Raw genomic sequence first — 144,179 nt, forward strand, 5'->3', positions numbered from 1 at the left:
CATTGTCCCACATTTGTAAACAGCTCCCCCTGTACAGTGAGCAAATAAAAAAAAAAACATGGCCAGTGGGTCACAGAGACGAAAGGGGAGGGATTGTCACATGCCTGGCCAAAGGGTGGATCCTTTGATGACGGAAAGTTAGAGCACCTGTCCACATTCCCGACAGCTAAATACAAGGGGAAACAGTTGCAAAATAGAAGCGAAGTATTAGATTTGTGGCAGATGTTCGAAGAAACTCTGACTAGAAAAATAACAAGGAAACTGACAGTGGAGAGAGGAGAGGGAAAGGCAAAGAAACAGGGGAAACAGAGCGCAAACTAATTCATCCCTTACTCACACGACCGGCAGAAGGGTATTCAAATCCTATGTATTAGCCTGGGGGAATAGATCAGTCACACCAAGCTCAGCTCCACCCCCTCCTTATGTCCCATCGACCACCACTCCCACCCCTGCAGGAGTAGGTGCACAAGATCTTGAGGTGGCATTAGCGTCTACCCGTACAGAATGGCACAATGACGAGCAGTCTGTGAGCCAGTACAAGAATTAGAGGGGGACCCCCGACTGCCACGGTGCACACCACCAATTCAGGAAGACAAATGGAAATCAGGAGAAATACTCTTCAAGATTGACAGCACACCCATAAGTACCATTTGAGTATAATGGGAGGGGGGATACTGACAGTTTGGGATATGATGCTGTGGCCTCAGTGAGGGACGAAGAATCATGGAGTGATTTTGACAAATCAGAAGAAGGAGCGGTAGGAGGGGTACAGCCGGTACAGTCGGTCATGCCTACAGCGGAAGATGCCTGGGAAGGGTGGTTAAGGAACAGACTGGGAAGAATGGCACTAGCCACAAAGAAAGGATCTGGAACGAAGGGTGGAAAAGTAAAATCAAAACTGCAAATGCCCCTCATCCATAAGGGAGCAGGGCAACCCCGTTATGTCCCGTGAGCTCAAATAGATAAAAACAATCTTTCAAATCCCTCTCCTCACTCACATCCAGCGCAGGAAAATGGATCTATGCCTTTGAGAAAAATACCGCAGGAGTACCCCTTGCTATAGGAGACATTAAAAGTCTCCAGCCGATTCCAAGATGGCTGCCGGCAGCGAATAGACGCGCCGACGGCTGCTCCATGATCCCGGGCCTGGACTCTTGGAGGTTCCACCACCCCCCGACGGCGTTCGGGCTCCGGGGCTGCAGCCTCAGTTTGTGGTGCGGTGGAGGAGCGGTGCTGTGCGGTTCCAACCCCCCATGAAGGTGGCGCGCAGCTGCTAGAGAAGGGACGCGGACTGCCGCTGCACGGGAAGAGCCGGATCCTCCCCTGCGTTGGCGGTGGAGATGTGTGGCAGCCCGGGCGGACGGCCACAAAGGAGTTGGGTCTCACCCTCTCAGCGCAGACCCAGGAAAAACATGCCAGTCACGCTCCAGGTGAGTGGGCAGCAAACGCCGGAGTCGCCATTCATCCAGCGGTGGCAGCATTTGTGGTGATCGGAGGCGCGCAAACCTGGGCACACAGACGGGGGCCCCGCAGTTCGGATCACGCAAAGGGGTGGGCGGGGGTACGTATCGCCCCCCACCCATCAGTGGAGTAGGTCCCACCGGAGCACTGGAGCACGGGGACCAGGAGAGGCGGAGGTGGTAGCCAGCCCGGCCCTGGGAATGTAGTGGGGGCTCCGGGCGGAGACAGGGAGAGAAGGACCTATGGTGCGGGGATCCCCCGGGGCACAACTTTGGGGGGGGCTCCCCTGATGGAGCTGTTTGGATATCGGCGGTGACTGGGGCAGAGGCATTGTGCTTTTGGGGAGCTCCCCCTCCAGCAGAGGCATCCTCCAAAGGGGCTCCCCGGCAGATGGGGCTATTGTGACTCCATTGACTGGATCTGTCCCTTGCATGGGGGCAGGAACAAACCAACAACTTGTGCTGCAAAGAGGTGAGCGCCTGATAACGCCCTCGGGCGGGGACTCGCTATGAGGGTCCGCCCGTAGCGATCTGGAGCCCTGGATCATTCCCGTGGCGGCGGTGCATTCACTAGAGGCAGTCCATCTGAAGAACAGACTGCGCCAGAAGATCTAGTCCTCTGAACGATCCCCTGGGACTGTGGTGGCTGGGACACCCCCTGGGGTCACCCCTTGGAAGGGGGGGCAGCCACTGCTATCAAAGCAGTATAGCCAGGCCCACTGACCCAGGTAGGAAGGACTCCCCCTCCTGTGGAGGGAGCCTCAGGGCGAGGTGGGGGTTCTCCGGCACTTCAGGCTGCGACAAGTGTCTTGAGTCATTGTCCTAAATACGGAAAGGGCCGCTTCGGGGCCCCACACGGATGTCTACCAGGTCCAGGCGGAAGTCTGGAAAGTCCAGTCTCTCCTCTAGAGAGCCCCAGGGAATGCTTCCATCACTCTGGCCCGCAATGGAGAGCAAAGACACCAACAAATCGGGCATCGGCCACTCAAAGGAGGGTAGGAGAGTGGAGGCGGATGTGGCGCGGATGACGAGATAAGACCTAAGGGGGAAATGCAAGCCCTGAGAGAATCTCTGGCTTAAACCTTTCAGGACCAGTTTCAATTTATGAGATCTGACCTCAATGTGGAGCTAGGTGAAATCCGGCATGAAGTGGCTCAACTTGGGGAAAGGACTGATTTGCTGGAAAAGGGGCCTCCAGGAGACGGAGAGGGACACCACGGCTAATAGTGAGGCCATAGACCGACTGGACAATGCGACGAGGAACATGGAGGCGATGCTCGAGGACTTGGAAAATAGATCCCGGAGGATCAACATTTGGATCAAGGCGCTCCATGAGACAGTGACGAATCGACTACTAAAGGAGGAATGCCAGCGCATATTTGCGGAACTCTTGGGTGAAGGGAACCCGAGTTTACAGAGTTGGCCGAGTCCCGGGTGGTTCCAGCGCCAAACCCCGGGAGGTGGTGGTCGCCTTCGCCAGTTATGGTCAGAACGAAGCAGCGTTACGAGCGGCCAGACAAAGCGAGCCCGTTCTCTACAAAGGGCAGGAGATATTGTTGTTCCAGGATCTGGCCACGAGCACTCTCCTGAAAAGAAGGGCTATGGGTCCGGTCCTGAAGGAGCTGTCTAAAAAGGGATAAAGTATAGGTGGACCTTCCCTTTTGGCTTAATTTTTGAATGGGAGGGGATTCAGAAGCGGGCGACCACGTTCCAGGACGCGGCCAACATTATCGGTTTGGAAGTGGAGAATGAGGGGGGGAGCATAAGGGTCCCGGTATCCCGCGGGGGCCAGAGGGAGAGGAGTAGACCCTGGGAGTGGGCAACCGTGGGGGAGAGGGGCAAGAGGAGGGGAGCGCTGCAGGGCCCTGCGGGGGGTCACTTGCACAGAGCCCCTTGCGGGAGGGGGGTCAGAATGTGGAAGTGGATGGGTGACTTATTGATGTGCCTCCGTTGAATTTTCAGGGGGTGGTGGACTCATGGGCTGCGTGTTGAGCTGGGGGGAGGAGTTTAAAACATGTTGGAACAAGCAAGGACGGGACAGTCTGGGGTAAGGGGGGGGTTGGGAGGTTGTGGTTTAGCCCAAAGTTGGGGGTTCCGGGCAGGTGGGCGGGAGGGGGTAGGGGCCTTAGCGCTTAATAGGGAAGGTTGGGATCATGGGGGCAGTGGGGGGGCGGGGGAGAATGATGGGAGGGTGGCTCGTGGGAGCAGGGTATCCCACTACCTCGGTTCTAAGTGGCTGACTCATAATGTGAGAGGGTTAAATTCTCCCCTCAAGCGGGCGAAAGTAGAAAATTTCACCTATACGCATGCTCCGGATGTTCTGGCCCTGCAGGAGACCCAATTGCTGTGGGCAGATCAAGGCTGCCTGTGTTTGCAGGGTTTCTTGCAAATTCTCTTTGCGTCAGGTCCCTTAAAGAAAGGGGGGGTGGCGCTGGCATTCCGGAGAGGTATGGACTTTAGAATTCAGCATATTCGGAGGGATAAAAATGGGAGGTTCATCATGGTAAGGGGGGAGCATATGGGTGCTACTTACACGATAGCCTTGGTTTATGGTCCAAACGCGGGACAGGACAACTTCGCGAGGGAGACCCTGAGCGCGTTGGAAGAGTTTGCAAGAGGACAAGTCATCTTGATGGGGGATTTTAACTTGGCCTGGGACAGGCGGCTAAATCGGACACAGCACGCGGGTGGGGGCGGTGGCCTCCCCACAGTTCAAGGAGCGATTTAAGGGGGCAGGCTTGAGGGACGTGTGGCGGGTATTGAGGGGGGAGGAAGAGGGTTACACATATATTTCGGATGTGCACCGGACCCAATCTCAAATTGATTATACTCTCTCTTCCTTCGGATTCAAAGGCTCCATACTCAACTGGCTATCCTCTAACCTCTCCTCCCTCTCTTTTTCTGTTTCCTGGGGAGGCCGCTCCTCTCCATGCCAGCCTCTGGAATACGGAGTACCCCAAGGCTTGGTGCTCGGCCCTTTCCTATTCTCACTCTAGACCTCCCTCCTTGCCGCTGTCATCTCCTCATTTGGCATCTCTCACCACTTCTATGCTGACAACACGCAGCTCTTTCTTTCCTTCTCTTCCTTCTCTCCTGACTTCCACCTTAAACTCTCATCCTATCTTACTGCCATTAAAGACTGGATGTCTTCTCGCTTTCTTTCCCTTAACTCTGACAAAACTGAGGTAATTTTCTTCCCCTCCAACTCCCTTCCCCCTCCCTCTTCTCCTCCTTTCATTCACTTTCCTCCCTCTAACCTTACTTTCCCCCCCCCATGCTCGCAACTTAGGCATTTACTTCGACTCTTGTCTCACTTTTTCCCATCATAGCTCTCTCACCTCTCGTGTCTGTTACTTCCACCTCTATAACATTCATAAAGTCTGCCCCTCTCTTACTTTCCATGCCACTAAACTTTTAATCTCCTCCCTAATCTTCTCTCGCCTCTTCTACTGCTCCTCCTTACTCTTTGGTCTACCCACTTCACATCTCTCCTCCATCAAATCTATCTACCATTCGGCCATCCATACTCTCTGTCTCCTCACCTCCCGCGATTCCATCTCTGCCTCCCTATCCTCCCTTGGCTGGCTTCCTTTTCACTCCCAACTTAAATTTAATTTTCTCTGCTTAGTCTTCAAATCTTGCTCCCCTTATCTCTCTTCCCTTCTCTCTTTCTACACTCCCTCTCGCCCTCTTCGCTCTGCTGACCACTTCCTCCTCACTGTTCCTCCTTCCCCTTGTGCCTCCTCCCGCTTCCGCTCTTTCTAACTCCTAGCTCCCCTTCACTGGAACTCCTTACCTCTCTCAATCTGCTCTATCCCTACCTTATAATGCAATGCACAATGGGGGAGGGGGAAGATGCTGCGCAGTTCATTCTTCGCGTGCAGGAGATGTGGCGCGCAGAGACGGGCACTGCGTGCAACTAATCTACCGTCCTGTTTTACTTTATCATAAAAAGGGGATTACCCAAAGAAGTACAGATGGCCCTAGATAAAATACCAGGAATAGAAGCGAAGGGGTGTCCAGAAATGCAAAGCATCATAGTACACCATTGTAGAAGGATCAAAGAAAGAGATTGTTCAAAGGAGGTTAGCTGAAGAAGCAAAACTTGTGCAGACAGAGCTGGTGAAGGTCGCAGCAGTAACAGCCAGCACTGCTCACAGATGAGTTGGGTAAAGAGGGATGTGTTTCTGTAGCCACACAGGCAGATAACGGTCATGGGCAATGGGAAAGGAGAGCAGCCATATATGGGACCCCAATGGCAAGGAAGGCCTGCAAGAGGACGAGGTGGATTCAGGGGACCCAGGGGAGGAGGATACGGGAGTCAAGGGGGATATGGAGGGACAGGTCCCAGAGGAGGAAACCAAGGGCAATGCTGGACATGCGGGAGGTGGGGGTCCCTTTTCACAAGAGTGCCGCAGCAGGCAGGGGGGGAAACCATCAATACAACCAACCTTACTACGCACCACCTCAATGCACTCCTCCCAATGCGGCCATCTGCGCCCAGGGAGCCCATACAGACTGCCCCAGGGATCTTATGAGGGACCCCCACAGCGATCACAAACACCACCACCCGGGTATAGTGCATTACATCACCTCACCCACACGATGCCAGCACAACAAAATTACCCCACTCAGCAGGTCCAACGGAACCAAAATCCCTTTGCCGCCACTGCAAACAGTGCACCTGCACCTTACCAAGGAACATGTGTGCTTAACGAAAACCTTTTCGTGCCCAGGGACAGATACCCACTCCGACTAGGACAGCCCACAGAGAGCACTTGCGTGTCCAGTCCTATCAACTACATTGCACCCAGAAGAGGAACCACTGGTGGGGGCAGTAATAGGGAACAAACAGTTCATCTTTATGGTGGACTCAGGTGGAGAAATCATGTATAAACAAAGGTGATTTTCTGTTATCTGGCAAAAATCTCAAAACGCAAGGATTCTGTGGGGATGTAGTAGCGGTTCCTTTTACAGAAGATTTGGATGTCAAAATATGAGGTAAAACAGTACGGGCACCCCTACTCTATTATGAAAGTTCCCCTGTCAATTTGCTGGGTCAGGATTTGCTCAGCAAGCTCAATATGACTATATCATTCACCGAAAGAGGGATTGTTTGTTCCACCCCTGGCATGTGTTCCCTCAGAGCAATGCTATTAATAAACACAATGGGCAACCAGTTGAGAGTAAGAGGGATCCCAGCAGACCCCGACATGTTCATCTATGGGATAAGAGTATTAGCTAGAGCAGTACCTGAGCTCACGAGAAAGGAATGGAGAGCGCCTTCTGATTTTGTGTTCCGCCCTGTAGCTGCCCCTGAAATGGTTGATTGTACCATTCTGTGCTTAGATCTTGAAGGGGTGCAGGTGTCTGCTAAGAGGATTGTGGCAATAGGAATGGACAATCATGGATGTGAATGGCATACAGTGTTGTGCACCGACCCAAATATACCATTACGTGAACTAAATGATGAGGAACTATTCACAAACAACAGTAATGACGGGGAAATTATTCTGTAAATACATATGAAATGAAATGAAATGATGGTACTTGTGAAGTGATGGTACAGTACAGGAACGTACCCAGCCCCCTCATGGCTGTCGTCAGTGCACAACCTTCCTTTTATGACACAGATATGCAACAAATGCCCCCTCATTTGTGGACCACCAACCCTCACGGTGTAGGGCTATTGAGAGAAGTGACTCCTGTGAAAATTACATTAAAACCAGGAGTAAAGCAGTACCCCCTGTCCAGAGAGGCTGAGGAAGTAATTCAGGAAACACTGTGTGCCCTCTTAGAACAAGGGATAATTGTCCCCTCCAACTCCCCATGCAATACAGCCATATATCCGATCAAGAAAGCAACAGGGGGGCGCGGTGTATGATACAAGATCTCTGCCCCCTCAATGACGTTGTCCAAAAAGACTTCCCTCTTGTTCCAAATCCTGCTTCAATTCTATGCAGCATAAACAGCCCACTTAACTGTAGTGGATTTGAAAAACACGTTCTTCTCTCTGCCCCTTGATCCCAGCTCCCAGTACCTCACAGCATTTACACTATGGGGAGGAGGTACAAACACTGTTATTTGCTCCAAAGGTACTGTGAAAGCCCCAGCATGTTCAATAGGATACTACACAAAGATCTTGGCAACATTCAGGTTCCCAGCACCATAATTCAGTACGTAGATGATCTCCTAGTTTGCAGTGACAGTGAAGAAAGTTGTAGGAAAGATTCAATCGCCCTTCTCCAACTACTTGCACACAAAGGGTACAAGGTAGATAGGAAGAAACTACAATACTGTCTCACCGAGGTCCTGTACCTGGGCCAATTATTCTCAAAAGATGGTAAAAGAATTACACCCGACAGGGCAGCAAAGGTGCGTGCCTCGGCCAGACCACACACAGTTAAAGACATGCAGACATTTCTTGGAATATGTAACTACTGCAAGGCTTGGATATTAGATTATGCTGCATATACCAGGCCCTTGTTGGCAGGTCTTAAAGTAGCTGCAAAAAGAAAACAACACACATAATGTGGACGACTGAAATGAAGGCAGCATTTGACAACTTAAAAGAACTGATTTCCACAGCCTCAGTTTTAGCAACACCTGATTATGAGCGCAAATTCTACCTCTTTTCGCACTATAATGGCACCCTGATGACAGCAATTTTGACACAAAAGGCATCCATGGGTCACAAACCTCTAGCATATTACAGTGGCACACTTGATTCAGTAATGCAGGGACACTTCACAGGCTCTTGCAGCTGCTGCCTTTGCCATTGGAAAGAGTTCCACAATTGTGATGGGGTGCTCTGTCACCCTTTACGTAGAGCACTCCCTGTTTGCCATACTTGAAAATCCAAATCCACCCTCACAACACAAAGAGCATCAGCGTATGAAATCATACTGTCAAGCCCCAATATCCATGTTATCAGAAGCAAGTCAGTAAATTCTGCCACATTCCTCACTGAGCCCTGCACTGTCCAAAATATGCAGGAGCATGATTGTGCTACATATGAGGGCGAAGCAAGTGCAAATGCACTAGAGGAAAGAGAGGTGTTCTTTATTGATAGCATCCATTTGCCAAGAAACAGGTGAAAAGCACGTAGGAGCAGCAGTAGTAAAATTGGAGGAAGGGTAATATGACACACAGATTAAAAAACATTTGCTCACACATTTTTCTGCTCAAGCCGCAGAGCTGGTGGCATTGAACGAAGCTCTCCACGCAGCAAAAGGATGTTCAGTAACAATATATTCTGATTCAGCATATGTGACCACCACCGTACATGCTGGACTGTCCAGGTTAAGGAAGAAGGGATTTAGGAGAGCAGATAAGTTCCCAGTACAACATGCAGATTTACTAAATAAATTGATTGAAGCATTAGCACAACCCTCAGTGGTAGCTATCGTAAAGTGGCCACCCATAATTTGGACGAGATCTCTTTGAGAAACGCGGCTGCAGACACAGCCGCAAAAGAGGCAGCATACCTCCTATCCCCATGAGTGCAAAATAGATTTAACCGCCAAGTGCACGCTCCTAGGTTGCATGGACCATATGAGGTGATCTATTGTACAGCCCTAACTGTAAAAGTGAAAGGGCTAAAGTACTGGATGCACCTTTCTGATATACGAAAAGCACATGATAGTGTAGCACCTGACACACTAGATGACAATCAAGCAAATGCTGCAGTACACTAAGGGGTGACTGGACATGTATTAAGGTAGCACAAAATGTAAATAATGAACATGTATGCAATCAAAATAGTTTAAAAAAAATAACTGAATGATGTCTCTCTCTCTCTTTTCCTTAGGTGCAACAATGCTGGAGCTCACACCATTAAACAGCGAGAGTGATAAGATAGATAGCACTAGGAATAGAATCAGTGCCACAAGAGCGTATAGTTACGAATGTGGACTGAATTTCATAGCAATTGTATTTTCGTTGACAATAATTGTTTTAGGACTATATTGGGGAGCATCTTTTAATATTTTTCCAATGTATCGTCAACAGACTGTAAATGTTCAGAAATCACTGTGTACCACTGATAGGCTGTGTAGTAGGCTAGTAGGGAAAAGACAATCCCTCTTACAATATAGTAGAAGGTGGAGGCAAACACAACAGTTTAAGTATGATGCATACCGTGGTTTGGGGCTAGATAAAGTAGAAGACCTCTGTCATCCTGGCCAATCTAACACGAATGCCTAGTGAAAATGAGCTAATAATCATAGTTTCTATGTGTGTTCACTGATACCACACGCATCTGGAACACCCAAGGTTCTGGTACCTCAGGAGGCCCCTCTGGTAGAAGCTCAATGCCTCATCCACCTCACACTATGCAGGATAAAGAGCACCTTCCATGCACACACAATACGAATGAAACTTCTTCCGCCAGACGAGAGAATTTGCAAATCAAAAAGGATTGCAAGGTGCAAAGTGTTTCAAGGAGCCATTTCTGGCTATAGAGGGAACAACATTCGCAGAAAACAAATGGCGAAAATCAACATTCATGCGCAAAGCCGAAGCAATGCGTGGGCTGTCCGATGAAAGGCTAGAGTGGATGGAACAAATGTGCACAAATTTGGACTGAACATATCACTAAGCTGACATGGGTCACTGCTCTTGAGAAACCGATCAAAAATCAACATGAAAAGAATTATGCACTGAGCTTTCATGGAGAAGGAAAGGTACAAATGGGTTCCAACACACGCTGCAACAGAACCCTTGTATTTTGTATTTGTATTTTATTGTTTATATAGCGTTTTAATCCAAAGCGCTTTACCGTTTAACACCAAGAAAACATCAAACATAGAACATAGAAGCAATAATAATATACATGAATCAAACCAGAAAAACAGCATGTGGAACAATTTGCATTTGAGAAGGAAGAGAAAAGGAGAGGTAGGGTGAGTTGGAGATGGAATCATGGGGCGAGAGAAGACAGAGGGTACGGATGGCGGAGTGGTAGAGGGATTTAAGGGGGGGGCCAGATGGGAGGCGGCTATACCGAAAAAGGGAGAAGAACAGTAGAAAAGGCGAGAAAAGATGAGGGAAGAAATTAAGGTTTGGTAGCATGGAAAGTGAGAGAAGATGGACTTTACGGATATTAAAGAGGTGATAGCGACATGTGCGAGTAGTAAGGGAAATATGGTAAGAAAACGAAAGGGAAGAGTCAAAGTAGATTCCTAGATTCCGGACATGTGAGGAAATAGGAAGATCAGAAGGGGGAAAATGAATAGAAGGAGGGGGAGAGGGAGGAGGAAGTGTGTTAGAAGGGAAGAATAGGACCTCAGTCTTGTCAGTATTAGAGAGATAATGAGATGACATCCAGTTTTTAATGGCAGTACGACAGGAGGAGAGTTTTAGATGTATTTCAGGGGTAAAAGAAGAGAAGGAGAGGAACAGCTGAGTGTCATCAGTGTAGAAATGGTGAGAAATTCCAAAAGAGGAGATGAGAGGAGCGAGAAGTAAAGTATAGAGAGAGAATAAGAAGCATAGAGATAGAGAGAGAATAAGAAGGGTCAGAGGACGGAGCCTTAGCGAACGCTGTAGTTCAGAGGGAAGGTGAAGGAGGTTTGACCGCCCTAAGAGACGGCGAATGAGCGGTTGGAGAAGTAAGAGAAGAGCCAGTCAAGGACTGAGCCTTTGAAGCCAAAGGAGGAAAGAGCAGTGAGGAGTAAGGGGTGATCGACAGTATCAAAAGCAGCGGAGAGTTCAAGGAGAATGAGGATTGAGGATTGCTTAGCGTATTGAGCGGTAAGGAGAGAGTTAAGGACATAGGTAAGAGCAGATTCAGTGGAGTGTTTGGGGCGGAAGCCAGATGAGAGGGGGGAAGGAGAGAGAGGTTAGAGATAAAGGTGGAAAGTTGAGAATAAGCAAGGCGTTCGAGGAGTTTAGAGAGAAAAGGTAGAAATGAGATTGGCCCAAAGTTAGATGCAAGAAGGGGATTAGCAGAAGGCTTCTTAAGGATAGGGATAATAGTGGCATGCTTGAAGGCAGTAGGGTAGATGGCCGTAGAGAGACGTATTGAAGAAGGAGGTTAGATAGGGGATAAGTAGGGGGTAAATCTTGGGAATAAGAAGGGTAGGGATGGGATCAGAATGGGCGGCAGTAGGGTGGGATTTAGTTAGGAGGAGAGAAACGTCTGAGGGAGTGACAGGAGAAAATTCAGACATGCAAGCCGAGGGGGAGTGCAAGGAGGTAGGGGCATGGGAGTAGGAAGGAGAGCAGATAATTGTTACGCTCACCTGGTATCCACGGGGACGCCACCCATCCGTAGGGACTCTGGTATCCTTCTCTGCGGTTCCCAGGTATGACCAGCGGGGAAGTTCTGCCTGGAATACAGGTGGGCAATGTTCAAGACTGGGCAACTGGGGTAAGCAGCCCCCCATGACCCTGTATGCCTGCAGCCCCTCTGGACCTCTCCTCGCCTTGTTGTTAATTCAGGTGTTTTCTCCGTCCTGCCTTCTTGGCAGGGGCACGTTGTCCTTTGTGGGCGAATGCGATCTAGTTACTTCACCGATGCCGGCCCGCTTTGAATCTTTCAGGTAGGTCTTATTGCTGTTGTATATTGTTGTTATTCTTGCAAGCCTTTCTTGGTTTAATAAATGTCTTTTTCTGTTCCTTAGGTGCGCGGGAGTCTAATGTGATGCATTGGCTGAATTGGGTCTCACCGTTGAATGATGGCGTATAAAGAGCGCTATGATGCGGTAAGTAGGCGCTATGCGCAGCGCTATGATGCCTTGCCTTTGCTAACCTGTTGTCTTTTCTTTCCTATAGATCGCGGTGTTCACGCAGTGAAATCCCGAGGCGATGCTGGTCGAGAGGAGACTTGCGAGGTAAGCTTTTCGGCACAATTCGTTATGTTGTAAAAGTGTCTAATGTCTTGTTTGGTCCGGGAGACGCGCTGATCCTAGGATGCTGTTCGCAGGAGCTGTGGGCAGCTAACAATGGAAATTACAGGTAAGCTGCTGCTGCTAACGATGTCCTTTTGTCTCTTTACAGATGCTGTTCTTCCGAGGTTCGCGGGTACAGCTGAACACGAGGAGCGTCACGTTGCAGGATTGCAAAGTAACGTGAAGCGTGTTATCCAAGTCGGGTGTGGTTCAAATAGCTTCAAGAAAGTAGTCCAGGTAAAGTAGTTCCTAGGCTACCACACCCAAAACTCTATACTGCATAGCTTGGTTCCAAGGAGCCAAGCTATGTGGATGCCACCATGTTGGCTGGCACTTGAAATAAAGTAGTTCCCTAAACACAAGTCTTTATTAAGTGCCTGGCCCCTAGGGGGCCTAGGCAAAGGATGCCTAAGTTTGTTGGAGACCCGAGCCAAGACCCCTCCTGGCCGATGGGCTTGCCAGGGGGTTTTCTGGATGTGGGTCGTGACAGCACTCCCCCCAAGGCCTCTCTCAAGGCGTTCCTTCTGTCCGGCCCAGATTTAGTTGGAAAGTTTTGATGATATTGTTTGAACAGACGTGGTGCATGAATGTTTTCACAGGGTTCCCAGGATCTATCTTGGGGTCCAAATCCTTTCCAATCAACTCGATAGTATAGCTTGCCCCTTGAATACTTGGAATCCAGGATGCCTCCGACTTCGAATTCTGGTTCTCCGTCAGGTGGTGTCCCAATCCGTGTACCGGGCTGCATTGGTTTTAAAAGGGACACATGAAATACCGGGTGGATTTGTAGGTTAGGTGGTAAATCTAGTTTGACGGCCGCTGGATTAATAATTGCCTTGATGGTGTAAGGCCCCAAGTACCTGGGTTGAAAGGTCCGGGTTCCCTTGATGGATACAAATCTGGCAGACAGCCAAACCTTGTCTCCTACCCGATAGTCAGGGGCTTTTTTCTGGTGTTGGTCGGCAAATTGCTTTTGATTTTCCTTGGCGAGAATAAGATGTGCTTTGGCCTTTTTGAAAGCCTGAGTGATGTTGGTGTGAAGGGTTTTTACTGCTGGCATTTCCAAACTGGTTCGGAGATCCAGTTCTGAGTTACATGGGTGTCTACCATAAAGGGTATAAAAGGGTGTTTGTCCGGTACTGGAATGCAAGGAATTGTTATATGCGTACTCGGCTATCCATAGTAAGTCTTTTCAGTCTCTTAGTTCATGGTGCAACATGCACCGTAGGTATTGCTCGAGGGTCTGATTGGTCCTTTCGGTCTGACCGTCCGTTTGGGGATGATGGCTAGTGGATAGCCGGACGTCAATTTGCGCCGTTGCACAACACTTTCTCCAGAAGTTGGAGACAAACTGGCTACCTCGTTCGGAGATCAGGACTGATGGGAAGCCATGTAGTTTAACAATACCATCCAGGAACACTTTGGCTAAAGTGGATGCGTCAGGGAGGCCTTTGAGCGGAATAAAGTGTGCCATCTTTGAGAATAAGTCCACGACTACAAGAATGGTGTTAAACCCTTGACTGAGAGGTAGGTCAGTGATGAAGTCGAGGGAAAGAATGTGCCATGGAGTGGGAGGAATGTCCAAAGGTTGCAGAAGACCGGCTGTTTTTTTTGCGACTTATTTTGTGCACAGACTCCGCAGGACTGATTATATTGGATGACGTCTTTACGCCAGGCAGGCCACCACCAGAAGTTCTGTTTTACCTTGGCTAGAGTCTTGGTGATTCCAGGGTGCCCTTCGATCAGAGAATCGTGATAACCTGAAATAATTTATTGTTGTAAGTCCTTGGTGGGTACATACAGATGATCCTTAAAAAAGGTAAGTGATCTTTGATGGAATATTGTTCCCCCTGCGCTTGCCATGCAAGGAAAGTATCTGGATTCATGGTTTGTTGAATCTCGTTTCTCAGTTCTACTTGGGTTAAGGCCGTAGTGAGGTCCAAGAGTTTGTCTTCAGGTATGATGAGGACTGGGTCTGGGGTCGTATATACAATGTCATCAGTGCCTGTACGAGAGAGTGCATCAGCTTTTCCATTCTTGACCCCTGGTCCAAATGTGATGACAATTATGTTCGGCGAAGAAAAGGGCCCACCGCAATTGGCGTGAAGACTGGGCTTTAGCTATTTTAAGATATTGCAGGTATCGATGGTCCGTGATAACTGTAATGGTGTTTCTGGCCCCCAGAAGGTAGTGCTGCCAGGCTTTAAAGGCGGATTTGATCGCCAAGAGTTCTTTGTCCGTGATGGCGTAATTAATCTCCGGAGGTGAGAATTCTTTCGACCAGAAGGCCACTGGATGTAGCTGGCCGGTTTCTGGATCTCTTTGTGAGAGGACAGCTCCCATTGCTATACTGGAAGCGTCCGTTTCCACAATATAAGGAAGATCTGGGCGAGGATGTTGCAGGATTGGGGCGGAGGTGAACCTTTTCTTAAGTTCCTGAAAAGCTTTTTCTGCTTCTTCACTCCAGGCACATTTTTTGTTGTTTTTTCGTAGCAATACGGTGATCGGGTGTAGGACCTGAGAGAAGTCTGGTATGAAGCGGTGATAGAAGTTTGCAAAGCCCAACATGCTTTGTACCCCTTTTACTGACGTTGGTGATGGCCATTTTATGCAGGTCCATTCTGATGCCTCCTGGAGTAAGAATAAAACCCAGAAACTCAACTTCGGTGACGTGAAAAAAACACTTTTCAAGCTTCGCATATAAACGATTTTCACGGAGCTTGGTGAGGACTGAACAGACGTGCTTGATATGATCCTGTTTTCAGGTTGAGTACACTAGGATATCATCTATGTACACTAGAGCGCAGACATCAATTAACTCTCTCAAGACGTCATTCATGAAATATTGAAATGCTGCGGGAGCGTTGCATAACCCCAAAGGGCATGACTTGATATTCGAACAAACCGTATTTGGTACGGAAAGCAGTTTTCCATTTGTCTCCGCTTCTGACCCGGACCAGGTGGTATGCTCCTCGAAGGTCCAATTTGGTGTAAATCTGGGCATCTTTGACCTGGTCCAGCATTTCAGGGATAAGTGGCAAGGGGTAACGGTTCTTCACAGTGATCTGGTTTAATGCGCGGTAGTCAATACAGGTTCTTAAGTCCCCTTCTTTTTTCGGTACGAGGAACAAAGGACTGGCTGCAGGGGACTTTGATGGACGGATGAATCCGTTTGCAAGGTACTGGTCTAAATAAGACTTCAGATGAAGGTTTTCAGGTTCCGTAAGAGCATAGATTCTACCGCAAGGGGACGCCACCCAGCCGTAGGGACTCTGGTATCCTTCTCTGCGGTTCCCAGGTGTGACCAGCGGGGAAGTTCTGCCTGGAATACAGGTGGGCAATGTTCAAGACTGGGCAACTGGGGTAAGCAGCCACCCACCACCCTATATGCCCACAGCCCCTCTGGACCTCTCCTCACCTTGTTGTTAATTCAGGTGTGCTCTCCGTCCTGCCTTCTTGGCAGGGGCGAGTTTTCCTTTGTGGGCGAATGCGATCTAGTTACTTCACTGATGCCGGCCCGCTTTGAGTCTTTCAGGTAGGTCTTATTGCTGTTGTATATTGTTGTTATTCTTGCATGCCTTTCTTGGTTTAATAAATGTCTTTTTCTCTTCCTTAGGTGCGTGGAAGTCCAATGTGATGCATTGGCTGAATTGGGTCTCGCCGGTAAATGATGGTGTATAAAGAGCGCTATGATGCTGTAAGTAGGCGCTATGTGCAGCGTTATGATTCCTTGCCTTTCCTGACCTGTTGTCTTTTCTTTCCCATAGATCGCGGTGCTCACCGGTGTATGAAATCCCGAGGCGATGCTGGTCGAGGGGCGACTTGCGCGGTAAGCTTTTCGGCACAATTCGTTATGTTGTAAACGTGTCTAATGTCTTGTTTCTTCCTTTTTTGCAGATCCGCCGGTCCGGGAGACACGCTGATCCTAGGATGCTGTTCGCAGGAGCTGTGGGCAGCTAACGATGAAAATTACAGGTAAGCTGCTGCTGCTAACAATGTCCTTTTGTCTCTTTACAGATGCTGTTCTTCCGAGGTTCGCGGGTACAGCTGAACACCATGAGCGTCACGTTGCAGGATTGTAAAGTAACGCGAAGCGTGTTATCCAAGTCGGGTGTGGTTTAAATAGCTTCAAGAAAGTAGTCCAGGTAAAGTAGTTCCTAGGCTACCACACCCAAAACACTATACTGCATAGCTTGGTTCCAAGGAGCCAAGCTATGGGGATGCCTCCATGTTGGCTGGCACTTGAAATAAAGTAGTTCCCTAAACACAAGTCTTTATTAAGTATGAGCCTGGCGCCAAAGGTGCCAGGACTGGCCCCAAGAGGGCCTAGGCAAAGGATGTCTACGTTTGTTGGAGACCCGAGCCAAGACCCCTCCTGGCCCATGGGCTTGCCAGGGGGGTTTCTGGATGTGGGTTGTGATAATTTTTTGACGAAGAGAACACATTTTTTCAGAGAAGAGGTTAGCAAAGTCAGAGGGAGAAAGAGGAAATGTAGAAGAGAGGTCAGGAGGGGGCGGGGAGAGGAGGCGAGAGAGAGTTTGAAAGATACATGGATGAGAGGCTTGGGAGTGAAGAAGGTTATCCCGGAACCTCCGAAAGGGCACTGCCACTCTAATGGACTACTACTGGGTGTGCGGCAAACAAGCATATTTGCACCTCCCACCATCATGGAGGGGATACTGTGCTTTGGCAACGCTGCATTCCGCAATGCTGGTGGTACCAGAGGAACATGTAAAGGGGGAAGAGGTGCCCACAGGGCTACAATCTGCACCTTGACCAACAGAAGCATCACCCCCCATCTTCCGCATACTGTTTGAAGAAGAGCAAGAAGACAGCCTGGCTCAAAGGAAATGTGCCTCAAACTACATATCCCGAGATTCCTCTGACCTCCACGCCCAGATCCTGGATGAATACAAACTCTTCAACTCAGCAGAGACATTCTTTGCATCACTGATACCCAGCATCCAAACATGAGCAAATGCCAAGTGGCTCCAAATAATACGTTGGGAGCTGATCCAGCTAGCAAATGACACTGAAGAGGGGTTTAATGTCATTAAGGTGGAACTAAGAGCGCTGCGGCTCATGACAATGCAAACCCGCTATGTCTTGGACCTTCTCACAGCAATGAAAGGTGGTGTTTGCAAAAAGATCTGACGTTCATGCTGCAGATTCATACCTTCTTAGGACGCAGAAAACAACATTATCACACGTGATTGCAGCAGTACATGAACTCGGTGTGAACATGAGAAAAGAAAGAGGGGTGCAAAACAGTGACTGGTTCAGTATGGCGTTCAGCTGGGTGCCTTCTTGGCTTGTGACCATAGTGAAGATGCTGATCCCCATCATCGTGTTCCTTCTGCTGATCATCTGTGTGTGCCAGTTAGGGCTCCTATGTTGTGCAAAAGCTGGTCCCAGCAGTGCGATGATGATGGTAACCATTGGTGATAGAAACACTAATAACAGAGGGCCTCTTGGACACAGGAAGCATAAGTGCAAAATAGGGAAACTAATGAGCCTAAATACTGCATGTTGGCCATATACAATACTAGGGATGAGGTGAATAACTTGTTTCACACCACCATTAAACAACCTGACGATCTTGAAAATTACAAAGAGGTGTGGGTGGACCTGGCGGTTGATGGGGGGTGTATATATATGACCTGTACTCCTGAAGAATACGCAAGGCGAGGTGAGAGTTTGAGAAGCGTATGTAGAGCATGCATGCCTTTCAAAAGTAGCACAAGTTTTGCTCATGGGTGGCTGTGCGGCACACGCGAGCAAGCCCTGCGGATGCACCGGCACTGTTATTAATGGTGCATCCATGCTCCCCATCCTGCCCCATGGGGTAGAATGGGGATGGGGAGTGCGGCAACTCCGCCACCCGCGATGGGCAATTACCAGCTCCCAAAACTCATAATGAGCTGGTAATTGCCCATTCGCGGCTGGCGGTGACGGATGAGAGTTTGGCGGTAGCCGTGCCTGCTATACAAGCACGGCTACCGCAAAACTCGTAATGAGGCCCAATTTCTTTGTCTAGTGTGTAACCTAAACTTAACAAGGTGGTTTTATGAGTCTGTATTAGTTGAGCAATTTCTGGCAAAGTGCAATGTACAATAGGCTATTAAGAGATTGGGATCTCGGGGAAAATTACCAACGGGGTCTCCCATTCCTCCTGACCTGTTGATCCTCTCATGTGATTCTACCTGCTAACACTGCCCCCAGCGTCAGTATCAGAAAGCGCCTGCCTTTCCCAAGTCAGGTTTCCTGGGTGTATCATCTCTGGGACGAGGCAGTTAGAAGGGCTGAGGAACGCCAACATACTGGAGGAGGGTATTAGTTATTTTAGGAGTAATAAAGGGGGGAATGTTGGGAAGGAAACTATCCTTTTTCTCCCCCCTTGCGTCACTCCACGTACATAAACTATGTAATAATCAATGGGGGAGGCGCAGCCACCACCCCGCCCCGGCATTCTGTTCCACCACATCCCATAGAAAATAACACATACACTTTAGCCTCCAGCTCCGCAATAAGCCATTTTGAACTAGGCCCAACACCATCTTTTTACTAGGCCTGAAAATCCATTTCTCTGTAGGAATGCAGCTCTCCCATCCCCAGCGCATCGCACAGGCAGCCCACACAATCGCCTCCCCCTTAAGAGAATCTCCTCTATGTCTTTGTGGATTTCCTGAACATTGCTGGTGTCGGGTGGGGCATATACATTTATGATGAGTATTTTGTCTTTAGTGTTTGCATTTTCTGTTTGTACTTCAACAGCCATCACGTTTCTATTCAGTGTCGGTAGAGGCAAGGTTTTTGATTTAAAGGCATTCGAGAGGCCAATGATGAGGCCTCCAGATGGTCTCCCCCGCTGATCCTTTAACACTTCATATGTCTCAAACCCATCTACTACAATTGTTGTGGTGAGCCAGGTCTCCTGTAACATGAACACACATGTGCTGAACTGTTCCAGTCCAGCAGATGTGTGTGGCCCCTCGTGTTCCAGCACGCAATTATAAAACTTCACTTGGGCTCAATGCCCTGAGTGTGTAAGAGACTCTTCAGCCAGACCCATCCCTTTTCATCACCGTCATTGGTGGCGAGGGTAGTGGTTTTAGCTGCGGGACTCTCACTCCTGGCGTTGACAACTCCCAATTGACAATTCACACAACATCCATTGAGCACTTCTTTGACAACGGGCCTCATTATAAGCTTGGCAGTACGGTGTGAACGGTGCCGGTAAGGCACCGTTCACACCGTACAGCCAAATCACATGTTTTGCTCATGGGTGGCTGTGCGGCACACGCGAGCAAGCCCTGCGGATGCACCGGCACTGTTATTAATGGTGCATCCATGCTCCCCATCCTGCCCCATGGGGTAGAATGGGGATGGGGAGTGCGGCAACTCCGCCACCCGCGATGGGCAATTACCAGCTCCCAAGACTCATAATGGGCTGGTAATTGCCCATTCGCGGCTGGCGGTGACGGATGAGAGTTTGGCGGTAGCCGTGCCTGCTATACAAGCACGGCTACCGCAAAACTCGTAATGAGGCCCAATTTCTTTGTCTAGTGTGTAACCTAAACTTAACAAGGTGGTTTTATGAGTCTGTATTAGTTGAGCAATTTCTGGCAAAGTGCAATGTACAATAGGCTATTAAGAGATTGGGATCTCGGGGAAAATTACCAACGGGGTCTCCCATTCCTCCTGACCTGTTGACCCTCTCATGTGATTCTACCTGCTAACACTGCCCCCAGCGTCAGTATCAGAAAGCATCTGCCTTTCCCAAGTCAGGTTTCCTGGGTGTATCATCTCTGATTCATCACAGTTACCACATCAACACTCACTTAGTACTGAGAAGAGGAGGAAGTGTGGAGCAATACCGAATAACTATTGAAACCACTTTTACCAGTCTAGTGGTTCACGACAATTGATTGGGAGAAACAAGATAAAAACTGAAGAGGTACTTGACAGGTCATCAAGCCCTCCCTGGAGGAACCACAGAAGCCAGGACGAGCCTGAAGTAGAGGCGGATGCTGACCGAGACGCCATGAACAGAGAGAGTCTGAGGCCGGTCCAGAACGTGAGGACCGCACATCCCGCAGGCTGACTCAGACTTTGGGGCACCCCAAAGACACGGGAAGCGGGACAGTACGAGAACATGCTATCGCGGAAAGAAGACTGCTGAGCCATCGCAGAGCAAGAGTAGCTCCAGGAAGTTACCGGAACCCCGCAAACGAGCCCAGCTGCCTCATGGTAGCAGACACTCACGCAAACCACACCGCAAGGTATGCAGGTAGCCGAGAAGGCACTAATGGCTCAAGGAAGTGGGGGCATGAACCGGAAGGTTGGGAAAGGAGGGTCCGGACCCTAATGCTGTGGGGGAAAAGCAGAAAAGTACATGGTCTTGTACTAAGGCTTGGCGGGAGAGTGAACCAAGCCCACAGAAAGAAAAACTAAGGCCGGAATTGCGAGTCTGGGATATGCACCCACATAAAGATAATGGACAGTTTGTAGAGTACATGGCAAGTTAGTGAACCAAGCTTCTATGGCACACTACAGATTGGGAAGTGTGCCCAGGCTATTCTTCTTTGTTGCAGTACCTGGGGAGAGGGAACCAGGTCTGCACACCAGGCTCAGGGACCCACTACAGCTTGGGGAGTGCATCCAGGCCGTTCTTATTTAGTGCAGTATACGGCAAGAGGAAGCCAGAGCTGCCAACCCGGGTCTGGAACCCCAAGGAACTACATTGTGAGCCTGAGGAAGGCTGGGGGAAGGAAGATATTTCCCCAAACCCTAAGGAGTGGCTGAAACCACATTGGGAAAAACTTAAGAAAACAAGAACTATCTTTTTGTCCAGGTGAAGGGAGTAATTCCTCTGGGCCAAGAAGACAACTCATTTCGATTTAGTTAGCTTAGTGTGTAAGGGACAGAGTTAGGATTTTGACACTGGACATTGGGACTTTTGCTTTTGACATTCTGACACTAGTTATTTCAGTTGTGGCAGGCAAATCCCTCTTAGAGTTAGGGTGAGATAGGGTTCCTTTTTTACCCTTGAATCAAAAGGTTATAGCAAACACTATTACCCCTCCATGCCAGATTCTTACTTCTGCACCCTTAATCCACCTTCTTACAAAATGCTGTGCTGCAGATTAGCACGCCAAGCCTCAATATCACGGTTAACCAGCTCAAGCACACGCCAAGGCATCTAAACAGCTGAGTGCCTTACATAAGGGCGACACGAACAAAAGAGACGTACAATCGAAGGAATGGGAGAGAAAGGAGGAGAAGAGATTTCCTCCTATCAGAGAACAACCGATTGCCAAACCGGTGCAAAGTAAAAACCCTTCCCGGTCCGATTATAACATGTTTTTCCTGTGGGGAGAAAGGGCACCTAGTCCACCATTTGCCTTGCAACATTAAAAAAGAACTGATAGTCCCCCTAAGGGAGGTAACATGGTGGAGGATCTCATGGGGAGGAACTCCCCTCCTGGGTACAAGGATGTGCATCTGGGATATGGACCCTTTATGTCCCAAACCCGCAGGGTAAAACCAACACCCAACCCTTCCTCACCTATGGTACATACTGAGACTATGTGTTACTGTAATGTGTCAGAGAGTCTCACTATGATAGGTACTGGGATGAAAAAGAACCCACGAACGCTACCGTCAAGCATTAACAGTGTTTGTACCAGCTGTTGTCAATCAAACGGACGTTACGCTGGGGCAGCCCCAGCTACTTAAGCTAAACAGCTAAGAAGGACAAAAGGAGCACCATTTGGAAGAAGTCAGAGAGCTAGGAGGCCGCCAAAAAGCTATCAAGTTGGAAACAGGGCGTTCAAAGGCTGTGACGAAGCAGCAGTGTGAAGTGATGAGAAGGAACCGAGGGACACCAGGAAAGCGTCTTGTCCATCGGCTGAGGGTCAACAACGCTGAAGTTGAGAGTCAGTGTGGTGGTGGCGTGACCTGTGGTGGGTGGACTGTGCAGTCCAGGAACTACACTGAAACCATCAACACTAGTCTACTGCAGAGCCGCGTAGGCAATTGCATGGGAAGTATGACGAACTATGGTGGTTGCACGACTTTTAACGGGTGGACTGTGTGGTCCGAAACTTGCACCCAGGCCGCCAGCAGTAACAGCCCGCGAAGTCAAGCGGGCCGAAGAAGACAAGGAGAAAGAACAAACTCGCAACCCCTGCCAAAATCAGTGAAGAGTTCCCCGAGAGAAGGAACTGGAACGGTAGTGAGTCCGGGAAGGGGAAGTGGAAAGAATAACTAGAGAAAGAAAGAATGAACTTGTGGCCCCTGGCAAAAGCGGTGAAGAGTTCCCTGAGTGGCAGACCGGCTGCGGCTGTGCCCTTGGGACGCCAACAACCTTACTCAAGCAGGAACGGGGCAAGTGCAGCAATTAAGAGCTGCACGAAGCGCACACCACCAAATATCCAGTGTGTAGAGCATCCAGCACTAGTACTGCAGCAAGCCCGAGAAAGATGGGTGCTAGCTCCATCCGACGTGGAGTTTGTAGTAGAGACCGAAGAAGTCAAGGCGCAAAGGCCAAACTCCCTGAGTCACACCACCATGGGACGGGAGGTACGTGGTTGCTCCAGTGAACTAGGAGAAGGAGGTGAGGCCCGACCAAAGAGAGAGACAGAGCGAAAGAGCGAGAGAAAACCCCAAAGCGGGGTGTACAGAATAAAGCCAGAGGCTGGGTGATAGAGAAATGACCAAAGGCAAGGTGAATCAAGTGAAGTGCCAATACAGAGTGAACCGAAGTGGAGTCCCATGCCGGGCTGAACAGAGGGAAATCCAGAGGTGCGGTGAGATCCTAGGGTGGGTTGAGAAAGAAACTACCCTAAAGCGGAGAGAAGTGGGACTCTGAACCGGGGTGAGAGGAACATGACCCCATGGTGGGGTAAGAGAAACTACAAGTCAAAGTGGCAAAAACACCAGGAACTTTATCCTACAAGGGGAGGGCATTGACCACACGTTCCCATGTCAATACAAGATGATGACAGAAACTACTAAAGCTTGATTTAACTGTACCAGTGGGAGAGTGATTGAAGAGACATCCAAAATTACTTGTTAGATTGTACTCCAGGGACTAGGAGCTCCTTGAGAATGACATACCAGGGTGGGGGTCAGAAACAAGCCACCATTCATTCACTAGGACAATGGGCCTGTGTGTACTTTTTCTTGGATTTGTTTATTTCTTTTGTAAGTGGTAGAGGCAGAACTCAAGTTATCATAGGATTCTGGACAGAGGACTTCATGGTTTATAGCGACACCCTGACAAGCACTGTTTTTTTAGTTTCTACATAGTATAGGGCCAAAAACCTAAGAGTTAGCGTTGGTTTGTGCTCAAATAAAATAGAATACCATGCCACCTTGTCCATCTCCTGATTCTGACCTACCACACTCCCTATCGAACAATTAGGGGCCGGGTCATATTTTCTTCTGTGCACTGTAGTATCTAAATTGCAAGTTACCCCAATGTTCATCTCCTGTGGGCATATCAGGCACTCACTCCTATGAGTTTTTCTCATTTGGCATCCAAGAGCCAGGTTAAATGGGTCATCTTTTTCTATTCAGTTTTTTGTGTAGCCTCCCCTATCTCTGTAAATATATTGGACTGGTTTTATGATTCCCCAGCCTACGTTTTTGTACTGGGCATTCTTTGTAACTTTGGGCTCCATAGATCCTTGGGTTTTGATGCAGGCAGTGGATCAACGAACAACTCAAGACTACATATTATACATATTATAGTGATTTGGTGACTGGAATGAGGCTATAGGTCTAACCTAAAGTGATGACAACAGGCAAATATATGTCTCTTTAACAGTGTGCAGGTTTCAAGAGAAACAGAAATCTGTGAGAGTAAATGTTCAAACCCTTACCCAAAGTAGGACCAGGGTCCAGCGTCCTCAATCCAAGTTCAGTTTGTTTTAAGAGTTGCATTGCTTTTAATGATTCAAGCAAAGCCACTTACGGTTCCCAGAGGTTGCAAAGGTACAAGGCCCTTTTGTTGTGGTTAGTGGAAAATATTGGGCCCTCATGGCTATGCAAATAACATTGGAATGGCAGGTGATCTCTTCTCGGTGTTACCCGGGTGGATTTTTATGAACCCCAGCCAAGGGTGTCACTACTGGAATTTAGTTTTTGTAGGCTCATGCGCCAACCCTTTCCTTCCCAATGGACCCTTAAGCCATCCTGATGAATGCTAGGCCCTGGCACTCCAATAGCCAGGCTAACGGGTAAGAAAACAAGGGTAAATCAGGAGCCGGCTCTTCACATGGTCCCTTCTTAATGCAAGGAAACACTGGTTAGCTATTGCCATAAATGTGTCAGGCCACCCATCAAGAACATACACTAGATGCACTCTAGAGAGAAAAGCAGGAAGATGCCAGGTAACCCTCAGAGGGCGGGGGCCGAATGCAAGTACACGGAGCGGTTGCACTGAAGAACAAAGTGCAGGGCATAGGGGCGTATTTTGCATGTTTTCATTTGTATTTATTTAAGAACAGGGTGTCATTTTATACAAAGTGCCATAACAAAGGCAGTCCTATGGTAATGCGTCTTTACATATACATAGCACTGTTATATTGCATAATGAAAAAACCTTTGCAGCAAAAGAAGAAATACTCCCTTGGTGACCGCTAGTGTGTAACATGAAACAAAATAATCAAAATACTGCGTTGGGTTGTCAGCAACTAGGGTGAGTGAAGTAAAATATTTATTTTATTAAAAAGGTATGGAATAGCTTCATAGTAAACAGAATTTTGGTCTTTTTCTTTTAGGTATAATTTCCTCTCCTGATGAACCATTGTTAGTATTAATGGGTAAACACGTGTTGAGAGAGACATAATAAGAAAGTGCTAAGGATCAGCATATATCATTTGATGTGTAACCAAAAAAGGTGTGGAGTAAACACCTGACATTGATTTGGACAAAGATCTATTCTTAAGGTGTGGAGTAAACACCTTACATCAATTTGTATCAAGGATTTGTGTATAGCACTTTTTGTGGAAATTATAAGGTGTGAAGAAAACACCTAACAGAAAATTACTTGTTTGTTCATCCCTTAAACTACTGTGAAGAATAAAAGAAAAACTGCTAACACTGAAGTGGTATGACTCACCTTTGAATATCTTTTTGAATTAGGTTGGCGCATGTGAGTAATTTTTCCAAATCCCGTTCTTTGTTATATTGGATGACTTATACCGTGTGGTGAAGGGATAAGGCTAGGAACGTAAACCAGGGACAGGGACATTTTTAACATAGAGAGCCTGAGGCTAGTATTTAACTATTTACAGATTGCATACATTAGTCTGAGGGCAGATGGTGGATTGGACAGGAATTTAAAGAGGGATTTGCATAGAGGGCCATCCAGTGTGGTAATGATAGGTAGAGGTGGGGGAGGATCTGGGTTGGATGAAGGAGGTCAACAAGTGAGTTTACCTCAGGATAGTTGACCATGTGTTGAAGACAATGCTCGCAAGGATTTTAAGAGTGGTAGGAACAGAGAGAAGCAGGTCTGTAGAATGAGGGGTTGTGGTTAGAAGTTTCTTTAGTAGAGGTATGATTGTGGCTGTTTAACAGGTGTAAAGAATCTGAGGAGGTCCTCACTCTTTCCCCAATGTATTGTCCACCCCTGGTGGCCAGGGAAAGGCTGTTGCTATCGGATCTTGACCCTGGGGGTGGATATAAGAGGAAGGACTACCTGGGTAGAGGAGACTTGGGGATTGGAGACGAGGCACCCTTGGGTGAGACACAGTATCCCCCATTCCCCAGGCATTTATGGGCTGTTGTCAATCCCTGCCCTATTTTTCCCAAAATTCTTTCCCCAATAGACACCACTCTGGTACTGGAACGAGGAAGAGGGATGCCGAGTACCAAGATCATTATTTAATGAATTAACATGGCCTACACCTGAAGCCAAGGGGACAGTATAAATGACCCGCTCAGGTGAGGTCAAGAGAATCATCAGTGGAACACTTGCTGGAGAAGCTGGAGTTGAAGCCAGAGAGATGCATGCCCAAAGTGCCTACGGGCTGCAGGGGCATTTGAGAGGTCTCTGGTTGCAGAGCTGGTCTGCATTTCTCCTGGAGTCAGAGAGACTCTCTCTCTGTACAGCAGAGAACCCTGGAGGAGAGGCACGCCAAGCCGGGAGAAGCCACAGTGAGCCTGCCATTGTGGTGAAGGAGCACCTGAGACAGCATACCCGGTGAGTCAGAGAAACCCGAGTGACTTCGGAACACTGAGGTGTAGACTGCATAGTTGCTGCCGGTCGGGTTTCTCGCAAGTGAGCGAGACACTGTTTGGGCAATATGAATGCCGGACGAGTTTGAACTCAGTCAAATTACTAAATGCCTTTGATAATCATGATAATATGAAACTGCTAAGAAAACCGAGTGAAAGGTTTTGTGAATACCGAACTATAAAAGAGATGAAAGAAAGGCTAACCTGGAGCCGAGCAAAACCCCAGGGTGATTTAAATGAAAGCATAAAAGCAAACACTTTTTGAATACTGATTAGAATTAAAGCAAGTACTGTTGAAAACTGATCTGAATGAAAGCAGTTTTGTGGAATCCTATGCTATAAAGGAACTGTGTAAATTGAGAGAGCAAGCTATGACAAGAGCCATAGAAACGTATGAAAGCGCAACAGGTGAATAGTGGCAAAACAAGCAATGGTAACGCATCAAGAGGATGTGAAATGTAAATAAACCCAGTAGGATTGTAAAGCTGAAACAGTGGCAACGTGCATACAAGGAAGAGGCAAGAAAGGTGTGTCAGTTGCTTGACCTGTAATAGGTGGACCGTGTGGTCCGACAACTGCGCCTAGACCGAGTGCACATACATATGGGAAAGCTACTTGAAAGACCCTCAAAGAAGCTAGTAATTGAACATAAAGGAAGTTTGGTGTGAACTGAAATTAAGGAACTGTATGTTGTGAAATTGGTGAAAGGTAACCAAAACAGAAGAGCTGGAAAAGGTCACAAAGAACTGTGTTTTGGAAAAGCTGAAAGACTTGAAAGCTTGGGGGGAAACCCCTTTTAATTGTGAACCATATTGAACCTTAGGGAAGGGTAACCCTTTCCAAACCAAGTGCTGGAAGAAGCTTTGAACTTTTATTTGAACACATCTTGTTTTGACTCTGAAATCCCTACACATTGTATACAAATAGCTCTGAGGGCAAGCTTAGGTTTTGGAAACTGACACTTTTACTTTGAACTGCCTGACGCAGGCTATCCTCAGTTTATTTAGGTAGGGAAATCTTATTTTAGCATAGGGCAAGTTAGGCCTTTTTCCAACCTGCCTTCTGCTGAATTAAAGTGTATAGCCCAAAACTTTAATTCAGTTATCTGTGTCTACTTCATGATGCCTTCACACAGGTTAGGTGGATACCATTTGAGAGAGATAGGTTGAATAAGGCAGAGAGGTGAGCTGGGCTGACGGTATTACCCAAATTGGTTGTTTACAATTGTTCGAATGAACAATTGACCGAATTTAAAGGGTCACAATTGACCTTTTCACAATTGACCAAATATATATATATATATATATATATCGGTTTTGGGGGGTTTGGCGTTGGGTGGGCGGTTTCCCCCCACATATATGGTACAATTGACCTTCACAATTCGGTCAATTGTGAAAAGGTCAATTGTCATTCGAGCAGTTGTAAAACGATCAATTCGTATACAACCGGGCTGACAGAGGCACATTCCTTAATTTGTGGTGCAAGGTAATCAATTGGAGTGTAGGATGGGTTGGCAAAGTGAAGGATGGGTAGAAGTTCAGTGGAGATGTTGGAGAATCCACATGGACAGGAGGGTGTAGGGAAGGCGGGAGAATGAGGGAGGGGTGGGAAAGCTAGAAGGATGGACAAGGTGCCCTATGTTCTGGGATTTTCATGGAAAAGTAGGAAGCAAAGTCATCGGCAAACAGAGAGGAGGCAATAAAGAGGTCCTTAAGGGTGGGAGGGCAAGGCCTGGAGGATTATGAATAGTTTGTGAGGGTGTGAGAGGTGAGGAAACAAGATTAGTTTAATAAGCGTGTTTGGCTTTGCTGGGTCCCGTGACCCGTGGGAGCACTCCATTGTTTTTTTGGTAACTGGAACCTCCTCCCGAACACGGGCACCTAATACTATTTTGATTACTTACATGTTGCAGACCCATGGGATGACATGATAAAGAGGGTGACTGCCATCTCGGAATCAGAAGGCCCCATCATGGTGGCTGCCCAATTTGCCATGGCTTACCCATTCTCGCATGTGTCCCCCTTGGCTTGCCCACACCCTCCCTTCTCACTTCCATGCATAGACGCATCTTTATCTCTTGCTCCAAATGTGGAAAACAATGTGCGAGTTTGCTAGCACATTTGATGTCCTGTTTGTAGGCTGCATGCTCTTGTGCCCCGCAGCAGTCCATGCAAAGATTGTGATCTTGGCTTAAGAAGCATTCCTGTTGCTTGTTTTCCAGGTCTGAGTCTTTCATATTATAGTGAAGTTGTCCAAATATGTGTATGAGAAAGAGGCCTGGGGTGGAAGAATCCGACATTTTATGCCTCTGGAGTTTTCACCAAGGAGCAGGCAACATCCCTAGCCTGATTGTTAACATTGGACTTTGTCAGTGTTAAGACAGTATTTTTTCTGCGCAAACAAGTTGCTGAAGTTTCTAGAAGGAGTTGTGTCACGTTGACAGGCACACTTGATAAAAGATGTGCACCTACAATGGGTGGGGGGTTCACCAGTGAGCTTGTTTCGTGCACATGAAGTGTCCTGGGGATGAGGGCTCTTGAGGTTGTTCCTACTTGCTGTGTCTCGTTGGGTGCTGAATAGAGGGGGTGGCAGATAATCCAGCCCAGATCGGGGCCCAGTCAAGGGGATCCCTGGCCTAGTTCAAACACCCAAGAAACATAAGATTGTGGTCCTTGTAATTTGCATTTTTCTGCATTTTGCTAACAAAGTCCAGTGAAGTTTGTAGTACTTATTGGCTATGTTATCTACTTATTGCTCAAATAAATTCAAAATATAAAGCATTTCCTTTCTTCCTGAATGAGTTCATTGTTTCAGCAAAATCAAACCTGCAATGGTGTGTTTAAGTTATGGGCCGGTTCCAGTGCAGCCACACAGAGACATAGGACAAAACAATAATTTGAATGTTTAGTTGTCCTTATGCCGGTCCTAGATTGCCCTTGTTTTATCTCATTTTCCTATTTCCCCCTTTGTGTCCAGCTATCAGGATTTCCCTTGGCTCTGCAGATTTTCACATGGCACTTTAGTCATAGGGGGTCATTACAAGGTGGCGGTAAGGGGTTAACGGTGCCGGTAAAGGTGCCGTCATCCCCTTACTGCCGCATTACAAGGTCCTTTAACGGGTCCCACTAAGGGCGGCTGGTTTTACCAGGCACCCTTAGTGGGAGCCGCTAAAGGACCAGCATGCTATCAACGGGCCGTTATTAACGGGCCCGTTGTTAGCATGGTCCCCATTCCCATTGATTCCTATGGGGGCTCGAATGGGAATGGGGATTTTTTCCCTGAATGGGGAAATACTGGGTCCTCCAAGGTTGGAATGGCCCAGTAATTCCCCATTAAGGGAACCCGGACACGGTATGCGGTAATGGGGTATCCATGGCGCTAATAGCACCATGGCTACCTCCAACCTCGTAATGACCCCCATAGTCTCATTATTATTCCCATTTGGAATGTCTCCCTCTTTTTCCCCCCCAGAAGAGGCATGTTTTAAAGGGTTTATGTTTGCATTAATGTTTGCAGGTAATGTTGTCACTGTTTGACAGCCATCCAAGAGGATCTCCCTTTCACTGACTTGTTCACACAATGTGTGTTGCAATTATAGTTACCCTCGATTTGTAGTTTTGTACTTTTGCTTCATCTATCCTCCCCATCTTCCTCTTACGTGTATACAGAGGTTTTGTCCTGGGAGTCTTGGTGATCTATCGGCCAGCATCTTGGTTTTTTCGGAAGGCTGTGGGGGGGGGGGGGGAGGGGAGTGGGGGGTTGAGGGGTTTCTGCTTCATGTGAACAAAAATGTATCTTGAACTATGAGGGGTAGTGGGTCCTCATTGCTAGTGATTTGGGGGTAATTAGCTTGGTTGCCTCCACTTAATCCCTGGAAAAGGGCAGCACACCTGTAGAAAAGAAAAGAAATCTACTGCCCCCTTAATAAAGGGACACTTGCATGAAGAGTACAGCACCATGCATGGAGCCCGGTTTTTCCCATAAAGCCTGTTTGAGGAGAAGGGGGAATATTCCTGCATTGCTTTCTAACCCCATGTCAGAAACTCTCATACCATGGGTAACTGGATATGGGAGTGGTCTCCCACAAGCTTGCGTTATATATAATAGATTATATATATATATATTTATATATACAGTCACTAGAGTAGGGCATAATACAGATCAAACCCCTGTAAAGGAAAGCGTAGATTAGTTTATGCACTACAGGTCCACAGAGAATTAGCCCTAGCTTCAAACGTCCTTCCCTAAATTGTCTGGGGCTGTATGCCCAAAAGTTTGGGAAAGGTTCTGACAGTTTGTAACGCTGGAAAAACGAAGGTAGGGTCTCTGGGGTCAAGTGAACGATTCCAAGGATTAAAGGACAAGTTATTCTAACAAAAGTATCCCCAACTTTCAGAACGCTTGCAAGCAATTGCAAATCCAAAGTATTTTTAATGTTTTAGAAAAGTTAGCAAGACTTTCAAAGGGGGTTTAGGGGCAGGTAAGAACTACTCTAACTGACCCCCCCATACTCCGTTTCTTCACAGCTCTTGGCAGGTCAATGGAAGAAGATCTGAGGTTTTTTTCCTGCGGTCAGCCTCAGTCCTTGATTCACAGGGGTTGCAGGTTCGGGCAGATCTCTGGTCGGTTAAGTGGCAGAATGCAGCAAAACAAGATGCAGGTTCCCTCTCAGGACTGGACTGAGGTGACCTGGTTCGGACGGTGGTCACCACAGCACGGCGACACAAAGGGACTCACTTGCCGCGGTCAGACTTTCCCTCCTATCTCGGGTCTCCGATGCTAGGACTCCTAAATTTTGATGAGGTAATTCTTGTAGGACAAGCTGAGGATCCCCCAAGTTCCAGGCCTCAACACAGAACAGCGATGTTGGTAGCACGGTAGCCCAAACTCAGAGCTGATCAGCCACAGGGCAGTCCCGGGGCACTTACGAAGGCTCTTATTCACAGGGTACCGAGCAGACGTCAGGAATGGATTTTCCCTCCACTCCACGGGTCACAGCTCCCTTGCAGGACTGCTGAAGATTGACAGCCAGACAGGGCTCTTCCAGGACAGCAGCAGAGGTTGGTCGCCGGGTCTCCTTCAGACGGATCTCCGGTCACCTCAACGGTCTCACAGCTGGACAGGAGTCTTGGCTCCTTCGGGTTTGTCCGGGATCTCTCCAGAGTGGGTGCAGGGGTCCTCTTCTAATCCCAAAAGCCAGGCAAGAGCAGAAACTCCCACTAGCCAATAGCAGAACTGGCCCCACACACACACACACACACCCCAGCAGCGGTCCAATCAGGAACACTGGCAGGAACACTCATGCATATGACTCAGACAAGATGAAACCAGTTTGTGGATTGGGACCAGACAGTCCCAGCCCCCCCATCCTGCCAGCAAACACACATAACCCTCCAGTAGCCCGCAAAATGCCTCTGCTTTCCCGGGCACTGTGTGTACATATACGGAAGAAGGCTAAAAAACAAGATGGCCAAAGGACAAGTGAAAAATCTTGTGGCATGGCACTGTTTGATCACTAGCCACAGTTAGTAGGCAAACACTGTAAAAGCAGTGAGGCTAACACGAAAAGCACCCCAAAAATTGTAAAAAGTAACTGCTGCCACCAGCTTGTCCATCTAGCACACCTAGAGTGACCAACAATACTCTGAGCGTTAGTCTAGGGCAAAAAAACAAAAGTGTACCCCATTGTACTGCACTGTAAGATGCATGGTACAATGATAAAAGTTACCACAAGTGATAACAAGTTATTAAAAGTAGTAACCAAGTAACAGGACTAAGGGAAACAATGTTCCCCAGTACTGACAGCCTGAAGGACATGCCAGTTTCCCCATAACAGAAGAGCAAAATACAGTGTAGCTTAAGGCTTCACTGCACTGTAAAAAGTATGTCAGAATAAAAAATAAAAGCAAAAGGTTTGATGGTCCATTAAAATGGAAGGAACGGTGCAGCAAAGAGAAATCTTTCCTAGCGGTGATTCATGGGGGAAGGAGAAGGAAGAGACAGCGTAGAGAACAGGGGGTTAGAAGAAATATTAGGAGGTTGTTGGTGGAAGTAATCAGGAATTGGTGAGGGGAGTGTAAGGAGGTGACGGGGGGTGCAGGAATTGAAAATCAGATGGCAGGAGGTGAAAACAAGGAGGCAGTATGTGAAAATCGGGAGGTGTCAGAAGTAGAATATCAATGGAAGGCTGGAGAGATAGCTGGAGGCCGTAGAAGACCCTGAGGTGATGGCAGATGGGAAACAGCGGAAGGAGACCAAGAAGCAGAAAATCAATCAGCATTAGTGAGGGAATAGCGAGCCAAAACAGCACGGCACGAGAGCATGCTTCGACCAAAACTGGGAGTAGCCGCGATACCCCAATCAGACGGTGTTGAGCACACGATGGCAAGAGGAACTTCGAGCATGTGGTGCAACATTGAGAAGGGCCCAGATTCAAGGAGGAATAGTAAGGAAACAGAGGGTAGGAATTTGGACTCTAGCCAAGGATGGAGATAGAACCCTTTTAAATATCTGAGGAAATTACAAAACCCTGTTCGCTACTCAATTAGAAGAGACATTATGCCTTTCTCTCGGGCTTAGCAAACGGTTACCCCCGCCTATTGTCAGAAGCACCACAGGTGATCATAAACACCCCTTCCATAGCAGAGAATCTGAAGAAAGTGATTTTGAAAGCAAGAACCAAAAAGATAGCATGAGGACTACAACACCTTTTGTGAAATGTTTTTGGAGACAGAATCACAAAGAATGTCAGGGAGGAACAGGTAAATTGTGACTGAAAGAAGACTCAGGATCTGGGAAGAGTGTGAATCAGAACTGTCCTGATATTGATTTTCTCGAAGAAGGAATTCTTTTTATTCGAGTTTGAGTGAGAGGGGCAGAAGAAAGGATAGGTACAACTCACAACAATCCTGGGGGAAGAGGATTTAAGTTTGGATTTGGCCCAAGCCCTGGTGTTTACATGGTTTAGGTGTATTTGACCTAATCTCATTTGATTGAATTTATTTGACCTTTTTTTGGTCTAAAATGTGGGAAGACCCCCGCACCCTCTCAAACTAATCTATACCCTTACCCACCCTATATTTACATTTAATTAAATTTGACCAAAAAAAGGTTGAAAAAAAAGTAAGAAATTCGATCAAATGGTGTAGGTCAAATGTTTTTATGCCAATTATGCCAATACCGTTTACATACAATAGTTGGAGAAAGCAAGAAAGGGCATGCTTCATCAGTTACATCAGTGTGGTTTGTTGAATCATTGGCACCCCGTCTTGACAAAGAAATAGTGCACCCTGCTTTTAGCATAACTTTGAGGAAGCCACACTTCACCATTTTTCTACACCTCATTGTCCTCCTTCCTGTGAAGAAAGTGCTGCAGGGTTTCACCGAAATCCGAAAAGCAAAGCTACTGTGCTGCCTCAACACCAGGTGAAGGGGACAGGAGGGGATTCATTCATGGCATGTGGATGTGTGAGGGGTGTTTTGAGGACCGTTAGGAGACAACGTTTGGATCTCTAGGAGAAACAAACAGGGATTCTGGGTTTTATCCCGATTGCCTGACAAACACTGTTAATTACCAGATGGGACACATTTTCAGCTGGCCCCAAACTAATGAGTAAAGCATCTGAGCAAGGAAGGCTGCTGTTTTAGTTGGTATTCAGCCTGCCAACTAACATAGTAAGGAAGGTGAACTGAGTGCATGTGCTTTTCATATATATCAGGCATATCTTTCTTTGAACTAAAAAGCTCATGCCTTCCATACCCTTAGCACTTTGCTCAGAGTATGAAATGGAGTCCTCAGTCTGCTGCCTCTTCTCACCTGCTAATTCCCTGGCCCTTACAGCATATGGTGAAGAGACAGTGTTTGACAATGGCTAAGAAATGGAAACGGAGATGTCTTTTAATGCATATTATATCTTTATGGCTTGGTATGTGCAGCTTCTTATGAGTTGGACCTCTCACTAGCCTGCTCATATATTCTACTTTCTACCTAGAACTACACTACTCCCATGCGTCATGTTATCCTGCTTCCATATGTCCCCATATAATGTTCCTCTGCAGTGATTTTTTACTAGGTGCCCCACTGTACTGTTGTCCTGCTGTGCCTTTGCTTAGATGCTTCAGTGCAATTCTGCTCCTAGGAGTTACTAGAGATTTTCCCCTGGAGCAATTTCACTCCTCAGTTCGACTCAGTACTCACTGCTGCCTACTCCCATGTGTGTGCTGTCCCATCCTTCTCCAAACCGTTTTAGGAAAAGAGGCTGCATGCTGTCCCCGGCTAGGAACACCAGCCAATTCAGGGGGTTTTGGGACTTCTCAGTTACCCTACTTGAGGTGCAACACAACCAGGACATTGACACACCTGCAATGGATAGATGGTAAAAAGGTCCATCAAGGTGTCCACTGACTGCTCCCAGTAGTAAAAGGTTAAAACTGTATGCGCCAACAAATAAGCATACCAACTAAGCCACCTGCACATGGCAACGAAGCACCCCGCTCAGATATCTTATCGGACACATACCACAAGTGTTCTCCTAACGGAACACCTAGGAACAGTGCACTGTAAGCAGGTCCTTCTGAATTGTTCCCTTTCCCCACTTACCAAACCCACCCACTGTTTCAGCCCAAGCATCAAGGGACCATGAAAATAGCTGTGAAGCATGGTATAAAACCCAGTAACAGCTAAAATCACGTTTCATGTCAAATGTATTTATTGACACTCTGGGCGTGTGGGTGACGTCGCCGATTATTCCTTGAACTTACTGATGCCCAAACATGCTCTTCATTAAAGGCTTCCTACAATTAAGCCTCCCTGAGACATTGCAGACTTTGACTTGCATGATGACAGCCATATTCAGGACAGACTGATTGAAGGCGACATTCCTATTCATTGTTAAGGGGAAACCGAGAGCCAGGCAGGGCTGTAAAACAAGCGTTCTTGCGCCAGATGTATAAAGCAGCGAGTTTTCTTCCTGGGAGCTATAGAAATGGGTTCACTTTGCCTGGTCTTTTTTTGGTCTTTTAGCCTTGGCCGTTCTTTTTCTGGCGGGTTTGCTGGGGGCGGGCTCGTCTGGAGCAGGTGGGGGGGCCGTTTCGGGGAGTGGCGTGGAAGGGGTCGCTCTGACAGTCTTTTCTTTGGCCGCGCGTGTGGCTGGCTCTGGAGTTCCCGCCTCGGATGTGCCGGAGTCTTCTTGAACGTCGGTGCAGGATTCGTCTCCGCCTGCGGGCCGGGGTGCGTCGGGCACTACACAGATGGTGCACGCAACGGGCCCTGTGCACATGAAGGCGGGCCTCGCCGGCGGGCGGCCCCCGTTCCCAGGGCAGACGCAGCTGGCGCAGGGGGTTGAGGTGTAACTGGGGAAGGTGTGCTGGCCGGGGCAGATCTCCCAGCCCCCGCCGCCGGACGGTGCGCACGGGACAGCAGCTTTCGGGCACCTCATGCAATGGTTGCTGTTACACAGGCCGGCGTCGGAGGGGCAGCCGTTAAAATCCATGATAACTTCTAGGAAGAGGCGCGAAGGAGCGGGAAAATGTTCAGTCAGGCGGACACACGCTGAGGGAGGGGGTGGGGAAACGGGTGTTTGTGGGGGAGGGGCGCGCACTATAGGAGAGAGGCGGGCTTATGAAAGGAGCGCGCCCGCGACCAATGACGCACTGAGGTCTGACGTTTCACTGTGAGGAAACAGTGACGTCAGCAGGCGGATTGTGCCAAAATGCTTTCAGGACTCCCACTCCTAACTATATTCCAGAGCGAGGATTACTACTGAAAATACTATGAATGTCCTAACATAAGGCGGCCTACTCCTCTGCCCCGCATTGACATTCGGCATCCAGGGTCGCCTAACTCCCTCCCCGAGACACAGACGAGAATGGTATAGGCCGTGTCGCCAGCACTGTTGGCCCGCCCCTCTAATAGAAACTCCGCCCACCAATGTGAACAAGGAGTACCTTTCTTTCCAGCCGAGGCTGGTAGATACCCAACTGCAATCACGTGCCCAAATCATAATAAGAAAGTCAAAGGTTACCATGGTTACATTTTTTAGAATGCTCCTTAAAGTAGACAGTTTTTAAATGGTAAAAAGCAGCATTGGTACTCACCAATCCAGACTTTACGTGTGGGGTAATACAAAAATTGGTCTTGGGCTCAGGCTCTCCAATCCCTTTCTATCAATCTTACTAGGTTTGTGCCTCTCCATTTGCTTATTTCCCTGTTGGTCTACCATTCTAGGTGTGGCACACGCCTCATGTGTCACTCTCTATTTGACTCTTCACTCATCCTCAGTCGTGTTCTCACGCTCTCTTTCACTCTTTGTGTAAGTTCCTCTTTTTTTGTGATCCATGGGTTTTTAAAGAATGGAGAGCGGAAACATCTCAGCAATCTCCTGCCAAAGTATAATTCTGTACAAATGCAACCATCTCTCAAAGATGTCAGTCACACACTGATTATTGTTATATACAAAAGTTGGCAGGCTTTGAGAACTCTCAATTTTTGCAATTAATGCAGTGACATTATATGACCATGGTCACACTTTTGATTAAGCGGTGAAGGCGGTATTTTAACCCACTGTGCACTTTAGGCACTTGGTCATATAACTATCAAACTCTAGTTGAAAGACATTTTTAGGTTTTTGCTTTCAAGGACTACACTATTATGGAGTTTATTTGGAAAGTAAACAGATCACGCTTTAAAGCATTGTAACACTATATAAATCTATAAAAAAGCATGCAGCGGCAAAGGGAGCCTTATTTTCCACATAATAAACAGAAGACTGCAAGTCCCTGAATGCACGTTAATTAAATCATGAACAATTTCCTGTTTTACAGTACTATACATTCAGCACTTCAGCAAACAATTTATTTTATTGTTTAAAGCGCGGACTAAGCTCGAGAATAGCAGAGCCCTGTACAAAATGTAGCCGGCATTTGGGCTGGGGTCTTTTAATAGTAGCGCAGTACTATAAGGTTTGCGCGTCGATAGGGGCGTCCATTGGAATTAGTCTATTGTCAGGTGTTGTTAAAAGAACCAAGTTTTGAGACATTTGCAAAATTGGAGAATTGTGGGGGCATTCCGAGCTGACACCGGGATCGAGTTCCAGAAGGTAGGTACGTGACAAGGGAAGGATTGTTTGCGGGTCCTCTCTGCAGACGAGTTGTGATTCAAGCCTGTTGGTCGATTTGCTGTGTGTGGAGCGTGTGCCAACCGATATGTGGAGCTTAGCCGCCAGGTACGGTGGTGTACTACTCATAACCAGTGCAGGAAATGGGCTGGAACAAGACAGAGCAGCGTGCAGAAGGGTATGTAGCCCGTGGAGCCCGGCTATTTGGGCTACATGCTGGCCCTCTGAGGGAACACAGAAAAGAAAGACACAGACACAGGGGCAATAAAGGCGTTATTAGATGTGTAGTGTGTGTGTGTTTATTTATGTAAGTGTTGGAACAAACCATCCAGCCCACCATGGGGCTGGATGGAATGTTGAAAGTAAAAGTAAAAGACAGAACAATAGAAAATAACTCCCCTGCCCAAGAATGGGCTAGGCAGGGCAGAGAAGAATCCAACCGGATTTAAAAATAAAGACAGTTGAAAAGGACAGTTGAAGAGAGGGAGAGAAAAGAGAGATTTACCTGGGGGGTTATTGCCTCGAGTGGCGCCCTGGGGTCTTAATCGGATGAAAGGTGCCGGGCTGCGCAATGGGGAGCCCTCACAGAGGCTCTGCAGAGGTGCCGAGCTGCTATGCCAGGGGCAGCTCGACGCCCATGGGCCGTGACGCCTGCCGGCTCACACGGGCCCCAGAGACATTTATGGCCCAGGCAGCGTGATGGTGGCTGCCCGGGCCCATCAAGAACAACCCGGCCAGGACCGCGTGTGGGGGGCAGCCCCGACCAGGCTGCCTGGCCCTACCCCCAAAGGCCTGCCGCGTGTCCAGCAGGGCAGGCCTGTTAACAAAAAAAACCCTCCCGGGCTGCATATGTCAAGGGCAGCCTGGGAGGTTGCAGAGACACACAGCAGAAGTTCTGGGTTGGCTGCTGCCAACCAGGGTGAAGAGGAGGCGGTGTGTAAGTCCGGGTTGCTCCGTTGAGCGGCCCGGGTGAAGAAAGTCCGGGTTGCCCAGCGGAGCGGCACAGGTGAAGACACGGCCTGCTCCCTCTGTTTTCACAACGCATTGCTGAGGGGAGGGCCAGGAGGAGGCCTGACACTCTTCAATGAGCGCGGCGTCATCCCCATAGCAACAGGAAAGCCACCGGCTCTGATAATGGTGCATGGGACACGCAGTGACTTCGGGTAGGCCCCCCAGCCAACGGGGCCCACCCATGAACTGAAAAGAGGCCGCAGCGGACATGTCGGGTAGGCCCCCAGCCAATGGGGCCCACCCTAAAATAAAAAGTATACCGCGGGCCGCAGTGGTGATATCAGGTGGTACCCCTAGGCAACGGGGTCCACCCTAAAATAATATTGATGCCGCGGGTCGCAGCAGCGAGTGTCAACGGTTCCCATGTGCATAGGGGGCTGCCCTGGACAGTTCGCAGAGCGTGGACAATGAGGTGACCCAAAGTGGTGGACAGGGTCACCCTGAAGGACCTCATTATGTCAACAGCTAAACACCAGAGGAGCCAAGCATTATCTTCTCACCCAGTGTCATCAGGGAACAGGCTCCAGCCTGCAACCAGCACCTCAGAGCCTTGCGTGCAATCGCCCACAGCCAGCGCCACAGGACAGATCTCAAAGGTACTGTGTAGAGGTGACTGACTGCAGCAGTAACCCCATTGTTATAAGTGTTATATGTTGTGTATGTGTTGTGAATCTAAGTACATATGTATGAGTAGTTCTGTGTATATGGAAATAATGTTATGTAGGGTAAAGGTTAAGTAAGGTGAAATAGAGGGTTGGGCTATTAGGGGAATGTTAAGTAGGGTCCCTGCTAAGTAAGAATAGATAGGATATTATGTAGATGGCCATGGTTATTAATTGGGGATAAAGAGGAGGCACCCTGGCGTGAGGTGGTGGCATAGGTTGGCGGCCTGCCCAAGGCAGCCCTGCAAGATAGGACCACCACAGAGGCCATCACCTGGCCTCACTCTCCATGTGGGTGGTACCTAAGTTTAGGAAGGGAAATGGTTGCGGCAGGCTCATCCTTAGGGCCCCTGCGACCCCCTCCAAAGAAGGGTGAGCTGACGTAGCTGGTTCCCGCATAGGTGGAACTCACGCCAGGGGAATCTTAGGGTCTAATAAGGGCATGTTTAAAAAAGAGGGACCCCGTCTGGGGTTTCTATAAAAATGTACCTCTGGTGTCTGTGTCCATTAATTATCAAGGAACTCAGGGTGTGGCCCATCTCCTGTATTAACCATTTTTATTTGAAGGTTGCTCAGCGACCCACCAGAACAGCTGGTGTGGGATGGTGTCAGTGGGTCAGTTCCTGGCCCAGGGTTTTTATAATACTGTGCTCCACCTGGCCTGGGGGAAAAAACAGGGGCTACAGTCTGATAAGACTAGGATTGGAGGTCATGTATGTAGTGCACTCAGCTATAGGTGACAGGTTACAACATGTATTGGTGGGCCCAGGGGACATGCGAACACCAAAATGCCAGGGTTAGCAGAAGTGACATCACATGCCCTTTGATCACGACATTGTAGGAACTTATGTCATGGAACCTTTCACCTCATGATATCATCATTTGCATACCACTTTTTGGAACATATAATATGCCCCTCCATCCACCACAACACTGGTTGCATTCCTTCTCTGATCAACATTATTGGCTTCTATAGGCCTCCCTATGCAAGCGATCAACAGAACAGTGGAGACGGGGATCCAGTTTAACTCCTTCATTTATAGAGGATGAATGCCTATAGTGACTGGATGTTCAGCTAGAATACAAGCGATAACTAGTCAAAAGAGTCCCATGATCAGTTTACTTAAAATGGTGCAAAGGCCTTCTTCTTGGACCACTGTTCAGGATTCCTAAATCCAATACACAGACTTAGGGATATAGTGCTAGGCTCAGTTCTTGGCTCAAAATTCGGTCTCAGGGTTAAAATGCCCTGCTTGCTTCTTCGCTTCACAGATCCTGTGTTTAGGCACACAGCACACTTCTTGATAATCTCCTACAAGCAAGCATTTCCCGGCCTCTTGTTTAGGGTGCAGATTGGCCTAAACTCAACTTCTAGCCATGGGTCTCCCCCTGTTCTAATGAGGATACCTTTTGACACAACTATCATAAAGTAGTATTTCTACCCCCTTACCTATGGTTTTCGTCAGATTGTGATATTCACCCACAAAGGCTTCCTTAAATTGCTCTCGTTTTTCCTCTGGCTCCTGCTAGGGGCCGCAATATATCCCTGTGGGAGATATTTAGCATCCTCCTCTGAGTCTGCTGTCAACTGGTGCCAGAGATATAACCGTCCCTCAGAAGGCATAAGCCCAGCTTGCTTCTTGCTTTAAGAGAGTTTCCTTTGTTTTGTGAACCTGTTGCTTATGGCTGAGAGCCCTACATACACGACCTCCAATCCCAGTCTCAACATACCTTCTGCATGTGTGTCTTGCTTGCCGTGCTTGTCCTGCTTATACCACTACCTGCCCCCTAGTGCTGACTTGATATGATTATGATAGGTCATTTATAACGTGCTTAATACCCAGAGATTTCCAAGCGCGGACCCTGGGATCGAACCTGTATTGCTCTGTGTCGTCTTGCTTCAAAGGCGAGCGAGGTGACCCTGAGCTATCCTCCCGAGACGTCGAGGTCCCTTCATGTTAATAAGATCTAGCTCGTTTGAACTCCCCTTGAGATTTTAAAATCCAGATGATATATGATATGCCATGGGGAGAAGACAAATTTGCAGTTTTACATGCAGATGTATCACTGCTGCCTGCCACATGTGACTTACTTAAGAAAAAGCTTACATGCTTACATTCTGACTGAAGGACGGTATTACTGTATTAGCTTGAGCAGGATCTTTAACAGTCTTCAGTCTTTCATCCCTGCAGAAAGTCGGTGAGGTGGACAGGAGCTGTTCAATTCACATATAGCAACCTTCCCTGCAGTCCTGGGGGACAACCACCAGAAAAATAGTGCATGGCAATTGTTAGAAAAAGAAGAACACATTTGCATAGACATGTCAAGCAAAAATGTATTTACATAAATAAATATAGGATGTTGGCACACATTTGGCTAACAAATTCCTTGCGGAGACACACACTTTCAAACCTTCAAAACCGTCACTCGCCTATTTAGATTACTGTGTGTAGCACATGCCATTCACAAACTGCAAATATCCTTTCTATGATGCCTTGGAGAAAGATGGTGAGCAGTCATGGTAATAAAGACATATTCTGCTGGCTTTCACAAAGGTTGTGATTGCCCTCTGGTGATCTCTTATTATATCATCTGACAGCTAACTGCAATCCCAAATCCATTCCGAGGGCCTGCCACGCTAGTTTTGGTAAAGACATTTACAGATCAACACGGGTGTATGTGGAAAAGCTTTGCAAATGTGATAGTGAGCAAAACTACCTTGAAACCGAAAATACATCCTTGTTTATTAATAAATAGCCCAAAACAGCTGGTTTATGGGAAGGGTAGGTAGTCACAGTTAAAACAAGGGGGGGCACTTTAATAAGTAACAATTTGGGGGCATAATAGATACGTGTTTCTACTAATCATACAGGACCGTCACAGTTCAACACATTCCAGACCCTGCAGATACTTCAACCATCCTGTCACAGGATTGCTCAACATGCTTTTGCACCAGCAGTCTACAGGCGGCGTTTTCTGCCCTAAGAACACTATCAGAACAGGCTTCTTTCCTCTTTGGGGACCACGTGCGTCATTGGTGAGTTTTTATCACAATAATCCAAGCACTGCACCTACTAAAGTACCATATATAATGTTGTTGCATGCATGCACGACGGCCTCAACAATCTTAAAGAGGACTTAAATGCTCCTCTGCCAAGCCTCAGGACAAAATTAAGGTCACCTGTTACCAACTTGGGCACTTCCTACCGCTGTAGAAGGTATGGCAACGCCAGTATCGTCTTTATTACAAGAACATATACAATTATCATTATTCAGCAACAGCACACTTAGACAGGCCTCAATGAACTATACCAAATTCAGTCATGGCTCGGTCCAATGTAGCACAACATAAAACCAGGCAATCCCTGATGACCAAAGAAGGGCAAATCACTCTTATTGACATAGCAGAGGGTCAGGTAATCCCTGTTCACTTCACACATGGCTGTCGAAGAAGGGCAAGGCATCCATATTGATAAGAGCAAAGGGCAGAACAAAACATATGTGTGGCTATATCAGAAGGGTGGATTTAGCCTGGTGACACGAATCAATGTTGGTATAGCAAAATGGCAGGTATTCACTTTTGACAGCACAGGTATAGAATCATTATTGACATAACAAGAACACAAATGAAACCTGCTTACACAGCAGAGGGGCTATTACTCCCGGCAACAACCTGGAGGGGTGTGTAGACCACGTAGAGGTAGACAACGGCAGATAATCCTTGGTGACATAACGAATGTGCAGACAGATTCTGCTGACACAGTGGCATAGTTAAGGCAAGAATACATAGCAAATGGACAAGAAATCCCAAATGTTGTAACAGAGAAGCAGGCAGTTATGAAAGACGTAACTGGCGTTTAAAGAACCACTAAAGGGGAGTGAAGCAGGTAGTTTCGTGTGGGAAAGTAAAGAAGCACAAGCACAGTAAAGGCATATAAGATTAAGAGAGGTCAAAGCATGGCAACTATTTCTTGCGTAGACTCCAGCGCAGTGGGACACGCAAAACCAAAGAAGATGGACGGGAAGCATTTGAAAATCTGGCAGTGGATCGTATTACTCTTGGGTACATGGCAGGGGGATGGTTAGCTCTTGAAGAAATAACAGTGGGACGAATGATTCTTGTGCAGGTGGCAGAGGGCCGAGCAACCTGTGAGGGTATAACAAAAGGGCTGATAATCTTTTGGGAGACATTAGGGGGTCTACGAATTTTTGAGTAGGGCTCAAAAGAGCTGGAAGTCTCTGAGGAAAAAGAAGAGTTTGAACTCTTCGCGTATATGGAGGAAATGGAACTCTCAGAGGAAGAACTGGAACTCTCAGAGGAAGAAGAACTGGAACTCTCTGAGGACGAAGAACTGGAATTCACAGGCAAAGTGGTTTTTGAGGGAGTGGTCCAGGGAAAAGGGGAGGTCTTTGGGCTGGCAGCGAGGGGTGTGTATCTCCCTGAGGACACAGAGTGTGCAGCAGTCCTTGAAGCGGAGGTAGAAATGCTGTGCCCCATAAAGACACCCGGGGAGCTGCTGGTAGATCCCGAGGTTGTAGATGACCTTGATCTCGCTGACGGGCCATGTGAATGGCTACTGTCAAAGGAACTATCAGAGGATCTGATCCTGTGTGTGGAAAAAGTAGATGCATCAGTCCCAGATGAAGTGGTAGTAGAGCGATGTCTACTCTTTGAAATAGGTATGGTTTGGGCTTTCCCTGAGACGATTGTAGGTGGATGGGTATCTTTTGAGAAATTAGATTGGTATTTATTATTATTCGCATAGGAAACAGTAGTGTAAGTGTCCTTTGTGGCACTTGCAGGCTGTTCAATATTCCCTAACTTACCAGACAATTGTGTACCCCCTTTGAAAGCAGAAGGGCCAGCATCCTCCGATATGATCTTAGAGGGTTGGGAATACTTGTTCAAGGTAGCAGAGCCAGAAGACCCTGAAGAGAGGGTATATGAACTACTTCCACTGAACGTAGTTGAACCTACAGTTTTGTCTGAGAAATTGGACAGCTGAGGATGTCCTGGTGAGACATGAGATAGATCAGTTATCCCTGAGTAAACCATAGGTTTGTAAGTACCGCCTGGCGATGTAGCAGAGAGTGCATAGTTATCTGAAGAGATAGTGGAAGGAAGGGCCCCGCCGGCAGGCACAGGAGATGAAGTATCCCCTAAGGGCATTTGAGATGGAACAGCAGTCACAGAGGAAACGGTAGAGGAGTAAATATCCCCTGTTGGCTTAGTAAAGTGTACAGTTTTCTCTGAGGAGACAGCAGCGGAATGGCTATCCTCTAATGGCATAGATGACCCAGCAGTAGCTGCAGAAAGATTCGAGGTGTAAGTAGCCTGTGGGGAGGCGATAGGTGTGTCTGTTTTAGCTAATGATGCAGAGGACATCTGTGCAATATCTGGAGAAGTAGCATTGTAAATCCCTTGATTGAAAGCAATAGGCTGAGTTACCCATGCAGAGGTCTGACCAGATGGAATTACCTGACGGACACCAAACGGGCCAATATTACCAGAGGAAAAAGCACGATGGGAGACCATTTGTGAAGGTACAGAACAAGAAAAGGGATTTTCTCTGATGCACTCCCAGGGTTTGGATTCACAGCGGCGGGTGCATTTTACGAAGGTATCACGGGGGTCATTATTGTTTTCATAGCTGCAGTTATATGCTATAGGATTGTCCCAGGCCCTTGTTTCCCTGTAGCAGTTATACTCTGGAATACATTTACGGGTGCAGGCATTAGCAATTGTCCACGGGAAGATAGGATCGTTGCTGGGTACGCAGGGGGCGGTGTTGCCTTCTGGGCTAGCAGCATTACTCTGGTGTGTGTTGCTTAGAAGGATCAATGAGGGGCCGTTATTCTGTGGGGAGCTGTTGCAGTCGCATTTTTTATTCTCCTGTGGGTTAATATAGAGGAGGGTATTTTTGGGGGTGAGAGCTAAGAGCCCTGTATTACCTACGACGGAAAGGGGGCAAGAGTGGGCTGGGGAGTAAGAAAGAGAACCGGGCAGGGCCATTAAAGCAGGGCTGTAAATGCGCGGGAAAGAGCATGCGCCAGTGTTGGAGACATAAGGAATAGCGCATTCCGCAGGTAACAGGAAGCCACTGTCTCCGAGCTTGGCCATGCTAGAAAAGCGTTCTTTACAAAGTTGCTGGTTGATGTTACGCTTTCTGCGGAATTGGTTAAGCTCTAGTACGGTCGAATCAAGCCAAACAGCTGTAATCACCCCCACCCCTCCCTGGGACCATCCTTTTGGTACCGCCTGGTCCTTATTGCGTGACGGGTTCCTCACAGTGGGGGACAAAGGGCGCGAAGTACGCGCGGCGTGACGTCACCGACGTCCGAAGACATCGCTGAGCCTTCAAAATAATGTTCACTCCTAGGCCCCTCCCCTTCCGGACAGTGTCGGCCAGTGCTTCGCTCCTTCCTGTTTATTTTTTTTAACTCATTCAGGGCTCTATATAAGAACTGCCCTTGCCAACATCCGGGTTCCAGCGCCTCCCAGCATCTGGCGCGAGCTCCTTCACTTTTTTCTCTCAGCCGTTTCTGTTTCTCTAGTGTGCGTGCGCACCGCGTGGTATTATTTCCCCGCGTTATTCGACTGCCGCGCATGCGCACCTAGTTGTGCGTTCTACCCCCCCTTCGTCATTTGTGTTATTTTTCTTGCGCTCTTTTCCATACTTGCCTGCGTACACAAGTACACCATTGCCCGTTTTTACTTGCAATTTTCTTTCAGTATTTGGTCCTCCTCACGTTTCCACGGGCTCATCTTCCTTCGCATTTTGCATAATTGACTAATAATGCTCAGTATTCCTCCTATCTTCTAGGTACACTCCGGCCTTGTTATCCACCGTGTAAATGATCTTTCACACCTGTGCTGCCTTCAACCAGCTATCCTCAAGAGGGCTTTTTCGAACTATTCATTATATCGCGTTCAGATATTAGCTGCGCCCTCTACACCCACTCCTCGGCACGTGTTGGTGGTCGCACATTTATAATCCCTCACGTATGATAGCCCGCGCTTCTCTTCCTTCTCAAGAGACGCTCAGTCTTTTCACAATTCACCTTTCCCACTATTTAATTCCATTTACACCTGTTCTCCACAGTGAACGTTTATTTTCGCTTTGCTAGAATTCCCTTGTCTTTCAGTAGTTGCCCATCAATCATTTTTAGTGCAGCCACCATTGTATGTTGATTGTTATTCTGTGCAACTCCCATCTACACTTTTGTACACATTTGTTACAATTATTTTATACTCCGTATCCTGCATCGCCTACATTCACTCCTGTGTTTATTCATGCCCTTCTATAATTCATATTGCTCATAATACTCTTCCCCCCCCCTATTTTCAGTGCACACTTTCTCAGCACGTTTATTGCTGGACCTACATATCTCAATATTGTCTGATATTCGCTGTTCTTCCCACGTGGTTTAATTTGACCTCCCAAGCTTAAGTTCTCACACTCTTTGCTAAATGTGCATGCTCCCTGTTTACGCACACAGCTTTTCCCATCTTGTTTTCAGTCCCTCTCACTTTCTCTACACTGTCCTTTTCACTCCGCTGGGTGCGCGCGTTTTCCATCACGTTTCCTATTACTGCGCATCAATGTCATGCAGCACCTACCCTGGGGCTTCTAGCCCCTCATCTGTCACAGGGGTGAACAAAGGCTCGTATGGTTCCTACTCGTGTAGTACTGGCCCCTGTGCAAACTCCTCCTGTATTCCAGGACCCTGTGATAGTTGCAGCTGGAGTACCTGTCCCCGTGATATCTGTCCAGGGAATACCTGTGCCCAATATATTCCACCTGAGAACATCTGCTGCTGTGCTATCTGCCCCGGAAATCCTTGCCGTGATACTATCTGTCAAGGGAGTCCTTGCCCTCGTCCACCCCGAGAGGGAGTTACATACCCCTATAATCTGACTCCAGGCAACTCTTGTCCCTTCATTGCACCAGGGAATATCTGCCCACGCTGTTCAGCCTCATGCAAAACCTGCCACTGTCCAATCACATCAGGGATCATCCGCCCCCATGCCAATTGCCCAGGGCCTACCTATCCCACAGACAACTCCTCCTGGATAACTTGCCCTTCTGGAATCTCCCCTGTACTCTTCTGCCCATATCCAACTTGAAAAGGGAGTATGTGCCCTCTTTCATATCATAAAGGAATAACTACTGTCTGCTATGTGATCATGGATTACCTATCTAGTGCTTCAGCTATTTCATCAGACATTGTATGTACATCTCTTATTACACTGGTTTACCTAACCCTTTGCTAATGCATCAGAGACTGTTTGGACCTCTCCGACTCACAAACTGCCCTGCATCAGGGAAGTGCTCTGTCAATTCAACACCTGCTACTTCTACGGGATGTAACAGGAATTGCAAAGTCTACAGCACTGGTCATTGATAATTGCTTTATCCCAACAGCCACCACTAATGCAAATACGTCATGCTCTACATTGGCCCCTGTATACGGAGCAGAAGGCCTCTTCCAACCAACTCCAGGAGAAGATACACAATGAGGTGCCTTGGAAAGAAAACAAATGGAAGTTCAGTAACCTTGAATGTTGCTCCTGGACCAAGGCAGGAATTTCAGTAGAGAAACAGGTAAAATTAACACATTCTAAGAGAGCTACCAAGATCGCTCATGCTTTATCCACCAACCCTGTGACATAATACCCATTTGATGTGATTTCTCTAAAAAAGAAAGGGGTTGCAATCAAAACGTAGTCTTAATGACTTTCAAACTAGCCCTGGTCTCGACTAGCCCTGGGCTGTTCACATTTCTCTTTTTGGTAGATTCCTCCCTGAAAAAGCACATGAGTCCTGGTTGTTGAGTTGTGTTTTCAACTCCCTTACAAGCTGCCTGCATCTGTGAAGTAATTTGTGTTTTTGCAGTGGAATGCTGAGTGGGGGAGCTGCTGAATGTTCTATGTGTGACAGTTGGTGAGAGGATAGCTTGGAGAGAGTGCTAGTGGATGTTCCTTTATGCTCACCTTTCTACTCGAGCCCCCGTATCAGAAACGTCAAGTGTAAAGCCATCTTTTAAACAGTAGCTCATTTGCTCTATGACACAGACTAACCTTAATATAGTCACATAAAAACAACACATCTGTTTTTCCACCACAGGTGTGCTGCCTATGGGTAAAGTTATACACTTTGTATACAAATGAGTAAAAAATATCAACCCTAATGTTATACAGAATCAATCACTTCAAATCATGAAGCAGTATTTGAAGAGCATCATGTTGTAAACTGTTAGCGTTGTCAATGCTTCTCTGCAATACACTTCCAGCATAATCTGTGTGGTTTGTTTAAAAAAATTAACGTGGACAGCAAGGCAACGGACTGCTCATCTTTGGGTGCTCTACCCTAATGATATGATCTGCCATTGGAAAGATGCTAATGATCTTAAGAAATTAGCAGTGTAACAGTCTTGATAAAGGATCTTTTGTTCCGAAACGCGTCAGCAATTTGGAAGTGTCTGTAATTGCCATCATTCACATTGGACATTCCATGTTAACACTGCTTTATGACTTGAGTGATTGATTCTGTATAACATTAGGATTCATATTTTTGACTCATTTTTAAACAAACTGTATCACTTTATCCATAGGCAGCAAACAGATGTGTTGTTGTTTTATGTGACTATCGTGTGAGATTGGTGAAATACACCACTTTATTTGTTTTACATTTAATGTATTCAGACTTACCATGCAGTACAGCTTCTGTTATAGTCATAACTGTTTGGTATTTAATAATTTGTTGATTGATGTACAGATGTTTGGAGTTTTTTACACAATAAGTTTGTGGTGCACCTCCAACTTTTGCTTATGCCACTACTAAAAGCAGGCAGCCCATCTAGCAACATCTTATTGGGTCTCGAATTGAGGACGTCAAAACTACAACAAAATCTTCCCAGGTCAGGCAGAGAAGAAGTCAGCACGACTTTCGATTCCCATTACTGAAACAAACAGCTTGATACGCGAGATGAAAACGCACCTGAAAGACTTCAGTAAGGATAATCAAGAAACCAAGGGGAATGCCTCAGACGTTAGTGCCGCACACCAGGAGATAAAGCGTGGTAATGTTCATAGACAAAAACCTGACAATGAGGCAACCCTGAAGAAAACAATGTTGCATTGGATATGGATAAACCGAGACAGCCCACTGTAATAAAACAGAACCAGCTCTGCTATACACCTTAACACACAATGCAGGAGCATGCAAACATGGTGCGCAATGGTAGTCAGCAAAGGAAATCTAACCCCTGCCTACGTTCACCTGTATTGCAGGAGGTTCCCAGAGGAATTGGCCAGTTAGAGAGTAAGGCATAGCTGGTGACAGTGGAAGTCTATCTGATAAATGAGATACATAAGCAAACTGGACGTTTTAACAAAAGGGATACCCTCACCCCAACTATGCCAAATGACAGTTTTAATGGATTGGAGGGTAATGTTGAAGACAGTAATGAGGTTGGCCCAACTCTGGTGGGTGAAAGAAAGGTGAAGGGTTGGGACAATGTGTCGAAGAGCCCAGTGGTTGGTATGGTTAAAATGATGGAGTCAGTAGGGTTTGCAGAAGGTGTCTCTTTGAACAGGTTTCAACTTCCCCCAATTGATGTTGATAGGAGTAGTAGTGACACTACTAACTGTGCACCTACCAATGCAATGTTGGCACTTAACAAACAGAAATGCATCCATTCATATTGGAGAGAGGCAGACTCTAGAAAGATATATACCTCTCACTTAAACTGTGCAAACTGTATGGAACTAAAGGGTATGCCATTGGATTGAAGACAACATCACCCTTTTTTTTGGCAAACATTAATGTAAAGTCGAAACTAAATTAGTTCCCACTTGAGAAGTTGAGTATGTTACAGGATCTAAAAGCAGGGATGCAATCTCGAACAAATGACTGTCTTGATGCCACTATATGTCATCATAATGACAACACATTGGAACATGAATCATCAAGAATGAGTTCCAAATCTGGATCGGCTGAAAGGGATAGTAATACAAATGTCACCAATAATAAAATCTATTCGACCTGCTTAGCACAATTTTTAAAATTCATACATAATTTCAAATATTGCTAAAATAGTCAAGACTCCTGATGAAGTATTAATCATAAGAACCGTGCAGAGCCAAGAGCCCTACCAACCAATGTAATTCCATATGCCACATTTTTGTTTATTGACATGCATGTGCAATTGCCATGAAATATATTTAGTAGCATTCTCTGTATAATACACAAAATATTCATTTACTTCTATAATTGTCATTCTTTGTGTTAAGCCATAGTTTCTTGGTTTGTTTTGTATGTGCATTTACTTGTGAACTGTACATAACTTCACTTTGCAACCTCTGTTACTCTATCTCTTCTTAAGATGACTGCTTTTTACAAGCTACCCATTGAAGAGACGTTTTGGGATTGATGTTGTAGGATGAGTGAAATAGCAAGTCTATAATCTTAGAAAATATCTTGGTTGCTTAGCGCTGACCCGATTAATAGCAACTTGGACGTCATTGAACAAAATCTTGATTTTATTTTATTAACGTTTTGCAAATTTTACGAAGAAAACAAAAGAAACACGATTAAGAACTCCCCCCCCCCTGTAACCACCTTCCTCCACCAGAGCTGTCGTTCAGTATAATGTTCGATGGAACTGTTAACTTTTGGAGGCCTTCTCCCTTAAGTGGAATATCTCAGGCAATGTCCAGGATCCTAATGTTCTGTGGGCATAGTTGAATCCGATAGTTGTCTCGTAAATATTCCAGTAGGGCACCCCACTCTGTCTTGACTCTTTGGTGATCCCCTTGCAGATTATAGGTGGCTCATTCCATGGTGAGATATTACTCAATCATTCAAGTTGTGTGTGAGAGGCCTCCTTCTTCCAATTGCGAGCTATCTCCAACTGGGCCGTTAATATTAAAATCATGCATGCTTTAAAACGTGCCTTCCCTTGTGGTGCCTTATCTTTTGTCCATAAGTTAAGCGTACATTCCCCTTTTCCCAGAGGGATGTCTTTCCCTACCACCACTTGCACCGTTGAGCACACATGTTCCCAGAACAGTTTCAGGTCTGGACCGGACCACCAAATATGAAGCCAATCTCCCATCCTTTTACAACCCAGCCAACAGGTTGGTAATGTGTCCGGGAACATTATTCTAAGCCTCTCCGGGGTATAGTGCCATTGAGTGAGAACTTATACCAGATCTTCCTTTAAGTGGATGGATCGGGTAAGTTTTGGTATATTGTCCCACAGAGCCTCCCATTTTTCCATAATTATTTGTCGGTCTAGAATGTTTTCTCACCTGCCCATATATGACAATTTTTCTCTGGGGCTACCGTCAGATATTAATGTATAGAAAGCTGAAATAAGATGTGTATCCCCAGAGTTTGACGTAATATATTTTTCAAAAGCAGTAGGTTGTCTGCCTGCCACACAGCTATTAGAGGGATATGCCACCCAATGTCGAAACTGATAATATGATAATCTATCCCTTTCCGTAAGGCCATAAAGTTGTTTGCATGGCTCAGAGGTCTTAACTTTCTGGCAGTGCATCATATCTTTAAGCCTCAAGCAACCTGCTGCCTTCCAGTTTCAGAGGACACCTAGATGTGTGAAAGGACACAGAATTGATGACATCTGTCGATGTTTGACCACTTCATCCCATATCTCGCCAATTAGTGCAGTGATCTGCAATGCCTTCATACTGCAAGGTCTGACCTCCCTAGAGAGCCATAGAACCGCATCTAGAGGGTGCCCCGCCACTGCTTTAGCGCTTTGGATTAAGGCGCTATATAAATAACACATCATTATCCATCAAGTCCCATAATTTGCTATCATCCCCTGATAGCCAGTGTCTAAGCACCCTCAGTTGGGCTCCCCAATAATAAAGCCGAAAGTCAGGAAAGGCCAGTTCTCCTATTTTCTTCAGGTCCATTAAGGTCCGGAGAGCACCTAGGGTCTTTTATTTTGCCTTATGAATATGGACAGTGCGCAATTGAGTGACTTAAAAAATTTCTTTGGTGTAGAAATCGGTAAGGCCTGAAAGTAATAAAGAAAACGTGGGAGGGTCACCATCTTTACAGAGGCCATTCGCCCTAACCATGAAACGTGTAGGGGATCCCAGCGTCGTAGATCAGCCTTAAGTGTTCCAAGGAGCTGAGGGTAGTTTGCCTCATATAACGTTAACGATTTTGTAATATAAACCACTAAATATTTGATCTTCCCATCCGCCCACTGAAATTGAGTGGTTTTTTGTACATCCCCAGCTTGTTCCCTTGATATGATATCATATGATATTGCATTTATAACACGCCTATACACACGTGTTTCAAGGCGCGAGGCAATAAGATTGTTGATTTTTAGGCTAGACACTTCCCCAAAAACTGCTAGCTCCTTGGTTATTGCCCCTGAAAGTAAGCATCCCCAACAATACAATGCCAAACTCCCCAATGAGAGTCAATAATGGACACACCCCAGGAGGGAATGAGACCAGGACCAAGTGCAGGTGAAGATAAAAGTAAAGTTTATCCAAAACCAAAATAGGGCAAGCAGAGGACACTGCAAACTCTGAGAGAGCTCTGTCAAACATCAGAAAACATCTACGTTTTGTTACAAAACCACATTACCTTTGACGTGGGAACTAGGGATTACATGAATCGATGAGATTGGGCAATGGGGAATAGACGGTATAGAATGTGTAGGGTCGAAGCATCAGGATTGGTGAGGCTCCACATGGTGTCACGGTGATGCTTGTAGGTCAGCTGGACTCTTCGGGGTGGTGCGCTGAATCAGGCGATGTCTAATTGATACATCTTGGCTGTGCTTACATTTGTCCTTGTGGCCACGCATACTCATTCAGTGTTGACTATAATTCATAATGCCCTGTAAATCCTACAAATCGTTATTCTAACATCACAAGAAAAATAGCAAATGACTCTAGGTGTTTGTGTTTCATCATCATAAAAATACTATACAATAAATGGACTGCTCCACGGGGTCAGGTGGCTTATCAGGGGGCCCATTTCAGAGATACCTCTATCAATCTTCTACGTTAGATCTAGTGGGGAACATCTTATAGTATGTTAGTGCAAGAGTAAATATATTGCCACCATGGTCAGTCAGTGTTGGGGTGAGCTGGGATACTACCTGGTCAGAGGTCACATAGTCGTTACATGAAAAGGTGGTGGGATGAGAGGCTTGTTGCCCATATCTGTTTAACCATAGTCTGGTGGTGTAGAGCAAGTTTATGGTGCAATCGTGAGTCATGGGGCTTGTGGGTGGGTGAATACTTTGCGCAGGCTCAGCAGAAGGGTGACGGGTTACGTTTGTAGCATCATATTGTTAGTGAAACAAGGGCCATTAGCTGTCAGCATGGCCTGAGGGGGGAGGAAGGTGGGGGCTGAGTGCGCGGTGCCGCAGGAGAAGGGAGAGAGGGCCCTGTGGCCTCTAGCCAGTCTACTTTGCGGGGTTACCTACGAATCATTAGAATGTGAGGTAGAATTAGGCCAGTGTGGTTGCAGGTACATCGAATAATCATAATATAAATTACACATTTACATTTATCATACGCACCATGTTTACAAAGTAACTTCCATCTAGAACAGCCTTGTGGCATTACCGTTGTGCTATATATATATATATATATATATTTAGAGCCATATGCAAGTTGAACATGTCTGTGAACACACGTAAATTTGAAAAGCCAGTGAGCCTCTGGATCGTGTACCTTGCATTATATCAAACAAGTAAAATTGACATATCATACATTAGTGAGTGTTTTTCAAAGAACAAGATTCGTTCGACAGTATGGGGCCTAGAAATATGACCAATTGTTTTAAGTGCCATAAAATAGGTAGAGATCTTCTTGTTTTGTTTCCTAGAATCAGCCCCTTCTTACATCCCTACAGGAGGGGATTTATAACTTTTACAGCGGGATTAGCAGTGTGGGTGAAACAGAGTGGTATACAGGCATAGGGTCAGTATCTGTTACTTCATACGGAGAGCAAGGTTGGGGGGTTATCCACAGTGTATGTCATAAATGTGTGGTCTGCAAGGAGACAGGGTATGTTTGTGGAGATGAATTGTTTTCCGCAAACCCAAGCCTTTGCCTGGTCATTCACAGGTCAGTGATGACCTGTGGAAGGTGAAAGATACAGTGTTTGTCATGTAGCTTGTTCGCACATAGTCTCCCGTGGGAACAGGCCTTCTGCAGGGACGCAGAGGGGAGGAGGGGGAGGGAGATGACTGGCTCGCTGTGCGCGATCTCGAGGGGAGAGCTGCAGCTCTGCAGGCAACCTTTGTCTATGAGGCCTGTGGTATCATGTACAGAGTGGAGTCTGGTTGTGGTACAAAATGGAGTCTGGAATCAGCTTTCTGGCCAATGTATGCATACGTATGGGTCGTCCCGCAGCCATCCCCATTCCTGGCCACAGGCGCATGGCTGGCCGGTGGACGAATCATAATCTGCCTGTGGGTTGGAATGGGGGGAGGGGGTCTCAAGGACCTTTCCTCCCATACACCCCTAATGACATAGCGGGGTCTGTGAGCGCCAACAACATATCATCAGCAAATGCCATAGTTTTGTGTTCACGTCCCCCATAATTAACCCCTTTCACGCTGGGAGCATCCCTTGTGCGCTGAAGGAGAGGCTCCAAGTAAATCACATAAAGTAGATGGGATGGGGGCACCCTTGTTTAGTTCCCCTTTCTAGTTGTCCCTATATGGACTGTCTCAAAGTTGGGGTTTGATAATTAGACTGTATCTTACTAAGGGAACACTCCCCAAAACCCATTTTTGTCATTGTGTGAAAGAGCATTGATCACTCGGCGCAATCAAATGCCTTTTCGGCATCAAGTGCTAGAAGGACCGCTGGAATACCTCGTCTCCCCACCTTTTCTATCAGGTGACAAACCCTTCTCGTGTTATCAAACGTTTGAAAGTACTTTATAAAGGCCGCCTGGTCGAGTCCTATCAAAGTTTGAAGTCTATCTTCTAAGCGAGAGGCAAGAGTCTTAGTGTATATTTTAGCATCAACGTTGATCAATGCTATTGGGCGATATGACCCACATTTTGTTGGATCTTTGCCTTGTTTTGGAAAAATCACCAGTTTAGCCTGGTCCATGGAAGGAGTAATATGCCCGCTTTTTTCTAAGGAATTGTACAACCACGTTTAGTGGGGGGCGAGCGCTTTCACACATTTCTTAGAAATATTTGCTGCAAACCCATCAGAACCAGGTGCCTTATTCGGGGGGAACTTTGCAATAGCTGCTACCATCTCCTCCTCTGTGATATTCCTTTCAGTGTCTTCCCTATCCTTACTAGTCAGAGTCGGAAGAGTGATATCCGCAAAATATGAAATCTGCCACTCCTCACTTGGTCTATCCGAGGTATATAGTGTCCCGCAGAAGCGCTCAAAACAATGCATAATTCTTTCTGTATCCACCCACTCCTCCACTTGCTCTCCCCTTATTTTAATAATCGTTTGGAGCGTCTCCTTCTGCCTTAGTTGCCTTGCTAGTAGCCTCCCCGCTCCATTCCCTTCTATATAATAATACTGTCGGGATCTAAGTAGAGTCCTCTCTGCGCTTTTGGCCCGCAAAAGTTCTAATTGCCCACGGATTGCTCCACATGCTTTTTGCGAAATGCGTGATGGATATTTTCCCATTTTCGGCATAATTTCTTTAAGTTGGCTTTCCAAATCCTCCTCCAGTTGCTGATTTAACCTTTCCCTGGGTGCTTTGTATGCTATCAATTTGCAATACATTAAAAGCATCCCACCATGTATCTGGTGATGTATCAGCGATGTAATTCTCTCTGAAATCAGCTTGCATCTTGTCCTCTATTTCTGTCAACAGAACAGTCTTCCAGGATCCATGCTGGTAACACCCATTGCCATAGTCCCTGGCATCAACGTGTCATGTTTAATGTTGCCACCAAGGGTGCATGGTCAGAGAGAGAGATTGCCCCTAAGGAACCTTCCCCAATTCGTCCCGCCAACCGAGAGGAGACCCAGATGTAATCAATTTGTGATTGAGTTTGGTGTACGTGGGAATGGAATGTGAACCCTTTTTCTTCTCCCCTGGCTACACACCATATGTCTATCAGTCTCACTTGTTCAAATGTATTATTCAGTTGTTGAGATGGGGTTCCTCGTGAGACACAGCCCTACGGCTTGTATCTAGCTTTATTTGCCATGCTGTGTTCAAATCCCCTGTCAAAATAACATACCCCTCTGCTACCTGTTCTAGTGTCGCTAAAGTAGCCCTTAAGAAAGTGTCTTGTCGCGAGTTGGGCGCATATACCGTAGCGAGCGTGAAGGTCTCTAGTAAAGGGGACAATGTTGAGGGTTATTCCTCAGTCTATAGTTCTGGAGAACAATTCAGAAGAATTTGAAGTAAGGAGGATTCTGGATTCGAGACGAGTCAGAGGGAAATTCACTTGGAGGGCTATGGTCCAGAGGAGGGAACTTGGGAGTTTGAATCTGACATACATGCTAAAAGGTTATTGGCAACATTTCATAGAACATTTCCTAATAAACCCAGCCCTGAGGTCAGTGCTTGAAGAGGGGGTACTGTCAGGTCTGTATGTATGTGAGAAGTTGATAGGTGGTGTGTCTGGGTTATTGCTTGAGTGTGGGGAGAGAATTCATGTTTGGTTGTTGCACTTAACCTCCATTTTACAGAGAGTTCCCCAAGCAATCATGGAGGTAATTAAGCTCTTCACTGATTGGTGGAGTGAAGGACTTCAGAGATGCAACAACATTCTAAACTGCCTTTCATTGTTCAATCCCAAGCAGGAAGGTCCTGTTTTAGTCAAGTTCCTGAGTTTAGGCCCTGTTAATAATTTACATGAGAGAATTTGCTGGTGAAGACTTTGAAGACTCAGAACCTTCATTCCAGTTGTGCTAGGCTTTTTGGGACATGTTATGCTGACATTTCGTGGATGCGCAGCTTTTTGTTTCAAGATTTAAAGAGGATTGCTTTCTTAAAACATTATTAGGTATTTAGCGAGTTTAGTTATTTAGTAAGAACTCTTTCAAGGATTTCTTCATTACCTTTGGATTACTTTCTATTTGCCTTTCTATCTGAGAGACTTTTTTAACTACGCTGGTCATTTTAATTCAGTAATTTCCTAAGTGAATTCACAGTTGATGTGGCGCTGCAACACTTTGAACATTTCTACATTAGAATAGAGTATTAGAGACATGGTAATGTATTTATCTATTGTCCCTAATCCATTCTCCTCCACCAGGGCGAATTTAAGGGCCTGAGCCCCCCCCTAAAATCCCTTGAGAGAGTTTCTGCCTCCCATACGAGAATCTGGGAGAAGTGGAGTGCCTGGTGTGAGAAAGTTTGGTGTCCCAGGGTGCCTGCTAGCCTTCACCCGGTGCCTCAAGAACGGAGAGCGAGTGCTGGTGTTTTCGCCCGGGCCGCAGCTCAGGATACTGCACCTCTGAACTGGGATAGCTGGGGTCCCTCCTGTTGACATGCAGCAATCGCCTCAAATCTCAACACTTGGAGGAGAGTCCTATGCCCGCTGACTTTCCTCCTTTTTGGGCAGGTGAGAGAACCTGAGTGAACTGTACATGGCTCTTTCGGAGGGTGACGGATCGCCCTCTTCCACTGCCTCAACTAACTTTTGCTGAATCCAATTGTTCATCTGAGCTGTCCGCCTGGTAGCTCCCCTCGGGGCCCTGACTCGGGGTCCTTTGCCATGAGCCGAAACCAAGAGGTAAAGGAGAGTAAGTGAAACAAAGCGTTGCTACTAGTGCAAAAGTCCTGAGAACCTGAGGCGTATTGGCATCTTCTGGCCCTGCTTACGCCGAGGTGACCTCTCTTTCAGCGGATATCTTGTCCGGACTTCCCTGAATACCTCCACAGGCCCCAGGGGGTATCTTAAACGACCCCCCCTAGGTGCCTGCCTATATCTCCCGAAGGGGCCTGCTTTGAGGGTCTTCTCTGCCCCCTCCCCTACCCCCGATGGACTGGGTGGAGTCCCTGCAGAGATTTCGGCGTGCCTCGGTATTAGCAAGAGGCTAGACTCATTAGACAAAAAAGTGGACTCTGTGGATGACCATGTTCAAGCCCTGGAAGCTAATCAAAACTCGGTTGACATCCTCGAAACCCAATTCGATATGCGTCTTTCAGAACTGGCGCGGAGAGAGGAGAAAGTTACCCTCAAACTCGATGACTTGGAAAACAGAGAGCGGCGCTGCAATCTGAGATTCCTAGGCGTTCCGGATCAAGAGGGGGAAACGCAAGCAGATATTGCAAGAATTGTGAATGCGGTTGTAAGGAAACTGTTTGAGGGGAACACCAGTGAGCCAATGATTGATAGAGTCCACAGAGCCAGTGCTCCCGCCAGAGGCCCCAGATTGATCCTTGTTAAATTTCACTATTACTCAGAAAAAGCCAAAATTCTAGAGCTTGCGTGGAGGAAGGGCACCATAGACTGGGAAGGATCTAAGGTCACGATCTACCAGGATCATTCCGCCCTAACTCTAGCGCGCCGGCAGCTATGCAATCCGTTAGCAAAGTGGCTCCAGTCCAAAGAAGTGAGATATAGATATGGGTCACCCCTTTTCTCTCTCATTTGAGGTCGAGGGGTACAAATTCTCCCTGGTTTCAGAGGATGACATACAGAGAGTGACTCGGGGGATCCCCCCAGGAGAAGGCTGTTAGAGAGAATTCTCATCTATGGCTAATTTCCCTCACCTAGTGAGTCCCCCAGCAGCTTTGCTGGAGTTTATTTTTTTTCCACTTGGTAAGAGTGAGAGCTTTCCCCCCGCTCTTACCTGTGTTTTGTTATGTGTTTCTACCTGTTTTTGTGATTATGGACTTTGAAGTACACCACTTCAGTAGCCCTCTTCTTTTCGTGTCACACAGCACCTTCAGTGCCGTGGCACAGGGTTGTCTTTGAGACTTCCCTCGACTCCATTACTGAGGCCACTACCGTCCCCCAGAAAAAGGTAAAGTTACCATCAACTTTGCTTAGTCAATCTACCACAGATCCAGTACACCCCATCTTCCATGGAGTACTGGAAAGGGTTAATTTGTATCCCTTTTTATCTGTACCCCCTAGAGCATTGTTTTGCTCTTTTAACATTTAGACTTGGCTGGTGGCAGTGGTATCTACCCTAACTCTTCTACCGCAATTATATTAGATAAACGTGGTACTGTTCTTGGCTATTATATTAGCCTCGAACATAAACCCGCTTGACCAAATCGTCTTTCTCTTGGCTCCGTTTGGGTTTATTTGCCATTTCTTTTTGTTAAAGTCCTTCTTGTGTTTTACTTTGCGCGGCAAACTAGGTCCGCCTTCTTTGTTCACTGTCTTTTGGCGGGCTTCTGCTCACAAGCCCTTCTCAAGGTGCCTGGGTGTCTAGGTGGGCTGAATGTGAGGGAGGGGTGTAGTTACCCCCCGCACAGGGCATCCTAGGAAACCCAAGTCGCACTTTGTCATGATTGGCCAGGGTAGTTGTCCGGGCTGGACAACCCCCCTGCTCGGTGTTTGACAGCCAGGCTGTGTGAATGGGGGTTTTTCGCATTAAAGGCAGGTCTCTTGGGATAGAAGTCAGAGAGTCGTCACTGGAACTACAAGGAACCGAAGAGAAGCGGAGAGAACGACGGCTGCTGCAACTACCCCGTCCCTGTGAAGCCCTGCTGCAGTCCTGAGCTATCTTCCCTTCAACAACTTGGAGAAGATCCAGTCCGGAGTCTTCTTCCCTTGAGCTTGGTGGGGATAACCAGCTCATCTTCTACAGCCAGAGCATCCTCTTCTTTGGTCGAAATCGCTGCACACTGCTGTAGTGGTCCGGATAGCCACCTGAAGAGCCTCTCCTGTTTTTAAGGAGCGCACCTTTTATTCCTCGTCGTTGTTGCCGGCTTCATCCCAGTGTGGTGAAGACCCCCTTCAGACGTCCTCCTTCACAACGAAGCCCCAGGAACCGTGGGCCTGTGGGAAACCAACAGAAACAACTGCCAGGGCACCAGCTACACCATTGGAACAAGGTACTGTGTTCTCCTTGAGGAAACTGGGTGAATCCCTTTTCTTCATTTTCCAAGGCTTGCCCTTGTCTTCCCTCCTTCTTATAACTTTTGCTTACGAACATTGACAATATCGAAGTACTTTTGGCTACGTTGAATCGTGAACTGTCTGACTATGTGAGCTTCGGCAAGAGGCCCCGGTGTCCTTCGACCCTTTGACTTTTGAACTCTTGTCTCTAAGTGTTTCTTGATTCTGCCTGCCTAACCAAAGTATTGCCTGTGATGTTTGCCTCCAACTCCCTCTGGGTATCTCGGGTGCTAAGTGTGTTTTTGCCCCGGTAGCATTTCATGTCACGAATACGCGTTTATTTAGTAGACCGAACTGTCAAAAAGTGATCGCAATCGTATTCGCGATAACGTGTTTTGTTCGTAACACCGGTTCATTCAAACACAGGGTACTTACCTTGAGACTTACTGTACAAAGTGAATTGGTTAGTTGTAGTATATTTAACATGTGGTTTTTATTTGAGTTTAATAGAAGTGTTGTGTTGATAACGAATGGTTTAAAAATAAATGTACTTATATTTTTTACCTGAAACCTTGAGTTAGTGTTTGTTTGAGTCACAGTAATTGTGGTCCCTTTGTGTAATCTCTGCTACTGTTCACATACTCTTGAGATAAGCCTGGCTGCTCCGCCACTGCTACCACTCTGACATAGTAGTACAGGCTTGTACCAAAGGTAAAACTTATATTGCCACCTGTAGTCTTAATTGTGTGTAGTGGTCGCTAAGGGCACTGCACACAAAGGCGGATAGAGCAGGAGTAAGGAGTTGGTGGAGCCCCATAATAAGAAACATTTTTCAGAAAGGCGCTGTGTCCGCGGCCACAGAAAATTCAGACGAGTAGCTCCGTCCTCCCCAGAGAAGTCTGTCACTTAACCTGGTCCGGTGTGTATTGCTCTGGAGGTTTTGGAAGCATAGCTCAGGCCTGGGTGTTTCCCCTGGGCCACTTCGGGGGTACCGCTGTTTAAAGGTCTCCATGGGGGCGTTGCCTATGCATTCAAGGGTGTTTCTTGGAAGGTAGGGGGGCAGAGTTGAAGGTAGCAGTTGTCTTGGTTTTTATTGTGAGGAGAGGTTCAGAATGTCGGGTTTCTTTTGTTGTTTGCCGCCCTGGTGGAGGCGGCCTTTGGTCGCCTGGTTGTGCGCCAGGTTTAATGTCGCTGGTAATCCAGGCGCTCGGGAAAGCGGTAGGAGGGGGATAAAGGGGTTCTTACTTTTTGATAGAGGTTATAAATGTTTGCTGCAACCACTTGGAGTCTCTGTTTGCAGGCGTGTGATATGTTTAATGGGGGGGCCGGAGGAGAATCAGTACGGGGGAGTGCTTTGGAGGAATTTGTCCTCCCACTGGATCAGAGCTTACTCATCGATTCCCAGATGGCTGAATTAAGTCACTCGCTGACCTTGGGATCACTTAATGTGCATGGTCTCAATTCTCCCTATAAGAGGTCCTTAGTAGTGAAGTAACTCAATAGGTTGAAGCTCGACGTACTGTTTCTGCAAGAAACCCACTGGGTAAGGGGCAGTGAGCCGACCCTGAAAGGAAAGTCGATACAAAAGGTCTTTCATGCTTCGTTTCAAGTTAAGAAAAGAGGGGTGGCGATAGTGGTCTCCCCAAATGCACACCTTGCCCCGAAAGCCCAATGCAAGGATTCAGAGGGTTGTTACATAATGCTCAAGGGAGAAATTAGGGGCTCCTAATGAGGCCCATGATCGCTTCTGGTTAGAGGTGAAATCTAAAATCATGACTTTTACTGAGGGCGCTTGTGGTGGGAGGGGATTTTAATATGATCCTTGACCCCGATCGCGACAGAAAAGCTGATCGGCCCTTTTTGGACTCGCTATTGCAAAGGAGATTGGCAGCCGCCTTCCAGAGCATTAACAACGAATTAGGGATACCTATGCGCCACGGGAGGACCAATAACCTTTATACAACTTTTTCTCTGGGGCCCATGCTTCATTCTCTAGAACTGACTACATCTTAGTGGACAGTTAGCTCCAAGAGCAGATCTCTGAAGTGAGGGTGGAAGCGACTCCTTGGTCTGACCACAACCTAGTTAAGGTCCATTTTGGGATCCCCTTGAGAATCCCTGGCCCCGGGAGGTGGACTTGTAATGATCTCCTTTTCAACGATGAGGAGCTGTCCCACTCCCTCCTTGCTACCATTAAGGAGTACTTTGCAATCAACGATGATGGGCAAGTGGGGGTGGCGGGGGTCTCGGAGGCTTTTAAGGCTACAATCAGGGGTGTCCTAATATAATGGCCCAATGGCCCGAGTGGCTGTGAACGGGACGGTTTTAGCTTCGTTCTCGCTCTCCATTGGGACCAGGCAGGACTGCCCAATTTCGTCCCTTCTCTATGCCCTTGCGATGGAGCCCCTGGCCATAGCTATAAGACATCATCGAAGGATTACGGGTGTCCGGTGTGGAGGTCTCGACTTTAAGCTTCCACTTATGGCGGATGATGTCCTGGCGTATGTTACTAACCTTCAGAGCTCTCTCCCAAACCTGCTAGATCTAGTCCATTCTTTTGTTGCCTTTTCTGGGCTGAAAATCAATTTAGCAAATCCTGTTTGATGCCAATGGGAAGCCCTGACGCAGAGGTTGAGGGCAGGGAGTCGTTGGGAGGTATTAGAATTGAGTGCAAGGCTACGCCCTACCTGGTGGTGCTCCTCCCGAGAGACTTGGCCCTCCTCTTTGAAGAGAACTTCCCCCCCCATCCTTGACAAGATAAAGGCTGACTTGCTTCGGTGAGCCCCCTTGACTCTCTCTTGGTTTGTGCGTATGGTGTCGATCAAGATGAATATTCTACCTCGGCTTCTCTATCTCTTTTCCGCCCTCCCGGTTGCAATTCCAGGCTTATTCTTCAGACCCCTTCATGTAATGGTCCAGCGTTTTATTTAGACTGGCAAAAAACCAAGGGTGAAACAGGCAACCTTAACGCTCCAGAGGTCCTACGGGGGGTTTGGTTTACCTGACTTCCGGCTTTACCACAAGGCTGCGCAATTAAGTGTAATGTTAGAGCACTGAAGAGATGACATGAGAACCTTCTGGTCCTATGTTGAAGACGTCCATGGCCACCCCAGAAAAGTGGGGGACCTCCTATGGGCCCCGAATAAGATCCTTCCAAGCAATATGAGGCATCATCCCACTGTGTCTGTTTTGTGGGCGCTATGGAGGGACGACAGGGAAAACTCTTCTCTCTCTTCTTGGCCCTCCCCCTTATCTTCCCTGTGGGGTCCCCCTATTGATTTAGGCAAAAGGGGTTTTCGAGGAATGCAGGGGTGGTCAGATGCTGGCCTAGAGCGAGCGGCTCAACTTTTTCATCAGGGTGGATTCATCAGTTATGACAGCTTAGCGGATGCCATGGGGGACGCCCGATGTCTATCTTTGATTATCTTCGAGTGAAGGAGATCCTAACCGATTCCCAATGGGTGGAAGATTTGGTCCGTCCCCTTACGCCACTTGAGAGGATCATTGTGGAGTCCACTTCGAGGAAAGGGTCCCTGTCTAAATTTTATAAGTCCTTAATCACAGCGAACGTGGAGGGTAGGCAGAGTTTTAAGAAGCTGTGGGAGGCAAGGGTGGGGAAGGAGGTGGAGGAATCTACTTGGGTTACTATTTTTAAATCCCTTTTCTTGGGTTCCCTATGCACAGCAGCTATGGAGCACAACTTTAAGATACTTCACGCTTGGCACCTCACGCCATAGAGGCTTTTAGAAAATGTACCCAGGACTGTCCCCACTTTGTCTGTGGCAATGTGGCCAACGCGGCACATGGTGCCATCTTTGGTGGGAGTGCCCTCCTATACAGACCTATTGCTCAAACCTTCAGAGCTGGATTAAAGAGATTACAGGCGCTTCCCTATGCTTGCGTCCCCTGGAAATTCTCTCTGGCATTCCGGCTCCGGAGGATGACTCAGCTTCTTTGCCGAGGGTGGTACAAGCTATGCTACGGGCAGGTAGGATGGCCCTTGCCCATAAGCGAAAACGCGCCTCGGTGCCCCCCCAAGTCAGACTGGTTGGCCAAACTCTGGGCGATATTTACTTATGAGAAATTTACAGGTCTGACTCATGACACCATGAAGTCCTTTCTCCTAGACTGGATAGGAGTTTTGCTTCACAAGGATTGTGAATCTATGAGACGAGATCTGCGGGTATGGAGTGGTCTATGCTTTGTGTATGCCTTTTAACAAATGCTTCCTCTTTTGCAGCTTGTTTGGTCCCTGTTTGATTTGATACTGAGTCTCCATTACCCATATTATGAGTTTGGTTGTATATGAGCGGGGGGCGGGAGAGGGTGGACTTCATCTGTGTTGTATTGTCATGCATCTTTTGTTCGCAAATGTTCAATAAAATTTAAGTGGAAAAAAAAGTGTTTTCCTTCCTGAGATTTGAGACGCTACGTTTATTTCCGTTTGCCTGTTTGGAAGTAGCGTCTCAATCTAGACAGAACGCTACTCGTATGATCGCGAGTGAGAAGCGTTTGTTTTTACTGTTCTGATGCAACTTGATGGCGCAGTTGCGAGCGAGTAGTGTTCACTAGTGCCCGCCCTTCTAAACATTTACTGCCAGATAGCTCAGGTGCAGAAGATTAGGACTGAGAGACTGTTCTCCCATATACTGATTTCCGCAGCTGCGAGGGAGTTGATGTCACTCAGTTGTTTTCGTGCAGCCGCGAATAAACAGTGTCAGAATTTACAGACCAGGAAAGCGCAATTCACGCTACTGTGAATACACAGAGTTCGTTCCCTCATTGCTGTAAATTTAAAAAGAATGTTACGTGCGTCGCTCTTAACTGCAATAATTAACATTTGCGTACCTGAATGGGGTTATTGGGTATCCTGGAAAAGGATTTGCATTGTCTTTTATCCTTGGAGTGTTTCCAGATTAACACCTTTTCATCAGTTCAATAAACTCATGCAGCTAGTTCCATGGATCAGTATATACACTAACAAGTACATTAATAGAAGAGGCTACAAATAAATGCCTAAGAAGCAGCAGGGGTTGTAAACATTTTGAGGAATTCTTCAACTATACAGTAACCAAAAGAGAGAGGACACTCATTTGTGGTTGAATGACAGTTTCAGAACCATTCCAGATTAAATTGAGACTGGAACATTGTTAGTAGCGCCTTCACTCATTCAATATGAGAACATGATTACACAGCAAGGTCATGTGATTGTATTTGTGGAACTGAGCGGTCTTTCAGTACAGGAGAACATTCCATACAGAGGAGTGTGGGGTTGGTTACAAGACTCTCAAAGAGCTTTAGAAGTTAAAACCTCATCTACAAGTGTTCTATAGCCTCGTCTACGTTATCAATAGAGGATTAACAGGTATTTATGTTATGAAGTCAACTGTTTAGAATATAGAAAGGTAAAGGTGACATGCTTTTCTGATTAACCCTTTTATTCCCTACTGCAAATTTGCAGCCATCCAGAAGTTGCAGTCTGTTGTTTTTTGTTTGTTTTCCCCTTTTCCCCGGTAGTGTTTGTTTTTCTTCTGATATTTCTGCAGTTGTTGATCAGACAGTCTTGAGGGTTCTGTGGGGTTCAGCAGCTCCCTCGGACATGAAAAGGCAGGACCGTACACCTATCGCCCCTGTTTATCACTTATATTACCTAAGATTACCATATTGGGGTTGTTACGGATCGCTGTTAAGACCCCTGCTTTCTTCTCGTTCGTGTTAGCTTGAAACATGTCAGGACATTCCCTTAATCGCACGCGTATCCTATCTTTTATGCATATGTAGGTTTCCTGAAGTGTGAGAAAGTCCGGTTTGTCATGCCCCAGAAAATGATTCCGCTTGCATTGCTTCGCCGGGTAATTCAACCCTCTAATATTACATGTGATGAGTTTGCCTCCCATGTGGAATCTCCGATCCCTCTAGCTCTGTCACCCTATTTGATATCATCATGAATTGCCCCCTTGGGGAGCCTAAACTTGAAACATAGCTCATACTGCTACTGTTGCCATAATCCCCAGTTTGAATCTGTGTGTTATTTCCGATATGGTCCTTCATCAGCCCCACCCCCTTTTTCTTAGCGACCCCACAGCTCCACCTTTTCCCCACCCCCAATCCAACATCTCAGGCCAGTTCATGGGTCCTAGTAAAATGGGGAAAGCCCCAACCATGTGCCTGAAAACAACCTGGTTTTATTAACTGGGGAGAGATAAACTAACCTCTCCTTTAGATCCCAAGATAACCCCTTACCTCTCCACCCCTGTTCATCCCCCCATGATATCACCTTCAAGCACGCCCGCCCTCACAAGTCCACCATCTCAGCCAGCTCTTAATGGCTTTCCGTTCGCCCTATCCATTACCCCTCTGGCCGTGGCATGTCCATTGATTTCTCCCAGCCTCGTGATTTTCGACTGGCTCGGTCCATTGTTGACCATTCCCATTGTCTTCTCGACTTGATTGATCGCCCACCTCCCGCTTGTGTGTCTTGCGGTTCCGAAAACTCTGTTGACACCACTGCCAAGCCTTCTTCACACGTAGTCACTGTAATTTGTCGACCCTTCCAGGAGAACAGGAGGCCAAAAGAAAAAGTCCACCTATAGCAGGCTTTTTCTTGTGTAAGGATCTTAGTAACTGGTCCCATCCTCCTCCTTTTAAGTAACTTTTAGTACACCAGGTCTTGAAAGAGTGGAACCTCTGATCCATTAAGAGATAGGGACGTGCCAGCCCGAGCCGCTCTTAAGATTTCTTCTTTCTGTGAGTAAGATGTAAATGCTACCAAAACATCCCTTGGTCTGGCCCCATGCTCTTTTCTTACCGGACCCACTCTGAGTCCTGTCAATAAGAATCTCGTCCAAAGTAATCTCTAGTAGTAGGTCAGCACAGAAGTTTCTATCGATTGCTTGAGGTCTTTGTCCGCAATCTCTTCCTGGACATTCTTAAAGCGAATGTTCGAGCGCCTTGATTTGTTCTCCAAATCTTCGCATTGGAGTTCAAGGTTGTAAGTCGTCCTTGTTAAACGTTCCAGAGCCTCGTTCTTTTTACTGGTGTCATCTGCCAATTCTTGCAGGGCCCGCTCATTCATGTCCACTCGCGCACCCATTTACTCAATTTCTCCTTTTATATCTTGCACAGCACTCTTGATATCCATTTTTGCTGAAGCAAGTTGTCCCTGAAAGGATTCCGTCGTGGTTTCCTTAAGGCGCTGTTGGTGATCCGCCAAGCATGGCATCAACTCCTCCTTAGTAATTGCCATTATTTCTCTGTGGTCAGGGGGCTCTTTGTTCTGTGGTTCTAAATGTTGTGATTGGATTTCACTGGAAGTTCGCTGCTCCTCAGTCTGCCAGTATTGCATTATAGTGCCTTCCACCCCTCAAACCTCTGAAGTGGAGTCTGCTGGGGTGGTTTTGTTCTTCTCTTTACTTTTAGTTTGTGACATATGCTTCCACTAAAGTTGTCAGCCAACAGTCTTCCTGGTGTCGTGTAGGTGACTCTGACCGCTGCTACAAGTTCACTCTAAAAGCGGTCACCCTGTACCCCTTTGCCTGCTAACTTATCGCACATCTTTGTCCCCACGGGCACTTTGTTATCATCCAAATCAAACCTTTGGATATACGTTACTTAGTTTGCACGCTGTTTCTGTTATGTTCAGGGGCCTTTACTTATGAAAAGGTCTGTATCCCTTGGGACTTCAGCTTTCAGTAGCGTGGGAAGCACAATGTAAGGAGGAAATCTCCTTTTGCTGGCCCCCCTTGGATTACCTCAAACCTTGGTGCTACTCACTTCTGCTGTATCATCCAGTTCACCAAGTTTTCACATAGAGCACGGGCCCCCAGACATCCCGTCATCCACCAAATAGTCTCCAAAGGCCCCGTGGGGTTCATCCCATGAGTGAGTGACACGCTACCCCTCCACCTGCTGTGCACTCCTCTTGAGTGAATGAATCATTTCAGTAATGCGGGCCCCGGGGAAGATCACTTTATCCCGTGCCAGTTCACGCCTGTGGGGGTATTAGTTCCAAGTTAGCTTTAAAGTGCCACTCCTTGTCCCTACACAGCTAGAGGTCTAAAAATAATTTTATGTTGCAGGGGAGAAATTTGTTCCACAAAATACCCACTGGAAGGGGAGAGGAACTACACGGATCCCCCAGCGTCAATCCGCTTGTGTCATTTGCTTATATTTGGCCTCCTCCCTTATCAAGGGTCACATTCGGGGGAAGGCGAGGGGGAGAGAAGCTGTCAGCCCTCAGGTTACTCGCGTCTCTCTGCGTGCTGTCTCCCTTGCCGGCTCCTTGAGTCACAGCGGGCCGCAGCGTCTCATTCTTCCATTAGGCACAGCACCTCGCCAGCCGCCATTCAGCAGGGACACACCCTGCACGATCACTGCGTGCTTCCACTACTGACTCCCTCTTCTGCGACTACCGGGTCTCAAGAACTTCATCAGCTTGCCAGCCTAGGTCCAGATACTCAATGGTTCTGTCTCACAAAAAAGGGAGGTGGGGTGATCTCAGCTTGTACAACAAAAGTTGAGTTCCCAAATCTGGGATCTCACGTCCTCTGCACTCTGTGTGCCTCAATGATGAGTCCTATTATAAGATTAGGTAATTTATTAGATTGAGATTAACAGTAGAATGATCAATAATAATTGTTCAATTGCATATGTACAAATATACACAATGACAAAACGTATATTAGTTTAAATCCAATGATTTATTTAGCAGCCCAACGCGTTTCGTGAATTGGTTCACTTCTTCAGGGGCAATTTTAAAACTATTCAAACAATCTCTGAAAAACATAACATTCAAATAAATCCACATTAGAACAAATCATCTCAATGCAGAGTATATGATAATGATATGATAAGGCATTTGTAACGCGCCTATACACAAGTGTTTCAGAGTATCTTATACATTATTACAAAGGTAATCAAATCAGTCACATCATAACACCTAATTTTGTGCATAAAGATCCAAAAAGAAACCCATATCATGCTCATTCATTTGTTCCTTACTAATAGTCATAGACACACTGTCCTATCTGTACAATAAAGTTCATCACAAAGTGAATCACATGATCCAAGATGGCCGCCGGGGTGAAGAGTCATATCTAAACAGCGCTCCGCCCGGGCCGCCAAAATAAAGCACGAAATAAAGTAGTGACGACCCGTTTTTCTGCCCCCCCGACAGCTAAAGTCCCCCCCCAACCCCCCACCTGGGAGGAACGTAACGCCGAGCGCGGGACAAGGACCGAAGAGAAAGGAAGACCGGCCCCTCCCCCTCCGGGGCCGATCGGGACTCTCCCGCGCCGAAGAGGCACAACAGCGCGGAAGACGAAGACGGCGAGGCGGCGGCCAGCGTGGGAGCAGGATCAGAGGCTCCGCTGGACCCTGCGGAGAAAGCTCGCCCTCCCCTGCAAGCTCCGACGAGCAGGGCCCAAGGCGAAGAACGGAGCCGCCGCGACCGCAGCTGCGGCCAGGAAGAGGAGCGCCGGGAGATCAGGGTGGACCGCTGGAAAAGAGAAGCGGGGCCGCCCTGAAACAGTGCCCCTGAAGCGACAAAGGTGAGCCAACCCGGGGAGGGGGGGCAAACAAAGCGCCCACCAGCGCACACAAGGACGGACACTTACTCCGGGGGGGACCAAAATTTACGCGTTAAAAATAATAAAGACGCGTTAAAAGTGACATCCATAACAAAGCCCCTGCAAGGCGCAGTATGCAGCCATCAGATCGGCAGAGGGTTCGCCCATATCACTAAATATACACCACGCAAGACCCCCCCCACGCAGCCCGACCCAGGAACGAGGAAAGAGCGATACAGGAGCCTCATCCCCAATAAGCTAGAGGGGGAAACCGCAGAGGGGAAATCAGAAAAGGAGAGACAAGCGGCCATAAGCATATTGGCACGACGAGACGACGGGGGAAGGAGCGGAATTATAGACATTACGCCTAGCAAAGGCAAGAACCCCCACTCACAAAACCACAACAGGGGAACCGAACTGGTACAAGGCCTACCAGAGGGCTGCACGAGGGCGCAGAAGCCCCACAGACACTCTAACTAAGCACTCCACCATGTCAAGATCAAAAGGGAAGCATAACCCCACCCAACAGACACCTCAATCGACGAAACAAGGTGCAGACATACTACAAATGTGGTCAGCAGAGGGCTCATCGCAAGCGCGAGGGAGAACCCACGGAGAGCCCATGGGTGAGGCAGAAACACTCTTCCAGAACCAACAACCATTGACTAGGGAAGACATGCAAACCTGGTTCATGGACTTGCAAGAAAAGTTCATGTCTACGGTTCAAGAACAATTTGCAACCATGAAGAACGAAATGAAACAAGCGGGACAAGACATGAGAATCGATATAAACAACCTTGAAGAGAGAACCGATATGGTGGAAAAAACTGTGCAAAGTCTTGAAGAAGACACGAGACAAACAAGTGAAACACAAGAACATTTAGTGACACTCACTCACAACTTGGAGATACAATGTGAGGATCTGGAGAACCGCTCCAGGCGCTCTAACATTCGAATCAAGAACATGGCGGAATCAGTACTAGACAAAGATCTGAAAGAGGCGGTAAAGGAGGTGTTTAGAGACATACTGGGGACGCAAGAAACTGAAGAGATCGGAGTCGACAGAATCCACAGGGTAGGACCAAAAAGATCTGGGGCCCCAAGGGAAAGCCCACGCGATGTCTTGGTGGCTCTCTCTTCTTACCCGCCGAAAGAACAGATCCTAAGAAGGGCCAGGGAAATGGAGCATATTAAAATGAATGGGCAAGACATCCAATTGTATCAGGACTTGGCTCTAGTTACCCTCCAAAAAAGAAGAGCAATGGCCCCATTGGTGAAAGTGTTAATAGAAAAACAAATCTGCTACAAATGGACCTTCCCTTTTGGGCTACTATTCACATGGGAAGGAAAACAGAGAAGAGTGACCTAGCTGGAAGAAGGCTTCAGCACTATGGGACTACAAGCTGAAGAGATGGAACGGGGGGAGGCCACAAACAGGAGAGAACGAACGAGAAAACCAATGGGCTGGGAAACCAGCAAACAGAAGAAGGCTAATACAGGGAGGGAGACCCGGAGAAAAGTACCATGAGGAACTCAGGAAAAGCATATACTTGGGGGACAGACATGGAAACGCCGATACTTAGACCCTGTCGGGGGGGGGTATGGGAACGGAGCTGAATGGACAATTCACGGATGGCGGTCTGGTCGAGACCCGACGGGTTGGAACTCGGTAAAGACAAATGGTTCAATGGGGTTTAGGAATCCCCATAACATACCCCCCGAGGGTATGGAGGGCAGGGAGCGAAGGGCGCAACGCCCAAGCATCAATAGGAACCCTCGCCCCACTCGTGGGACAGTTTGTTTGGTTTAAAGTTAAATGTTGGGGGAGGGGGGAAGTTCAAGGGAGGGGAAAGGGTCGGATGAATCAAAGAAACGAAACAAGCACAGAAGGGGCCCTGAGGCAATGGCACACGAACATAACAGAATGGGGATGATACGCATATTGACCTACAATATTAGGGGTATGAATCACCCAACAAAAAGAGCGAAACTGGAGAAACAGTTCAAAAGGGGGAAGCCACATATACTGCTTCTCCAAGAAACCTATATTAGAACAAGGGATAAGCAGAAAACAAGGATAAAAGGATACAAAATATGGGCACAGGCAACGACAGCGGAAAAAAACGCTGGGGTGCTAATAGCGGTAAAAGAAGGGAAGGACTCTAAACTGCTAGATATAACATAACCTTAGATAAAGAAGGAAGATTCGCCTTCGCCAATGTGGAAATTGAGGGATTTCGCATTCCACTTGCCTCAATATACGCACCCAATCAGGGACAGGATGGTTTTCTTAGAGACGTCCTGTCAAAACTGGAAGTCTTTGCAAAGGGAGAAGTGATCTTGGGAGGGGATCTTAATATGGCGCGGAACCCACATTTAGATAGGAGTACGGGGAACACACAGGGACAGGGGGCGCCATCAAAGCGTCTGAGACAACAAATGGACCACATGGCCCTGAATGATGTTTGGAGGGAACTGAAGGGCGAACAGAGGGGGTACACATATTTCTCACATGTTCATAATTCCATGTCTAGGATTGACTATTTCTGGGTTTCGGTGGGACTACTGGGTAAGATACAAGGGCTAGATAAGGGTGCAATAGCCCTCTCGGATTATGCCCCACTATGGCTAGACGTGACTTCCCAGGGAGAAAGAATGGGTTCTGGAGGTGGAAGCTACCGCAGGAGCTGATCCAGGACCCAGTTACCGGAGAGTCCATAAGGGAAATGATAGAGGAATACTTCATACAAAATGACACGGGGGAGGTAGCAATGAGTGCAGTATGGGACGCGTTTAAAGCAGTGTTGCGGGGGAGGATGATAGCGCTGAAAATCACGAGAGATAAACAAAAGTTTTTGTGGGAAAAGGAATTGGAAAAAACAATTGAAGATATCCAAGAGAAAATACTGACACACCCCACTAAGATTCTGAAAAAATCACTGAAACACACACAGGGCCAACTAGAGATGCTACGCACAAAGGGTGCAGAAAGGAATCTACTTTATCTGAAACAGAGATATTACATTAGAGCGAACAAAGCAGATAGACTCCTGGCGGGACAACTCAGGGCAAAACAGAAAGAAACAACGATCAAGGCCATATGCGATGCGAAGGGGGACATCCAAACACGCACACACGACATGGGGGAAGCACCGAGGCAATACTATCAAAATCTCTACTCCACTGAACGCCCTAATACAAGCGCCCAAGATTCCTACTTAGAGGCCCTACAGATCCCGAAAATATCAGAAGAGGATAAACAGTCATTAGAGACCCATATCAGGGAAGATGAAGTCAGTAAAGCAATAAATGGGGCCTCTTTCCGAGTCCGGCGCTAACCAATGGCAGTAGTAGCGCCTTGGTCGGCACCGGACCCGTACGGCACCGCCTTGGTGGAATGGGAAATTACCGCCCTATTCCGAGTTGACCAGGGCGGTAATTTCCCATTCCCCAGGGCTCTTCCCCATTCCCAAATGAGCCCCCATAGGACTCAATGGGAATGGGGAAATTGCAAATAACGGTGACCGTACTTTACGGTCACCGTTATTGGCTAAAAAGCCCCTTTGTGCCCTCGTCCCCAGGCGTTAAGGACAAGGGCGCAAAGGGAACTCGGAATGTGGCGGTAAGGGATTACCGGCACCGGTCTCGTTAACATTGACCGGTATCCCTTACCGCCATACTCGGAATGAGGCCCATGGACTCCCAAGTAACAAAGCTCCAGGCCCAGATGGGTTTACGGCTCCATTTTATAAAAAATACTCGGACATACTGACCCTGATCCTAACCAGCCTCTTGAACTCATTTAAAGATAGCGGCAATGTGACCCCCACAATGAATGAAGCAAAAGTACTGGTGTTCCACAAACCAGGTAAAGACCCAATTAACCCTGCATCATATAGACCAATATCCCTGATTAAGTTAGACGGAAAAATGTATACGAAAATTCTGGCAACCAGGCTGTCCCTGCTACTCCCAAAACTAATTAGTGAGGTTCAATCAGGCTTCATTCCCGGCAGGCAAACCCATTACAACACAAGGAGGCTTGCCCATCTAGTAGAAAAAATAGGTATATCCCACACCCCTGCGATACTACTGTCGGTAGACGCCGAGAAGGCTTTTGATCGGGTGGAATGGTCAATTTTATTCAAAGTTCTGAAGTGCATGGGGTTCGGGGAACAGTTTATTGCGAGCATTAGAGCGAACTATAACTCCCCATCCAGTAGAATAGTCATTAATGGCGAGGTTACGGACAAGGTAATAATATCAAGAGGAACGAAACAGGGTTACCCACTTTCACCATTGCTGTACGCTCTGTTTTTGGAGCCTCTCCTAATAAAAATACGGGAGTCAAGACACATTAAAGGGATAGATATGGCCGGACAGCAACATAAGGTAATTGCGTACGCGGATGATATGCTAATAACCCTAGAGGACCCCGAATCCACCTTATCAGCCGCGGTGAGGGAGTTAGAAAACTACGGGGCCATCTCAGGCCTAAAGATTAATAGAAAAAAATCAGAGATCCTAATCTTGGCAGGGGACAGAGCAAACATAGAAAGGGAAGCAAAGATACAGGACCTTAAGATTGTAGAAAAAGGTATAAAATATCTGGGAATAATAATACCTCCAAAAATTGAGCAATTCTATGGGGAAAACTACCCGCAGCTACTCACAAACATTCGGAGGGAATTAGGCAGATGGAATCCACTACAGGTATCCTGGTGGGGCAGAATACAATCAGTCAAGATGACTATCCTCCCTAGGGTACTATACTATTTTCAGGCTCTTCCCGTGGGTGTCCCCGACACGTTCTTCAAAACCCTAACAAAATTGGTATCATCCTTTGTATGGAAAGGGTAACCGCCCAGGATAGCTAGGATGGTACTCACGGCCCCAACCAGAGAAGGGGGGATGGCGCTCCCCCATTTAAAAAAATTCTATCAGGCGGCACAGCTTAAAGTCCTGAGGGAGTGGGTGGGGGAGAATCCGCAGCAGATATGGGCCAAACAAGACAGAGCAGTGGCGAGGACCCCACTGGTGGAGCTTCTTTGGAAACAGAGGCAGCACAGACATGAGAACCTAGGGATAAGCGAAATAATGAGGACCACACTGAAAGCATGGGATAGCCAAACACAAAAAGGTATAATGACCACGGCGCTGGGACCCTTTACACCCATCTGCAGAAATCCACAATTCCCACCGGGGATGGAACAAGGGGCTTACGGCAGCTGGGAGGAGGCGGGCATAACCAAAATTGGTGAGATGTTTGCAGGCAAGGAAATTAGATCACTAGAATCCTGCTTTACAGGCTCAAATCTCCCCAAAGGGGATAGATATAGATATGAGCAGCTAAAACACTAGCTAAACTCCCCGACAATCACAGAGGCAGCAACCAGGGATCTCACAGGGTTTGAGACATACATCATCTCCAACACGGGGGAGAAAAAGTGGGTATCTACTCTGTATAAATACATAAACACACAAGAGGAAGACATTACATGGTCATATAGAATAAAGTGGGGCAGAACGCTGGGGGAGGAACCAACGAATAGACAGTGGGAGGACCTATGGAAGCAGATCCCCAAGATGACCCGATCGGCACAAACCAGGGAGATGTGGGTCAAAATTATGACACAGTGGCACTATACCCCAGAGAGGCTCCATTCAATGTACCCAAACACGCCAAATCAATGCTGGAGAGGATGTGACGAAGTGGGAACATGGAGACACATATAGTGGGACTGTAAAGGCATTAAACCCTTTTGGGAAGAAGTAAGAAGTGAAATGGGTAAAGTATTCCCGGATGTGGGGTCGCTTGGAGAGGGAGTGTGGCTCTGTGGAATCAGAAATGATACAGCAAGGCTATACAGCAAATCACAATGGAGAAGCTTTATGGGACTTCTAATAGTGGCATGGACCAATATAGCACAAAGTTGGAAGAATAAGAATACCCCACTGACCTATACCTGGCTACAGAAAGTATGGGCCCACATAACAATGGAGAAAATCACCCACAAAATCCAAGGAACTGGAGACAAATTTGGGAAGGAATGGGAAGGGACCTTACAATACCTCCAGTCAGACTTTATGGAACAGTGGTGCCCCCATAATATCAAAGTTTCAGACATCTTCAACGCATAAGTGGAGCCCGGGACAATATGATGTCATCCGACCTGAGGGGAGGGAGGGGGGAGGGCGAAGGGAATGTTACAATGTTCAATTGCTATTTCTTTTGTTTTATTTATGTAAAACTAATAAATACAAGTTTTAAAAAAACAAAGTGAATCACATATAATAGTGCTCTCAGAGCCATGCTCTTTTGTCCGGCCCGCGAGGCACAAACACTTTCCTAATGGAGGGCGGCCCGCAAGCAGCATCGGCCGCCCTCCATTAGGAAAGTCTTTGTAGTCTTCTGGGCCGGCCAAAACACTGGGCGTCATTGGCTCAGCACACACGCACCACGTCGCTCCTACGAGCCACGTAGTGCGTGTGTGCTGCACCAATGGAGGGCCAGCACTACGGCTGGCGTGGTCCATAAGGCTTGATGCCGGAAGGCATTTCAGCCTTGGACCACGCCAGCCCTAGTACGATTCCAGCGACTTCCAGCTTACCTGCCTTCCAGCACGTCTCCGGTAAGTGGTCTGTTTGTGTTTGTGTGTCGGGTCCGTTTTGCTGTATGTTTGTGTGTGTATGTTGAGATGTGGGGGTGGGGGGGTGTCAGATGTGTATGAATGTTTGGATTTTAATTTCTTTTGTGTGTATGTTGAGATGCGGGGGTGGGGGGGTGTCGGATGTGTATGAATGTTTGGATTTGAATGTTTTTTGTGTGTATGTTGAGATGCGGGTGTGGGTGGTGTCGGATGTGTATGAATGTTTGGATTTGAATGTTTTTGTGTGTATGTTGAGATGCGGGGGTGGGGGGTGTCGGATGTGTATGAATGTTTGGATTTGAATGTTTTTTGTGTGTATGTTGAGATGCAGGGGTGGGGGGGTGTCAGATGTGTATGAATGTTTGGATTTGAATGTTTTTTGTGTGTATGTTGAGATGCGGGGGTGGGGGGGTGTTGGATGTGTATGAATGTTTCGATTTGAATGTTTTTTGTGTGTATGTTGAGATGCGGGGGTGGGGGGTGTCGGATGTGTTGTGTATGAATGTTTGGATTTTAATGTTTTTGGTGTGTATGTTGAGATGCAGGGATGCGGGCATGTGGGGGGTGTCAGATGTGTATGAATGTTTGGATTTGAATGTTTTTTGTGTGTATGTTGAGATGCGGGGGTGGGGGGGTGTCGGGTGTGCATGAATGTTTGTTTTGGAGCGTAAGTGCGGTGTATGTTGAGATGCAGGGTCTGTATGTGTGCATGCTTGCTAGTTTGTATGCTGAGTTGGGGGTGGGGGGTGCTAGTCTGTATGGGTGCTTGTTTGAGAGTGCTGATCTGGGGGGTGGGGGGTTCGGGTCTGTATGGGTGCATGTTTGTGTGTGTGCTGAGTTGGATGGGGGTTCGGGTCTGTATGGGTGCATGCTTGAGAGTGTGCTGATTTGGGGGTGGGGGTTCGGGTCTGTATGGGTGCTTGTTTGAGAGTGCTGATTTGGAGGGTGGGGGGTTCGGGTCTGTATGGGTGCATGTTTGTGTGTGTGCTGAGTTGGGGGATGGGGGTTCGGGTCTGTATGGGTGCATGCTTGAGAGTGCTGATTTGGGGGCGGGGGTTCGGGTCTGAATGGATGCTGGTTTGTGTGTGCTGATTTGGGGGGTGAGGGGTTTGGAGTTGGGGGTTGGGGGGTTCGGGTGTGTATGGGTTCATGTTTGTGTGTGTGCTGAGTTGGGGGGTGGGGGTTCGGGTCTGTATGGGTGCATGCTTGAGAGTGTGTGCTGATTTGGGGGGTGGGGGTTCGGGTCTGTATGGGTGCATGTTTGTGTGTGTGCTGAGTTGGGGGATGGGGGTTCGGGTCTGTATGGGTGCATGCTTGAGAGTGTGCTGATTTGGGGGTAGGGGTTCGGGTCTGTATGGGTGCATGCTTGAGAGTGTGCTGATTTGGGGGTGGGGGTTTGGGTCTGTATGGGTGCTTGTTTGAGAGTGTGCTGATTTGGAGGGTGGGGGGTTCGGGTCTGTATGGGTGCATGTTTGTGTGTGTGCTGATTTGGGGGGTGGGGGGTTCGGGTCTGTATGGGTGCATGTTTGTGTGTGCTGAGTTGGGGGGTGGGGTGTTTGGAGTTGGGGGTGTGGGGGGTTCGGGTCTGTATGGGTGCATGCTTGAGAGTGTGCTGATTTGGGGGTGGGGGTTCGGGTCTGCATGTTTGTGTGCTGAGTTGGGGTGTGGGGGGTTCGGGTCTGTATGGGTGCTTGTTTGAGAGTGTGCTGATTTGGAGGGTGGGGGGTTCGGGTCTGTATGGGTGCATGTTTGTGTGTGCTGAGTTGGGGGGTGGGGGGTTTGGAGTTGGGGGTTTGGAGTTTTCTTCGGGTCTGTATGGGTGCTGGTTTGTGTGTGCTGATTTGGGGGGTGGGGGGTTTGGAGTTGGGGGTGGGGGATTCGGGTGTGTATGGGTTCATGTTTGTGTGTGTGCTGAGTTGGGGGGTGGGGGTTCAGCTCTGTATGGGTGCATGCTTGAGAGTGTGTGCTGATTTGGGGGTGGGGGTTCGGGTCTGTATGGGTGCATGTTTGTGTGTGCTGAGTTGGGGGTGGGGGGTTTGGAGTTGGGGGGGTGGGGGGTTCAGGTCTGTATGGGTGCTGGTTTGCGTGTGCTCAGTTGGGGGGGTGGGGGGTTCGGGTCTGTATGGGAGCATGTTTGTGTGTGTGCTGAGTTGGGGGTGGGGGGTTCGGTTCTGTATGGGTGCTTGTTTGAGAGTGTTGCTTTGGGGGGTGAGGGGGTTCGGGTCTGTATGGGTGCATGTTTGTGTGTGTGCTGAGTTGGGGGATGGGGGTTCGGGTCTGAGTGGGTGCTTGTTTGAGAGTGTGCTGAGTTGGGGGGGTGGGGGTTCGGGTCTGTATGGGTGCATGTTTGTGTGCTGAGTTGGGGGTTCGGGTCTGTATGGGTGCTTGTTTGAGAGTGTGCTGATTTGGAGGGTGGGGGGTTCGGGTCTGTATGGGTGCATGTTTGTGTGTGTGCTGAGTTGGGGGGTGGGGGGTTCGGTTCTGTATGGGTGCTGGTTTGTGTGTGCTGATTTGGGGGGTGGGGGTGCCAGGATGAATAACATCAGAGACAACGGGCAGCCTTGCCTGGTGCCCCGTAGGAACACCCGGCAGGTGAAATGTGTTTGCCAGTGTGAACCCTGGCCACTGGGCTGATGTATAGCAACTGCACCCAGTGTATAAATCCCGGGCCAAACCCAAATCGGCATCACCACGTAGATCTGTAATAGCTTGTTTTGTTCCTCTCCCTCCTTTCTCCTCCCATCTCCCTCACCTTGTGTAATTCTCCGGCTCTACCAGAAATTATGTCAGGCCTAGGACGGTAGTCGCCTATCTGTTCCCATTTCCTTCCTATCTGTGTTGCTAGGCCGAGTACAATAGTTAATTTCGCATTCTTGTTGTTCATGGCCTGTAAGAATGTTTTGTATTTTCCCTTGTTCCCTCCCTTGTCGAGAAGCACTTTGAAACACATTGTGTATAGGCGCTATATAAATAAACTATCATAGCATATCATTAGAGACGTTGGGCCAGAGTGTCAAGGGTGAGCAGTGGGTGTGGTTTATTTGTACATTCCTAAAGCTTTCAAAACCGGCTGCAGCCTTTTCTAGTATGGTCCTGGATGATGTCTGCTCCTGTAATCTTGCAACTAAACCTCGATCAAGCGTTTGAGACCCATTGAGTGTGGGTAATTGTTACCTTTCTACAACCCCATCAAGCATGGTTCAGGGGGATAGATGCACAGTGGCATTGATTAGAGAAGGTAACTGCTCTTTGAGGGCAAGCTTAACTGCAAAAGGACACTTGCTGCACACTACGAATCATACATTCAAGTGGACAGTTTGAGTTATTTGATCCAGATTTTATGGAAGGAAATGGCTTGCAATATTCAAACTGCTAGTACTCCAGTTGGCCTGGCCAGGAAGAAACTGAGGTCAGTTTCTTTGTATGTTCACTAAAGTAATTGGTCATCCTGTGATAATTCCTTTCAAAAGCTCATAATTTGGCAACAGCTTGTGCTTTGAAATGTTTTTTTTAAAGAATGTCCTCAATTTCCACCTTAATCTCAAACATAGCAGGTTGATATGCTATGCATCCCGCTATTCCTGAAAGTATCCATCAATAAGTGCATGAAAAGGTATGCTGGCAAGGCTATGTTCTTTATCTGATCTTGTTCTTTTGTTGCTTCTAGGATTCTCAAAAAAGTATATAATTTGTATATACTCTAGACTAGGACCGTCCTAGTGGGAGCATAACAGTGGAGTTTGTATCGTTATCCAAAGATGTCCCTGCCAATGTTCAGTGCAGTAAAAAAAGAAAGATTGACCAGGAGCACCGTCAATTTAAGGATGAGTGGACTGAGAAGTTGTTTTTCATCGAGTCCAAACCTAATGTGTATTCGTGTCTCATTTGTCTCGAACGCATAGCAGTCCCCAAGGAATAGAATATCCGCCGCCATTGTGAAACAAAACATTCACAATATAAGGATTTGCAGGGGGAAGCGAGAATTAAGAAAGCTGGGGAGCTAAGAACACAGATGAATCTGAATGTGCCACCTTTGCGAGTTATAAGGTTGCACAGCTTATTGCAAGGTCAGCACGTCCTTTCACAGATGGGGATTTCGTTAAAGACTGCCTGATGGAGATTTGCGAGGCAGTGTGTAAAGAAAAAAAAGATGCTTTTACAAATGTTCCCCTTTCACGTATGAGTATCCAGCGGCGTATTGTAGATATGGCTGACAATTGTTACAGCCAACTGAAAATGCGGTGCAAGGATGTCAAGTTCTTTTCAGCTACCCTTGATGAGAGCACAGATGCAAGTGACACGGCCCAACTCTTAATTTTCATTCGGGGGGTCGATAATCAATGCAAAGTATTTCAGGAACTGGCTTCCCTGGTATCTTTGCATGGCAGGACTACTGGTGCTGACATATTTAATGCCTTTCAAAAAGTCATTGATGATTTAAATTTGCCATGGGATGCTTTGGTAGGCGTGACGACTGATGGGGCGCCAGCCACGGTTGGGGAGCAAAATGGGTTTATTGGCTGCTTGAAAAGGCACTTGGGCGAGAAGGCTGTCCATTAAAAAAAATATCACTGCATCATCCACCAGGAGGCATTATGTGCAAAACATTTGAAATTCACTGAAGTGATGGACTTTGTTGTGAAAACGGTTAATTTTGTCTGTGCACGCTCTTTAAATCACTGATTGTTTCAGGCGTTTTTAGAAGAGGTAAAGGCAGATTATGGTGATGTCCTATATCACACCGATGTCCGATGGCTTAGTCGTGGCAATGTGCTGAAGCGATTCTTTGCTTTACGGCACAAAATAAAAGCATTCCTTGATGAAAAGGGAATGGACACTTCTGTCATGCAAGATATTGACTGGGTAGCTGACTTTGCTTTTCTGACTGACCTGACAGGCCATTTCAATGATTTAAATTTAAAGTTGCAAGGAAGCCAAAATCTCATATCGGATCTGTTTGAGGCAGTTTGTGCCTTTGAAATAAAGTTAAGGCTTCTGACAGCCCAACTGGAGAAACGGATGCTGGTACACTACCCTGCATGTGCAGAGGTTTTCCCCCATGACAAGTATGTAGGATGGTATCGGCATGAGAAGGTCCTGAAGGAACTGCAAAATGTTTTTGAGAATCGTTTCCCACAATTCAAATCCCAGCGAGCCTCTTTTAAACTTTTTGCAGACCCTTTCTCTGCTGATGTTGACAGTGTGCAACCTGAACTGCAACTGGAATTGATTGAACTTCAGTGCTGTAGTGCCCTCAAAAATAAGCACAGCTCAATTCCCCAATCTGTCACGGGAAGCATTAAAGATGGTTTCTATGTTTGGCAGCACTTACATTTCTGAGCACGTTTTTTCACAAATGAAACTACATAAATCCAGCCTAAGGACAAGACTAACTGACCAACATCTCCATGCTATCCTGAGAGTAGGAACAACCTCACTGGAGCCAGAGATCCAGAAACTGACAGCTGAGAAACGCTGCAATGTTTCTCACTGATCAACTATGTCTGGTTCACTGTTCCATCCTGTATGATTTGGGGAAATGTATAGTACAAAATGTAAGTTTTAAATACAAATAAAATGGTACACCTCCAAAAAGGTGTTTTTTCCAACTGTCATAGTGTTTGGTTGGGGGTGGGGGGTGCCATGGGGCATAGTGTTTGGTTGAGGGGTGGGGGCCATAGGGCATAGTGTTTGGTTGAGGGGTGAGGGGGCCATGGGGCATAGTGTTTGGTTGGGGTGGGGGCCATGGGGCATAGTGTTTGGTTGGGGGTGGGGGCCATGGGACATAGTGTTTGGTTGGGGTTGAGGGTGCCATGGGGCATAGTGTTTGGTTGGGGGTGGGGGCCATGGGGCATAGTGTTTGGTTGAGGGGTGGGGGTGCCATGGGGCATAGTGTTTGGTTGAGGGGTGGGGGCCATGGGGCATAGTGTTTGGTTGGGGGTTGAGGGAGCCATGGGGCATAGTGTTTGGTTGGGGGTGAGGGGGCCATGGGGCATAGTGTTTGGTTGAGGGTTCCATGGGGCATAGTGTTTGGTTGGGGGTGAGGGTGCCATGGGGCATAGTGTTTGGTTGAGGGATGGGGGCCATGGGGCATAGTGTTTGGTTGGGGGTTGAGGGAGCCATGGGGCATAGTGTTTGGTTGGGGGTGAGGGGGCCATGGGGCATAGTGTTTGGTTGAGAGTGCCATGGGGCATAGTGTTTGGTTGGGGTTGAGGGAGCCATGGGGCATAGTGTTTGGTTGGGGGTGAGGGTGCCATGGGGCATAGTGTTTGGTTGGGGTTGAGGGTGCCATGGGGCATAGTGTTTGGGTGAGGGGTGGGGGCCAGGGGCATAGTGTTTGGTTGGGGTTGAGGGTGCCATGGGGCATAGTGTTTGGTTGAGGGGTGGGCCCATGGGGCATAGTGTTTGGTTGAGGGGTGGGGGTGCCATGAGGCATAGTGTTTGGTTGAGGGGTGGGGGCCATGGAGCATAGTGTTTGGTTGGGGGTTGAGGGAGCCATGGGGCATAGTGTTTGGTTGGGGGTGAGGGGGCCATGGGCCATAGTGTTTGGGTGAGGGGTATGGGTGCCATGGGGCATCGTGTTTGGTTGAGGGGTGGGGATGCCATGGGGCATAGTGTTTGGTTGAGGGGTGGGTGCCATGGGGCATAATGTTTGGTTGGGGGTGAGGGTACCATGGGGCTTAGTGTTTGGTTGAGGGGTGGGGGCCATGGGGCATAGTGTTTGGTTGGGGGTTGAGGGAGCCATGGGGCATAGTGTTTGGTTGGGGGTGAGAGGGTCATGGGGCATAGTGTTTGGTTGGGGGTGAGGGTGCCATGGGGCATAGTGTTTGGGTGAGGGGTGGGGTGCCATGGGGCATCGTGTTTGGTTGAGGGGTGGGGATGCCATGGGGCATAGTGTTTGGTTGAGGGGTGGGGTGCCATGGGGCATAGTGTTTGGTTGGGGTTGAGGGTGCCATGGGCAAAGTGTTTGGTTGAGGGGTGGGGGCCATGGGGCATAGTGTTTGGTTGGGGGTGAGGGTACCATGGGGCATAGTGTTTGGTTGAGGGGTGGGGGCCATGGGGCATAGTGTTTGGTTGGGGTTGAGGGAGCCATGGGGCATAGTGTTTGGTTGGGGGGTGAGAGGGCCATGGGGCATAGTGTTTGGTTGGGGTGGGAGCCATGGGGCATAGTGTTGCAGTCCAAGAGTGAACCCAATAATAAAGCTAAAACAGGCACAGTTAGGAGATGTACATCCTTTGCTTTTTGAGGAAACCTGACTCAACGAAGGCCATACTCCTCTTGGGCAACCCAAACAGCAAACTATAGCAGTCCAAAATAACGGAATGTCCAATCTAGGGTCAATAAAATATATATAAGTTAATTAAACAGACGAGATACAATAACTAAATAGAAATAAATTATAACAATCGAAAATGTGTAGTACAAAATGTAAGTTTGAAATGCAAATAAAAATCGTAACCCCTCAAAAACATATTCTTTTCCCATGTGTTTAATACAAATTGGGGGTTTAAAAAGCCTCCTGCCATGCCCTGCCTACCGCCCCGCCTACCGTCCCGCCCACATTTACTTTTCGGCCCACTATAGTCCTCATGTAAGGTACTTTCGGCCCTCTGTCAAAATCATTTGTGCATCCCTGGTTTAGATTATATCAGTCATCAAAAAGATAGTTTTACATCATAGAGAAGGTGGGAAGTAGATCCTCTGTCTATTCGCTTCAGAATATGCTGAGGTCCTATTCTAGAAATATGCCAAAAAATAATTAGAATGGATAGGTAGGTAAGAAAAAGTAAAGATAGTAAATGCATAGCTGTATCCTACCAGCAAGGGTCTCAACACAGTTAACAAGTAAATACTGAAGCGGGATCCAATTTAGTAGTGTGGTCAGCCATTTTGTTCAGCAATGAATGGGCCAGGGAAAACCCCTTGTTCTAAAAAGAAATCCGAAAAAAAGGAAGGGTTAAATGCCCCTAGTGGGCTTAAAGTCAAACAAGTATCAAGAGTCGAAGTACACTCACATTGGTCGAAATAGTGTAGAAGAAAAGAAGAAGAACACAGTCTTCCGGGGGGAGTTGTCTCCTGGCAGGATCCGCTACAAAGAAGGTGACTGGAAGCGGTCCTTAAATACTCAGAAGTATAGCGATGCACATCAACGTACTGCGTCGAGAGAACGTGTGACGTCACATCATCACGCGCATGCGCAGTTGTGTGTTAAAGCAGGAACATGTATATTCCGATGTAAAGTGTCTCGGTAAACACAAAAAGAATATTTAATGGATGCTGAAAGCAAACTCGACTGGCAGAAAACATCAGGATGATGTTTAAAGAGTAAAAGCATCTAAAGCAAAGTAAGAGCCAATAAAATCGGATGATGCGCATAAAGAAGTATTATGGGATAATAGTGTGAAATAATAAGTGTGGTCAACATCGTAAGAGTAATAAAAAAAGAGAGGAGATGGTAAAATAGAAAAATTAAGAAAATAGTGTAAAAAATGTAAAAAAGTCATGTTGTGTGGGATACATCTCAAAAGATCAGTCGTCGTCATGGTTTGAATTCACATGTCCCTAATGCTAAATCTATCTAATTTGTGATAAATATTAAAAATTACAATAATATAAAAATCACAACATAATCAGAATCGTTCAGTTTTGTAAGGTGTTTACAATTGTATGCAGAGAGATGAAATGGAAAAAAGACCATTAGTAACAGTGAGACTGTCTTTACGGAAGCTCACAATCTCAGAAACATATCATGAGGAAAACATCATGAGGAAAACATCAACAGGAACAGTGGGGTTATTTAAACTGGAGTTAAAGACTCTGAATAACGGGAACAAGAATCATAGACCTGGGGGGTTGAAAAAAAGGGTCTGCTGAAAGTAATATAATTGTAAGTAATATTTTGGGGGGTTAATTATCATCTAGATTCGTCTTATCTCGGGTAAGATTTATAAGAAAGGACCCATATAGAAGTATTCGTTTAGACCCAATGGGGCTAATGCATCAAGTTTGTGGATCCAATATAATTCTCTTTGTGCAAGTCTTTTTGCATTATCTCCTGCCCTGGGTAAGTGTTTCATGATTTCCAGGACCACCCATCGGATCTGTGAGATGTTATGTCGGTTCTCATTGAAATGCCTAAATACTGGTGACTTCTGATTTCCTGTTCTTATATTAGATTTGTGCTCGGTAAGTTTTTCCTTTATTTTTCCCGTGGTTTTGCGTACATAGTATTTGCCACAGGGGCATTTCAAGGCGTAAATTAGATTTTTGTTGTCACAAGTTGCAAAATCTATTAGAGGAATTTTCTTGCCGCTGTTGGGATATCGGATGTGATCTCTTTTCAAAATATTAGAACAATGTTGGCAATTAAGACAGGCAAATGTACCGTGTTTTGGTTTAGCCAGGAACATTTGCTGTTGTCTTTTTTGTTTTTCAGCTCTGATCAGTGAGTCTCTGAAGTTCTTGCCCCTTTTAAAGGCCAACATTGGAGGTTCCGGAAATAGTTTGTTGAGATTGCTATCAGACTTTATGATGAACCAATTTTTTAGAATAATCTTTTTGATCCGAAAGCTTTGACTTGAAAATTTGAGTGTGTGTATAAATCTCATGTTTTCATTTCTTTGCTTCTCTTTCAACAGTTCTTTTTTCTCCAAGGTTGCAGTATGTTCAATAGCCTTATTGATAGTATGTTCCGGGAATCCCCTTGTCTTAAACCTTGTTCGCATTTTTTCAATTCATGTGTCAATTGGGTTGCATCTGAAGTGATTCTTTTAGACCTTAGGCATTGGCTGTACGGTAGATTCTGTTTCAAATGTGATGGGTGAAAACTTGCGTAATGCAGGGTACTATTGGCATCCGTAGGTTTTCTATAGATTTTTGTGATAAATGTGTTGTCTAGTCTGGCGATGTCAACATCCAGGAAATGTATTTGTGGATTGCCTAGTTCCAATGTAAACTGAATCTTTCTGTGACACCCATTGAGGTAGACTGACTCCCTCTTCTGTGACTACCGGGTCTCAAGAACTTCATCAGCTTGCCAGCCTAGGTCCAGATACTCAAAGGTTCTGTCTCACAAAAAAGGGAGGGGGGGGTGATCTCAGCTTGTAGTACACCTTTATTCATGGGGAAAGAGACCAGCTGAGTTCAGCAGGTCCGTCCCCTATGGGGGGCCATCTTGGATCCATTGAACTAAATTATTAATGATGTAAATTCGGTTGACTGTTTGCTCTTGATTGAATTTAGATCTCCTCCCCCAATGCCTCCAATATCCCACCGTGAGTAGTTAACCCAATGTAAGGATAAACTCCCAGGTAAGGAGGAGGGCCACTAGGAGTTTTCGGACCCTGAACTTGGAAGGCCTAACTCCTTCCCTTCCCAAAACGAACACAGGCCCAGAAAGGTCAGACAGCAAGTTCAACTTTGGTTTATTACAGCCAAAACCAACATGGATCAGAACAAGGATAAAGCTCCTGAAACGTCTCAGCGAATTCTGGCTCACAGGCCAGTTTTTAGGCAAATCCACAATGACGTCACAACCTGGGCCCCTCTCCAGCAAACCTGTCAAGCGAGTGGATTGGGCGCTGAGTGGTACTCCACCTATGGCGGACCCTATAGCTGTTATTTTATTGGCTCTGCCATGTCAGATAGCTGGCCTGGTTCATCCCCAAAAGAAATGCTACTTCTACAATATTGCAGTGTGGTGGTCTGATTATACCAATCTTGGTTCTTGGCCGTTGCTACCCACTCCTAGGGTCCTGTACTGTGATTGGTTAGAGCTGTCGCCCTCAGGCCTAGGACCCAAGTCGGTTCTCAGCTCGGGGTGTACCTTTTCAAGGTAATAAGAGCAACTATGTGCCTGCATTGTGACGTGTGTGCACCACCACAGACTATGAGAGTGCTCGTTCTCATCATGCAACACTCTGCTTCTTCTGTAACAACTTTGTTGCAAGCCATTTTATGACTGCATGAGAATGCTCTGCTTTCCCAGCTGCTAGTTTCTGTTCATCATCAGCTCGATGGGTTACGTGTCTAGGGACCATGTTTTGGGCTCCCAGAACTCTGAATTATTTATTTGCATTTACTGAGCCGGTGTTACTGCAGTTCAGGGACTGTCCCACACGGTTGTTCTCTTGTTCACTCTGAATTCAGCTCAGGTCAGCCTTTATTGGGACAATTGTGGCCTACTGTAATTTTCCTAAGCCATGGTATGGCTTCTAACTTCTTTGTGCTAGTCTATAGTATCCATAGGTTAGTTGTTTACGTCTCTGTCAGGTCCCTCGGGTGCTCCTGCAGTTCCATGGGGTTATTTGCATATAGCATCTGCAAGCTTTTACACAGGATCTCTTGGTTCTTGCAGTTTCTGCATTGCTGCAGTCAGGCTACTGGCAAAAATAATAAACGTGAACACAGTATGTACATGTGTATGTCCCCTAACTTATAGAATTGTACGCATGTGTTCTTCGTGTATTCGAATGCGTGATCGTGTCCGGATGTGCGGATGCCACCTGTGCTTCATGTCTAATGTTGCTATGTCATGTTGTCTCTAACAACATTATGCATGGCTTCTTGGTGCTTTGGTCGAGACTGTCAATGGAAGGGGTGTCTTTGGTTGCGCCTCGAGGCTCCTCGTCCACCTTGGGCAACATTTGCACTGCTCCCGGGCTATAGGGCTGACTGAGTGGGTACCTCTCAACGTACTTGTTTATCATGGAGCACTGCGAAGGGGCCCGAAACAGTACGATCGATCATGGTTCTTTTTGTTCTTCCTCCGGTTTGTGTATCTGGCAGGAGGGGAAGCAGGGGCAGACTCGACCTACTCTCTTCAACAAGTAAGAAAGAAACTAAGATAGACCATAAAGAACCACAGCTCAAAGCTGGTGGTGATCCATCCAAGGTGACTAGTGCAGTTCTGATTGCACTCAGAGTGTTGGGTTGACCCCAGGCCAAGATGGAGGAAGAAAACCGGATTCCTGATTGGTTGTTGAAAGGACAAAGGGGGTTAACTGGACATTCTAAACTGCCTTTCATTAGTTTTTGTCCTCTGAGTAGGTTCTGTCATTTGAAGCTCCAGTTTTTAGGCCAGGAAAATCTCTAGGAAATATGAAAAACTGTTACAGAAAGGTGGGTAGATCAGTTAAAGACCTCAGGTATTCAACAGGAGAAGAGAGACTCCATTCTAACATTTCACCTTTAAAGAAGAAACTGAACTTTCAAGTTTGAGTGTGGATGTGAAGCGGAAAAGTTTCAGGAACAGTTCGGAGGTTTCCCCCAGCGCGCGACCCAATTTTAGTAAGGAACTTGTTTTGAGCGAGCGCATGTTCATAGGCTCTAGGGGAAGGTTGCTGTGGTTACCGGCAGAGTTGTTCCCTTTTCTGAAGCCCGACATGCCTCATACAATGAGCGTGGCATAGCAAGGAGGAGGAGAGGGAATTTCATGTGGCGCGGTCGGCATAGCGGAGAGAAGCCTGGAGTGAGTGCGACATGAGGGGTTTTCTGTGGTACGGCCAGTGTCGAGGTGAGAAGTGCATTTGGAGGGAGCGCACCAATTTTACATAAGAAAATAAATGTAATGTGAAACCGACTATAAAAGTGCGCAGGTCCACAGTGACAGCTAGGAAGAGACATAAACAAGTATCAGTTACCAGATCTTGTTACAGAATGTAAATATTTATTAACATATCCTGGCTGTCTTTTGAGAATTATTTAAAGAAGACAAGTTAATAAAATGTATACATATATAGAGTTTGTCCATTTTGAAAACTGTCTTGAGCAAGGCAATTAAGGAATAGAAAATAGTGGTGCATAGTTAAGTCTAGGGGCTTTAAAATTGGAGTCAATTTAACTAGAAGAATTACAAGACTAGAAATCAGTTATGGTATAAGAAAGCTAAAAGACATTTCTTCCAAGGAAGTGGGCTATTCACAGCAGTTCTGTACATTAGTCTTCAATTTGGTCAAGAGAACACATACCAAGTTTGCAAGTGTTTGCATACTTGATCCTTGGGCCATCTCTCTGGGCATCAAGATGAGGGAATTTAAGATAATGTTACTCAGCTTAAGGTTTAGGGAGTGGGTACGTTTCTGAGGAAGGAAGACACTCATCTCATTCTTTTCTCTCCCTTTCAGAGCTCTGTCCGAGTGTTCTGGAATCTGAGTTTTTTATTTTATCCAATTCCCCTTTCCCCCAGGGGTGTTCCCGGGCTCAGCTGTTTCCGTTTGTTGAGGGTGTTACGCCCTTGTGGGTCTGTGGCATTCAGCAGCTCCTGTAGAAGGACCAAGGCAGATCCTTCCTGCAGAGAAGGAGAGGAGGAATCGACCCACACAGAGGGAATGGTCTGTTCATTTGGGTATCCCATAGAATTGAAGGCGATGTCTCAGCTCAGATAATGTGACATGTAAGGTTGGGTCTGGGTGACTGGGTTACATTGAATACATGCATTATTGTTGCTGTTGGGCACTATGTTCTAAGGGTGTGCTCTGTTATGTTTAGAAACGTCACCCACTGTGGGTGACTCATACTGGCGCACGGTCAGTATGCGCGCCTCTTGGTTCCCATTATGTTTTCTGTATTGTGCCTGCTGTCAAATGGTAGAGGCTTGGGGCAGAATAGGGTTTTCTTGCTGGAGATTGACTCAGCATTGGCCAGTTGGTTGGGCTGCATATCCTGTTACTCCCTGCTATGTTTGAGTGTGCCACCTCCAAGGATGTTTTATCAAACTGTGTTGTGCGGTGCAGCAGGTGTTGGAATGTTTTATTCAAGATTCTTGTGGGACGTGTGCTACGGTTCAGTTTATGAGGATGGTCTGTTGGTTTTAATCCTAGATTGTGTGGTGCCCTCACTGAAGCATGCTTCCTTTGGATGGTGTGGTTGCTGCACCCCCCAGGTGAGTGTGGTACATGTGTAATGCATACTTGTGAAGGTAGATGAGGCATGCCTGGTCTGAAGTTGTTTGTTTAGTTTGTTGTAGTTGATGGCTTGTGTGATTGATGGGGATTCTCTTCTTGCCTGCATCATTTTATCTCTCACTTGTAAGTCCCTTAAAGTATTTAGTTTTACTTTATATCTGTACTATCTGCCTTGCAAGCAGTCATGAATGTCTGCCTGCATGAATGTTGGAATGCACATTTTTCGGGAGGATTGCTGAGTGCTTGAGCAGCTGAATTGTCTATGTGTCAGAGCTGGTGAGAGGCTGGCTTGGAAAGAGTGCTTGCCACTGGATGTTTTTGCATTCTAACCTTCCTTCTGGGGCCTAACATATATCCTGTAACTGTTACTTAAAGATTAAAGCCTTTTTATATAAGGTGGTTCCTGTGCCCATTGACCTCAGCAAACATTAACACTGGCCTATACTGAAATTATCGATTTCCTTAGCAGGCTAGTGACTCAGTCACATGAATTAAGCCGTTCAGATGATTGCAGCCACTAGAGAAATGTTGCCAATGTACAGTGGTCCTTGTGTCAATCCAATGATGATGCCCTTGTGTCATTTTAGATGTGGACTATTTTACTCCTGGACTGAAGCTTCCAAAGGTCAATGGGGAGAAATCCAACATTGTGGGCAGCGGGAGAAACTGGAGCGCCTTAACACGCAACTTGAACAATGCACTCGGCAGATACAGCACATAGAACTGGTCTTTACCATTCTGAAACAACAGTGTATGGGAAGCTTGCATCCCTTTCAGGTAACTACGCTACATCCCTTTCCATATCCACTACAGCCAACACTATGCTCTTCCTTTTATCCACTCAAACAACAATGCCAGTTGACACTATTTCACCGACATGCCCTCTGCTTTTCATTGAAAATTGGGGAAGCCTGCGCAAGCCAGTATTTGTTCACAGTTGAAAGAAAATGCTAAAATAGGAAATGCAAGTATAATACACACAGAGTACTTTGGAAACATCTAATATGCAATATACAAAGTAAATAGAGCCAGAATTCCCACAGTTAACCAATATATGTTATTTTACAAGAATTAATTTTTAAGGTCCACAGTCTGGCCTTTCCTGAGGTTCGGATGTTAGCAAGTTACAGTATGAGCCAGGTGTTGGCAAGCAACAAGACAAAATGAAAACACAAGACTATTGCATGTAAATAGGTTTAGAATGGCTGTAACATAATGATTCTTGGGAGACATAGTCCTTGTATTTAGGATTATAAATGAAGGGCAGAAAACAAAAAGGATTCAGAAAGTTAGACAGGAAGGTCTCCTATTTAGGTCGCTCTAGCATTCAGTCTTTATCACTTCTTCTGGGGAACACAAGGCCAAGTGTCACAAAAGACGTCCCCTTCACTGTAGCTCTCCTATTCTGGGGCCAAATGGCTCCTACCCTGTCTTGTAGCCAATGGTCAAATTTCTGCAGGAGCTGCTGAACCCCACACACCTTTATAAAGTGCTCTGTTTCTAGCTGTTACTTGCTTTAGCTAAAACCAAGTCACCCTGGATAGGAAAGGGGAGGTGGATAAGATAACAAACTACTGACTCTGCCTCACTGCTCACACATCTCTGGAATCTGCAGGACAGGGGAAAAGACCAAAGAACAAGGTAAGTCTGTACATATCCGTTTCTCTTCCAATATCTAATCTGACGCCATATTTAAAGCCACAATTACCTCTACTCCTCCTCTTAAGGCTTTAAGGAGATCATAGGTTAACTATATCCTAAACCAATTACTAGTCTTCTTTAACAAGACTTTTTTTTATAACAGGATTTGCCCAGTCTTTTTTCTGACGTCCTATATAACTATCTCTAATTGAGCTCTTGTAGCATCTTGTAGCTTCTTTCATCTTGGCACATAAAGATTCGAATCATTTTCCTGCTACTGGCTAGCCTCTTTCTCCAATTGTGTGCTTGACCAAGACATTACAAGGCTCCCCCTGCTCGTCCAGAACTTTCAAGGACAGCATTGGCTCGCACTCCTAGATTTCTGCAATCACTCCTTCGACACTGGCTTTTTCCCGTCCTCCCTCAAGCACTCCATTGTGCACCCTCTATTGAAAAAGCCTTCAGCAGACCCTACCCGTCCATCCACCTACTTCCCCATTTCAGTCATCTCCTTCCTGGGGAAAATGCTGGAGAACTGCCCCAACTCAACTTGCACAATTAACTTGTTGGTGGTCTCCCTGATCATCATTCTGGATTCCGAGCATCCAGAGGCATGGAAACTGCTCTTCTGAACACCTGTGAAGAACTGCTCGCATCCCTTGACTCCAACTCCCCAGCTGTCCTCAATCTACTTGATCTCTCTTCTGCCTTTTGTGAACCAATCCATCCTCATACAAATTTATTTTTTATTTTATTTATTTGTAGAGCGCATGCCAAGCCCTGAGGCAACTGGGCGCTAGTCTTACAACAGGTTTACAGCTGTCATAACAATACACAAAGAATGCAGGACACATACAATGGCATATTAAGTAGATATTACAAACAGGTCAAATATACAAGGAAAAATACAGTGACAGGAAAGGGTGGGAGTATTTACAGCAAGGGTAATGACCTTATGGGGCAAGGTAATCTGGGGATGCTTACTCAGTTTAAGGAACGACTTGGTTAAGATCCTGCTCTATGAGTTGCTTTTTACCATTATGCGGAAACGGTGGAAGGAGGGTTCCTCTCTTAGTAATGTGGGGAGAGAATTCCATTTCTTGGCAGCGAGGACTGGAAAACTAACACCACCTGCGCACTGTAGATTGAAACGAGGAATGGTGATGCATTGCGCTTGTGCAATGCGAGATGGTCGTGTTGAGGGGTGGCGAGTGAAAGTATCAGCTAGATAAGTCGGTGCTTGGTTGTGAAGACATTTATGGGTAAGTGACAGTGATTTCAGGTCTATTCTTTGCTTGATGTTGAGCCATTTTATATTTTGTCTGGATGCTGTGATATGTTGTTTCCTTGGGATGTTACAAGTTGCTTTAATGGTGTTGTTTTGCATGACTTGCATTTTGTTGATGATTTGCTGTGAAGTGCCCAGGTAGAGCGCATTACAGTACTCGAGTTTCGATAACAATAGGGCTCTCGCTACTGATATGCAGTTAGGTGTTGATAGGTAGGGCCGGCAAGCTGTGATGAGCTTACATGTATAAGCTGTGGAGGAGGCTAGGGAGCTAGTTTGTCTTACTAGGGTGAGTGCGGAGTCAATATAGATACCTAATGTTTTCACGTCATTTGATACTTTGATGATGTTGCCATCAATGTTGAATGATGTCAGTAATGATACTAGTTTGTTCAGTTTGGAAGTTGAGCCGAGTAGAAGCAGTTTGGTCTTTTCGACGTTGAGACAAAGCCTGTGTTTTGCCATCCAGGACTGTATGGCACTGTAGATATCATTGAGGGATTTAGTATCTGCAATGTAGTCAACCAGTGATAGGGATGAGTATCTGGGTGTCGTCTGCATAATTAGTATATGTGACACCCAGGTAGTCCAGAATATCAAAGAGGGCCTTGGTGAAAATATTGTAGAGAGTTGGTGGGGCTGTTGCTGAGGGGGCAAAGACCCTCATGGATCTAATGCTCAAGAATGATTTGATCCATGCGTTTGCTTCATCAGAGAAGTGTGCGGCAGATGACAGGTGATTGCACAATATTTTGTGGTTCACAAGGTCAAATGCCATGGATAGGTCGAGTAGGAGAAGTAGGACAGATTTACCCTTGTCTTTTAGTATTTGAAGTTAAGTCTGCAGGTCTAAGAGCCATCTCTGCCCCATGTATTGGTCTAAATCCTGGCTGCCTGAGTCCTAACAGTTTGTTGACTTCCAGGTAGTGCTGTATCTTCAGGTGGGCTGCTCGGTCCAATATTTTTAGCAAAAAAGGAACTATCATAATGGGTCTGTAGTTAGATGGATTAGTGGGGTCTAAGGTAGGTTTTTTCAGTAATGGGAGTACCCAGGCGTCTTTAGGTTTTTAGGTACACTATTAGAGTCAAAGGAGGCATTAATGAGGGTGGTAATGAATGGAGCAAGTTCCTTGGCTGCCTCCTTGGTAAGTGGGGCTGGACAAATGTCTCATTGACAATGGAATGGTTTGAGTTTACATATAATCATCTCAACCTCTTTGAAGGAGAGATGCTTGAAGTTAAATTGAGGTATGGTCAGTTTGGGCGGAGATGGTTGATCTCGTGGGGTTACCGTGTCAATAAGGTTTCTTTTGGTTTCTATTTTCTTTAAAAGCATGGTAATTTTATCTTGGAGGGCATTCTGTATGTTTAAACACCAGGTGGCATCTTTAGTAAGTGTCAGGTGGTGGTAAGGGAGATTCTAGTTCTTTTAGAATATTGAATAATTCTTTGTGTTGGATTTGGCTCTAGATATACGGCCATTGAAGTTGTCTTTTTTGGCTTGAGTGATAGCTACTTTATAGTTGAAGGAGGCTATCGAGAAGTTGTTTTTGTTAGATTCTGAAGGGGCATTTTTCCAGGTGGTTTCCGCTAATCTTTTGACTTTCCTGAGAGACTTGTGGTGAGGCGTGTACCATTTGTGATATGTGCACAAGGTTTAGGTTTCTGAACTTTAAGGGGTGCGATACTGTTAATGGCCTTGAGCATAGTTTCATTGTACAGGTCTACTACTACTGTGGGGTCTGGATGCAGTTTATTTGTGTGGGTGATTGGTCGGAGCAAAGGTATAAAGTTCTCTAGTGTAAGATTACGTTTAATTCTGGGCATCAGAGATGGTGCTAGGGATTGTGGTAAGGTAGGTCTAGCTTTGTTCATGGTGAATGTGATGAGATGGTGGTCCGTCCATGCACAAGGGGTGTTGGATAGTACGTTGATACTACAATTGAGGTCAGCTAATCAATCTAGCGTCCTCCCTTTATTATGGGTGGGACCAGGTATATGGTGGGTGAAACCTAATTCGGATATGGTGTCCTTGAGGGCGGTGTCTTTAGGATCCTTAAGGCCCAGGTTGAAGTCACCCATGATGATGACTTGGGACTTACTTTTGGTGTTGTTTGATAGCAGATGTGATATGTCATTTTCAAAGGTAGCGATAGGGCCAGTTGGGCGGTAAATCAAGTGCATAGTAATAGTGGATGTGGTAGACGTGCATGTTTGATGGATAATAGTTCTGCTGATGGTAGATGTTGTTTGTTCATCATTTTTAGGTCTAGGGATGTTTTGTAAATGAAAGCGATGCCTCCTCCTTTCGATGTATTGGCGTCTCTGTCCGCTTGTATGATGGAGTAATTGTTAGGTACGGGCAAGTCTAGAGAGGGTCCACAATACCATTGGTATCTCAGAACGGGCACTGGAATGGCTGACTTCTTTCCTAACTGACTGCTCTTCCCATGTCATCCTGGGCACTTTCTCTTCTCCCACTTCCTTCCCCACCTGTGGTGTCCTCCAGGGGTCCATCCTTTCCCTGTGGCTCTGTAACAGCTACCTTGCACAGCTGACACGCCTCATCTCCTCCTTCTCCCTCAACTTCCAGCACTCAACTCTTCTTCAGACTTCCTGCTGACTCACTCGCACCTTCCTTCATCCCTGACTGGCTGTGTGCCATCCAAGCTTGGTGTTCTTCCAATGATCTCTGCCTCAATGCCAGCAAAATTGAGATCCCTCCTATTGGGACCCCTGCTCCCTCCTTCTTCCCTTCTCTCGGCCTCCCACCTTGGGCTCTCCCCCTGCTCCTTCTTCTGAAGCCAGAAACCTTGGAGTCATCTTTGGCTCCTCTTTATCTTTCCTCCATCACACGCAGGACATTGCCAAGAAGTCCCACTTCCAACTGTTCCTTCTTAAAGGAATTCTCCCATTTCTCACTTTGCCACAGAAGCTCAACGTTTCCCGAGACCTGGTTGTCTCCAGGCTTGACTACTACAACAGCCTTCTCCTCAATCTACCTTCTTCCACTCTGCAACCCCTTCAGCTAATCCAGGATAGAGCAGCAAGACTTATCCTTGGCCTTAAGCCCATGGACTGCATCTCTAATGCCCTAAAAAGTCTCCACTGGGTCCTGGTTGCTGCATGGATCAAATTTAAATCCCTATGCATCATCCACAAGGCTGTCTGGGGCCAGGGACCACACTATTACAACTCTCCCTAACCAAATACTCTGCTTCTAGACCTCTATGTTTCTCTGGCACCAACTCCCTGTGTGTAAAGCGTTTCGCCAAACAGAGAGCAGGAGGTCATTCTCTTTCCTCAGCTGGATCCCTCCTATGGAACAGCCTCCCCCTCCCTCTGCGTCTTAAGAAGGACCATCTTAAGTTCCAAAAGCACCACAAGACGTGCCTATTTTCCTCCTCCTTCCCCTCTTGCCCCCTCTGCTAATCTCACAATTGCTGTGATTGATGTCTTGGACCCTTATGCATCCTTGGGGCCCTGACCATTCTCACCCAATCTTCCCAGCTTCTGTCTACCCTCAGCACTTGCCTTGGCACACCCTCTGCACTAGAGTCTTGCACTTTTTCACCCTACGCGGCTCATGGTCGCATTGCACTTAGAATACCTGTTTCACTTACGATACCATGCACTTATCTGTGGCTCACCCTCGAGCATGGACACCTCAGCACCTACCACACTGCCCTCTTCCTTGATGCACTTGCACGTTCTGAATACTCACAAGGCATAGTAGGTTTGGCTGCCCCTTCCCTCACTGCATTTCTGTATGTTCCCTCCCTATTAGCTTTTGGGCGCTTTGAAACAGAATTAATTTGCTGCATAATTGCCTAACAAGCAAACTATATATACATACATACACACACAATGTCGTGTTAGACGAAGAAAGTGACAGAGTGAATGACACCATCAACTCTTACACAACTCCAGAAAACACAAGCACTCAATACCAAGTAAAGTGCTTAAAAGATAACTTTTATTAATAATACAACATAGTCACTAAAATAATAAGTCATTCGGAAAGTGGGCGACAAGTGGTCTGTCGTGGAGTCGTGGCACAGTCTGCTTACCACTTTCATTGCTTGAGGAGGCGGAGACTCTGACCCACAGAGTTCAACAGAGACTATTTCAGAGCATTTACAGCGCGGAGCGCGTGCAGAAAGAGGGCGACAATTGGTCTATCATGGTCTGTCATGGTCCGTCGGGTGCCGGAGGATGGAGGCGCCCTTCAAATACTATCTCCAGGACGACGTGCCATCCCACCACCCACGAAACACAACTGACCCCGGTAAGCAGCGTGAGTGGAACTTGAACGTTTGTCCCCTGCTAATACACACACGACAGCAAACGAATTGATACTCCCACTTGCAATCACCCTCACATTTATTGTCACTAGTAAACTTGTCAACGTTCCAAAGCAAATGGCGACTAAAAATACAAGAGCTGTCTCATCTAGTCTGGGGCCCAAAGAAGAAGACAGACGTTGTCTCAGAAGCTTAAGACTGAGAGCTGATGGAGGTAAACCTCACGGTAATCCCACAAGTGAAAAGGAAATGCACACTTCAACGAGTTTACAAGGACTTCATGCCAATAATAAATCTGTAGGTCACCCCAAACAGCCGAGCGGTTCTCTAAATCCGTTAGGCCCACAACTCACTACAGTTGGCAAACCAAGCCCTTCCCACCTAACTGGAAGCCGCAGAGAGCGAGAGAAATTGGATGCGAGATGTATGCTCGCGTTGCCGCTCTCCTGAGCCCCCAGCGCCGAGAACACAGTGCCACAGCCCGGCGTCTTGGCAGCTGCCTCGCTAACGCCTTCCGGAGGGAGGGCGGAGTGAGCTAGAGCAGCCGATGCTGAGCCAGTTGGCGAAAAGACCGCTGGGGTCTCGTCGGAGGGCTTGGGTGGAAGCACAGCGGCAGGACACCCATTACCCCTGTCGCCACCTCCGCACTCCAAGCCCAGCATGGGTAAGGCACATGAGGCGGGGGCCGGGTGTGACCAGGATTGCACGCCCGTGGCCGATGGCTAAGTTGTACAGCCATCAGAGGGAGAGCGGGCCGAGCCTAGCTCCGTGCCAATAACATATGCCCAAATTCACGCCAGAGCGAACAGCTCGCATGAGCCGATCATTGTCAATACACCAGATCTATTACTTACAGATCAATCACTCACAGAGGCAACTCCAATACGAAATGCAAAAAAGAGAGCCATAGAGGACAGCGAGCAGCAATCAAGACATAGGAAAGTCAATAAAAAAAGAAATGGCGTTCGCCCTGAATGAAACAGTGTGCGCAAAAATCTAGATTTGCAAAATAAAAAAGGCAGAGCATTTATCACCACAAGCTCTGGATCCGCAACAAAACAGACCACAATGCGGATATTAACCGACTTCTTCAAAGCTCAGCTGTCAACAAAAAACAAAGACTATAGAGAACATTCTGACGCTGAAATGCTTGCCGCTGTAAAGGAAAATGTCCCATGCCCTAAACATCGCAAAAGTGATGACGGCAAAATTATAACCCAGGAATCTCTGGGGGCGCCGCAAACATCCTCATCGACAACAGCATGTGAGGCTCCGCTAGAAGCACGACCAGGGATAAACATCTCTCACAGTCCTAACAGCGAAATTGCAGAAGAAATTCGCCCAGTCACTTCAAAACAACAGAATGCGATAAAGACAGTGATAGACGACGAAGCTAATAGCGGCATCGCATGCAATAAGAAATGCACAAAGGAGAGGCGGATCGACCCCAATGAAGCCACACCTGGTCTTGAAATGGCCATGCAGAGTCCCCGGCCAGTGACTGAAAATAATGCTTCTGCTTTGCCACTCCCAGGCAGCTCTCCACAAGCACACGATATGCAACAAAATGCAGGACATCTCCCTGCTGAAGAAAACCAAAGAGGGGTGGCAACTTTAGCACCACTGTTGGAAGCAGAGCCAACTGTAGAGAAAGCCTCTCCCATCACAATCTCAGATGTTGGAAGACCACGATTGGATGATGAAAAACAACAAGCCAAGATCTTTGACAAAAGGAGAAACTCTGTAGAATTCCCCGGCATCAGCTCAGCTCACAAAACATACGGTCCTATCGACCAGTTCCAAACGCCAAGAAGAAGAGTCAGTGATCAGCTACAACCTCCGGGAAAGAGCCTCTCTTCGCAGTCTGTTCTTCCCATCCCTGATACACCTACCAGGAAACCGGACATGTTAAGTGTAATGTCCGCAATTACAATAGCCCTTGCCCCGTTTTGTGAACTGTACGAGGCGATTAATGATACTACAAAGGACCAACAAACCATGTTAGCTATGATCCTGACCAAAGTAACTTATCTGGAAGGCTACATTGCAGCTAAAGAAGAGTATAACACCCATGACAACAGAGTGGACAACTTGGCGACTCAACTAATAGACAAAATTACAACAAAAATGGCAAACCATGTTGTACATAACAACAAGACGAATACTACAACAACAACTAAAGACTCGAGTTCACAAACAGCAACAGTCATCGATCTAACTAGAGACAATAAAACGAAACTCACCTCTGGAGAGAATCCTACAAGAACAGGAACTGAAACTAAAGTAACAGCCAATATTTCTGCTACATCCAATATGCCCACGGTGGTATTAGTCGTGGATAAAACAACTACAAGCGCCAAGACTGAATTCTAGGTTCCCGAGCCAGCATACCTAATTTTTGGAAAAGCAAACCAAAAGATCAAGGAAGCTCCGATTAACATCAGCAGCTCAACACACGATGACGCTGATCAGTCAAGTCAAAACATGCAATCAACACGCAGAACCAAGTGCGAACATCGAGCATTTTAAACAGTAATGCGGTGGGACACTCCACATGCAGCATTGTCCAGCAACCTGACTCAAATAAGGTGGAACCAGATTCACCTAATTCAGTAGCAGATTTCCTAAGAGATGACGTCCTTATGAACGTCAGTGTCTATTCAGATGATGACTCACCACAAGTCACAACATCTATCGTAAGTCCAAAAGATAAGACATAAAGACAATTCCTTGACACCGAAACAGTATTAATCCCAAAAGGAAAAAAAAGAGGCATGCCGTGAAAGAGACTTCGAAACACTAGAAGAAAGACATAATCGTTTATCCAATGAAACACACCAAGGTAAAAACAAGAAGTCCCAAGTCCATACCTCCAAACAACAATGAGAACTAGATGCAAAAATGACCTGCTCCTCAAAATGAAAGACAAACTTCAACGAAACGGACCACGAAAGTCGTCGAAGCTTGCGGAAGTGATTAAAAGTTACAAACAAGGGCCAGAAAAGAATCGGATAGAGTCGCCAAGAAGGTCCACTCAAAATGGAACAACGATCCAGCAACAAGGACGAAGTCACTCTAAACAGAAGAGCAGTCATGGCTATCTTTCGCCAGATCTCTAAACTAAAAGATATAAAAACAGAAGATCTGATCATTGTCGAACCTTGTCACGACAAGTACAAAGCAGCAACACTTTTGCATATTGGTTCTCCCACAATTTATAAACAGATCTACAAAAGTAAATATGAAATCTACTATCTTGGTTTTAACCTTGATGGCACAATGCATCAAGAAGATCACACAAAGAGAGAGACCAACAGGACGAATCAAAACAACGATGAATACACAACGCGCACGAATGACTAAGACAAAAACCATCAGTGCAAAACCGCACAAGGGTATGAAAAACAGGATGCAACGAACCAGAGCCACAATGACCGAAAATCCACCAATATAAGACAGGAACTGCAAAAAAGCAAAGACAAAGTCACGAAGGCAGAAAATTCGAAAACTACGAGTCACTCTCATAACAACCAAGGGGAGAGAGAACAGAGCTCAACAAGTAAACATAATGCAACAATAAGGACTATTTTGCAAACCGTGCAAAACAGTCCCACATATCAGGAACCGATTCACCAGGCAGGCAATAAACAAGGAATCTGGGCCTGGTTACCAAAAGCTCTCACAATGCACCGAAGAAAATAGCAATCCATCCACAGCGAGCATAAGCCAACATCAACGTCACAAGAAGAAGACCCTCACCGCAGTAAAGATATGCTTGTGGAACACAAGAGGGCACTCACATCTAACGGTACCAGGAGATGTCAAGATGTCAACCTTGGGGAATATGATATATATGTCTCCAGGAGACCTGGTTAACAAACCCTTCAACCATGGAGGGATATCAAATCACACTAGCTCCAGCAACTAAGGGTCATCTCGGACGGCCGATGTCAGGGCTCACGATCACTTGCTGCACCGGATGTGGACTCTCAATTGGTCCAACCTTGATTGCAAACCTGTTAATCTTGGCAGTAAGTGTTACCTGGAAACAGACAAGCAACACCAAAGACACAGTAAACACAGTACTCATCGCCAACACATATTGGAACCCAGCTGCAATCAGTGAGGAAAGATTTATCACAATGTGTGAACATGTAATTGACAAAGCAATGGCCAAGCTGTTGGTGACCTCCCTAATGATATGCGGCGATCTAAACGCAGTCTGCAAAACCCAGACAAGAATTTGTGAAAAAACCAGCAATCGGCAGCTGAACAGCGAGGAAGAGCATGGCTTGATTTAACTCAATCACGCGAATTGCACAATCTCAATGCCGCCTTCCCATAACCAAATAGAATACCTACCTGGGAACGAGCAGACTCGGTTGAGACAATTGACTACATATTTGTCTCTAAACCGCTGCTTTGTGCCACGGTCTCTTTTTAACATGCAACGCACAACTGCCAGCGATCATAATCCTTTGGAGACTTGCTGGCTAATCCGAAGCACAAAGAACACGGCTTAAACTAAATGTTGCAGCGATCAAAGACCTAACGCATAGATACTGTCATAAAGCACCAAAGTATTGACTGAAAAGGATACGGTACTCAAAAGGATACAGATGGTAGGGTCTTCCGGATCCCTGTTCACACGATTTGATAGTTGTGAAGTCAAGTTTAGACCTTCCAAATGATACGACTCTCTGACTGATGAAACAGGCAGAGAGATGGATCACTGGAAAGGGCGTGGGTAAAGTATAGGAAGTCAGCCTAGAACAAAATAAAGTATCATAAGAAACTGCCCCAAATCGACTCTCTATGATAGAACAGTATTTGGCATTAATTCACACACTGACCTTATGACTGGTGTAGAAGAATCCAGCAGAAGTCTCTTGAGGAAAATCCGAAATTGGAACAAACGACAAGGAAGGGAAGATTAGTAAGGGAGACTTATCCCGAACGGCACGAGGCTCCCGCTAGATACCGGGTTGCTGCACCACAGGATAGCGTCCAAAGTACTGTTCACTGTCACCTTCCAACAGTCCTTGAAAAGCTTCCTTCCCACGTAGAGAAAAGTATAGAAATGAATAAGTCCACCTGTTAGTGTCACAGATGCAGGAGTCGGAAATAGCGCCCTTTTGTGGAATAAACAAAGTACACACGGTTCTGAACAGCCGCGAAGAAAATAGTGTGCGCGTGTGGAATTACACGCGAATAGGATTCATGCAATCCAGGCCAGCCGCGCTTGAAGACAGCGTGCGCTTGTGGATTTGCACGCGAACAGGATACACGCAGTCCTGAACAACCGCGCTTGAAGACAGCGTGCGCGTGTGGAATTACACGTGAACAGGATTCACGCAGCCCAGGTCCGCCGCGCTTGAAGACAACGTGCGCTTGTGGATTTGCACGCTGACAGGATACACGCAGCACAGGACGGCCGCGTTTGAAGACAACGTGCGCGTGTGGAATTACATGCGAACAGGATTCACGCAGTCCAGGTCCGCCGCTCTTGAAGACAACGTACAGGATACACGCAGCCCAGGTCCGCCGCGCTTGAAGACAACGTGCGCTTGTGGATTTGCACGCTGACAGGATACACGCAGCCCAGGACAGCCGCATTTGAAGACAATGTGCGCGTGTGGAATTACACGCGAACAGGATTCACGCAGCCCAGGACAGCCGCGTTTGAAGACAAAGTGCGCGTGTGGAATTACACGCGAACAGGATTCACGCAGCCCAGGCAGCCGCGCTTGAAGACAACGTGCGCTTGTGGATTTGCACGCTAACAGGATACACGCAGCCCAGGACAGCCACGTTTGAAGACAATGTGCGCGTGTGGAATTACACGCGAACAAACAGCTCCAGGAATCAGCGTGTGACGGAAAACACACTATAGAAGGCCCAAGAAGCAGCTGAGGAAAACTGCAAGGACGCAGATCGGAGGTTCAGCTACACAACGCCAAATGATTCGATCAGAAGCAGCGAGTGAAGTTTCCACGCTACTTATATACGTAATGCCGTAGCTCACGTGACGAAGCAGAATTCACATGAATTTAGCCTCGTGAAAAGTGCAGACGTCGCTTTCCCGGCAATGAATCGAACAACCGCCATTTGGAATAGAACGGTCTAGCTGTTCTATGAGCGTAAGAGGTAGAACCACGTCCAGCATGCATGACAGTGCCATCCCCCAAAGGGGCAACCTCTCCCCTTTTCGAGTGAAAACGCTTCAATAAAGCAGGAGCATGTATATTGGAAAGAGGTTCCCAGGACCTATCTTCGGGACCGTAGCCCTTCCAATCCACCAGATAATACGGCCTACCAGAACGTAGCCTCATATCCAGTATGTCCTGTACCTCGTACTCATCTGAACCCCTCACATAAATAGCAACAGGCCGTACAGGCAATCTGGTAGCTTCAGAACACGGCTTAATGAGTGACACGTGGAATACGGGATGCACTCGCCATCGTTGTGGCAAAGCCAGACGGACAGCAGCCGGATTAATTACTTGGAGTACTGCATACGGACCAATGTATTTAGGCAACAATTTCTTTTTTCCTGGTATCCTCAAGTTCTTAGTGGATAACCATACTTTCATACCAGCCTTGTAGACAGGTGCAGGTACTCTATGAGCATCGGCATAGAACTTGTCGTGTCTTTTAGCTTGTTCCAATTGCTGCTTCACTTTCCTCTGTAGATTCTTAAGATCACGAACAGTACGGCCTGCGGCAGGAGTATCCAAAGATAAACTGGAATCCAAAGGTATTGATCGGGGGTGTTGTCCATAAAGAGCATAGAAAGGTGAAGTGCCTATGGCACTATGATAGGAGTTGTTGTAGGCGAATTCTGCTGCCGGCAGGACCTTGAGCCAATCTGATTGAAACTGCAGACACAAACACCGCAGATATTGTTCCATAGTGCTATTGACTCTTTCGGTCTGTCCATCAGTTTGAGGGTGATAAGCACTGGACATTCTGTCATCAATCAGTAATGCTGAAGTTAGTGCTCTCCAAAAGCGTGACGCAAATTGTGAGCCCCTGTCCGTAATGATTACTGACGGTAAACCAAAGAAACGGAATACATGTCGAATGAACAGGTCAGCCAAAACAGCAGCTGTTGGTAAACCGATACAGGGAATATAAAGAGCCAATTTAGTGAAGTAATCCACTACAACCCATATGGTATCGTATTCCTGGTTTTGTGGGAGTTCCACCACAAAATCCATAGATATCATGTACCATGGTTTGTTAGGGACAGGTAGGGACAGGTAGGGACTGGAGTAAGCCCACTGGTTTACCAGGAGTGTTTTTGCATTGGATGCATACAGAACATGTGTATACATGATTTATGACATCTTTTGTCATGGATGGCCACCAACACCATCTTTTAAGCAGCTCTAGTGTTTTCTTCTGTCCAGGATGGGCTGCGATCAAGGAATCATGATTCCACTTGAGGGCCTTATTCCGCGTTGAAAACGTTGGTAAGTAGAGCACTCCTTGTGTGAAAGGTAAACCGTTATGTACGTCCAGCTTCATATCCTGGATCACTTGGGGATGATTTTTCACCCACTCCTGTACTTCGTTTTTTAAGGATGGTTGAACAGAACAACTACATATTACATGATCTGCCAAAAACTGATTGCGCACCTGTGATTCTTCCTTCGCCTCCTCACCAATGCGAGACAAAGCGTCTGACTTAACGTGTTCTCTGGCAGGATGATATGTGACCTGGAAATCGTATTGAGCAAAAAAGACATGCCATCTGGCCTGTCGAGCCGTAAGACATTTCATAGATTTGAATGCTTGAAGATTTCTATGGTCAGAGTACACCAACATCTGATGTTTGGCCCCAAGAAGATGATGTCGCCATTCTCGGAAAGCATCCTTGATTGCCAGTAATTCCCGCTCAGTGACGGTGTAATTTCGTTCATATGGGGCAAGTTTGCGAGAGAAGAAAGCCACTGGGTGCTCCTCCTTGGTTTCTGTGCAAACCTGTGAGAGCACCGCTCCAGTAGCGACACTGGATGCATCCGTTTCAACAATAAACTGGTGATCTGGATGCTGAAGCACGGGTGCGGTGGTAAATGCTTCCTTTAACATCTCGAATGATGCTTGGGCATTCTGGTTCCAACGGAAAGGAACTTTGGAACTAGTTAAAGCCGTCAAAGTAGCCACTGTTTTGGAGAAGGAACGAATAAACCTGCGATAAAAATTCACAAAGCCTAGGAAAGACTGTAATGATTTGGCATTGTGCGGAACAGGCCAATTCAATATGGCCTTCACTTTGGAACGGCTCATTCGAGCACCTAGATTGGTAATGTCGTAACCCAGGAATTCCACTTCCTGTGAATGAAAGAAACATTTCTCGGCTTTCACAAAAAGAAGGTTCTCCCTGAGTCTTTGTAAGACTGTAGAAACGTGCTTGACGTGTTCTGAAAAAGACGATGAATAAATCAGAATATCATCCAAATAAATCACCACAAATTGGTCCATTATATCCCTGAAAATATCGTTCATGAAGAACTGAAAAGTAGCGGGAGCGTTGCACAGACCAAAAGGCATCACCAAATATTCGTAAAGGCCATACCGCGTCTTGAAAGCGGTCTTCCATTCATCGCCCTCACGAATGCGAACTAAATTGTATGCTCCTCGCAAGTCCAATTTAGTGAAGTACCTGGAAGTACCTAATTGATCCAATAGAACGTTTATCAGCGGTAAAGGATACTGATTTTTTATGGTGATGTCGTTAAGTGCCCTGTAATCAATGCAAGGCCTTAGATCTCCCTCTTTCTTCGGAACAAAGAATAGAGGAGACGCAGCAGGCGATGGCCGTATGAATCCCATCGCTAGAGCTTTATCGATGTATTCTTTCAACACAACGTCTTCTTTTGGAGTCAATGAATATACACGACCTGTAGGGATTTTAGCTCCAGGAATCAGTTCAATCGGACAGTCATACTGTCGATGTGGAGGCAGTTGTTCTGCCTGGCCTTTATCAAAAACATTAGTGTACTCAGTGTATTCGCATGGTATGGTTGTATCGCTTTGATGTACCACACTAATAGTTGAAGCTCCCCCCATAGAGGCCAATATATGTGAATTGTTTGACACCTCCTGACTGGTAAAGCAATGTTCATTGCAATAAATTGAAGGATACTGGACCAATCCCGTAACCCAGTCAATAGCGGGATTATGAAGGGTCAACCAGGCAAGACCAAGTATTATTTTGTACTGCGGAGCAGCTATGACATCGAAGACGATTTCTTCCGAATGACTATTAGACAATGTCATCTGAACAGGTACCGTCTCCTGGGTTACCATACCAGAAGTCAAAACAGATCCGTCCACGGTATTAACCGTTTCAGGTTTGTTCTTGTTTACAAGGGGTATGGAACAATTCTTGGCATATGTGATGTCTATGTAATTGTTAGTGGCTCCGGAATCAATCATGGCCTTGGTCATCACAACGTAACATCACCTCGACAGCTATAGGTGCGTGATTAGGAATGGTACTGGAGTCCGATAAAACACTCGACACAGGGACTCCTGCTACTGTCGAGTTTTGGCGTTTCCCGAACGCTTGACTGGTTTCTTAGGACATGTCGCTAATAAATGCTCGGATGAACCGCAATACATACATAAATTGTTCTTTCTTCGGTTCTCTCTTTCTGCATTGGACAACCGGCCTCTCACAGCGCCAATCTGCATTGGTTCAGGGTCGTTCGAGGGAACTGCCGGTGCCTCCGAACGAACCGATGCTTTTAAGAATGTTCCTTTCCGAGCATTTCTTCGGGCATCGATTTGTAGAACCAAATCGAGCAACTCTGTGAATCCCGTAGGAACCACCGGAACCATGGATAAGGCATCTTTCAGTTCTTCTGAAAGACCCTTGTAGAAAACAGCCGTTTTCTTGCCTTCAGGCCATTGGGTTTCGGCTGTTAATTGATTGAATCGGGCAATGTAAGGAAAAAGAGGTTAACTGCCTTGTTGTAGATTAAGTAACTCCAGATCCATAGCTTGAGTAGCATAACGCATGTCAAATACTTTACTCATAGCAGCCAAAAGATCATCACAGTCGTATAACAAAGGGCTATTTGATTCCAACAAAGGGTTAGCCCAAGCAGCAGCTGTACCCCCTAAATGGGAAAGCACAAATGCTGCTTTTGTGGTTAGATCAGGGAATGATGTAGGACGGCAAAGAAAATGGAGTCGCCACTGATTAACGAAGGTTCTATAGGTTTTGGGGTCACCTGTGAACCGTTCCGGAGGAGCCAAGGGAAACTGAGTGGGCATAACCACATTAATAGTTTCCTTTGGGGGTGTCATAGTCCCAGATCCAGATGCAGTGGCCATCGGAATCTGTGCTCCCTGAGGACTAGCGTGCATGGCGTCTTGCATAACGTCCATACGGTGCCGTAACATGTCCTGTGCCTAAACCATTTCATTTCTCAAATCGCTGATCAACTGAGTCAAAACAGTTAAGGGATCCGTACCCTCCATGGCTTCTGATTCTGTCATAAAGCACCAAAGTATTGACTGAAAAGGATACGGTACTCAAAAGGATACAGATGGTAGGGTCTTCCGGATCCCTGTTCACACGATTTGATAGTTGTGAAGTCAAGTTTAGACCTTCCAAATGATACGACTCTCTGACTGATGAAACAGGCAGAGAGATGGATCACTGGAAAGGGCGTGGGTAAAGTATAGGAAGTCAGCCTAGAACAAAATAAAGTATCATAAGAAACTGCCCCAAATCGACTCTCTATGATAGAACAGTATCTGGCATTAATTCACACACTGACCTTATGACTGGTGTAGAAGAATCCAGCAGAAGTCTCTTGAGTAAAATCCGAAATTGGAACAAACGACAAGAAAGGGAAGATTAGTAAGGGAGACTTATCCCGAACGGCACGAGGCTCACGCTAGATACCGGGTTGCTGCACCACAGGATAGCGTCCAAAGTACTGTTCACTGTCACCTTCCAACAGTCCTTGAAAAGCTTCCTTCCCACGTAGAGAAAAGTATAGAAATGAATAAGTCCACCTGTTAGTGTCACAGATGCAGGAGTCGGAAATAGCGCCCTTTTGTGGAATAAACAAAGTACACGCGGTTCTGAACAGCCGCGAAGAAAATAGTGTGCGCGTGTGGAATTACACGCGAATAGGATTCACGCAATCCAGGCCAGCCACGCTTGAAGACAGCGTGCGCTTGTGGATTTGCACGCGAACAGGATACACGCAGTCCTGAACAACCGCGCTTGAAGACAGCGTGCGCGTGTGGAATTACACGCGAACAGGATTCACGCAGCCCAGGTCCACCGCGCTTGAAGACAACGTGCGCTTGTGGATTTGCACGCTGACAGGATACACGCAGCAGAGGACGGCCGCGTTTGAAGACAACGTGCGCGTGTGGAATTACACGCAAACAGGATTCACGCAGTCCAGGTCCGCCGCTCTTGAAGACAACGTACAGGATACACGCAGCCCAGGTCCGCCGCGCTTGAAGACAACGTGCGCTTGTGGATTTGCACGCTGACAGGATACACGCAGCCCAGGACAGCCGCGTTTGAAGACAACGTGCGCGTGTGGAATTACACGCGAACATGATTCACGCAGCCCAGGACAGCCGCGTTTGAAGACAACGTGCGCGTGTGGAATTACACGCGAACAGGATTCACGCAGCCCAGGCAGCCGCGCTTGAAGACAACGTGCGCTTGTGGTTTTGCACGCTAACAGGATACACGCAGCCCAGGACAGCCGCGTTTGAAGACAACGTGCGCGTGTGGAATTACACGCGAACAAGCAGCTCCAGGAATCAGCGTGTGACGGAAAACACACTATAGAAGGCCCAAGAAGCAGCTGAGGAAAACTGCAAGGACGCAGATCGGAGGTTCAGCTACACAACGCCAAATGATTCGATCAGAAGCAGCGAGTGAAGTTTCCACGCTACTTATATATGTAATGCCGTAGCTCACGTGATGAAGCAGAATTCACGTGAATTTAGCGACGTGAAAAGTGCAGACGTCGCTTTCCCGGCAATGAATCGAACAACCGCCATTTGGAATAGAACGGTCTAGCTGTTCTATGAGCGTAAGAGGTAGAACCACGTCCAGCATGCATGACAGATACAAAGGAAATGTCGAGAGGGTAGAAACCAAACCAGTCGACTACCAACCACTATTAGTGGCATACACATGCCTAAAAACAAGCTTGAAGACCACAAGTGCCATCAAAAATCACACTTATAACAAAGATCTGGTCGAGAGAAGACGTGAACACAGAAGAGCCACGAGGATCATAAAAAAATGCCATCCTACTGCATAGGGCAATACCATAACCAAAGCCCTGAAATCAGAGTACAAAGCCTGGGTCCGAGTCCATCGAAGTAAACTCTATCAGATGGACGCAGAAAACATCACTAACAACGAACAATGCCAGAGACTTTTGGTCCCTAGTGAGAGCCACAGAAACCCCTTTGGAAAATTTGATAACAAACAACATCAGTCAGATTACCTGGGAAACACATTTTGCTGAAGTGTTCAAATCTGTTACACCTGAAAACACAGGGGAGCCCCAACACACCAACGTAAAATGGATCAATCTCGAAGATAAAGAAGATATTCTGGAGGTCATCAAAAAAATAAAAAATTCACGAGCTCCCGGTCCCGATGGGATCACCAACTTCGAACTAAAAGCACACCCCGAAGAATGGGCTGACTTGATCAGCGAAATCTTTTGACACTGTGCAGACACGAGTTCAGTGCCGAAATCATGGACTACAGCAACGATAATTCCCATCTATAAAAAGGGAGACATAAAGAACCCTCTGAATTTTCGGCCGATCGTGCTTCTCGATACCATAGGGAAAGTCTATGGAACCTTACTCCTAAGGAAATTTCAAAACTGGGCTGCCTCTGCAAATTGCAATGACCATCTGTAAGCAGGCTTTAAAAAAAAAAAAGCCGGAACAGCAGGTAACATACTAATATGCAGTATACTGAAAAGCAAAGCCCTACAACTTGGTCAACGTCTCTTCGTCGTGTTCGTAGATTTCACGCAAGCTTCCGACCGCATCGAGAGGCACCGACTCTGGAGGAAACTAAGTGACTGGAATTGTCCAGAAGATATACTGCCTCCCATTCATGCCCTGCATCACAGCACCTTGATGAGGGTGCGTCTAAGCCGAGAAGGAGAACTATCGGACGAAATCGCGATCACACGGGGAGTCAAACAGGGCTGTTCACTGGCTTCAGCTCTATTCTTAGCCTACATAGGCGACCTCCAAGAAAGTACAACCACCATGCATGCATTTCCGCCTAAAATTGCAAACTCTGTGATTGAACGACTTCCTCACGCTGTTGACCTTACATTATTCGATCAGACTCCAGTAGGCCTACAACGGCAACTTAACGGTCTCCAACAGTACGCAAGTGAAAACTTCCTTTAAATCAACAAAGGAAAAACCAAGGCCTTGATTCTGCAAAAAAAGAAAAAGAAAATCGAATATCTAAAATGGTACCTTGGTTACTCAAAAATTGAAACCGTTGAGAACTTCAAGTACCTGGGGGTACATCTCGACAGTACAAATGCAAAATCACCATGCAAACGGTACTGCACAAAAAGATCAAAAAACTAGCTGCACAGGCGAAGGCAATTGATCGCAAATTTGGAACATTTACGTTGCAACCGACAATCAATTTCTATAAAATGAAAGTGGTGCAATTGATCGCAAATTTGGAACATTTACGTTGCAACCGACATTCAATTTCTATAAAATGAAAGTGGTGCCTGCTGTAACATATGGCAGCAAGGCCATGCCGACCATTCCATAGAACATCTGGACCAAACTAGAAGCCTCATTCTGGAAATCAGTGCTCAAGCTACCAAACTCTAGCTCCGGAGTGGCAATAAGACGAGAGCTGAGTCTCCAGTCTATGGAGTGCACGGTGGGCTGCCACACCCAAATGCTCTACAGGAAGGCAGAATAGCAGACGGAAATGAAATCTTTAAAATGACAGTTAGAGATAAATCAAGATATTCTTGGATCATTTCACAAAATAATTATTCAGTGGAAAAGCAAAAAATGGTTAGTGACTTGATCCAATCCTAATACAATATAACAAATGGCATATCACCATGAGACGCAATATATCTCATAGAGAATGAATTTAGCAAATAACAGCGACAACCCAGAGCCTCATAGTTCCAGCACATTAGCTCCCACGGCCTGAAAATGTAGGAAGTATCTGTTGGCATCAAGATGAGAGAAAGTGAAGGCATACAATATCCCAGTTGGAGACGACGTGAAGTTTCTAAACATATTACTTTCTAATGAAGGCTCAAATTCAGCCGAGATGTGTCAGTTTTCAAAAGGTAAGGTTAGCTAATCATTCAGTTATGTCTGTAAAAAATGAAAAAGAACACTAATGTCGACACAGATAATTAGTATTCGAGGGAAAAAGGACCATAGAAAGAAAAAATATGGTCTGTAAGAATCAGTGACTAATAAGACTGACGGGAAAAACCCAAGTATACACCCAGTGAAATGAGATGTAGACTAAATAAATCAAAAAGTTTATAGAAGTGTATATCAAGGGTAACCAAAAGTGCATCAAACAGTTAAATGCATTTGCCAGTAAAAGCCTGAATCAGTCTCAAGGGACAAATAAATGTGGAAATCTAGAGAATAACATAGGCACCTGTAAAAATATGAAATAAAGACAGTTGAAGCGGTGATAAACATAGATAGATGGAGGTATAGATTATATAGATAATAAGTAGGTAAAAATGAGTAGCAGATGAAAGTAAGGATAAACGGTAGCTTACTCTACATGAATTGAAAATATTCAACATGAAGTATCTTCATTGACTGGTGGACAACAAGCGATGGGTAAAAGTAACCATCATGGTTCACTTAAATCCCACAATACGGATTCAAGAATCTAAATAGGATAAAACGTGAGAAAAAAAAAACTTAAAAATGTATAGTAACACGAGAGATGTAAAAATCAATATAATCGTTTCAAGAGCAACTACATACCCCGATGGTTCTAAATGAAGGATAATGATAACGTAGATCAGGTAAATCGCGGAGTAACAAAGTACAATCAGCCCGCTGTTAACTACTGTGGTAATATATTAGAAAGTAAATGTTTAGAAACTTCACGTCGTCTCCAACTGGGATATTGTACGCCTTCACTTTCTCTCATCTTGACACCAACAGGTACTTCCTACATTTTCAGGCCGTGGGAGCTAATGTGCTGGAACTATGAGGCTGTGGGTTGTCGCTGTTGTTTGCTAAATTCATTCTCTATGGGATATATTGCGTCTCATGGTGATATACCATTTGTTATATTGTGTTGGGATTGGATCAAGTCACTCGCCATTTTTTGCTTTTCCACTGAATAATTATTTTGTGAAATGATCCAAGAATATCTTGATTTATCTCTAACTGTCAAAAGATGTTTCTTTAAATACATTGTTGGTATAAGTATTCTGTGCCTTACAACAAAACCCTACATATCTGTAATGAAATTTCCTTTACAGTCCATTTAGGCCTATGAAGAAGAGGACTTTTCTCCTCGAAACGCATCGCCACTGAAAATGGACCATTGTCAACACCTTGTTCACCTATTTCTGTGTAAAACTGTTATTTGTTTTGGAATTTGTACTCTTTGAAAAAATATATCCATGCAATTTTTGTTTTAGAAGCCTTCTTTGTGTGGTACATCATTAATATATCTTTAACCTACTTTGTAAGTTTCTTTATAGACCATAGTAGTTGGTTTATCCAACACAAGAAAGTGTGCAGGGGACGGGAGGATTCACATGTTGAATCTCTTTTCTTTTTCATGCTAGGGGTAACATGCCAATATATCTGCCAGTAAGTTCGAAGAGTGCCCCCCCAATCATGCCACAATTGTATGGTTGCCATATGTCTCTTGTCATCAGTTCCTGTTTGTGCTAGCTTAGACAGTTAGATAAGTAACATTCTGCTAACACAAACTTCACCGCAGAGATGAGCCCAGCTGACCCACGTGCTCCCTGATCGACTTGGACACAGCAACCAATTGTAGTCTACCACCACCTATATGCGTATGCTGTGCCATGGGGGTTGACTAATTGAAACTATTAGTTCGTACTTTATCGAGTTACATCACCAGTGATGTTATTTTTGTTCATAATGTGCTGCCCGTGTATTGTTTGGCAGAGCGCTCTCGGGCAGCAGAGTTTCTCTGCTTGCATACTTTCTCATATAAATTTGTCTTACTTGCAATTATCTTTATCTCAGGGTCTCATTCACTACTGGGGTGTGTTTAAATTCGTGTTTATTGGAAATCATGTGTCTCTCTTTGGGTGTATGCCTTCAAAATCTTTTTTATGACTGAAGTTGAACGTATTACTCTTTTTGTTTCCGTCTCTCTTGCTGATCTTTTCGACTCAGTTGACTTGTTCTTGCTGCATTTTAGGTTTGTTACTTGTTCGATGTTACTGTATACTTGAAAATCTTAAAGTTAAAAAAAAGAAGTACGCCACATCAATGCATTTGCTGTTGGCATATGCCGTCAGGCTTTCCTAGGTGTAGTCAAGGAGGCCTAACTCCTACATCATTTTTAAAATGGGATGTTGCACACCTTCAGAGAGCCTTCCATCCTGAGTGGTATATGCAATTATGTCCCCTGGCTGTCATCGCTGCATCCTAAAGTGTGTTGCTGTATTCCCTGAAGTTAGGGCTCTGTACGTGTATCCTATACTGTGTTTCACTGCTGTAATATTGGTTTTAATTCATATCTTTTGTGTGTTCTTTCTCACAGCCAAAATCAGTTATTCTGCAGTCAGCCCCCAAACCATGCTGCACGGAAGGGAGCTTGTGACTCCAAGATCAGTAGGCAGAGGGCTCTGGCAGAGGAAGAAACAAATGCCCTCCCTCTCATCCCCATCTGCCATTAAACTCTAAAAAACTAATAAAAATCACAAACAGATGTTGGGTATTGGTCTGCTTGCTTACAACCGAATGCTACCTACGAGGCAAATTGCTGTATTGATTCTATTAATTCCTGTTCATAGTAGTTCCCACTGACAGGCATGGTGCACTGTCCTTCACAATCCTTGATGTATGCACCTACCATCTGAAGAGGCATCGTCCTTCACATCTGGGATATGCATCTCCGAATGTAAAAGCTGCCGTCCTTCACATCCTGACTGTGTCCAGCCTCCCAATGTAAGAGATGCTGTCCTTCACGCCCCATCTCCCAGTGTAAGAGGTGCTGTCCTTCACATCCTGAATATGTTCAGCCTCCCAATGTAGGAAATGCTGTCCTTCATGCCCCATCTTCCAATGTAAGAGGTGCTGTCCTGGTATTAAGTGAAAAAGTCTTATTTTAATGAAAAAAAGACCGATTTTAGAAAGACTGCTCTGGGACCGCTCAGAGTGGTCTTTCTAAATCTGACTGTCATGCCCCTGTCACACACAAGGGTGCGCAGCGGCTGACTGGTGCGGCCGAGATGAGCACGGGAGGTAAGTGTGTGTCTGTTTGCATGTCTGTGTATGTTGTGGGGAGGGGCTGGGGAGAAGGTGTGTGTGTTTGTATTGGTGTGTGTGTTTGAGTATATATGTGGGATGGTAGCATAAGGACAATTAGGGGAGAGAGTGCAGGATTAACGGGAGTGGTTTGGGGATGAAACCCCTTGATTTCAGAGTTCAGGGAGGGTGGGGGGTGGCATTTAAAAGCTGCTGTCCTCACACCCAGAGTATGTCCAGTCTCCCAATGTAAGATATGCTATCCTTCACGCCCTGTATACCAGTGTAAAAGCTGCTGTCCTTCACATCTGTCAGGGTTCGCACGTGCAGGTAGCTAGTTACAGTACACAAAATAGGAGGATGTTTTTCTGAAAAATAAGTGTTTCTGGGGGAAGTTGGGGATGGTGTATGTTTTCTTGTCTTCCTTAACGCTAGTACAATAATGTCAGGGCTGGGTGCCAAAATCCACAGGAGCTGCAGGTCTGTTTGGTCAGTTGTAGTTTCAGAAGTGGATGAGTAAAGTGAGAAAAAAGGAAAAAACGAAAAAATAATAAGACCCTGTTTAATGTAGGTATCCAATTATGAAATCAAATGGAGAAAACAATTTACTTGAGATTGGTAAGTGTGTGGCGAGATATGATCATGGAGGCCATGTGGTGGTCAATAGCTGCCTGACGGGAAGCAGCGCAGGAAAACAGCCTACAAAGTAGTGGCTGAAAGCAGAAGAAACCCGTTATTGTAAAGTGATGAAATCCATAGTTGAAGTAACTGAATGGTATGTTCTTAACTTTATTACGATGATGTATGACATTAATACGTTGTTTTGCACAAATTTGAACTGTTTTCTTTATTTGTGAACTTGCATGCATTATCTTTAGACTGGCCCTGACAAAGGAAATTTATTTCCGAAATGCATTGGCAATTTTGGTCTGATTGATAAATCAATTGTGGCAAACTCTTCCTCACTAAGAGAATATTAGTGACTTCTCATTCTTGAGATTATTATTTCTGATAAAATTGTTTTAAAAAAACAACAGACTTTATTTTTTTATCTTTTTTCAACTAAAGGCATCTTTTTTTACTACAAAATTGAATTATTAGTAATCTTGACTAACCACATACCCAGATTGGGTCCTATAGAGAGCGGCTGGGTGACCTAGTATTTCACTTTGTCTCCTGCTTCACAAGAAAAGTGAAGAAGACAGCCAAAGTCCTGGGCTCCACAAAAACAAATCAGTCAGTGATAGAGGCTACTAGGTCATATACATCATGGCTCAAACATCATCGGATGACACTATACCAGCATGACGCTGAGGAAATCCAAACAGCCATACGAGGGAACAAAAGCCGAGAATTCTGGTCGCTTTTAAAGTCAACTACACCAAAAGATGAAGCATCAGTAATCAACAATGTAGGTGAATCCGTATGGGTGAACTTCTTCAGAACTCTTTTTGCCCCACCTGAGACAACCGGGCCTGCAAAGAAGAACCTAGAACCAGCAAACCTTGGACGATCGTGAAGACATAATTCGTCAGATCAAGTCCCTCAAGAACTCTAGAGGACCTGGCCCTGACGGGATCATGAACGTGGACCTCAAGGCTTACCCTGAAGAGTGGGCAGCGGTCTTCAGTGAAATCTTTCGAAGATGTGCACACTTGAAATCAGTCCCGCCATCATGGAAGTCAGCAACGGTGGTGCCCATTTTTAAAAAAGGAAACAGGAGCGACCCGGCGAATTATCGCCCAGTCGCCCTGCTAGACTGTATAGGCAAAGTGTTCGGGTCTCTTCTCTTAAATGAATTAAAAAAGTGGGCAAAGTCGGCGCCATGCGAGGACTGCCTGCAAACGGGGTTCAAGAAAAACTTTGGAACATCTGCAAACATTCTGATAATGAACACCCTGAAACACAAAGTTCTAGAGGGAGGCCCCAGGCTATTCATCATATTCGTGGACCTTACCCAAGCGTTTCACCGTGTAGATATGTCTTTGCTATGGCATAAATTAGCGGCATGGAACTGTCCTGCTTCTCTTCTGGAACCTATCAAAGCCCTGTACTCGGATACCAACATGAGGGTGCGTTTGGACCAACAAGAACTTCTCTCTGCTCCCATTTTGACACAAAGAGGTGTTAAACAGGGATGTCCCTTAGCTCCGGCTTTGTTTCTAGCATTTCTCGGTGATATCAAAAACTCTGAAGTGACCATCTGACGCTTCCCACCCAAAACGGGAAAATCTCAAGTAGGAAGACTCTTGTACGCAGACGACGTGATGCTCCTCGATTACACGCCAATAGGGTTGCAACATCAACTCAGCAACCTTCAGGCATATATGGAAAGAAACAACTTGGAGATCAACAAAAACAAAACTAAACTCATGTCTGTGTCCAAAAATACAAGAAACAACACAAAAACGAAATTAGTATTGACCAAAGAACGGATTGAAAACGTGGCAGAATTCAGATACCTGGGAGTCATCTTGGACAATTCTAAAAATGAGACAAATATGCAAAATGTTTTAGAAGAAAAATCCAGAAAACTCACGGCACAAGACAGAGCTATTGACAGGAAATTTGGTCGATTTTACTTGATTCAATCAACTTTTATAAAATGATGGTGGTTCCAACATTAGTCTACGGAGCAGACGCCATGCCAAATATTCCAGCATCTCTTTGGCCAACTTTGGAGGCAACATTTTGCCGCTAAATTTTGGGACTCCCAAAATGCGTCCCAATAGCCTGCATAAGGAAAGAACTTAGTTTACTTTCCCTTGAGGGTTCAGTCAGATGCAACTCCGTGATGCTTTTACCGCAATGCCAGCTTGCGGACAAACCTTCAGTCTACAACTTGATCCTACAAGAAATGAATGACTCAAGTTGCAAGATGCTAAACAGTTGGTCAAAACGGATCAAAGAAATCCTACAAGAGGACTCAGCGACATGGAAACACTCAACAACAACCCAGTGAAAGTTTTGAACAGAGTAAAAGAGCTCGATTGGATCAAAACAGGCGAGAAAGCCGCCTCTAACAAACTAACAAGACATTTGCCTGTGGACCACGGAAAATTGAACGAGCTACAACCGTTCATAAAATAGTTTCCATCTAAGCAAGCGAGGTCCCTTTTATTGAGAGCAAGACTGAACTTGTTATACACCAACGAAATCCTCTCCATAAGGGGGCTTGCTGCAATAAATGGCTGCAGATTCTGTGGACTACCGGAAGTTGTGGAATCCATCCGCCACTTGTTGCTTTCTTGTCCTGGGACTTTGACGTTAAGGTCACTCTACTTGAGGCACATCTTCTCAGACTTTGTGTTGCAAGGCTGATGATGTGTGACAAGACTTCGTGGCTGTTGGCAACTTACAACATCTTACGCCACATACAAAAAGCCTCGACGGAGAACTGTGTTTCATCAACACCCTCCTCTCAAACTGCCTTGCCGGCATCATCTTGACTTTTTTTCAGAGACTTAGGAAACTCGAAAAACTTGAAATCTTGTAAATTCGAATACAGATTTTACATTGTGATCTTCTTTTTGTAAAAATCTTAAGGATCAAAATACAAATAATTAAAAAAAAATAATGTGTCTAATGCAATAGTGCAAGGCATAGATGTAAGAGACTGTGAGCCAACCCAACGAGTGGTGGACAGTTTGCATCTTGGTATCGACAGTGTGATTGGTTCTGATAATGATTTGTTGAAATCACCTAAGACATTAATCCAATGAAAAGTGCATCCGTACAATCCAAAGAGTTTGTGCCATCTGTAAATCCCACCAGTAGATTTGAAGTCGATCCATCTACCAGTGAGATTATTCAAAAATGTGTACCTAATAGTCCTGATGAAACTCTCTTCCACGTCGATGAAGACTGCTACAGAGCTGTAGTTACCCTATGTCAGTATCTCTGAATCCCTGATTGACATGAGCTCTATGTCATGACTACCAATAGGTTCCCCCTATGCACATGCCCCCTCAGCTTTCAGGAGTAGGTTGGCCCATGCTCACACCTTCAGTACGTTTAGACACAAGAGGATGGGTTTGGTAAAGACAAGTTGGGCTCAATCCGGCCGTGCCTGGTGCCATTCATATGCGCCCACGGACATGGCAGGGATTCAATAGCCACAGATTTCCTATGGCACATAGTCATTGCAGGGGCTAACTTCCTGGTATACCAAGATGGCCGTGCTGTAGGCCATGGAAAGCATTGGACAAGTGCTTTCCAGTTTCTGGGAGTGGCTGGCTATATAAGCCATGCCCAGACTGGAAATCACGCTTTGCGTTATTTCTGCTTCCTTTAAACAGCATAAGGCTTACCGGTGGATTAAGTCCTGGAAAGTAGGAGAAAGACTTGTGAGACGTGGAGCATACTTCAAAGACTCTGAAAAGCGCTAGGAGCGCCTCCTGTGTTGTGTGCCTCCTTCGAGACCTCCAGACAGCCCCGGCTTCAATCCCGCTGACATCCAGCTCACGTCTCCCTCCGTCTTCAGTCCCAGCTTCTCCGACGACCGCAGGCGCATCGCCGCTCCAGCTCCTGCAAAGGAAAGAAACAAAGAAACGAAACAACATAAAAACCAGGCATAGCGCTCAGACAACGCACTAGCAAACGACCTGCGCATCTCATCCAAACAAATCCCAAACACGCTGCAACAGCTCCTATCCCTCAGAACACGCTGCAGCAACTCTTGTCTCTCGAACACGCTGCAAGTCGCTGCTTTCCAGCAGCTGATCCAGTCACACGCAAAACACTTGCATTCTCCGGCAGCAACATGTGTGTTCTTCCCTCGGGATCCAGGCTCTGACAACAGCACTACAAGCACGGGACGGCAGCAAAAAAAACAGAACATAAGAGGCCACGTTGCAGGCCACAGACAATACAAAGAGACACACAAGATGCATCCGAAGCCACAGCAGGTCTGGCCTAGGGTACCAGTGAGGAAACTGGTGCACATATTATACCATCTCATCTATACAGAAGATCTATACAGAAGATTTGCGCCTCTGCAGGCAGCAGGATGGAGAGCTTATCGTTATAAAACTGCAGGTGAGCGGAGCACCTAGAGGGTTCAAGGGGAAACGGGGAGGAGGAGGGGAGGTTTAGGAACACGCAAGTAACACCAATCCTCTTCCCTCAGGTGCAGCCTCCGCAGTTAGATTCCAACCAGCCCCTGAGATTCCAGACACTCCCGCAGTGAACAGGTAAGCGTAACACTCTAGTAGTATGCGATCTGGCGAAATGTTTGAAGCTTTGGAGAACCTTCTTACCACCTTGGTTGACAAATGCGACAATATGGAGCGCAAACTTGATGTGCACTCTCTGTTGCTACATAAAAGCATCAACAGAAGTAGAAAAGAAAGTTCTCAAAGATAGTGGTACCAATACAGAGAAGCCATCTATCCAAAACACATTGTCATTATGCTCTGGAAGTGCAATGAACACAGACACTGTTACCTCCTCTATGGAAATAAGTGAGAGATATACCATTACTGAAAACCCTATTTGCAAATCTAACAGTAAAAAGAATTCTACTAAAAAGAAGCAAAAACTCTCGCAAGCTGTGATGTATAGTAATAGGTCCGCTCTGTGTACCAGCAATGGATGCATTATTACAGATAACTCTGCATCCTATATTTAGAGAGATTCAACGGTACAATATTCTACAGCAAATGCTTCCAAGAAGCAGCCCTAGAAGCCTGTCCCGCTCTCTAGAGAGCCTAATTGTGCTGGCATACATACTGTGGCGATACATGCCAACTTGAGAGACCACCTCCAAGAGGACCAACAAAAACTGCACGTATTAATGATATTAGATCTTTCTTAGTGTGCCCTAGACCGACTGTGCCCTTGCAGCTGATTTATTCCTGGCAAGGAGCTCGCAAAATTACTGCTAAAAGAAAAAAGAAGGCAACAAAAACATACACGGATATCTGATATTGTGCTGATCGATATACAGAAAATTTTTGAAGGAGTAAGCAATGAAGAATGCTACAAAAATGGTAATGTTGAAATTTCTAAGACTGCATCCCCTATCTCGAATTTTGCGATACCTGTGACAGAACCTGCAGTATCTGAGACCAACTATGGCCAATGCAATAAGACTCATAAAAATGCCTATGTGAAGGATCCTCTGAACTACACACGTGCGCTACAATTTCAAGCAATTGATAAAACGAAAGGCTTGGTGCTGTTGAATAAAAGACATATATTGGATTTATGCCAATCAGTAGTACCCTTACGCATGGTGTCATCTACATATTTTAAAATAGTGGATCAATTGGTGACACCTGCAATTGCAACAACTAATGTATGGTGCTCTGATATCCTGACTCTTGAGTCTATTTTAGTGCATAGTAGCCTTTTTGAAAACTTGGGCTATTCTTGCAAGGAGCTATCTATGCACAAAGTAAGAAATCTGGTATGTTCTGTGAATCTTATAAGTGACAAGAATAAATATACACAAGCATCTGAGAAAAATCGAACGATAGACAAGTAATAGCAAAACAGTCAGTGGCCATAGCAAAAAACAATGGCAAAACTACAACAGATGGTGTTCAGGGTGGAGAGAAGCCCGAAAGATACTGGCAGTGGTTGCCGGTAGCCTTTAAGACTCACTTTGAGAATCAATCTCAATAACATCGACGTGGTGATGTCGTGGAGCACAAGAGGGAATTCACACTACGTAAGTGAAAAAAGTACCTGCTTGCTAACATTGACCATTTTTGTATAGTTGCCCTACAAGAAACGTGGCTATATGACCAATGTGATATTGATGGCTGCTGCACCATACAAACTGCATCATCACGTGCTGGGCAGTATCCCAACGTATTTCCCATCAAGCGCTATTTGGGCTAATGCCACAATGTCTGGTGGAAACAACGCCAGATCATGAGTCCGCGTGCACGCGCACACAGCCATGGCGTTAACGCAAATAGCGCCTGGTGGGAAAAGTGGCCATGATCCCATAAATCCAGCGCACATTACGCTACCGCCGAGCCTTGGCGCTATTAGCGCTGTGGGATATGTGTCACCGTTGGAACGGGAAATAAAGCGGCGGCCATCTTGGAAATCACAATCCGCCGAGAATCGCATCCCCTGTAAGCCATCCACTCCTCTAAAGCTTGGAAAATGTCACAGGAACGTACCAGGGGCAAGTCAGCCTTGGACAGGCTGCGAAAACCCAGGTTCACAGACCAGGAGATTGGCATACCTGTTGAGGAGATTTTGGGACATCAAGAAGAGCTGTATGGCTCCCAGCAGCGCAAGACAAGTGCACAGCGGCGAGCATAGATCTGGAGACAAGTGAGCCAGAAGGTGTCAGCGGTGGCCCGTGTGCCCAGGAATGGGAAGGATTGCTGCAAGCGGCTGAATTACTTGCAGGTCCGTGTCGATGGTCTCCTGGCCCAGCACAGGAGCAAGAGCATGGGGACTAGAGGAGGGCCAGCACCACCAACACCCGAGTTGACACCTTGGAAGGAGTAGATGACCACCCTGATAGACATGGGCACAATCGAGGGAGTCGGTGGAGCGAAGGCAGGCACCGGTACCCAGGAGGCTGCAGGTGAGTACACCCCCACCTGAAAACTGCAAATCATGTTAGGCCCACACCTCCAATCCCAGTATGTGTTTGCAATGTGTGTGACGCACTGCAGCCACCCATTAGTGCCCCCTCATACCACCATACCCTAGTTCCCTCTGGTACCGCAAGTACCTAAAATGTATCATCCTAAGCCCGAAGGGAAAGGCATCCATGGGCATGTCACGGTTCGACCGTGGAAATTGTGGCACAGATGGCGGCTGCACTGAGCCGTTGCGGATCCAGCAGTAACGCTCCATCCTCTTCGAGGCGTGAGTATTTCAGGCAGCCACGCCCCCTTCCCGATGCGCTGCAACTCGTCCTGTTTGTACTCTTGTACGCTTGCTAACGTTTTGCCGTGCCCGGTTCACCTTTCCTTCTACCTATTCCATAGCCTTCTTTACGTCCCTCCGTCCCTTTGTTTTTCCCATTCTTCCTTTTTCGCCCTTCTGCCTTTGATCCCCGTCTCCCGCTTACCATGCGTCCTTTCAGCCCACAGGGTTCCTTTCACTTCCTTTTCTTTATTTTTCTTTGTTCGTCTCCGCCGCCCGTTTCGGTCGGCTCTGGCCTTTTCTGTAGCCCGCGTTCAGTGCTTATGCGCGCTGAGGATTCGCCTTCCTTTCGGGCTTTATCTGCTAGCCTCTTACTCTTTAGGTTTCTTTCTTTCTTTCCGCTCCATGCAGTTTCCCTCTGTCCTTGTTATATGTTTTATCTCTGACTGTGTTATTTCTTTCTGATTTCTGTAAGTGCCGGTGCTACTTATCTCTCACTGGAAGGTTCTCTTGTTTACTCTCTCTCTACTGCTGTTCTGTTTTTTCTTCCCTAAGTTTATTTTCACGGTGAACCCCCTTGTAGCTCCCGTTGTTTTCCACTGTCTTGAATTCCCATCCCTCCATAACGGAGCTGTTCCTTCTACACTGGCCGCAGCAGCTTCAAGTATCCCTCTTTTGTCCCTGGACCAAGCTCTATGACTAGCAGCCTACTCGAGCCCTCCACCAGCTGATCCGCATCTACATAACAGGGTTTTTTGTGCCTTCATTGGCTTTTTCCCTGATATTGGGGCCCGCCTGGCGGTAGTTAACCTCGTCAAGGTGGCCTCAGGTGGAGAGCGTCCATATCTCTACGAACGAAGGAGGACAAGAAAGAACCCAGAGGCAGTGGTCAGAAACCTCACAAGAAGTAAAAAAGAAAAGAGAAAGAACCCACTAGAGACCGCGCTCCGGAACTCTCAGGTGAGGAGACACAGGGGGTGGTAACCGCAGATTTTGACAGCTTGCAGCGCCAAACGACACCCATGGCTTCCCTTGAACAATTCCAGGAGATGGTAAATGCTATTCAGAGTCTTCAAGCTGAAGTCCAGAACCTGCAAACTGAAAACCTAACCTTAAGGCAGCAGGTGACTACCAGGGACGAATCACGTGGTGACTTACCCCCCCTAGTGTTCTCCTTTGGCAAATATGATGGCAATCCTAAATCATTGAAGGAGTTTCTGGATGCTTGCACGATCTATTTCACCTTCCGCCCTAAGACCTACGAACTGGACCGAGCCAAGGTGGGATTTTTGGTATCCAATCTGACGGGCAATGCCTTGGCATGGGCAACACCTTTAATCACTCAGAATAATCCAGTCATTAGTGACTTTCCTCAGTTTACACAACTACTGAAGACTAGATTGGGACGCTCGGAGGTCCAGTACTCCGCCTACGAGGCTCTTCTTGACATCCGACAGGGGTCACAGGACGTCCAGACCTATGCCTCTTCCTTCAGTAAGTTGGCTACGGAGGCAAATTGGCCAGACTCGGCCCAACAGACCTTGTTTCGTCGAGGTCTACATGAAGACCTAAAAGATGAGTTAGCGAGAGTAGCACGACCAGCGTCTTTCCGGGAATTGGTTACACTCACCCTCCAGTTGGAATATCGTTTGCAAGAAAGGAGACAAGAAAGACGGAGAACCAGAATACCTCTTTCTTCCGGAATGTCCACTGGGAGTCCTCTTAGTCACACCCAACCTGAGGAACCTATGCAGATAGGAGCTGCTAGAGGTCCTTTAACTCCAGAAGAACGAAGGCGACGAAGGGACCAGGGTCTTTGTATGTACTGCGGATCATCGAAGCATCTATTACGAAATTGTCCTGAAGTACCTCCCTGACGTTCGGGAAATGCGTCTCCCCGGTCTTGAACAGGGTAAAGTTCCGGGCAGAGACTGCAGGTCCCTGCAATATGTTTCAACTCATCGTTCCTCCCGATGACCATCACCTTATGATTTTTGCAGTCTCTCTAACCTTTGGGGCTAATCTGACTCTTGAAACGCTGGCCCTGTTAGATTGTGGAGCCGCAGGGAATTTTATCGACACCCAGTGGGCACAGGAGCATCACATCCCGCTCCATCTTAAGAACAATCCTATTCCTGTGGAGGGTATTGATGGATTTCCGTTAACTTCAGGACTCATTACTCAAAAAACCGGTCCAGTCAATATGAACCTGCTACGACATCAAGAACGACTTTCTTTCGATGTCATCAGAGCGGCGCATTTTCCCGTGATATTGGGAATACCTTGGTTACGCCGTCATAATCCCCAGATTGATTGGTCAGCTAATACCATCCATTTCTCTTCTCCCTATTGTAATCTTCATTGTCAGCCCCAAGTTCAGCCCATCTCTGCCTCCAACTGCACCTCACCAGCTGCACCATCGATTCCATCCTACTGTCAACAGTTTGCGGATATTTTTGAGGATAAAGTACCTCGAACACTCCCTCCCCATCAGGCAGAGGACTGTAACATCGAACTCAAGCCGGGTGCTTCGGTACCCTTTGGCCGCATGTATCCAATGTCCCTCCCGGAAAGAAAGACACTCAAGGAATACCTAGAAGCCAATTTGCAAAACGGACTCATACGGGAATCCCACTCCTCGGCCGGGGCCTCTATGTTCTTCGTTCCAAAGAAAGGAACCACCGAATTACGACCATGTATAGACTATCGCGGTCTCAATAGCCTGACGATACGTGACCGTTATCCTATGCCCTTAATCAAGGAGGTCCTTGAAGCGGTTGAGGGAGCCAGCGTATTCACCAAATTAGACCTGCGCGAGGCTTACCATCTGTTAAGAATCCGGGAAGTCGACGAATGGAAGAAGGCCTTCCGCACCCCACTAGGCCATTTTGAGTACAGGGTGATGCCTTTTGGCCTGGTGAATGCCCCGGCTATATTCCAACGCTTCGTGGACAAGATTTTTTCAGATCTGTTATATTCATCAGTAGTGGTGTATCTCGATGACATCCTGATCTTCTCCAGATCACCTATGGAACATCGAAGACATGTCATAGAGGTGTTTCAAAGGCTGAGAGACAATCAGCTGTTGGTAAAACCGGAGAAGTGTACCTTTGAGGTATCCTCAATTTCCTATTTGGGGTTCATTCTCTCTAAGGAAGGATCCTGGGAAGGTTAAGGCAGTTTTACAATGGCCAACCCCGAAGAACGTGAAGGACATCCAGCGATTCCTGGGTCTGGCGAACCTCTATAGAAGATTAATTCCCACCTTCTCAGAAATAGTATTACCCATCACCCAGTTGCTGAAGAAGGGGAATCGGTTCGAATGGATCCAGAAGGCAGATCAAGCCTTCCAACTTCTCAAGAAGTCTTTTACTATGGCTCCTATCCTAATTCAACCGAATCAGTCTTTGCCCTTTATAGTAGAAACTGATGCCTCCGGGGGAGCCTTAGGCGCGGCATTACTGCAAAAGGGGGAAGACGGAGAGGAACATCCAGTGGCGTATTATTCCAGAACGCTCTTTCCCAGTAGCGGAATTACTCCGTGCTGGAAGAGGAACTTCTGGCCATTCGCCAAGCCTGCATTGAATGGAGACATCTACTACAAGGATCAATCCATCCCTTTTTGGTTCGCACTGACCATCGCAACTTAAGGGTACTGCAACAGATGGAATGCCGCAATTCCAGACACGCGCGCTGGGCATACTTCTTCTCTCAATACGATTTCGAAGTCACTTACCTACCTGGAAAGGAGAATGTCCTAGCAGATGCCCTATCTCGAAGTCTTGAAGAGGAAGAATCCAAGGACCCTCAGAGATATGAAATGATCCTGTCCGGGAAAAGATTTCTTGGTATCTTCAATACTTTCTTGCAGGAAGTGGAACAGGCCTCTAAGGTGACACAGATTTCCTTTCAACAACTGTCTGATTTGGAAAGGAGAGGTCCTTTCTACTTCCATCAGGGTAGATTGTTCCTCCCGACGAAGGATCTTCAAATACAAGCTATGTCTTGGTGTCACGACCTCCCTTCTGCTGGCCACAAGGGTCTAGTAGCCACGCTAGATCTACTTCTAAGACAATTTTGGTGGCCAAACATATACCAGGATACCAAGGAGTACGTGGCAGGATGCTCGATGTGTGCCTCTAATAAATATTCAGTGTCTAGACCAGCTGGTCTCCTTCAACAAGAGCCATTACCATCCCAGCCCTGGGAACTAATATCTACCAACTCTATCGTGGATCTACCATCTTCTTTGGGGTATACAGCAATCATGGTTACGGTAGATTCATTGAGTAAAATGGCACATTTTTCTCCACTGCCAGGTCTTCCATCTGCTCCTGAAGCGGCTGCGATATTTCTGAGAGATGTGGTCAGGCTTCATGGCTTGCCTCGTAGAATTATTTCTGATAGGGGTACACAATTTACCTCACGATTTTGGTCCGCCATGTGTGACTCTTTAGGTATTAAACGATCCCTCTCTTCTGGCTTACATCCAAAGAGTAATGGACAAACAGAACGTCTAAATGCCACCCTAGAACAATATCTTCGTTGTTTTTGTAGCCAACAGCAAGAAAGGTGGGCGACTTATCTCTCCATGGCCGAGTTCTCCTATAACAATTCAAAGCATTCCGCTACCGGTCTTAGTTCCTTTCTTTTCATCTATGGGTACCATCCCAGACACATGCCTTATTTTGGTTTGCCCTCTACCAACGTACCATCAGTAGATAAACATCTCGAGGACTTGAAATGCATTCAAAAAGATGCTACGAAGAAATTAGAAGCCAGTAGAACCACATACAAGAAATACGCCGACCACAAGAGAGCACCCAATCCCAGTTGGTCTCCAGGTACGAAGGTATGGCTGTCCACTAAGTACCTCCCTCGGTGGACTTATGCAGGAAAATTCACAGCACGCTATATTGGTCCTTACCCAATCGAGTCCCAAGTCAACCCAGTGGCCTTTCGCTTGAGATTACCACCTTGCCTCAAGAAAATCCACCCGGTATTCCATACCTCCCTTCTGAAGGCATATAAGCCTGACTCCTTTGGCCGCAAAAGATTCCATCCTGCTACCTATACGGATCCGAATTCCAAAGAGTATGAGGTTGAGAGATTGGTGGATTCTTGATATAAACATGGTACCCTCCAATACTTAGTTCATTGGAAGGGTTATCCAGAAGAGGAGCGTACTTGGGAGCCAAGAAGCCACATTCACGCCCCAAGACTGCTCAGACGTTTTCATCGTCTTCACCCAGGAAAACCCAGGGGGGGTTCCGATGAGGAGAGGGCATGCTGTCACGGCTCAACCGTGGAAATTGTGGCAGAGATGGCGGCTGCACTGAGCTGTTGCGGATCCAGCAGTAACGCTCCAGCCTCTTCGAGGCGTCAGTATTTCAGGCAGCCACACCCCCTCCCGATGCGCTGCAACTCGTCCTGTTTGTACTCTTGTACGCTCGCTAACATTTTGCTGTGCCCGGCTCACCTTTCCTTCTACCTATTCCATAGCCTTCTTGGCATCCCTCCGTCCCTTTGTTTTTCCCATTCTTCCTGTTTCGCCCTTCTGCCTTTGATCCCCATCTCCCGCTTACCCTGCGTCCTTTCAGCCTGCAAGATTCCTTTCACTTCCTTTTCTTTATTTTCCTTTGCTCGTCTCCGCCGCCTGTTTCGGTCGGCTCTGGCCTTTTCTGTAGCCCGCGTTCAGTGCTTATGCGCGCTGAGGATTAGCCTTTCTTTCGGGCTTTATCTGCCAGCTTCTTACTCTTTAGGTTTCTTTCTTTCTTTCCGCTCCATGCAGTTTCCCTCTGTCCTTGCTATATGTTTTATCTCTGACTGTGTTATTTCTTTCTGATTTCTGTACTGCCGGTGGTACTTATCTCTCACCGGAAGGTTCTCTTGTTTACTCTCTCTCTACTGCTGTTCTGTTTTTTCTTCCCTAAGTTTATTTTCACGGTGAACCCCCTTGTAGCTCCTGTTGTTTTCCACTATCTTGAATTCCCATCTCTCCATAACGGAGCTGTTCCTTCTACACTGGCCGCAGCAGCTTCAAGTATCCCTCTTTTGTCCCTGGACCAAGCTCCATGATTAGCAGCCTACTCGAGCCCTCCACCTGCTGATTCACATCTACATAACAGGGTTTTTTGTGCCTTTATTGGCTTTTTTCCTGATATTGGGGCCCGCTCCCTTGGGTCCGCCTGGCGGTAGTTAACCTTGTCAAGGTGGCCTCAGGTGGAGAGCGTCCATATCTCTACGAACGAAGGAGGACAAGAAAGAACCCAGAGGCAGTGGAGAGTCAGAAACCTCACAAGAAGGAAAAAAGAAAAGAGAAAGAACCCACTAGAGACCGCGCTCCGGAACTCTCGGGTGAGGAGAGACGGGGTGGTAACAGCAGATTTTGACAGAGCATGGCACAGCAACGTGATGTGTGGGTGCGTATCAAAGCACCCCTGACCCCCCGCACAGCGACATGGGAGCTGTGCATTCACAACAGACATCTGAGGATGTCACACCAACATGTCCAAGCAGTGTCCCTCCTCTGTAGCACATTTTACCAATCACAACATGGGGACTGACTAATATGCAATGAACAAGCATGATAGAAACTGTGCCCTAACCCACTGTAAGGCATGAAATGCATGATACAAATGTAAGCTGCTCTCAACTCATACAACACCCTATGTACCCTAAAGGCATGCAGCGATCATCGCCGGGCAATGATGATGGGGAAGAAGCATCCACATCCAGCCACATGTCCAGATGCGCATCAACCAGCACCACCACCCCCCGCAAAGGGACCGGCATGAGAAGGCAAGACGCAGGACACATCCTAGATCACCCCACCGGAGCCCACTCAGACTGGCGCACATCCACAAGGCTGCAGGACATCAGCGTCTCGAACTCCGGGAGCCACTACAGGCATTCAGGATGTGGAGGGAGCCACCAGTGGGTCTAACTCAGATGAGGGCCACACAACCATTGCGGTACGACACACTGTACAGGTGTCCTCACCCAGCCACAGTGCCACTCATGAGATGGGCACACCCCAAGGGAGCCCGGAGCAGGTGCCAGTGGAAGCACACACTCCCCATGTACCTGTGCATGTACATTGTGCCCGCACACTCGTGCCTGATGTGGACCCACATTCTTATGGGTCCCCTGAAGGCAGCCCCTCCAACCGCAGCAGCCCCATCATAGATGCCATGTCCACCAACAGCTCCCCTGCCACCCCGTGCAGACCTGTCAGTCCGTGCAAGAGCACACCTGACAGACCCATCGTCACGGGACCTGCTGTAATGGGGCGGCTGGATGTGATGAAGGCTTGACATCTGAGAATTGAGGCCGTGTCGGCTGAGCACAACCACCACATCAAAGTAATAAGCTGTGCCATATGCAATGCTGCCAAGACCATGGCACGTGATAATGCATGCACCCGTAGAGTGGTTGAGGACTGTACAGCGGCCCTGACAGAATTTGGACAAAGAGTACGCGAGCTGTGTGAGGGCCAATCTGCACATGCTGAGCAGATGCAGGAGGCTAACATCTGCTTCGCCAGCAGCTGCTATATTCGGGAGCTATTCCTCTAACTCCACAACACCCACAGAGGGATCCCTGGAGGCTTCGCCCAGGTGCCTTTCCTTGCGCAATCTCCCACACCGCTGAGCAGAGGGACCCGGATGTGGGAAGCACCCACGACCATCCAAGATGGACATAGCACAGTTGTGCAGAGCCCTGGGCACATGGACCCACTTGCACTGTTTTGGGGAGTTCTGAGGGGGTAGGGATTGTGTGCTGGGGAGTTCACAGGGGGAGGGGGAATTGTTCAACTAATAATAAATCCTGTTCATTATGCATACAAAGCATGGACATTCATGATTGTGTTAAAGTGCTCTTTATTTTACAAGTGATATGTGTTACATGTACCCATCCACCGGATCAAAGATAATTGTCGATCAAGGCCTGTATGGCCAACCTCCCCTCCCTCACCCCATTCCTGTGTGCATGTGCCCTGGCTTCGGGGCCCATTTTCATCATCACTCCCATACCGAGGTGGCTGGCCATCAGCGTCGGGGGGCAGTGGTACATAACTGCGACAGCAAATGTTGTGCAGCATGGCACAGGTAAGTACGATTTTGCTAACTTTCACTGGTGCATACATCAATACCCCTCCCGTAAGGTCTAGGCAACACAAACGTGCCTTCAGCAATCCAAATGCCCTTTCCACACAGATGCGTGTACGCCCATGGGCAATGTTATATGCCAGCTCAGCTGAAGTGTGTGGATTACGCACAGGGGTCATGAGCCATGTGTACTGCGGGTATCCAGAATCACCTGCAGGGGTGAGAATGCGGACATTAGGCCAAGATTAATTCAGTGGATGTACATGGCTCAGACATCAGAGACATTGGCAGCAGAATCAAGTATGTGTTGAAAAGGTTCATGCTATCTCAATGCAATGTTGGCATACATCCTTCACCTTCCGGGACATGCATGGGCTGAGGTTTACATGCAGCAGTGTGTCAATTAATATGTTAATGGTTATGTGTGTCACACTCATGTAGTACACGTAAGCTATTTTTCATATAGCTATTTTCATTGTGGTGTGTGCTGTGCAAGGTTCAGCAGTCAGTCAATGGACTACTTTCTGCATGCATCACCCCTGTGTCTAAATGCTACAGTACTCTGTTCCTTATTTCTAGATGAGGGTACCCTTATATCTGCATGTTCAGGTGACATGTTGTTAAGCCATGTGTTGTGGCACCCGCTATGGCTGGTGTTGCGTTTGCTAATTGGCACAATCATATACATTTGGCCAGGCATGTGATTGGCCAATCAGGGGTCAGTATCTTAAGGATGCCCATTGTCGTGACTCCAACTACTCCTGTATAGTGGTTTTGTGGATGTGCCTGCATTAGGATTCCATTGGCATGACTGTCTGGTGGCCAGGGTGTAATATCTCTTCTGTGTCAGGGTGAGGATCAGCAGATCGACGCACACAAGATGCTTTGTGGTAGTTGAGCTTCCATATGTGACTGTGGTTTCACAAGTGTGTGCCATTCAAGTGCTGTGCTAGTGCTGCCTGTGTCTCCTGCTGGCATGCAGGGATTCCAGTGTGTATGCCCCCCCAACAGGTGTAATTTGGCATACATTTCAGACTAGATTTGTACTCACCCAACATCCATGTGTTTGGGCCTCGGTGCCTCTCCATATAGGCTGGGAGGGTACTGTTGCGCAGGGCCATGGAGTCGTGGGTGGATCCTGGGTAGTGGGCGCAGCAGTGGGTGAAGGTTAGGTCGGGGCTACATAGCATCTGCACGTTCTTGGAATGGTAACTCTTACGGTTCCTGTAGGCTGCCTCATGTTCCCAGGGTGCTACATGTTTGCAATCCAGGGCTGCTATGACGTTTGGGACTTGGGCAATGGTATGGAACTGTGCCTTGAGCTGGTTGACCTGTGCCTGTGTGGTTGGCAATGCAATATGCTCATTGACATGGAGCAGCAGTACATCCAGCACCTGTCCCAGCATGGCACTGAAGGTGGACTGGCCCCATACCATGCATCATGGCAACGGTGTGTTGGAAGCTGCCAGTCCCGAGGTACTGTAGAACTGATCCAAGCTTCACAAGTGGGGGCACAAAAGTGCTGATGGCTATACGGCTGCCTATGTCAGCCTGGATTGTGTCCAGCAACTGGGCGATGGTTGCCCTGTCCAGCCTGTACTCGGTCACCAGCTGCCCATCAGTCAGAGCCCAGGGTGTTGGCCTGACCTTGGGATGGCTGGGTGCCTTGCTGGTCTCCTCCTCCTCCTCCTCCTTCTCCTTCTCCTCATCCCCACCGCCCCCTGTGCTCCCAGGGCCCTGGGCTGTTTGGCAGGACTCTGTAGCTCCAGGCGCAGCAAGTACATGTCCACATCAAGGCTCCCGGCTCCAAATGGCAACATGGTGTTGGGAAGGGTGTGTTGTGCATGGGTGGGTCCTTTGTAGGCCTCTGGTGTGCATTGTTTTCACCCGGGCCCTTATTGCTGTCTCCTCACTTCTCCTGATGGTGAAATGGTGTTGGGAAGGGTGTGTTGTGCATGTGTGGGTCTTTTGTAGGCATCTGGTGTGCATTGTTTTCACCTGGGCCCTTATTGCTGTCTCCTCCCTGCTCCTGATAGAGAAATGGTGCTGGGAAGGGTGTGTTGTGCATGTGTGGGTCTTTTGTAGGCATCTGGTATGCATTGTTTTCACCTGGGCCCTTATTGCTGTCTCCTCCCTGCTCCTGATAGAGAAATGGTGCTGGGAAGGGTGTGTTGTGCATGTGTGGGTCTTTTGTAGGCCTCTGGTGTGCATTGTCTTCACCTGGGCCCTTATTGCTGTCTCCTCCCTGCTCCTGATAGAGAAATGGTGCTGGGAAGGGTGTGGTGTGCATGTGTGGGTCTTTTGTAGGCGTCTGGTGTGCATTGTTGTCACCTGGGCCCTTATTGCTGTCTCCTCCCTGCTCCTGGTAGAGAAATGGTGCTGGGAAGGGTGTGTGCCTGGGTGGGTCTTTTGTAGGCCTCTGGTGTGCATTGTTTTCACCTGGGCCCTTATTGCTGTCTCATGTGTTCTTTTACCTCCAGCATTTGGCCAGGGGTATTTTTAGCGGTTTTACCACCGGTTTTTTGGCGCTGAGAGCGCCAACGCCGGACTTGTGATGGCTCTGTAATAGCGCGTTTGGGTGCCGGCGCTATTACAGCCGTCGCTATTACAGCCGGCTGTACTACTGCCGGCTGTAATAGCCCAGGCAGGATTTACAGTTGTGATACGGCGGACCGGTATTGGTGGCGCTAATACTGTTTCCGACTGATTTAAGGGTTACTGCCCGACTCGTGATGAGGCCCAAAGTCTAGCAACTAAGGGACTTAGAGGTCGACCGAAAGGAGGGTTACTGACCTCCATTAGGCATCCTTGGATAGGCTCGAACACAATCTGGTCTACCACCATGGTAGTAGCCGTGTCGATAAATTGTAATCGCCTTAAGTTCTCTTCTCTCCTAGTAGTGAATATATATAATCCTCCGAATGGCATATATAATAAGGTAAACATTGCTACGGCTAGTAGGATCTTGGATGAAAATGATCCCAATATACCTATTATAATACTCAGCGACCTGAATGCCAAGATTGTGTATTCTAATGAGCATGCTGCAGAAGGATAATGGGCCTCATTAGGCGGCCGCGGAATGAACGGTGCTGGTAAGGGACCGGCACCGTTTATTCCGGGCCGCTACATTACGTGTTCTGCAGCGGGTCTCGCTCTGAACGCCTGGCCAGACCAGACGTGTAGAGCGGGACCCGCTAGCAGAACAGGATGCTAACAACAGGCCCGTCTTTAACGGGCCCGTTGTTAGCATCCTCCCCATTCCCATTGAGCCCTATGGGGGCTCAAATCAGAATGGGGACGTACTGGGTCCGGGTCCTGCGAAAGGGAATTACCGGGCCCTCCAAGGTCGGAATGGCCCGGTAAGTCCCCTTTTGCGGGACCCGGACCCAAGTTTGAGGATAGCCATGCCGCTAAAAACAGCACGGCTACCTCCAAACTCGTAATGAGGCCCAATGTTCTGGTCCTATAGAGCATGGCTTTTCTAACACACAAAGTACACCCTTGGCAAATCTGTTCCTTAAACATTGATTGATTATGTTAAACGAGAACTCTGTAAGTGATTGTAATCGCAGCGCTACACAAGTCAGTGGGATAAGTTTATCAACAATTGATTATATAGTTATTAATGAGAGTGCTAACCTATTAGCGATAGTGAGTGCCTGTGTGCTCCCCTTCCCCCCCTGGGTGCCTGCTCCACCCTCTTTGCTCTGCGTTCCACCCCCTTCCTGCCTCCTTCCCTTCCCACCTCCTCACATCCATCCTCTTCTACTACCTCTCCTACTCCCCACTCCTTCTCCCTCCTCTCAGACTTCCCCCTCCTAGCACTTACTCCTATCTTTTGTTCCGTGACTCTCGATAGCAGCTTGTCTGTCCACCCCTTGTTCTCTTCCTCCCGCCCTCCCCTACTTTCAAATTTGTCACCGACATTTTTGTTCAGTATCGTGCCTTGTTCTCCTTTCCCCTCCGTACCCTTGCCCCCCTCCCACCCCTCCTCTTGTTACCACCTGCACTGCGTAAATTGTCGTCAGACATAGTAATGTTACTGCTTGCTTTGTTCTCCTCCTATCCATTACCTCTTGCCTTACTTGTTCTATGCACTTGCACTATCAGAAATGTCGACAGGCCTATTATGATAGTTATTTTTACATTCTGTACTGTTTCAAGGACTTTTGCTGAATGTAACTGTATTTTCCTTTGTTCCCCTCCCTCCTTGAAGCGCTTTGAAACACATTGTGTATAGGCGCTATATAAATAAACTATCATATCATATCATATCTTAGATATGGCGGTAAGTTGTCGTGAAGAAAGTGACCACCTCCCCCTATACCTAGCGCTATCAACTCTGAAGGAAACCTATCAGTATCAATTGAACGGCAATATAGGCATTAACAATACAGGCAACCGTATCATTTGGAACCCCAGTAAACTAGATAAAGGCAAAATGGTGGCAGAATGTGAATTAAGCAAATTCATAGAAACTGCAGTCTCACTTATAGACAACTGCGAAGACCTAAGGATCCAAACATTTGAACAGATGCTTGGAAAAATTAAAGCAGTAACGATACAAAAACATAAATATGCAAGCAACAGGGAGAGATGGAATGCCAGCCATGCTAAGAAGAATAACTTTGATAGTGCTATTCATGAAGCTAAAAAAACAATTAAGAATAACGATCAGAGACTTAAAGAACTCCAAAATGCTACATGGAAAATAAAAGTAGCCGAAAAACTGCATCAATTGTGGTTATGTCAGCACCAAATATCTAAAGCAAATGAGACTTGGCATACTGTAGCCTCACGTGCAAGGTACAATAACAATTAGGGTATATGGTATGTCATTAATGGTTAAAAAAAGAAAACATTAGAGTTCTATGGCCTGACACAGGTTATGTGACAAGGTTGCTCCTTATCTCCCCTTTTGTATGCCCTGGTAATGGAGCACTTCGCACAGGCAATTAGATCCAATTCTCATATTCACAGGATGGAGAGAAGGGGGAGAGAGTATAAATTGGCATTATTCGCTGATGACATCTTGGCCTATATATTTCCCAGCCACTAGAATCAGTGCCCGCCCTGTTTGCGACCTTGAGGGAGTATGGGGCATTGTCAGGATTTAGCGTGAATCTAAATAAAACAATAGCACTAACGCTTCAACCAAATGTGACCTCCGAGCTCACCTTGTAGCAGAATGGGGTTCCCAATCGCACACCACGGGTCTAAGATACTTAGGTGTAGAAATCACAAAAAATCTGGCCAAACTATTTGATGCAAATTATGGCCCCTCTGGAAAGCCATCAAAATAGACCTGGAGAGGTGGTCTAAATTAGCGCTCTCCTGGGCCGCAAGGTACACATCAATTAAAATGAACATACTCGCCCGATTCTTGTTTTTTTCCAGTCCCTCCGAGGAGTTATCCCCGCAGCCTTTCACACGGAAGTCAAGCGGTCCCTTTTGGCCTATCTGTGGGCAGACCTGAAACCCTGGGTCTCTTATGTAACCCTGAATCTGCCAAAGGACAGGGGGGGGCTTAGGGATACCCAGATCTTTATGAATACGATAGGGCCGCCCAATTCCGCATCTTTGCAGACCACCTGTGGGAAAACTTAGAGAAACAATGGGTGGCCTTGGAGAATGACCTCTTTACACCTGTCACCCTAGGCGATTGGCTATGGGCCCCACATCGAACCTTGCCACATAGAATTCGGGAACACTCAATCTTGGTAGTATTGTGGTCATTATGGCATCCCACCCAAAGCATGAAGGGAGTCACGTCCTGGCCTTTTCCCCTTAGCTGTATCTGTGCTCCCCCCATTCGAGACCACTTGATTGATGTTCACTGCTTTCAGCCCCAATACGAAAATGGTCTGGTAAGAGCGGGGCAGATGTGGAAGGCGAGTACCTATATCTCTAAGGCGGTGTTGGAGGAGGCGCAACACGGCACAGCAATAGCGCCACTGCCCTACCTCCAGCTGAGAAGTGTCCTGCAAGATCCACACTGGGGAGACTCCTTGCAAAGGCCGCTCACAGCATTTGAACGCACCCTGAGTGAACGCCAGGGTACGAGGGGGTTGATAACCCAACTATATAGCGCCCTGCTCACCAGGGGCCATCTTACACAACCCACTACTCAGAGGGAGGAAGAGTTAGAGCTACAAGACCGTCCAGAGGTATGGGCAGTAATATATAGAGCTGTGTGGAACACATCCATATATATGCAATATAAAATGCACAATGGAAAGCTATTGGTGAGATGGCACCTCCCTCCACAGCGACTTTCAAAAATGTTTCCAGGGAAAGCGCCATTCTGTTGGCGGGGGTGTGGTGACATAAGTGATTACTGGCATCAATGGTGGGGATGCGTGAAAGCACAGGCTTTTAGGAAGGAAGTCCTGGGATGGATTCACGAGATAGATGGAATTTTCAGAGAGCCCTCCCCATTGCTAGTCTTGTTTGGGATTGAAACTGACCAAGATGGCACGAATATGATCCTATCTCACATGCCTAGAAACTTGTTGCTCGCAGCTAGAGTGTGCCTGACGGTTAAATGGAAAATCAGTGCCTTGCCGACGTAAGGGGAATGGCTAACGAAAGCATACTCTGTATATCAGATGGAAAGCATTACAGCGGCACTGCTGGAATCTCATTCTCACATAGACATGATTTGGCTCCCCTTCCTGGAATACTACACAGTACACAGGGAAGCAACGAAGGAGGCGAGTCTGGGTTGAAGGGGCCCGTACCACTGTTTTCGAGTGGTCTGTGATGCCCTTGGATTCCAATCCCCGCTGGGGTGGAGGGAAAAAGATCTAAAAGTCAGCCTTGGACCTACAAAGAGACTCTAATGCATGAAAATGAATGCTTGGTGCAATGTAAAAAGTTAATTAACTGAATAACACTTCTCTGATGCGTGGAGGGAGTGGGGAAGGAGAAATACATGTTATAGTTATTATTGAACACCATCTATCTGGAGGAAATCTGGTTATTATTGCCCTCTAAACTGCCATTTATTTCATGGTGTGCACTCTGCCCGATCTTTGTAGACACTAGTTGGAGAGGTATGTGAGCAGAGATGGTAGTGTGTTCAACAGTCATCTGGGGGCTACTATGGACTTCATTATTATGTCTCCGATTATTATTGTCTCTGTGAAATTAACATGAGAATGGTGTTTATGTTTACATATTGTAAAACCAATAAAGTATGCTTTAAAAGAAAAAAGAAAACGTTGCCTATAAATTGTGTAACGGGGCACAAATGGATTCTTCATTTAAAAAAGACATTGGGAGCGCAAGCAATTGCTAAGGAAACTGTACCACTTAATGTGGCAATCTGGAGTGGCAGCTATTCCTTAGATAGTCTCCCAAAATTGATTAAGAATTTACATAGCTCTAGGGCTGTAGGCCCGGACGGCACCTGCAATGCGCTAGTTCAGTTGTCCCCAGAGAAGTGGGCATAAGCGCTGAATATCTTATTTTAGTGGATAGGAGAACATGGCCGAATTCCGAAAACATGGCGAGAAAGTGTCATACTACCCATCCATAAAAAAGGTAACTGGAAAGATCCAGTTAACTATAGGATGCTGGCAATGTTAGACATCCCTGCCAACATTTTTGCAAACATTCTTCTTGTGGAACTGAATCTATGGATTGCAGCTCATTTTATCCTACCAGTTCATCAACTGGGATTTCGGGGGAAATCATCCACCACACACAGTATTGCCAACTTGGTGGCCACAATTGAACATTCTTGGAATAGACAGAAATTATCTGTTTTTGCAGCTTTTATAGACTTCAGTGCGGCGTTTGATACCATAGTGTGAGAAAAATTGTGGATTAAGCTAAAAAACCTGCAGGATACCGGCTGGACTGCTATCCATGATCCAGCTCTCATATACAGATACATCTATGAGAGTGCGCCTAGATGGAGATGGAAAATTATCCGAATCTATAACAACATCGCAGGGAGTCAAACAAGGCTGCATAACGGTGGCTATGCTATTTAACCTATACCTAGCCGATCTTCCGGTTGACCTATATGCAACTCTTTCTGATGACATTAAAATAGGCAACTTGAAACTAGGCTGGTTGGGTTATGCGGACGACCTCCCGTTAGATTATTAGATTGTTATAAATACTTAGGTGGGGTAATAGACCACTTCATTGTGTGCGAAAGGGGTTTCTCTGTTTGAACAATCTTACTGCTGTATTCTACTAAAGTAGTACCATACTTATTATATGCTGCTCAAATCTAGGGCAAATGAAATGAATAAGCTTGAAGTTAAAATTTTAAGGATTTTATTCAGAATGCCGAAAACTCTTCCCTGTGAATATATATTATTGGAGTGTAATTTGATGTGCGGCAGTGATATCTTAGAATACAAAACCGCAATGCTAGTTGTCAAACTGAGCACACTAGATAATAATATGTTTATGGTTGAACTGTTGAAATGTTTTACCAAAATGGAAAATCATGATGATTTATGTTTATTAGATTCTATGCGTACTGTGTATTTTAAATGGGAAAAAGAAAATGCCCTTGCATGGTTGGAATATTCTCATGTAAAGGTCTAGCAATTACTGAAATTTTCAATACTTGATTATGCGAAAGAACGAGGTATGATTAATCTTGCTACAAAAGTTAATAGCAGTTTATTTTTGGAATACTGGTCATATCCTTCCAGCAAACCTAAATATCAAGCCACATTCCCAGATAGTAATACTATTAGGTGTTATTTACTTTTCAAATTTAATATGTGCGATACACTAGAAATTATAGAAATTATGGGTGCAAAATTTGATATCGCAAGGAAGCAAAGACTTTGTAGCTTACTGGAGAGTTTTTTTTTTTTAAAAAACTTTATTTATCGAGTTTTGAATAAAGTTGTACAACTCGTAGCAACAAAAAAAACCAAACAATAAAACCACATAACCAAACACCCCACCCTCCCTACCCCTCCCCCCTTCCACCGCCCCACCCACCCACCTCCCCCCCAGACAACGAGCTTCCACTGCACCAATCACCATTTCTTTAAACAGTAAGAGAAAACGTATCCCAGCTATTGCAAATCCAACAGTCTCAAGCGCTGCGGGCACCAAATCACCCTAAAGTCATCCTTAAGGAATTCCAACAGCCCGCCCCAGTCCGCCGCAAAGCTCTGAAGCTTGTTGAGAGTGGTATAAGTCGCCCACTCCAGAGCCACTATTTCCCACAGCTTTCGAAGCCAATCCTGGGAACCAGGGATCTCCGGGCTCTTCCATTTCCTTGCTATTACCATTATTGCCGCCAACACCAGTATCACCTTTGCTTTTTCCCCCCCTTTAGATTCGCCCACATTTTCTTTTGCCCGGAAGCCTAAAAGGATATGTATTGGAGGTCTATCATCGCCCGGGCCAAAGACCAAATCTTGCGCTTTTCGTAACTCCCCCCAGAAAGGTGCTATTTTCGGGCAAGACCACCAAATATGCTCGGCGGTGCCCACCATTCTGCACCCCCTCCAGCACCTCTCCGAGACCTCGGAATACATCTTATGGAGTTGAGCGGGGGTATAGTGCCATCCATACAGTACCTTATACCAAGTTTCTTGTAATTGGGAAGCCTTAACCAACTTGGGAATCTTTCTCCATACATCCTCCCACTCCGAAGAGCCAATCTCTCTCCCCACCACCCGTTCCCACTCCCTCATAAAGGGCCACCGATTGCCCGCAGAAACCCTGTCCAAAATCTTATAAATGTTAGAAATCAGGCCTTTCGAACCATCATTAGTAAGGAGTAACCTCTCAAAAGCCGTTGTGTCCCGGGTGGCCGCCTTTCTAACCTCTGGTTGCATCACCCAGTGCCGAATTTGCGCGTACCGCAATCGCTCACTTTCCTGGATGGAGAATTCCTTCTTACAATCTTGAAAGGACAACACTGCTCCCCCTCGGAACATGTCTGCCAGTTTCCTGCAACCCCCCTCCTGCCACCGCAGAAAAGCCCCCCTCTCCAAGCCCGGTGTAAAGTCCCCATTCCCAAAGATAGGGGTGAAGGGTGATGGGAACGTAGTCAAGCCCCCAGAGTGCACCAGTCTGTCCCAGGTGTCAACCAGAAGCCTAGTAATAGCGCTCTCATAGAGATGCCGGGGCCTAAGCGGTTTAGGAAGCCATAAAATTTCTGCTAGGCTACGATGAGCAACTGCCCTATCCATCCTCACCCAGAGCTTATCCGACGGACTCTCAGCTCCCATCAGCCATTCCCTAATGACACGAAGCTGCGCAGCCTCGTAGTACCGCCGGAAATTCGGCAACGCGAGCCCCCCCTCGTTTTTGGGCGCCATCAAGAGCTTAAAGGCCACCCTAGCCCTTTTCCCCTCCCAGATAAACCCCTTGGTGAGCGATTCTAACTCCCTGAAGAAAGTAGCCGGAACAGGAAGCGGGGCAGTCTGAAACATATACAGAAGCCTTGGCAATGTGATCATCTTCACCGCGGCTATCCGTCCAATCCAAGAGACCCTGAGATCCCTCCACCTTTGATAGTCCTTTTTTACTGCTTTGAGGAGCGGGGGAAAGTTAGCCCCATACCACCCTGCTAAATTAGCTGTAATTTTCACCCCCAGATATCTGATCCCTCCCGGACTCCACTTAAATTGCAAAACCTCCTTTAGCTTATCCCTTTCCTCAGCACTCTGTGTCAGGTTTAGCACTTCCGACTTATTAGTGTTAATCTTCAACCCCGATGCCTCCCCAAAAGCTACCAGCAAGGACCCACTCGCTGGAAGCGATTCCCCCGGGGCCGTCAACATCAACAGCATATCGTCCGCAAATGCCGCGACCTTCTGCTGTTCTCCCCCAAATGGAATGCCCCGAATCACCCTAGTCTCCCTAATTGTCTGGAGAAGAGGCTCCAAATAAATCGCGCAGAGTATTGGGGGGAGGGGACATCCTTGCTTCGTTCCTCGTCGCAGAATAATACGCCTAGAGGCCCTCCCATTGACCATCACCCTTATGCTGGGGTCCTGATAGTTAGCTCGCACCATCCTCACAAAGTTCCCCCCGAAGCCCATTCTCTCCATCACTCGGAACAGATTACTGGAGAGTTTTAAAGCTCTAAGCATCTTTTTTGAAGTAACAAAGTTCAACTGCTTACACCATTAACTAAATTATAACTGTACTGTTTCCATGAACGCTGCTGCGTTAACTATGTATATTACAGTCTTTCCTTGCAAATTCAACATTTACTTTTAACTGCTTCGCTCCCACCTGTGGTCTTCTGAAATCACAGAAACTTTCAAACTGCTTTGCTCCCACCTGTGGCTTCTTATATCATGGACATCTTCTGCTGCACACTTCTTACTTCTGTGATTGAAACTCTGAGCTATGGATTAGGCCTAAATTAAGGAGCTTAATTATTAAACAACCTGTCAAGAAACGTCTATGGATGAAAGGCAGTTAAAGAACACTGAGTTCAAGCTAGATACTCCAGGCTATTGTTCTCCCAACCAATCAAATCAATCCTCCACTCCACCATCTTGACTTGGGAAACCCTTCACACTTATAATGGTGAAAGAAGAGAATAAGAATCCAACTAACACCTGACACTTTTCCTGACAGACCTCGCCTTCCTTCTAACCCTGACAGACCTGACAGTACCTCCTCCACAAAGCCCTGTCCCAGAGCTAGGCTTAGTAGGCTTAGTAGGGTAGTTTCTATGACATCTCCCAACTAAGCGGGGTGCATGTACATCTACCATGTTATTAAGATGGATTTCTGAACTCTGACCTGGTGGGCAGAGGTTCAGGAGGCCAGCCTAGTTTCGTGGAAGAGGGTAACCTTCTGGACAAGCCAGATGAATCAAGGTAGCTTGGCGGCGGACACAACTAGGTCTTAGGTGGGGGAGGGTGACTGAAAGACCGAAATTAACACACAGAGTAAAGGACACTTACAAATCACTCCCAGTCAGGCGTAGATATATTAAAAAATACATATACATTTATTTCAAGGCCCTTGAGTTTCAAACACACAAATCAAATCACAGTAACACTTATAAGCCAACACAATCCTATCTAAATACATATATACAAGACCAATGGGGTCTAAAGGGTTTATGCATGAAATGGGTCCACAACCTAAAGGGGACGGAAACAGGCAGTGCAAATAGTCTTTAGTCCTTTCTGCATCCAACACACTCCTAAGAGGGAGTCCAATCCCTAAGAAGCGGAGAGCCTAATGCTCAAATGTACAGGCAATGCAAGCGCACGCAGTAGTTCAAATGGGCAAAACGGGGTCTCTTCAAGGGTCTGTAGCAACTCAGGTAGGTGGGTTAGGCGATGAGGAATGATGAAGAATAGGTTCCCACTATTCGAGGAAGGTCTCCACTTGAGGGCAGAGTCGATTCCAAGAGTTGTGAATAGTTTGCTAGTTTGCACTAGCAGTGGAAAGGAGAGGGGCCCTCAGGGGCCACTTGTGCACAAAAATGGATAGAGGTGCTAGGGGCCACCGGATAGGGTTGCGATTACTCACCAACCCCCGGCGCACTCCGGACCAAACTTCGGCAGTCGAGTTCACTTTGGTTGCAGGTTCAAGTGCGGCAATTTGACGGCTCTGTGGCTTTCAGCGGCGAAGATAAAGTGATGATTCCCAAACGTGACAGTGGTGATTTCTCAGCTCCTGGTGGATGGATCAGGCCAGTTTCACTGCAGCAGGCTTCAGGAGCAAGAGGGGCACAAATGCAGCGCACCTGCAAAGATCGTCACCGCAGCTGGGCGACACAGTAACCGCGTATGCTCCGATTCCGGTGCACTCGTCTCACTTCAGACCTGGGAACGCCAAGTGTACGTAATTCGGTCTGAGCGTGCCGTGAACACAGAGCTAGCGATATACCAAGTTTCGAGAGTCTCCTCAAAACGGCGGCTGAGACAGAGCAAAGGTCCTGTGTAAGCTGGTCAGCCCACTGGATGGCCCAGGGACACT

The 144,179-nt window shown here is 46.8% G+C and overlaps 1 long non-coding RNA gene across 2 annotated transcripts; it reads left to right on the plus strand.

Moving 5' to 3' along the window:
• Positions 1–33,734: 33,734 nt before the first annotated feature.
• LOC138522015 (uncharacterized) lies at positions 33,735–114,745 on the plus strand. Of its 2 annotated transcripts, XR_011283215.1 has the most exons (4): positions 33,735–39,323; positions 47,816–47,995; positions 91,125–91,314; positions 114,578–114,745. It is a non-coding gene; the product is annotated as an uncharacterized lncRNA (long non-coding RNA). The 2 variants fall into 2 exon arrangements; XR_011283214.1 differs by lacking the exon at positions 33,735–39,323 and having other exon boundaries at positions 42,472–47,995.
• Positions 114,746–144,179: the final 29,434 nt, after the last annotated feature.

The sequence above is a fragment of the Ambystoma mexicanum genome, chromosome 13 (genome assembly GCF_040938575.1).
Source record: "Ambystoma mexicanum isolate Mex_15411 chromosome 13, UKY_AmexF1_1, whole genome shotgun sequence".
Lineage (NCBI taxonomy): Eukaryota > Metazoa > Chordata > Amphibia > Caudata > Ambystomatidae > Ambystoma > Ambystoma mexicanum.